Genomic DNA, 122,780 nt, shown 5'->3' with positions numbered 1-122,780 from the left:
TAAGTTTGCCTCCTGCGTATAGAAGCTTAACAAACTAAATATTGCACCCGCACCTGAACGTTCATTGGCGAAGTAACGTTATATCAACGCTGTAAAAAGGGCAAAGGCATGACTATGAAAGCTAGTACAGTAGGCTAAAGTGCATGGCGAGGCGAGGAGACATCAAAAAACAGCAACAAGCTTTTTGGCATTATGATGCTGTGCGTGTACCGTTACGAGATACCATTCTGACGAGTTAGTCTAGTCGCTCTAGCGAATGTACGCATTGACGTCACTGGGAAAGCACAACTAACCTACCATAACACATCTGATTGGCTAAGCAGCTGGTGACGTTTTGCAAAACGGGTGAGGATTGGTTAAAACGAAGGCGTTTTTTGACATTTTTGAATCTGGGAAAGCAAGTTTGATAGTTGCTTACCTGGAGCCTCAGTGATTGTTTCTGACAGAAGCGTTTGCGTTAATTGGCATTTATAGGCAAGACATGCGGTTTGGTGAGGACTTAGACTACTCACAAGCGTTACGAGTAATTCTAGTCACGAATACAGTAATTTTCAAGTTAAAATAGACGTGATAAAAATAATAAGTTAAACCTAGAATTCAGTCATTATATTTTGCATAGTTTTTGCTAAGGTAAGCACTGCTTTCCTTGCTTTCCCTCACCGATCGTCACTGCGGTTTACCGTATGGGGATCTGAGAGTGTTCCAACACATGGTAGCTTACAATAAAAAAAAACCGTCAAAACTTCCATTGTGTAGGCTACTGTGCAGGCCCGGATTTAGGGGGGGGGGGCAGTTGCCCCGGGCCCCCGGACGTGGAAAAATGTGATTTTGTGTTGTTATTATTTTCTCTCAGCCTTTGAAGTTTCTGCAAAATGCCTTCTTTTTCTTCCAAGGTTAATTTTTAGTCACAATGTGGCGACTGAGCTTGGCGTAAAAAAAGGCATTAGTAACCTTGCAAAGTTTTTCGCGCTCTCGGCGCAAAATTATTTTTCACGGGGGCCCCCGATCAGTTAAACTCGCCTCTGGTACTGTGTAGGTTATAACTAACTTATCATGCCATTTTTACATAGTCTATGCATTTAACGTGGCCAGGCGTTGAATCAATGCTAAAAAGGTCTGATTAGCTGGCTAAGGCCCTTAGACGGAAGCACAAATAACGTGGGCAAGAAATTTCCTCTAGCGTCATTCAGGGAATAATTTTTGTAACAGATATAAATTCACGCAGAGTTGAAGCTGGCAACACAGGTGACTAGAACAGCAGTGGGAGTAAGATTATAAAAGTTTAGAAGTCAAGTCAATTTTTTTGTTTCACTAGCGCCACATACAAACAAACAAGAAGACTAAACAAAAAATTAAAACAATATATTGTAAGTTAAAGCTGTTGGTTAAATTATGGCGCTATCCAGACGATAGCGAAAGATGTCAGCTAGTCAGCCACCACCCAATTAAAAACTTATAGGAATTAAATTCTCCTGTGGAGTTGGTCACCGTGAAGGCATTGCTTCGTACAACTTTTCAAATGATTTGATTTTTTGTCGTATCAAAGCTTTGGCTTGCGGCCGGTAGTTCAAAATTAGGTGCCCCGATATCTTAGTTGGTTAAGTAGGCTACCCGAAAAACTTCAACATTAAGCGCCGGGAGTTCGGCTGTCTGGGTGTTCGCGTGAGCAACGCATTTTAAGGACAGCTCTCTATTCAGCGGCAGTGTGGCACTAAGTGGATGGAATAATTCACAAACAACAATCTGAAACTTTCCTCTGCCAATCTCGCTAACCAAGCATGGACAAGAAAGCCAATCTTGTGTCCACCTTCAGACATGCCTTTGAATGTCCTTCCAATGACACAGCTGCATGCCTTTGAACGGTGTCAAACCCGCACCCTTCCGAGAGTCAAAGGTTCTCCATCATCTGCATGTGCAGGCAACGATGGTTTGGTCATTCACAATGTAAACCGCCTTCGTTGCATCATAAAGATGGAGAAAAGTATTTTTTTTATCATGGTCATTGGTCATAGCTTAAACAAGAGTTTTCTCTGCTGCTGCTAGTCAATGACATTCATAAACAATAAACTTGTTCATCTTATATCAGTCATAAAAATGCAATGTATTAGCATGATATGTTGACAACATAAGGAACAGTCTATTAATCAACATCACCACAACATTAACATGACAAAACCCACCGAATTTCTACTAAAAACCTGTTACAGCTCAAAGCGATCAGAACTTGATAAAACTGAGAAAAAATGATGGTGATTACTGATTGTTATCATTATTTTTCAGTTCGTTATTTTGAGTGCGGCTTGTTAGAAGAATTGTAGCATTGGGAGATATGACGACTTTTCCTACGTTATAAAACTTACGGAACGATCTTACATTTTTCAAGTTAGAACGCTCGAGAGAATTTTCTTCAACAGGTTCGGAACAATTACGGTTAGTGAAATACACAGTGAAAAAGTGTAATTGTACAAAAGTATCTACGGAGGGTAAAAGCTCACGTGAAAATCACGAAAAAAAAACGATACGTTTTAGACTATGAAGGAGTTGAAAACACCACATGGAGACATAAAAAGTGATCTTGACATAACATATGCTTTTTTTTCACCTGGGCGTTGAAACAATAATATGTGCTGCAATACTACGTAAACAGTAACATTCTTTTTGCAGCAGGCTTGATTCAGAAGCCACAAGCAACTTACATGTTTTTATTAAAAAAAAAAAAAAAAAAATTGAACCATAAGCATGGCTTTCTTTGACGGTCATGATTTCAAACATTAAAAGAACTTTTTAAACCTTGCAAGTTCAGGCATATGACGTTGGAAAAGCACCGAAATATTTTGACAGTCGGCAGTGCACGACGCGGTCGTTGCATTGTTTGATAACCGGTGTCTTAATAATTGTAATTTAACTTTTTTAAAGTCATTTGCAAGACACATGGCTCGAGAACTAGCCTAAAGCCCCACACAGTGATCTTCTGTTAACTTTGAATGCTAAAGTTCTTCCTGTTGCTATAAAAATCACTGTGTAGGTTAGTTCTAAAGTCACATGTTTTGCAATGACTTTTTGAATATTTAAAATAAAGATTTTCTTACTTTTGGTTTTCAAGCACTTTCAAACGCTGAAAAGTGTGTGGAGCAAAAAACAATAATTTGGAAAAACTGAACTTGTCATCCCCAGGCAACTAAGAATTGTTTGACTCGCTTTCGCAAAAAGAAAGCAACTTGAGCAAAAAATTCCAGTAAGCAAACCAGTCTTCACGTCGACTCAGAGTCAGCACACGCTGAATTGATGTAAAAAGAACTGATTTGCTGACTAGGATAAAAGATGTGACGCAGACAATCAAGCATCTACAATACATTAAAAACGCAATAACAATGTTGATAGACGTTAGTGAATCGAGCACAAAAGTATATGAAACGACGTTAAAAACAACCCAAACAACAAATGGACGGGTTTTTCTGGCTGGGAAGATAAAAACTGGCCGAGCTGGCAGTTGTCGAACAAGACACCCGTTGGTCTTGAGGTTGATTTGATTAACAAATTTGAAAAATCTACTACGTTGATACAAAAATCAGTAATTTGTTTTTAAAACAGTTCATCAATTACTTATTTTAAGTTGTACTCTTTATCTAGCACAGAGTTTCTCAACCTGGGGGTCGCGAAGGACATTTCATGGGGGTCGCAAAGATTTTCGAAATCGCAAAAATTTCCGGATAAATGAAAAATCTTTGCAGCAATCACTTTAGTATACAATGATGTCGTAGCAAGTGACTGACTGGTTGCACTGTTACGAAAGAGAACGCGTAGCTCGGTACTGGCCAATTTATCATCGTTTGTTCAGTGCGCACAATATTTCTCTGAGCTCAAAGAAAGAGATGTCGCATTTGTACTAAATCCGTTCTCGACTGCTTTGGATGTTGCTGAATGCTGATATTCCAGATGGATTACAAGACCAATTTTATGATTTTCAAAATGATTCTTCCGCACGTGACGTTTTTCATGAAATGCCACTCTCTCAGTTCTGGTGTGCTATGCGTAAATCATACCAACAACTATCTGAACTAGCTTTTCGAATATTATTTCCATTTGCCACAACATAGCCTACCTCTGCGAAAGTGGTTTTTCAGCTCTTGTCCATATCAAAACGAAGGCAAGAAACCGAGGAAAAGTTGAAGATGATATGAGATTGGCGTTATCAAGCACTCAACCACTAATTTCGAAGTTGGCCAAGCAGTTGCAGAGTCAACCGTCGCATTAAAAATTGTGACATTCACCAGTTCTTTGAAATTAAATGTTATTGAAATGTATTTTTGTGCTAATTTGTATATCTATAGAAAACGTAGCAGGAAGGCGGTCGCAGGCTGGATTAAACACCTAAAAGGGTCCATGAACCACAAAAGGTTGAGAAACACTGATCTAGTGGGTTAAGATTGACACAACTTATTAAACTTTTCTCAAGGCTTTCAAAGCAGGACGATGGACACAAAAGAAACATTGTTGTTGCTTCTTAACAATAAAACAATTAGTCGGTGGGACATTCGCAGACCATCAATCACATATGAAAATAATACTGACACAACTCACAAAACCAGTCTTACTTACGTTAATTCAACGAAGGAAGACAGTGAATTAATGTAAATGAGACGAGTTTGGTTAGCATGGATTGTTAGCTAACCAGGGAAGGTAGCCAAACATACCAGACAGGGTCAGGCGTTTAGTCAAAAGCATGGTGATTGGGATGGGTGGATCTGGCTTCTGAACGCTATACTCAGAACTGCTGAAAGAATCAAGACCCAGTTTCCGCATGTTGAAGAACACTGTGCGTTGCAATAATGTAAGAAATTGCAATTTTACTATCGATACAATGCTAAGAAATCCGCATGTGTGAACTAAACGGAAAAGCGGTGATTTAACGGCGAAAATAAAACAAACAAAAATACAGACACACAATTATTGCACAAATGCAACTTATTTAACTAAAAAAGTCCTACTTACTTTGTTTCAACGTTTGACGATGTTGAAACAATGAAAACTGATAGTCTTTGCTCACTGAGACTTTTAGAACAGTAACTACAATCCAGCCAGAAAAAGTTGCATTTTTACAGTCTTGCAACATTGAAGCAATGCAAAAAGCGACTTTTGTTGGATGGGCAATTGCACTTGAATGTTGCGGCATGACAAACTTGGTAAGGACGTCCCAGACGGCAAATTAACCGTTTTTTTTTCAAAAGATGAACAATTCTGATGTTTGGTTGCGTTACGATTACTTGAAGGTGGACTCAACCACCAATAAAATGCGTACAAGACTGACAAAACAAACTTCAACTGTCCGCAAATTGCAAAATTTTCACACATTCCAATACGAAATAGTAACTAACACATAATCGTAGAAATAAACTGTCTACAGGTACCCAGTTAGCAAAGTCATTCTTTTCTTCATTAATGCGACGTCTGCAAGAATCAATGCAAGATGAAGGAATTTCCTGGTTATGACCCTACTTGTAGTTTTGACTTATGCCAAGATTATGATTACAAATTTTGAAACAAAAAAATAAAACTCGTTGTATTTGGCAATTTCATCCGTTACATAACCTAACTTTTGCAGTAAAAAGATAATTCTATTAACATATTGCAACACACAAGCCGAAAAGATTTGAATGAACTTTTGCCTGTTTACTCTTTTATTTCACTCAACGCTTTCGAAACCGGACTGCTTTCGCTTTCACGCATTATTAGATGACTATCCCGCTGAACACTTTCACAGAAATTGCTTTGTCAGGATCCCCTGCAAATCCTCTGGCACGTTGGCGACTATTGTCTTGATTTGTGAGTTCAAGCGCTCCACAGTGTTAGCGGGAACGTCAAGTTTATGTTTGTTGACAAGACCAATGTTCTTACGCAACTTAAGCAGCATGTCCACTATCTCAACCTCTTGCTTGCCGCGACACCACTTGGACAAGTCCTGATGGTAAAGAGAAAGTGGTAAAAAGAGTGTTGATGTGATTGTTTGGATGGTTTTGTGAAGGGTAAAAGTACAGTAAAGAAGCTTACACAATAATAGACATGAAATGTATTTGTGGAACAGCGGCTGTTCGCTTCTGGCACCCACAACAAAGCACGAGAGAATGACGTTAAAAATTGTCACTGTTTACCACATACTTTTGTGTCACTGGCAACTACCACATGATGATTATAACATTCCAGGTACAAGCGAAATTGTTACTTGAAATAGCTGCTGTAAAGTTAACTTCACAATCTTCGTTTCTTAAACACCACGACTTCAAATCAATGCACAGAACACCGATTCTCTTTGCTGAGCAACAAGTGTCAATCCATTTTAAAAAGGTTCAGTTGCAAAGGCGCTGTTAATAAACATATGCTTGGTGAACTAAAACGCTGGTAATTTAAGGATGGAATCTCTCACACAATTAGTAAAATATTTACCATGTCGCAAGTGGTGAGCAAATGGAGAGACATGACTTTCGCCTTCATTTCTTTCCTCCTTCTTCGGAGCCAATGCTCGAAGTTTGCACTGAATAGGAAACGTTGATAGAGACCGGTCCAGTCTCCCTTCGTGCCAGAAGTCAACTGCGGTCCGTTGTTTTCCACCGTTTCCATGAAATCGTGAGGACGGAACGGCTTCAAGGGAGGAGGTGCCTGAATAATAGGTGCACCAGGTTTAACAGGGTACGACTCGCTAAAAACTAGAAATAATTCTTTTGTGAAAATTAATTATTTTTGCATTAATTTAACGTGTGCAAACGTCTACACACAACTTTTCCAGCTGGGAGATAAGAAACAGGTGTACCGTAGTTCAAATCATCATAGGAAAAATTAAACAAAAACTATTCAAGGCTATTAAGTTTCATGTTTTCCGCTAAAAAATGCAATTTAAAAACATTGAATACGAGCTGAAATATTGTCCCAGACCGCAAAATCAGTCATTTTTAAATTGATTCAACGTCTGCAGAAGTTGAATTAATGTGAAAATGATGGATTTTGTTGTCTGGCGTATTATGTCCATTAAGTCGAGAAACGGATCGCTTTTCAGCGACACCAAGCTTTTCATGGACAGTAAGTGGACACACAGAATCATTGAATCTAGTTTCGATTCCAGGCATTCATGGCACGGATTCTTCTGATCTCAGACAGCAAATCAGTCTTTGTTTTTCATTGATTCCACGTCGACGTTAAATCAATGTAAAAAAAACACAGTACTTTTTTTGGTTTGGTTCTTTTAACGTCTGTTTAGTGTTTAGCGTCAAACATCTAACCAATGCAAAAAGCATTGATTTGCGCTCAGAACGAGTGAAAGCACCATAATCAACAAACCAGTATCCAGCCGTTTTTGCATCGTTTCAACGCCAAATGACAAAACAAAATGGAGAAAACTATGTGTAAACAAGGCAACTTTTGCTTGCCGAAAATGAAGCCATCCCAAAAGGTAAAATTAATGTTGATACAACGTTATTGTAATAATGTAATATTGCAACAACAGTTACTTAGGCGCAGAGACGGCATGACACTCGGCGGCGATAATTGCGACAAGTTAGTATAATTTCTAAAATCACATGTTTGATACGACTAAACTTTTATATTTGTAACGATATTTGTAAACTCGTTTTGCAGTTGGAAACTCACTGATTTTTTTTATCAGCGTTCCTGCTTACCTACAAGAGAGCTTGCATCTTTTAATAATCTTACCCGAATCCAACGTTTGAGAACGTTAAAACATAATTTTCTAACCGAAACATCATTCATAAACAATGCAGGAAACGACAGACAACTTTTCAACCTTTCGCGGTGATTACGTCACCAGACAAGCATTGAGACAAACCGAAGCAGAAAAGATGCTAATTGTACGTAAATTCCAACGTTTGGCTACTTTGAAACAATGTAAAGAAAATAGTTGCGGTTTCAGTCACACTATCGCACGCACACAGTTACTTTCTCTCAACAAGCAAAAGTTGCCATTTTTGCAAGTAAAAATGGCTATTTTTGCTGGTTGAGTTGTCCACTTGTTTAAGCGACTGTTTTTTTGTTTTGTTTACACTGTTTCCACATAAAAATACGATCCCTGAATACGATACAAACACAAAGTGCTCTTAATCGCCACTTTACGATAAACAGTTAAAAGTTATTGATTTTCACATCGATTGAGCTCGCAAACGATACTTCACTGCTCAACAAGATCAATTATCTTTGCCTTGCTGAAAAAGATTACAATTTGTCAGCCTCGACTTACTTTTAAAGGTGATATCGACTTTTGTAGAGGCATTAAACTGGCAAGGTATCTTTCCAAAGGAATTACAAAGCTTTGCGTAAGCTCAAGGAAATGGCGTTTGATAAGAGCTGTCTGTTCCTTCCCCCCGCTTTTTCCTATCAAACCCTATTAAGAAAAACAAACAATTCAGTAAAGTTAAAATACATTTATAAGACTTCTAAAAAATGACCAGTTTAGTTTTCTTTTCAATTTAAAGAGTCACAGCTCTACTGACCTTGGTAAAAGTCTTCAAGAATTTTCCATCCTTTTTTAAAAATGGCTTGTGTTTGGTATAAACGCCGGACTTTTGGTCCAACGTTTTTAGCTTCGAAGTCTTTTTCACTTTAGAATCGTTCGAAAAGAGAGAAGGATTTGAACCAAAGTTTGCTTGACTCATAGACCCAACCCTTACAACATGGGGCCAATGCTGAAAGGTTTTGGCAAAAAAGGGGTTTGTCACACCCAGCATGACATTGGGCCTAAAAATATATTTATTTACTTTAGTTTTATGCTAAGGCAACGTTCATTAGTGTAAAGATGTAATAGCATCAGGAAATCTAGAAGTGGTTAGTTGTTTCTCAGCCTTTCACATACCACCGTTACATCACGACTTTAGAAAATAAACGACAAACCATTACAAATGAAAAGAAGCAGACTGTGAAAAGGGTGAATGTGTCATGTGCGGCTGTTTCAGTACAGCAGATCTCATTAGCGTTATTCTATAATTCTATTAGCATGGCTGCAGGCGCAGGGCTACTCAGTCCGAGTCGTGTGCTAATAGTTAGAAGACAGGATTGCCAAATATCCAATTATCCATGTACAATTGTACATGTACTCTAACACTCGTACAAGAAGTAGTAACTCACGGCTCTTTTGCTTTGGAAGTATATTCTTTGAACTCACTGTCATGAATAGTAAAATATGGTCGAAAATCGCAATGATATCTGAAAAAGCATGTTTATTTATAATGTGAATACTGTCTGAACCCAATAAGAAAACCGTGCGTGTTGTCTTGATGACAAATATATTGACCAACACTGTATAATCATCGTCCATAATTTGTAGTATATAACTTGTTTAATAGAGTGCTTGCAACATTCATGCGTGATGAGTAACGTTGTTATTAATTTAATGATGTGTATTGCAGAACAGGTACTTAACCCACGCAAGACTTGTGATGGATATGCCACGCAAGCAACTGTTCATTGTATAAAGAGCAGCAACGTTACAAGAGAATGCAAATGATAAATATCATTGCCGAAAAGTGAGTCATCGAAAAAGAGCGTTTTCTTGCAAATTGTTTCAACAATTCAAGACCTAAGTTAAAAACTACATGCAGTCAATCTACAACTTCTTATTTTGAGTTAATGCAAAAATCGTTTATTTTAATTGTGGTAGTTGAGTAAAAGTTTATTCTTAAACTGATTGATCTAGTCCGGAATGGCCCGTTTCGGTGAGTCCGATCCCTTAACGGGGGATTTTTTCAATTTTTTTTCTTTTAAATTATCGGGTACCATAGCCTAATTATCATTGCCGTTTTAGGGTTAGGGGTTAGAGGTTAGGAACTCACCGAATCAGACTCACCGAATCGGACTCGCCGAATAGTAGCAGACCCGATCTAGTCATGCACCAAGCCGAACAATATCGTTGAATACAAAGTTAGTTTATTGCGAAACTTAAACCTTCCCTTTTTCAAAAAGTCTAGTTACAATTTAAGTAGTTCTACTGAAATCTTCACATCGTTTAAAAAAAAACTCGTTTGTGACTTAAAACGTTGGCCTTTAGTCGATACCAGGGGGTAGTATAGAATGGAGCCTATCTTTCATATTTTGTTGAAGATAGCCTTTTTTGTCTTTTTGTTACAATATGAAGTCAAAATGTGAAATTTCTTGAATGTGTTCGAAGTTCGAACACTGGTTAAGCGTAAGTTTGCGCAGCTTGCATTTTTTGCGCTTTAAGACTAAATGTATTGAAGATAAATAAAGATTTAAAAAAGTTTAGTTCCATTCACCAGAATGCCATGACCGTAACATAGATATAATTAACGTACCTTAATGGAGTGATACAAGACACTAGAGCAAGGACAGTGGACGCACAGATAGTAGGTGAAGTAGCCATGACAACAAGAGGTTCGCCAAGAAGCACGAGCTCCCAGAGCAGCTGGATGTGAGGAATGACGTCACGAAAACTTTCATACAAGTCCACTTCATTAATTGAAGATAGCGTATACGGAAGAAGAGATTTTATCTGCAACAAACAGTCGATGTTCAAGCTCATCATTGAAGGTCAGCAACCAATTTAATTTGGTCCGTTTAAAATTGAAATAGGACCATGTCTGACGTGTAACGGTTTTCAACGGTGAAGCAGACTATACATTACCAACGATAAATTATTACATAATATAAAAACAGTTTGACCAACTGTACGTATTTTGTACAGTTTATGCACATATATTTTTGTCAAGATTATTATTGAAACTGCTTTCAACTAATTAAAGGTAACTATTGTTTTTCATAGACACTTTTGTAGTCCAGTGACGAGGCAATGTATGAAACGTAAATCCAATAGTTGCTTTTGTGTTTGCGTGTTGTTAGGAAGTCAGTGCACTCTTTTACATTGATCAGAGGTTTACACGTTCAGCTACATGTTCGTTCTCCAATTACAAAATATAGAAAGTGTAACATTCCTTTAAGGACATTCCCTGAAGTGTAACATTCCCAAAAGATGCCCCTCCAGCGAATAATTATTTGTTGAGCCTGGGGTTGTGCTGCTAAATTATACTGTGTGTAAGAAATAATCGACAGCAAAGTGCGTGACCACATGACCAAGATACAAAAAAAAAACTAAGTACAAATGTGCCATAAATTGAATACTGGAGAAGCAATCTGATTGTCTTAATCATCAAATTGCACAAATACAGTAGTTGTTACAGTATATACCTCATCATTGCTGCCGTCCATGAGAGTGGTGCCAGGTTTATCCTGCTTTGTTGGAATACGTATGTGGAGAAGCATTCCCATTAGAGGAAGATTTAAAGTCTTTCCCGGCACAGGACTTGGCCATTCATCAATATTGTGAGAAGCTGTGAAGAAAGATTTGTCTGAGTCACTCCTGCTACATGCAAAATGTTACAGTCATCCAAACTCATTCTTTTGAAAGTGAGGTATACTTTCATTACTTTGACAATATAACAGCTAAATTTTATGTTACAAAGCATTAACAGAGCAATTTTGCCTAACTTACAAAGCTCTCATATTAAAGATCTCTCATGAATATGTTGTTTCTAGCAAATTTAAAAATAAAGTACGTACAGTCGTACACTCATAGAAAAACACAATAAATAATATAAAAAAGCAATGAGAATAATCATGATTTTTCAAACACTGTAAATAGTGTAAAATGAAATAAGATTTCATGAAATCTCTAGATTCTAGGCTTCGTTTTTATCTTAAAGAATTCTTTTCTGTAGCCTAGTCACATCATCACAATATAACTTTTCACATGTATCTACATTTACTTATGCCACAAATATAAAATACCTGCTTCTAAACATGATTCTCCATGATCAAAGTATTCAGGTGCAATAATTTCAACAAGATCTTTAAAAAAGTTGAAGTACGGTAAACTACTCAGCAAAACAACCGACTTTTGAAAATATCCTCTTTTCAGAGTCTTATCACGAACTTGACGAAAATATACATATCCATAATAATATGCTTTATCTCTCTGCAATATATATAAACGAAAATTAAATACAACTTACTGTGGCCAAAAATAGAGCTAACAAACAAACTTAACATGCATCATCAGTTCATCACTGTTACATATTTTTAAGTATGTTATATGCAGGCCTCGAAATTCGTTTTTGTTGACGGCGCACAAACGTGTCTGGTCTGAGCAGCTATCTCGGCATCTCATAAACCCTGATATGAAGACACTGCTCTGGTTGCAACAATTGGGAGATGTTACCTGAATTGCTGCCTCATAAGCAAGAAGAAGAAGCTATCTCGGCGAACAAATTAAGGTTCATGGCAGACAGGGTCTGCTACTATTCGGTGAGTCCGATTCGGTGAGTCCGATTCGGTGAGTCTGATTCGGTGAGTTCCTAACCTCTAACCCCTAACCCTAACTCCTAACCCCTAACCCTAAAACGGCAATAATAATTAGGCTACGGTACACGATAATTTTAAAAAAAAATTGAAAAAATCCCTCGTTAAGGGATCGGACTCACCGAATCGGACTCACCGAATCGGACTCACCGAAACGGGCCATTCCGTGGCAGACACACCAGTTTTAGCATCGATCGTCATGCTTAATCATTTTATCTTGATAATTCTTCGCCATTCGAGAACTATAGTTACGGTTTAGAAGGCTTTTTAAAATTTCAGCGAAGTCACTCTGAAAGGCTTTTCATCAGACTAACGACGTGCGCTTGAAGAGTCAAAGCGCCGTGTAGCTGCTAACGCTGCATAACTGATTAACTTCCACGGAACGAGGTCATGTGGCTTCTTGCGTCACAATGCTCACTGCTCAGGGCACGAGTCGCAACACTTCTACACTTACACTACCATACTATTTTCTGCTGTGCAAAGTTTCACTAGGCTTTTTTCTTTAGGTTTATTTTTGCATGTCTTGTGAGCAAAAGCGAATTTTCCCTGGGCCTTTTCGTTCTTACTGTAATACCAAAACTTAACAAATGATGCTGCATCTTGGATCTTGCTGTAATAACTCGTATAATATAATCTAATTTTGTAACCAACCTTGCCTTATCAATATTACTTGGAGATCAAAGCCAGACATTGTGACGTAAAACTTGAACTAAGTTGCGAGTGATTAGTGTAGAAGTACCGATACTCTCATTGATTCTTAGCAAAAAATTCACCTTTGTTACCCTGATTTAATGTCATCAATCGTTAAAGCAACGTAAAAATCGAAAGTTTATCTGCTTGAATGGAAGCTAAGGGATACGGTATTCACATTTTCTAGATGCACGCTAATGCGCGGGAAATTATATTCTGGCAACAATTGTTCGTGCTATGCAATGATTTGTATCGCTAGTTCTTGTGTTATTTCTCGGCGGACAAATATGACCGATCTAGAATAGATGGTACTTCTCGCGGACATCACATGCTGTGACGGCGGACATGTCCGCCGTGAATTTCGAGGCCTGGTATATGTACAATATTCAAATTATAGTCTAATATCAATTCATTTGTATTGTAAACAAAGCTTGTGATTATAGCTTTAGAAATAAAATCTGTTTGTTTATTCAATACAGTTGAAAAATTACATCTTAACTTTGAAGTGCCAGTAAAAATTTAAATTTACAAATACAGCATCATGCTTATCTTTAGTCATTCATGTATTGCAGATTACCGTATATTATATAATACTAAACAGACAAAATATTAAAAGAACATAACTTGCTTTATTGAAAATATAAAACAAATAAGTTTGTAGTTTCGATACATACAAGTAATGTTACAGGACAATCTTTAGTGCACAAATGATCAGCTTCACTTTTGTGATGATTTGACAAGATAGTTTTTCGTATTCTAAAGCAATATTGTGTATCTCCCATGCAACCAGAGTTTGAATCAGGAAAAGCAAGGTAGCAAATGTTAGCCCGTTCTGTCTGGCTCAACTCAATGTGGTTGGGATAACAAAACTGCAAAACAACAACATTGTTTCTACGCAATACCTACATTTCAAAATAAGCAAAATACACTCTCTTTCCAAAGACGCACAACTTCTATGGGTAGGCCTAGTGAAAAGCGCTTTAATCAAGTTGACATTTATTAAGCAATTACTGTTTTTAACATGTATTTGGAAATATACAAATGTCAAATGACAGAATCAGTTTATTTGTCATGTAACACAAACATAAGAATAACAAGAGGTACGGTATGCCATAAACTGTCTTGTACCATATGACGAAAAGACAGAGAAGTTTGGAAGACTATGATTGCCAACGTCTACGGTATCAGATCAAGAACATAATAATCATCATTTAGCAATAATTTAGTTTGTGAAAACAAGAAACTTTTTCAAATAATATTTAATATACCGGTAATCATTTAATCAGGTTATATTGCAAACAGTAAATGACAGTGACTGTCATGTATTGTATAGTAGCCTACTTGCTTTGTAAAACCACTTAATATTATTGTGACATGGCCATCACTTTGTCGTTGACATATATACTTAAGCTTATTGCTCAGGTTGGTTAGCTTTACCAAAATTACTCAGGACTTCAATCTTAGCCTGATAGATGTTTTCATGAAGTTAAGATATTGAAACATATACAGCATATCACTAAATGTGTCAGTGGGAAGAGGGCTCAAATTAAGCTGGTAGTGGTGACTTTCATACTCTGCTAGCCGCCAGTGCTAGGTCATATCAAAGATCTTACATAAATGGTACAGTACGCCAATTACTATTCTTGCTTAACAATCAGCATCTAGCAATTTGAACGTAGAATAACTAATAGTGTATATATTATACTTGGCTGCATCTCTATACATTTGCATCCCTTTTGAAGAACTGAAATGCAACGCATATCTGAAATGGATGCAAAGCAATGTAAAAACACACATTATTGTTTTTCTGCAGCCTGCATCCTTTAGGCTATATAATATAATCAACAAAAAGTAGTTGCTCTCTTCTGGTACACGCCATGCTATAGCCTACATCATTATTGTTATTAGTATAATACTGTATTATATATATATATATATACAGTATTAAGCATAAGCCTAATAGGCATGAGCATTTAAAAGATTTCTCACTTCCATTGCTTGGCCCAATTCAAGGTCAAACGTAACAACAGCAATGCAATGGAGCCATTCTGAAAATTGATCCCATGGTAACTTTGCATGGATTGATGAGTTAAAGTCTTCACTCTCGGATGTTTGATTCGATGACTTTGATGGATCCATGACAGTTCCCTAAACCTACAGTGCCATGAGAGTTTTCTTACAGGTGCAAAAGCTGAAATAAAATTTAAAGCATTGTCAATTCCTACAACATACCTGGGTTCATAGAGTAAAATAGATGAAGTATCATAACTCTCGGCAACAACATTTCAACAATCAAAAACTTCACTCTGCCAATCTCAGTACCGGTAATCAGCTCAAAGTATGCAAAACCGCCAGGAATAACCTTTCAAGGTTTTGTCAGTTCAAGGATAAAAATTCAAAACCAACCTACATAGGCTGAAAGCTTATTTTGTTTGTTTTATCTTTATCCTGCATTGCGGGAAAGCGGACTTGAGCGCTATGCATCGGTGTACGCCTTCCGACGTACACCTGACTCACGCTGCAGCTGACGGCAATGACTGTTTCCGGTTGTCTACTCTACTTATGACTTAAATTTGGTACTACCCATTACTCGAAATCGATCACTGGGTAGAGGCAATTATCGTAAAGTTTCTTGCCCAGAGAAACAACAGCAAGTGCGGGTGGCTGGAGTCGAACATGCAGGCTCTCGACTGCGAGCCCAACGCGCTAACCACTCGGCCATTGCTGCCCATGCTTCTTGCTCATAAGCTATTTTTAACTCATATATGTCTACTATAGGTACCTGTTTAGCCTTAAAGTTTTGGTGCTGCAATGTATCAATGCACTCGCAGTAAACAAAACCACAAAAGACTAATACAGATTTTAAACACACTTGTATTAGGGAAAACCACCCTTACGAAAATATAAATCATTCTCAAACCTGCACATCACCACCGTCATTCTGGCAGAATAATTTTTCCGCTTTCCGCCTAAAAAAGTTATCCGTGAATAAGTGCGAGGCACAAAATGCGACATGACATACCTTCGAAAGATCTTCGAATAAAACTATAATCCGCAACACGTGCCACTTAAATTTTACATGCATCGGATTCAGTATTAAATTACCTTTCCAGGGATGTGGACCAATAGGTCGGCATTTAGAAGGAACTCCCAGCAGAACGCTTCAAAGATGGAGCATATATTTACGATAAACATTAAAAAATTACGATTTTTGCATAATAGACACCACTCCAAACATCTTCGAATAAAACCATAATCTGCAACACGTGCCACTTAAACTTTACATGCATCGGATTCAGTATTAAATTATCTTTCCAGGGATGTGCCCCAATAGGTCGGCATTTGGAAGGAACTCCCAGCAGAACGCTTCAAAGATGCAGGAGGATACATTTACGATATTCAAGAAAATAATACGATTTTTGCATCTTGTAAATGCTGAATTCATCGCAAATCGTTTGTGGGTTATGTTGTGTGTGTTCATGGACCTGTTAACAGATGTCAGTGGCTTAGCACCCGACTCAAGATCAAGCGGCGCCGGTTTGGTTTTTGGGGTGTGCATTTGAGCGACGCATTTCAGGACTGCTTACCATTCAGCAGCACCTAGTGGATGGAACATTTCTCCGCCAACAACTATCGGAAACATTACTCTGTCAATCTCGGTAACCAGTCCTGTTTCAAAAGCCTCTACAAGTATGCGAAACGGACATATTGAGGCTTTGTCAGTCTGAGAATAAAGATTCAAAAACCAACCAAACATGTCTTCATATTGCCTTACGTCTTTCACAGATACTTGTACAAAGCAAAAGAAAAGAACTGGCGGTCGTAAACGCAAATTAAGCGACTGTACGACATCCATTGCTAGCTTTTGCATAAAAGAGTTAAAAGACATACAGAAGGAAGCAGGTAACCAAACTATCTGCTGTTTTGAAACTACAATAGCCTATCTTTGTTTGCCATAATAAACTTCAAAATGTTCTGTACCGTAGTTAATTTCTATTCGGTAGGCCTACCCCGGCTGTGAATGTGGAGTTTATTTTTCCGCTTTGTAGGTCAGAAATACAAATACGTATTATACTGAACTGGCATTGCAACCTCGAGAACTTCACACAAGTTTGAAAGCACATGAAATAATTTAACACAATTTGTTGTTAACACCTATTGTTAACAATTTATTAACACCTATCCTCACAAGCAAGCAATTTCCTTCTGCAACCAGAGGACAAGTTTACTCCAGTTGTGTGAGGAGTGTCATGCTCTATGGCTCTGAAACGTGGGCTACTTTAGCAGGAAGGCACTTTAACATGCAGATCTCCAATCCATGGACTTCTGTCCAACCCAACCACGAACCAATCAGATGCTACGTTATCTGTCTAATTGTGACCATTCTAGCATTCAGCCAGAGAATTGGTCACAGCGGTAAACCATAATCTCTTCGTGGGAAAATTGTAACATAAGATTCCTGAATCCGTTCGTCTGCATGTAATGACCGAAAAATAAACACTCTTTTGAAACGTCTATTTAAAAGTGTATTTCTGTAAAATTAGCCCGCGGCTATCGAAAATGAGACGCAACACCGTACGCCTCTAAAACTGTCACTACAGAACAGATTACTTGGATAAAAGACGGAAATTTTGTCCAGCTAGCAAGCACCAAGCAAACAGTTAAACTTGCGACTGACTTCCAACAAACAATTTTACGAATGACTAGAATAATTTGCGATATCTCAAATGCACGTAGACAGTAACTGTGACGCAATAATGAAAGACAATTATGAAGTCATTCAAACAGGTGTTCAAGCGGCTAATGCAATATTTCATCAGGTCTTACGACCGATGGTGCAATATTTGGACATTTTCTAGCAATTTCCATGACGTAAGATGCCAGCTAGGTTAAGTAGACCATAACGGTTTTATATGACGTTTGATTTGGTGAAAATTGTCGGGAACAAGAATTAATTATTACTTTGAACTTTGTTTGGTAATTACAGAAGAAAAAAGAGCTATAGCAGAGGTGGGAATCAAACCCAAGTCAATGTAATGACTACCACCGCCCTAACCTAATGCGCCAAGTCACCGATGGCACAGCGATGATTTAATTTAGCTAGAATTTGCGTTTTTCCTGTATTTTTCCCAAACGCAACCTTGAAGACGTCATGAACAGCGTAGCTTCTGATTGGTTCGTGGTTTATTAGAAATCTGCTTGTTTAAAGTTCCTACCACTTTAGCAAGCACCGTCAAGCGCCTACAACGTAATGACAGAGCGATGGTAAGATGGACCTTTAATACGGAATGCGATGCATGTAAAATTTAAGTGGCACGTGTTGCGGATTATAGTTTTATTCGAAGATGTTTGGAGTGGTGTCTATTATGCAAAAATCGTATTATTTTAATGTTTATCGTAAATATATGCTTCATTTTTGAAGCGTTCTGCTGGAAGTTCCTTCCAAATGCCGACCTATTGGTCCACATCCCTGGAAAGGTAATTTAATACTGAATCCGATGCATGTAAAATTTAAGTGGCACGTGTTGCGGATTATAGTTTTATTCAAAGATCTTTCGAAGGTAAGTCATGTCGCATTTTGTGCCTCGCACTTATTCACGGATAACTTTTTTAGGCGGAAAGCGGAAAAATTATTCTGCCAGAGTGAAGGTTCAGTTCAGTTCAGTTCAGTTCAGTTTTTTTTTATTTCTGACCATCATATCAAAACAATACACGTCAACATAGCAAAGGTCGAGAAAAAGGTAGAAGCGACAAAACGTGAACGTTAAAACGTGCTTGTGATCGAAGTAAGTTATTGAGTTGAAAAAAATTTGGCACGGTCGCAACACCTTAGGTGGTATCACATCGGCTGGTGCTGTAAGCTTCAAGCAAAAACAAAACGGATCTTGGTCTTAGTTTTTGAGGAAAAGGTTAGGACATGATCATAGACTTAACAAAGAAGAAAAGAGGCATAAAAGCATGAATCACTGAAAAAGCTGTGAGGGAAAAAGGGTGTAGATTACGAAAACGTCGTCGTCGTGTGAGCCTTTAGGGCCGAGGGTCTAGCCTTTTACCACCCTAGATTACAACGTTCCCAGACTAAGCTGGTAGGCTACTAGAGAGAAAAGAGTGTTTGGTTTTAAAACAAGAAAATACAATGAAAGAACAACATGTTATAAAAAGAAGAATTACCAGCAAGGAAAAGAAAAACGTTTTTTTTCCGCTTATGTTTTTGCATTTTTGTTTTTTACTGCATTGTCGGCATTTTTACGGCACTTTTTTGACAGTTTATGCTTCTTTTTTTCTTTGTTAAATCTATGATAGAATCTATGATTACGGTACGTCCTAATCTTTACAAAAACTAAAATCCGTATCCGTTAATATAATATCCGAACGTGCAGATCCTGTTTTTGTACGCATTTCAGTTCAGTTCAGTTTGTTCAGTTCAGTTCAGTTGTTTTTTTATTTCTGACCATCATATCAAAACAATACACATCAACATAGCAAAGGTCAAGAAAAAGGTAGAAGCGACTTCAGTTTGGTTTTATTCAGTTTGGTTTTATTTCTGACCCTTAGGCTACAACGAAAAAACAATATATGACAAACATAGCAAAGGTCTAAAAACAGGTAGAAGCGACATTTATTACGTTCAAGAATGTTTATCATTTTTTATTTCAAATAGGATTTTCTTTTGTTTCTGAACAGTTTCGTGGCTTAAAATTGCAACTATTAGGTTATTTAACCAACATTTTTTTCACTGTCCATGATGCTTGTTGAACTGAAATCTGATACGGTAATCAGGAATGTGTGAAAAATGGAATGATGATGCACTGATACCGTTTCCATTCTTATTTTTTTCATAATCTGATAACAAGTTGCATAGAATTAATTCTTGGATAGCTTTTAGCCTAAACCCGCAAGTTTTAGGCTACCAATACTTTAAAATTGCACTTCCAAAAGAAGTCTTGAAAAACAATTGGGCAACGCTTAAATTTACTGCACGTTCTCTTTTATCAGGTACCAGGTAGGAGAACGCACGCTTTCACGTTTGCATTTTGTCGCTTTTACCATTTTCAAGACCCCTGCTGCTGCTATGCTAGGCAAGCGATATTATTTTTTTGATATTCCTAAATACAAAAACGGAACCATGATGATGATGACGATTGACGACATCTTATAGGTTATTTCTAGAAATCTTTGCTAACACACAAAACAATAAATAGGCTACGACTCAGGCTACTCAGAATACAGGTGTTTGTATAGCCGTTGGAGAGTAAAAAATATAGAGGGAGCGAACAAATTTTGTCTTTGCAAATATATTTTCAAAAACGCTACATTTCTCACAATTTCTGAAGTGATGCATAGTCTAATACAGGGGTGGGGGACCTTTTTAGGTAAGTAGCCTACATAGGCTACATTTTATATTTACTGGAAATTATCAATGTATCTCATACGGTAACAATTATGTAAAGTTTGTAAACTGGTGAGATGTGAAAACATCACGGTAAGATAGATTTTCCCAAATAACTGGAAATTTTTGCCTAAATTCACGACGTTTTTTTATGAAAAAAATGCAAAAAAAACTCGTAAGGTTACCAATAGGCTACCCAGCAGCAGGCTTTTGAATCCTACTCGTAAGGAAATGTAGCCTACATACTAGCGAATAACTTTACCTCTATGCGCCAACTGTGCTCTTTTACACTTACTTTTTGCAAATGTTGAATCGAAACTTATCATTCTGCCCAAATTACAATAGTTTCCAAAATCGATGATAATACATTTTATATTAACTGGAAATTATCAATGTAGGCCTATCTCATAACAATTATGTAAAGTTTGTAAACTGGTGAGATGTGGAAACATCACGGTAAGACAAGTTTTCCCAAATAGCCTAACTGGAAATTTTTGCCCAAATTCGCGACGTTTTTTCTTCAGTCGGAAAGCCTCCCTGCTTTTCCCCCATCTTCTACGGCTATTGGTGTTTGTGTCACAATGCCAAATTGTGTCTGACTTTTTATTATTTCATATAGATGACTCTACAACGTGCTGGTTTCAACATTACTTTTGTTTTACCTATTCTATCCGTCAACACTTGAAAAGTTTGCAAAAACACAACCGTTCAGAATTAATACGATTTTATTACAAAGAGACTACAAAGCTCAGTAGGGCCATAGCGATGGGGATCATCCCAGACAGCAAAATCTGTCATTTTTACACTGATTTAAAGTCGGCAGACGTTCAATCAATGTAAAAATGACGGATTTTGCTGTCTGCTTAGCGTTTCTACACCAACGGAAGATGCCTGCAACGGCTGCAACAAACATAAATCTCGTGTTTTATAACGTTGATTCAACATAAAAAAAAAGTTAACAATACAAAAATCAAATGCTCAATCAGTCAAATATGAAAAAAGCACAATAAATCTAAAAAACAAAATAAGGCAAGAAAAGCATAATTATTGATACATGTCACTGAAATTTACTTCTTAGTAGCGTCTTATCAAACTTGGACATTGAACTGTGAGGTTAACGTTATATTGCCTACTGTAGGCTACACAATGCAACTGGTTAACCTGTCCTTCACAAATAAAACGTAGAAATAAGATATATTATATTTTTCTAGATTCTATTTGAATAAGTTGCTTCTAATGATACTGATTAGGTGAACCAGGCTGCTAAGGTTTTTAGTGAACTAGTATCTAATTTTGATGTTATCTTTCTAGTAAATATTTCACGCAAAAGTATCACCTTAGTAAAAACCTCAGGAAAAATTCACCTATTAAATTTAGCCCCGGATAAAATTCCTCTGGTAAAAAAATTAAACTACTTAGTGAGGGGGTATTTTTCTTGGGAATATTTGCTAGGGTGAATTTTTGTGGAGATATTTACCAGGGTGAATATTTTCCAGGGGGATTTTTAGAGAGGACTTTTTACAAATTAGGTACCGCATTTATAAGGTTACCATAATCTTGATAGGCTAGGCAAACAGGTTAGACCTACAATTTATAACAAGAAAGGTAACGTAACCAGTAGCCTCTAAAATATTCTTCACGGCTAAATTTAATGACTGCGTAAAACAACAGATGTCTTTTCTATATCTTTAATGAATTTTGTTCTTTCGTGCGTATTTTCCTTGGTACGTCCCATTGGTAGATGTTTGTCAACGCACTGTCTGTCTGCAAAGAATAAACAAAGCAGGATATTACGTGATTAATAGAGATTACTTAGCCTAATTAGTAGAGATCACCTGTAGGCTATGTTAGCCTACATTCAAAAGTGATCTGTCAATGTATGGATGTGTACTTGTGTAGCCTACTGCAGTAACAATAGACAAAGCTACATATTTCGGTTTAGGCAAATCAAGAAGCCACACATAGGCCTACTTCATTTTTTTGCCATTCAAAGAACAGAATCGCTTGCTTTAAAACAGCTACCGGTATAGGAATAGCCTACCAAATTTCAAACCACCCGTAGCCTAATGCAGTTTTAGACGCATTAGCTATGTTGGAAAAAGATACCTTACCTTGAAAATATGACCCTGAAGGATGTTTCAGAACAGCTTTCGAAATGGCTAGCCAAACTACAGTATCTGCTCCTTGTTCGCTGCAGCGAAACTTATGCCCCATTTTTTCATAAAATTCCCCCAAACCTCTTCTCGCAGCGGGAGTGTCAACCCAGCCAGGATGCATGCATGAGAAGTTAATTTCAGGATGTTCCTTTCCCCAATGCTCGGTCAAAACTGCCTAAACATAAAAAAGTAATCTTTCGATGTCCTCTTCAGACATTTCAATATCTAAGTGAGATTAGACAAACTTTTTAGAGGGAGTATCGCGTTTGGTAAGTGGTCACAGCGGTAAACCATAATCTCTTCGTGGGAAAATTGTAACATAAGATTCCTGAATCCGTTCGTCTGCATGTAATGACCGAAAAAGGAACACTCCTTTGAAACGTCTATTCAAAATTGTATTTCTGTAAAATTAGCCACCTGGCTGTCGAAAATAGGATGCAACGCCGTACACCACTAAAACTTGTCACTACAGAACAGATTACTTGGATAAAAGACGGAAATTTTGTCCAGCTAGCAGCACTAAGCAAAACAGTTAAATTTGCGACTAACTTCAAGCAACAATTTTACGAATGATCAGAATAGATATCAATATCTCAAACTCACGTACGCAGTACTGTGACGTAATAGTGAAAGACATTGTCACGCAATTCAAACAGGTGTTCAAAGGTGATGATGCAATATTTCATGTTTAAACAGGTTTGACACTAGTCTTACGAACGATGGTGCAATTTTGGCTCATTTTTAAGAAAAATTCCATGACGTAAGATTCAGTAGACCTGAACGGTTTTATATGACGTTTGATTTGTATAGAGATTGGCCGTAACAGTAAGTCATATCTTTAAAAGACAACATACTCCATTTTGTTTGTTTAAATAATCTTCTTTACTTTGCTTTTTATTTTGATTAATTTTCTTTTTTGGATAAACATAATGCTCAGTTATGCGCTGAGAAATATAACCAAAATAATGTTGATTTTACTTTTTAAAAACAAAGCAACCGGTTTTATAAATTTATACTTATAATAACTTCACTTAAAAATGTATGAAGATAAAATTGAAAACATGTCACGGTTTGTAGAAGCTTTGAGTCAACAATCATCATTTATTTATCCCTAGGCCAGGGCTTCTTAACCGGGGGTAGGCTAAATTTCACCTACCGAAGGGGTAAATTTACTGAATCATAAATTAGCCTAAAGTAACCTTCATTTTTTCAGTTATTAAAAAACTGGTAGTGTTGCACTCGATTTTGATTCAAATTTATGCTTAATGTAAGATTTCGCCTTCTTCTTTTATCTCCCGTCTATGCTTAATGCAACAGTAAGTCTGGCTTTACAACTCTGGTGAAACAAATGCGCACCGAACATCATTTCTACTCACTGTGCCCTTCATCGACATGCACTGGCAAGAAAAGCCCTTCCACAATATTTGAAAGCAGTATTGAAGCATGTGGTTGAATGTGTGAATTTTATCAGGGTACGTGTTCTTAATCATTGTCTTTTCAAAGTGGTTTGTGATCAGATGAGATCAGAACACTCTATTCTCCTTTATCACACCGAAATTCGGTGGCTCTCTAGGGGTCTTGTTTTGTCTCGAGTTTTCAAACTTCATGGTGAAATCGAGATTTTTCTTCGAGAACGCAAATCCCCGTTGAGTAAGCACTTTGGCGACAACAAATTTATTGGTGCATTGGCTTACTTCACAAACATTTTTTAAAGTTTGTACCAGCTCAATACGCAAATGTAAGGAAAAAGTGTTAGGCCTACCATTATAGATGTAGCCTACATGATAAAATTCAGGGCTTTCAGACAAAATTAGATCTGTGGAGTAGAATAGTTCAAAAAGGAATTTACGCAAATTTTGTAACATTTGATGATTGGAAAGTCAGCAGAAGTCGCAACAAGATTTCTGATCTCGAAGTCGAAATATGCCAGCAGCTTGCCGCCTTAAAAAAGAACTTTGACAGTTGCTTTGAAGGTAAAAGTTTTAACAGTAGCCTACTGCTCTTTGGATAACTCATCCCTTCGAAGCCAAGTTAGAAAGTATTGCTGACGATGATCTTTGCAAAGATGAATTGATTGATCTTCAATGTTCAACAACACTTTGTTTCAAATTCCTTTCGTGCAATGGTGAATTCCAAGTTTTGGTGTGGATGAATCGAAGAGTTTCCTACGCTGACTAAGCTGCATTTGAAGTTATTATACCTTTTCCTACTACTTATCTGTGTGAAGCAGGGTTCTCTTCATAGTTGACTATTACAACAAAACATCGATCTCGCTTAGTTCCCAAAGACGACATGCGAGTAGCTCTTTCAACGACTGTTCCAAGAATCTCCAAAACTGTTCGTGGAAAGCAAGCACAAAAATCTCACTGATTGACTATTAAATTGCGTGTCAGTTATTAATAAAACAAAAAACTTAAACAATCTTGTGTGCTTTTATCATTGTTATTTAGTACATTTGAGTACGGTAGACATTATTTTTCACAAGACCCCGTCAAGAACAATCGTGTTTTCGGCAAATAAACATCTTGTTTTTGATATTTGTCAAGGTAAATCCAGACAAAAAAAGGATGTTTTGCACTTCTTTGCATGGTTGACTGGACACGGTGACATCACAAGGGTGGGGGTAAATTAAACTTTTTTCATTCGGCAAGGGGTAAACGAGACAAAAAAGGTTAAGAACCCCTGCCCTAGGCTAAGGGACTGATGCTTAGCCTACCTTTGTAAAAGACTAACAAGCCTAAGCATTGGAGATAAAAATAAAATTGAGCAAGCTGTTAGACCGTATAAATATATTCAGAAATTTTAAATATCTGACAATTAATCTTACGACATTTTTTTGTCATCTTACCAATTGCCGTTTGCATTGCGCATAAACCATGATAGGGTCGTATTTTTTCGGCAATTGGTCGATGTATCTCGGATTAAGACGTTGCAGCTGCATGCCTGCTGATCCTACGGTTACCTAGAAAAAAGATAAACTCATTTTTACTCTGCGTGGTAGAGCACTTTGAATTTATGAAAGATAAGAAAGTACAGGAAATGGTCTACTAGTAAACCTTTTTCTAGTCATCATAATGTATCAAAAGTAAAATAGCCTACACCATGACCTGGCCATGCGGCCTGATTTGTCACATTTTGCAGATTTTGATTACAGCTACTGCTAGTGCTTGACTGACATTTTTTGAGATGTTTTTACTTTTTGCGGTTTCCTGACGACATAAAACTTTTTTGTTGCCTTGAGGAAGCAGTAGCAAATGAGAAAAAGTAAGTTAAAAAACGCTAAATCAGACTGTTATTGAAAAATTAACAGTCTGACTAAAATCTTCGAAATCAAATTTTTTTTGTTTTTCAGCATGTGAGGATGTTAAAACTTATTGTGTCATCTGGGGAAAAGAATAAAGAAAGCGTAAAAATCTAATTTTTGGAAAAATTTATTTAACTTTTGCCTAAAGTTAGAAAAACCTGGAAATTTCTGCAAAATGTGACAAATCAGGCCGTATCTTTAGGTGGCCATGCCTACACCATAAATAGCTTAATAGATAGATCAGGGTGGTCCAACCCTGGCACGCGGGCCGCATGCGGCCCGCGTGAAGCTTTTGTGCGGCCCGCGAACACTTTGTGCATGCCGGAATTATCAGTGCTAAATCCAAGGTTTAAAAATACACCTACGTTTTATAAATACATTGCATTCGCCACAACCCTAAATAAGTCGCGCATAATCGAGTCAATAGGTAACTATGAGGGAACAATGTCGGTTTGTGACGTCGCAAACGTGCGTTCATATTTTGCTTTTGTTGCTAGCACTTTCTCCGTTATGAAGCGATTAAAAAAGCGACACACGGAACAGAATGGCTGATGAAACCCTGGATGCCTGCTTACGTCTGTCGACCACTGAATTTAAACCAGAGATTGACACTATATGCAAAAGCAAAAAACAATAAATTGTTTTGGTTTGCTAATTTGTTGTGTATCGTATCTTTTTTACTAGCTGAAAATCACTTTTTGAGTCGCAAGCAGAGATTACAAAGTGAGTTAGGCGTGCAGCAAAACATTAGGTCGATCAGAACAGCAAACTCAGTCCTTTCACTGCAACTGTATTTTGTCAGCGACAAGATTTGTTAATGTTCACAGCCTGCGAACAGTAAGAATGTAGCTAAAACAGATCGAAATCTATAGAAAAGAAGTTCAAAATCGCAACCTAGTTAAGTTTTTATTTAACAACGTTTCTACTTTCAGCAACGCGTTATCATTTCTCACTGTGCGGCCCGTAAAGTTTTTCTCAGACCCTAATGTGGCCCTTCATGTTCGCAGTCTTGGACCACCCTGAGATAGATTATGCATTTTTTTGATAAAGTAAAAAAACATTCTTGGCGTTAAAATTACAGGCCCTCAGTGCGATGGTGGATTTAAGGTGACACTTGGCCACATGCTTCCAAAAATATTCAGAAAAAACATAATTTGAAACAGGTGAAACTCGAGCATGGCGTCTTCCACTTTGCCTCAATTGGAGCCTTGATTAGCGCTTTTACAAATCCCTACATTTCCATAATTCACATAATATTTTGCATGTAGCAAAAATAATAAGTCTAGTAAATTACTTAAAGATATGAACGTAATTGATTTTCATGCATAAGCAAAGCGCATAGAATGAAAGCCGTTTGCACAAAAAATAACAAAAAAACAGAGCAGAAGCCAGATCAATATTTCAAAACAGCAATTAAGTCTCGGACAGGAAATAACAAAAGTAAAAAAATATAAACATAGGCTACATGAAAAACATTCTTGGCTATATGGCCCTGATCAATCCAACTACGTTACTTACCACTCGTGGTTTGCGTGTACTTGTTTTCAACAGAGGAATAAGGCCAGTGGTTAAGGTGTAAGGTCCAACTACGTTTGTTGCAAACGTGGTTTCAAGGCCTTCGTTTTTGCTTCGTTTAAATTCCGGAATGGTTTCTCCCGCGTTATTTATTATGACGTCAAGTTGCTTCTGTGACGCTAAGAAGTCCTCAACAAATTTGTGAACATCCATAATGCAGCTGAGGTCTAAAATGTGATAGTAAACTTTCTGTAAAAAATAAACAAAAAAGACGTTAGATTAATGTTTTTAATATGTTATGAGAACCAAAACAAATACCGTAAATTATAAGACTGAAGTAAACTGTTTTATACGTTTTAAAAATCTAAAATCTTTGATAGTTAGACCAGTGTGCCTTTCTATGCTGCATTGTTCTTGCCGCATGGCAAAGCGATATGTAGACTTACGCCCTGCTAGAATAAAAACGCAAGGTCGCGACAGATGGACAGTGGTTGACTTGTCACTAGTGTATATGCTATAGAAGCAAATATAAGCTTTTAAGTAGCAAATATTTTAATCTTTAAAGTGAAATTTGCAAGTAGCTTAAAGTTGACCTACCAGCTTCTCTTTCATGACATCAAACACCGCTTACATTGTTGTCAGTTTCTTGTGCAAGCTTATCCCTGGCTGCTTCAGCTTTAGCCGCATTTCTGCTGACCAAGTGCACTTCTCCGTTTCTTCTGGCAATTTCTTTTGCGGTTTCAAAACCGATTCCACTATTTGCTCCGGTGATGAGAAATACCTTTCCATCCAAATCAACGTTTAAATCGCTTTCTTCGAAGAGTTTTGAAGCTTTAAGATATCCGTTTCTAAAATTAAAGAAAATTATACCTCAATTTGTTTGAGTGAGCAGAACGTAAGATAGCCTAGTATTGCCAAGGATGACAATATCCCATGTCCTTTCTTGGGTGCTGACATTTTGTTCAAAATACATTGAAATGGGAGGCTGTGTAGAGAGTTTGCGCTATTGTAAGATAGAGCTTTTAGAAGTAATTATTTCAGTAATACTTATACCTTTATGAACTTTCAAAAATGTAATTCCGTGCATGAAAGTAGCCCATAGGCTGTCACACCTCCGCAGTTTCCTTTCTGTTGTTCACATTCATCTTGTGTAGGTTTCGCTTTAATATTGAATTACGCACCAGAGAATGACAAGAATTTTACATCAAATTGTAAGTTTGGCCCACTCATTCTTACAATCACAAGATTTTAAAACCGATAATAAGCTGCATTCGCCACAAAGAAGAGTAAAATAAAATTCCACATATTTGTTTCACTCCACATATTGCGTTTGGTGAGCGGAGGAAGAGGAAGGGGGCGCCCGAAAACAAGATGGCTTGACACGATTGTAAATGACAGTGGCATGGGAGTGCATGAATTGAAGGAGGCTGCGTCGGATCGAGAGATGTGGAGAAAGATGACGTATAGAGTGACCGAGAGTCGTAAACGACTGAACGGATGATGATGATGATGTTTCACCCACCTTTATCTACACCTGCAAGTTTGTTTCTTATCTTAGAAAGCTAACACAAAAAGCGGTAGGCGTTTACAAATCTATTTCCTACAGCTATTGTTTATCGTTTGAAATAATTGTTTTAATATGAACTTTTCACATATATCGGAGTCACACCTGTCGGAGTCACACACAATTGATTAATTGATTTAATTCAATTTTCGTTGTTTCATTAAAGTAAATTTTTTGTATACTTTTTCCTGCAATTTTTGATTGAACCTTTTGAAATTGAATCATCATAGATTTTAAAATGTTCCTATAAAAAACTGTGTCCAGAACAAAGAGTTAAAAATTTTTAGAGTGAAATCTTTTGAGAAAAAAATCCAAATACTTTATGCAAAGAAAGTCCAAATACTTAAGCTTATTTCTATAATATATCACCTAAAAAAAAGTAAATAAATGCTTTGCATGTACCATAATTTGTGCATGACCCACCACATTAAACTTTTATTTTGAATGTAGGTTCTGAGAAATTGTAAATTGCCTTGAAAATTGCAACACGTTGAGCAGAAGAAAGACAGAATTTTTCAATAGTAATGATAAAATAATTGAAAACAATTTATAATCTAATCGAGTTTTTTATTATTGCTTGCTGAAACGTGACTGCTTTTGAGCCGGAGCATTGTTATCATGTTGATTTATTGTTATTCTTGTCAAACATTACTCATTGCACAAATTGCCTTTTAAAGTCTTCACTAAACAAAGCACTCAGGCTACCACAAATAAAATGTGTCAAGAATAAATTAATAACATGACTAAGTTACTGGAAGCCACTTAATAGCTGGATCCAAATACAATAGCATATTGTACCCCAGACTACTGAGTCATCCACACTTCAAAAACGATGCTGTTAATAATAATCTTCTTTTAATCAATAAGTTGATAGTTAATGAAAAATAGCGTCCAGCAAAGAATTTTCACACACATCTAACTGCAGAGAGTACACAAATTTAACAAACTTCTTAATCCGTAAGCAACAAAAACAAGAAAAAAATAAGCTTATTATTTTATTATATCAACATCAAAATTTGCAGACCTGCACAAAAATATTCTAATTTGACAAAAAAATATAATAAATTACGTTAGTATATTTTTTGGATTAATTATGAGCTTTGTTTACGTATTGCTTGGGTTTTCCCAGTTATCGGATTGACTGATTTGTTTTAACTTCATTGAGGATTTTAACTAGTGAAGAGAAATTTTGCAACCCAAAAGAAAAGGCTTAAGACTTAACTGTTAGCAAGAACTAATAGCCTACCATTGAGCCGTTTTTCGAGACAGCAAGTTCGTCATTTTTACATTCATTCAACGTCTACAGACGTATACAGACGTTGAATCAATGTCAAAATGAAGCATTTTTCTGTCTGGGAATTTCCTTCAAGTAGAGGTTGTAGTCCAATAAAAATACGACGTTGCATTTGGCAATGTCCATACGTCATCACCAATAAACAAATATTCAAATTTGAGATTAAACGTAATTAATGCAGAAACAATATACCACGGATCAAGCAGGAAGAAGCTGACTCGATGTCGTCTTTCACTGCCCCCAGTCTGTTGTAAAATCTAATTTGCTATGATGTTATAGTGTTTCGTATTGATTGTAATCTGCACCACTCACACAACAAACAAACTAATAAGTTTATTTCTTCCCCCTCAAAAAATAAAAACAAAAATCCAAATGAGTCTGTAACTTACTTGGAGTCATAAAGCAAGCCCTTGATGAACAAAAGTCCTTTGCGGTAGGCATCCATCTTTGTTGGGTTGTATCTAAATTTCACTTAATTTTTGTAATCTGTAGCCTTTACTATTCTGTTGAGATAAGAGTAAAAAATAATTGTTTACCCGAAAAAGACAAAATGAAACACTTCAACAACATAATTACACATTTATTTATTCTCATTTTATAATCTTACTTTGCTTCTTGAACAACGAAATTATCGGAAAGCCTAGGAATTTTGCATGGGTGTAATCTGTCTAAGAAAATAGTTTCGAAGCATGAAAAAAAGCGAATATTAATTTATTTTCACAAAAGTTTAAACTGTCAAATTTTGTTTGTGTTATTACAACTAGTGCTGCCATAAAAGTGACTAAAAAGCAATTGTTTTGCTCAATTTATTGCAACGATAAAAAAAGTCAAGATTTAAAGGTGAAAATCGGCTTTCGTTCGATACCATCTACCAGAAAAACTTCATTCAAAATATTTTCTGTTTCCTGCATTAGGTTTCTAGTTTTGTCCAGTGAGCAAAAACAGTTACTGTTCAGAGTTCTCACGCAAATAAACAAATATGTTGGTTGTGCTATTTTCAAATAGTGAGAACATTTGAAAACAAGTAGGTTATAATTGAAGCAAAAAGCTGTAAGTTGTTTACAGCATATTTGTTAACTTCCGGTCGCTAGCTTCAACCTATTATCCAAGTGACGGCCTACAACAATATTCAATTCCAATTTATAGATTTGTATTTCTGCTCGTGCCTTTTTTGTTGAAACCTTTTTCTGCAATTTCGCGTGACCACACTTTCTTTTGTCTGCATTTCTACAGACAAGCCAACTTGCTGACACTTGATAGCAAGCTGTTTACTTTGAAATTAGACTACGTAAAAAATGTAGCCTCGGACGTCAAGCAGCATCTAGACTAGAAAATCGGGAAGTTATTTGGTGCTGCCGGTCTTTTTTTTACTGCACATTATTTATGTAGCTATAGTGCTATACCGTTCGTTGTCGACTGGTATTTGAGAGGTAAATAAAAAAAACTCTTTAATTTTTCTCTCTTTCTTGGGATATTGCGTGCTATATTTTAAATCGTTGCACGTTTTTAGCTCAGAAAGTTCCCTCGGGAACAAGCCGGCTTTCGCCACGGTAGATCAACTGTAGACCAGGTCACCCTGATGACCCAAGACATCGAGGACAGCTTCTCGGCAAAAAAGAAGGCTGGCGCCGTGTTTGTCGATCTCACGGCTGCCTACGACACTGTATGGCACAGCGGCCTTACCTGCAAACTACTTCGTCTCCTTCCTGACAGGCACATGGTCCATATGATTATGGAACTTGTGCAAAACCGCAGCTTTACTCTTTCCACCGGTAGCGGCCGACGAAGTAGACTACGTCGACTCAGGAACGGCGTCCCACAGGGCTCTGTCCTGGCTCCCCTCCTCTTTAACACTTACATCTATGACCTGCCTGACACCATCTCCAGGAAGTATGCTTACGCAGACGATCTGGCTCTCCTGCATCCAGCCGGAGACTGGCAGTCAATGGAGAGGAACCTAAGCCAGGACATGTCAACTATATCAACATATCTCCAGAAATGGAAGCTACAGCTCAGCAAGGCAAAGACAGTGTCGGCGGCCTTCCATCTAAACAACAAGGAAGCAAAACGTGAGATCAACATTACCACCGATGACGAACACCTCCCCTACTGCGCCGAACCCACCTACCTCGGCGTAACCCTGGACAGGTCACTCACGTACCGACGACACCTGGAGTCACTGCGCAAAAAACTATCGGCGCGCGTTGCACTTTTGAGGCGGCTGGCGGGTTCCGGCTGGGGAGCTGATGCGAAAACCCTTCGCACAGCTACCTTGGCCCTCGTCCATTCTACCGCTGAGTACTGCGCACCAGTGTGGTGCCGCAGCTCTCACACCCGCCACATTGACACCGCCATCAATGACGCACTACGCACTGTGACTGGATGCCTGCGTCCCACTCCAACGGACTGCCTTCCCATCCTTGCAGGCATCCAACCTGCTGAGCTTCGCCGTAAAGGAGCCATGATTTCCCTTGCTCGTCGCGCACTGGACCCCGACCACCTCCTCCACAGTGCACTCCAGCGCCTACCTGGAGGACAGCAGCGACTGAAATCAAGACGCCCATTTGTGCCCGCCGCACAACAGCTTCTGAACAACGTTGAAGATCTTGGAATAAGTGCGGCACACTGGACGAACTACACATGGAACATGGAGTGGCAAAACAACACCTCCCGACTCCATGATTTCCTACCCGACGTCGATCCCCACCCTCCGGGAATGTCCCTCGCAAGACTTGCGTGGGTCCGGCTTAACCGCCTACGAACCGGCGTCGGTCGCTTTCGTTCAGACATGTGCAGATGGGGCCTGGCTCCCTCACCGGGATGCGAGTGTGGCGCCACAGACCAGACAGTAGATCATGTCGTCCATGACTGCCCAATCCATCAACCACCACATGGAACGCTTGGACTGAAGACCCTGGATGACGAGACTGTAGAGTGGCTGATGACATCATGCCCAAACATATAGTCCCGAAGAACAGCTCATACGACGAAGAAGAAGCTCAGAAAAGGAAGCATGTCCTACATTTCCTGTAAGTACCAAAAATAATTGCGATAAACTTACATTTCGAAACTCCATTTTCTCGAACAATCTAAATCCTACGCAAATGCTTTGCAAAATAATCTTTTATCTATCTCTAGCATCCGTTGAACAAAATGATAACATCAAACATGGCGAGTTATAATTTATTGGCACAGTCAGCTTTTATTTCTCTCAACTGTGTATTATTGTATTGCAAATATAAGCAAAACATAACGGAATTAGGAGCTGAGAGGAATAGAACATTGAATCTAATGTTATTACTTCGTTATTTCGACGAAGAATATAACGACCAACCTATATTTTGCAGAGCGGGCAAGTTTTTTCTCAGAAGCCAAAAATAAGTTTAGATGTGCACGATTAGCGTCAGCAAAAAAATTCCGAAAAATTGTTTTTACTTGCGATAGAAGGCGACAACAGACATTATATATAGGCCACCTTACTTACATTTACTAATTCTAACGCCTATGGCAAAATAACAACGATTAAAATGGGATTGTGTCATGCATCGTTACTATTAATAAAAATTCAAACCAGGAAAAGTTTGCTAGGGTCAAGCCACATAGGCTACCGAAGAAATCAAGCGAATTCTCGTGCAAATAAAGCTGTCTGGTGACGGTTGGCTAACATATGTACATTACTTTGATTTTTATACAATTGCATTATTGTTATGCATTTACTGCAATCTATTTCTAACAAAAACGGAAGACGCGATACTTTCACTTTTGTTTGGGACCATCAGTGGTGCATATCCATGTTGTTTTAAGCGGGAGTAAAACTATCAACATAATTGGTGAATTTTAGACGTTCTCGACTTGAGCGGGAAGCGAGTCTCAATCGAGATTGTACTATTCAGTTCCATTCCCCCTCAAGAAACGTGGATATACACTAATGATGGTGGGTGAAAATGGGTGAAAATGATGGGTGAAAACCAAACAAGGGTGAAATTGGAACATGGTGTTTTCCATTTTTGTTTGATTGGGGCCTTAATGACTTTACAAAATCCCCACATCCCCTTAAAATGTATTTCTGATTGTTTTTATCGGAAAACAGCATGTGGTCTAAAATGTTTTGAACACACTTAAGTTGTAATCAACAAAGCACTGCTTTGGGAGAAATGTGGTTTTTCTACATGCCGTAATCACAAGATCAACAACGAAGTAGTTGGACTGATGACAAAACCAACAGCATTACAAATCGAAGGACCAGCTCAGTGGCCGAGTGGTTTCGCCTTCGGCTCTGGTGCTGGTAGATCTGAGATCGATTCCAGGTCGGGTCAAACCGAAGACTTTAAAAACGGTACCGATTGTGTTCTATCCTGCATAGCGCAGTGAGAATGAGTCGGGTAATAATGTGATAACATCGTAAACCTGATACAAATTAAAAAGGAGCCCTGTCGCTAAAAGACCTTAGCTGTTGTAGAGCGACAATAAATAAAACCATAACATTATTATTATTACAAATCGAAGCAATTTAAGTGCGGTAGGCTACTGTGTGCGGCATCGTAAGAAAAAATAACAATAAAAGAAGCAAGATATTATTAAACAACTATAAGATATATTACTTTTTAATCAAATGCTATAAGCTTAGTAGGCTATACAACTAAGTTACATTAGAAACTTGCAAAGGCTGCTAGGTATATTCTGTTAAAAGAAGGTTGGTGCAAGAGAAAGATAGTTAGGTAGTAATGGTGAATATAAAAGGAAAGATAACTATCAAGGGAATTCATGCAAATGACGTTGCAAAGCATGAAACGAACGTAATCCTTAATCCAAGTTAGGCCGAATAGATTCTGATAATGCGTATTTATTTTTTTGCAATGCCTTGTGGAATTTGCCTTCAAACATCAAACGGCAATTATGCATGATTTGAAATGGATATTTCGTGAAATTGAAGTTGCACAAGTGGGCTACTACAATTATGCAGTAGGCTATTGACACGACAATCATTGCACCATGCATGACAATGATCTGCTCTAAAGTAAAATTATTCTTTTTCACATAATAAAGTAGTTTGTAGGCTACACATATCAATATGTGCCATATTTAGCCTATAGCCTATCACACGAACAAGAAAATTTGAATATAACGTTACAACATCAGGACGAAAAATCAGAAACATAAAATTTTACAAAGAAATGAACAAATATATGTTAAAGTAAAGGGTTTGTAAAGCTGGAAAATGTCGACAATGACTTTGCATTTGAGGGTTAGAGAGGAAAACTAGTCATTAAAGTGAATGACGTCAGCACTAGACTGCCAGTTCAGTTTATTTGTTTCGTTGGCAAAAAAAACAAAATTATACAAAAAATAACAAACACAAATAAACAACAAAGATGATAGCGAAAGAACAAAAGGTCATCAAAGTCAGCTGCCACCTAAACATTTAAACAAACAATACCACAAATTACATACAATAAATAGGCTAATTATATACAGATAGGCTTTGTTTTTTTCTTCTTTTGATTTCTGAGCAGGTGATGGAAAGCCAAGTGAGCAGGGTTGCATTCCTGGGGGAACTCGGGGGGCCCAGCCCCCCGAAAAACGAAAGGGCTTGATGTAGGGGGGCTCAGGGGGGGCTCGTTCAAGCTTCCATTTTTCAGCTTTTCTGGCTGAACAACAACTTCTCGACTGAACAAGTAACACTTTAACAGCTTTCTCACAACAGAACTGCAAAAAACACGAACATAAGTTGATAGCAATCGCCAATTATCACTTTTGTCAGAAACTCTCCAGACTGGGAATATCAACTTCGTAGTAGCTAATCGTCATGTCAAATGGACTGTTAATTTTCTACTTCAAATAAAAAAAGCTATTCAAGAAGGAAAGTATTCGTTTGATGAAGTTGTTAACTTGAGTCCCGGAAGTACAAAAAACTACTCCTTTGAAGGCACAACATTGGACCAGTTCAAAGCTCGACGTAGAGACTAGCCTACCCTTCTTTTGATCGTAATCAGTTTATTCAAGCTTTGGTTGAGAACATTGGAAGCAGGATGGTGGACACCAACAATGAAAATTCTGTGAAGAGCTTGGAAATTATTGTACCAGAGTTATGGCCTGCTGCAGTCGAAGTTCCATGGCAAGAAGGGGAGCAGAGATTACGAAAAATAGAGGAGAGATTTCATGTCATCACTCCTATTTCCGATTTTCGATTGTATGTTGACAATCCTTGTCATATACCAGATACGATAAAGTTGCTCAAGAACGTATAGTACTAAACATGATTGCTATAAGTTCTGCTGAAGCCGAACGTGGATTTTCACAAATGAACTTGGTCATTACACAGCTACGATCACGGCTGACCATATCACTTGTTTCAGCATTGTTGTTCATCAGCATCAATGGACCACCTCCTCATTTATGGAATGGCACTGCGGCAACTCAGAAGTGGTTGCAGACTCATCGGTCGGCTGTGGAGGTTCAAGTTAAGCATTCTAAGCTGCCCACATTGAATGAACTCAGATCTCCGCAAAAACTGTTTGCTGGCTAAAATCAAGGACTGTCGTGGTGCTTTAAACTTAGCCCATAAAACCAAAGACCTGGCAGACAGGCTGTTTGTTTTGTGTAATCTCGTTTGCACCAACTTGGAATATGCTTTTGCTGTAATTGGAGTTTTTTAAACTGTTCGTTAATAACTAAATGAGATTTTAGTGTAACTGTCACATTGGCAGCTTATTGGTTCTTATATAGCAAATCTGCAACCACAATCGCTCATTTCAAGAATTGCATTTCCTTACTTTCCTATTGCAGTCAATGTTTTTGCAAGTGTGCTTAGGATTGGCTCATACAAATAAGTTTACAATTGAGTTAAGAGATTGAAATTAGCTCATGCAAATCGAGTTTCAAGTGTAGGCCTACTCAGTAAAAAAAAGCAAAGGAGATTGCAGTGTAGCAACCAAGCCAAATTTCAAACTTATAATTTTATATCGGATTCAACCACGCTTTCACATTTTGTTGCTTCTACCTTTTTCTGTACTTCAAGCTATGTTTTAGCATGGGTTGTTTTTCGACATGATGTTCAGAAGTAAAAACATACTGAACAGTGTTTCCTTTTAAAAAAGGTAAACATTGTTGGCTAATCTACACCGATTACTTATACATACTTTGTCTATAACAACACAGCCAAGTGTTAGAGCCCTCCCAAAAAAAATTTTAGGAATGCACCCCTGCAAGTGAGTGTAGTTTCGTCTAGTTCTGCTATGCGTTTGGCATTCTGCTATGAAATGCAATCCATTTAGTGTCCGGTAAATGGGCATTCAAGAACGACATGGTCAGCAGTTTGTTTCTCCGCGCCACACTCGCAAGCCGATTAGGGAGCCAAACCCCACTTGTACATATTGCAATGAAAGTGGCCGACTCCTGTTCCAAGTATATTGTACTTGACCCAAGTCGGCCGGGGCAAGTCCATACCAGGGGGCGCGCCACCTAGTGAGGTATAAAACCATGGAGTTTGGTATCGGTGACACACCATGCTGTGTTCCAAGTCCAAGTGCCATTCATATAATGTGCTGCACTGGTGGTATGGTCACGGAATAGTTGTAATAATTTGAACAATACTGTAGCGCTGATACATTGCAATTACAATTTTATAAAATTAAGCTCAGACACTGCCGTTTCAACGAATCTAGATTGTCTGGCGAAAGTGACCTTTCTGAGGTGAAGACCAACAGCTTGTTGGGTGCAAATTGGCATTTAAAAAAAGTAAGGATTGTATTTAAACTAATACCATCAAGTTGGAGCTTGGTTTTAAAATAGAACTTACTAAATCTATGAAAAGTGAATTTAATAGTTGAAACAATACAAAAATCATTTTATAAATATAAAAAGAATGAATGTTCCGTAGGTCTGTGGCGTAGGTATATTGTCGGCGACTTCCCAAAAACTTTGTTCAGAAATAGTCGCTGTTGGTAATTGTAAGTAGGCTACCAGCAATATAGCAATTCAAAGATCGTCGTCTATCTATTACACTATGAAAACTAATGAAAGAACATAAACTAATTGTTTTCACATTCCTGGTTGGACTGTATCGAGTAACATTTTGTTACCAGGTTGGCTGGACGAAAGGTGGGCTATTGAATTGAAAACATTCCGACACAAAAAATTAGGACAAGTCAGTTGCAGCACAGCCAAGCGTTTCAGTTCCCGATATCAGGTAAAGAAAAAATGTTTTGGGCTTATCCTGAGCAATGTCATTGTTTGATGGACAAAGAACACGTGATGAAATAGAGTCCTACTTCACACAGAAAGGTTATCCTTTTTTAATCGATTTGTTGTCTGCAACGTTGAATCAATGGAAACACAATAGGTTTTCCAATGTTGTGAAACCGAATTGAAATTCAATGCTTGAGTAGTTTTGCGAAGATCAGGAACAGCCCAGCTCACATGACGTTGCACAATTTTAATGTCACTACCGTACTTTAAAGTTGATGTGGTGTTTTAGCTAATACAATTTTATCGGAAAGGAAAAAAAGTCAAGTTATGTGACATTTATTAAAAAATGGTCGTGACTGCAACAGCACAAGCATGTCAGTCAAATGTGCAGAATTTGACCAGAAGTGAAGAAGGTAACCAGGATTCGCAAGCAGAAATGTTTAATCAAGGACCAGTCTGTCAGGAAGATGATTCTTCCAATGGATGTCAAAACATTTCAAGATACTTCAAGCTTTCTTGCAAAACCAGTAAAAAAGATAAACTTCAAAGCGTCGTCAACTTTTGCGTTTTCTTGATTTTGTGCTTAGGACTTGTGAAAATTATTCTTGGAGTAGTTGGCGTAGTTAATGGGGATACAGCAGCAATACTGGCTAAAAAGGATGGGCTGTATTGGGCTGGAATAATACAGGTAAGAATAAACCCTCACTTTAGTTGCAGTCTCAAACTAGAACTGTATTTGACACACCTTGGCAACTTGAGTAGACCAGTAGCCTACACCATTAATCTTAATGGTTAATTCTTTTAAAAAAATATCTCGAAGTAATCGCTTGAACACGTTTGTAATCCATTGCTTTAGTTTTCCTCTCAATACGGACTTCCAGAAAAGCCAGTGCTTCAAACATGCGTAGGCTAAACGTGAAGGTTCTGAATCAAGAGGTTGTTGCTACGATTAATTTAGCCTACCTTAGTTGAACATATCTGCTCTTTCACGTGATCTTGATTAGGCTACGGCTTGTAGATTTAACTAGTAGGCAATATGTAAGTAGGCCTACAGTGAAATATTGTTTCCCAACTGTTCAGGCTGTTGATCAGTCGGATCTGCACACCAAGCAAGTGAGAAAATCGTTCCAAATTGAAATGAGCAAGCTAAGAACTTGTTAAAGTAAACAAATTCCATTTAACCTAAAAAATAAATCGGCTACCTCCACTTATAACCAGATATTTTTTTTACAATACGATACGCAAAGTCTATTTTTTGGATAATTTTGAATCTTTAGCGCGATTGGGCTCGCAGTCGAGAGCCTGCATGTTCGACTCCAGCCACCCGCACTTGCTGTTGTTTCTCTGGGCAAGAAACTTTATGATAATTGCCTCTACTCAGTGATCGATTTCGAGTAATGGGTAGTACCAAATTTCAGTCATAAGTAGAGTAGACAACCGGAAACAGACATTGCAGTCGGCTGCAGCGTGGGTCAGGTGTACGTCGGAAGGCGTACACCGATGCATAGCGCTCAAGTCCGCTTTCCCGCAATGCAGGATAAAGATAATAAAACAAACAACAAACTTTATCCTCGGACTGACAAAGCCTTTGAAAGGTTATTTCTCATAGTTTCGCATACTTGTAGAGGCTTTTGGGCAGGGCCAGTTACCAAGATTGGCAGAGTGAAGTTTCCGATGGTTGTTGCCGGAAAATTATTTCATTCACTATAGGTGCCACTGAATGGAGAGCAGTCCTGATATATAGCCTACACACCCCGAGAGCCGCTTGATTTTAAATCGGGCGCTTTGCCATTGAGCTTACGAAACGCATGATTTACAGCTGATACATTGTAAGTTTAGCATTTTTTATGACGCATAGTAGGCTATTGAAAAAAAAATTGAAAACGATTGGGCTCACTTAGCGACAAAATTTCTCTTTGGTCTATTCATGTTGAATTAAATTTTTCCAATTTTCAGATGTTCATTGGAGTTTCCTCAGTAACTTGTGGAGTTCTGACGTTTCGTGTCATCATTTGGCAAGGAAGAAATAGGCTGACTTCAAAGCAATTATTTATTTTTGGTTTTGTGTAAGTTTTTGTGTTTTGCTTTTTGTATAAAACTAAACCCCTTAGGCGGCCATCTGTAATGCAGGCTTTCTTTTTCATAACATTACAGCCATGGCTGACGTAGCTATCGTTCTGAATGACGTCTGAAATAATATTGCTGTTTGCTTATTTTGAATGACCATGCTTTTAAGTCGTAGTAGCATAAGCCGAAATATGTAGCAGTAGTCTGAGATTCAGAAAATAAGATTTTTGTAAAAATAAAGATATTTATTATTTGTTACTCCGACTTGAATTCACATTTTGAAAGATTTAAATGCTACAAAAAAAAATATATATATATATGTAGACGTAATACCAATATCTATAGGTTTGCCTTCCAATGCATCCACAACACTGTATAATTCACAATAGGCCTACTGTGTCCTCAATACAATAAAACTGATTTGAAATCCACCGGAGGCCTGACAAGAATTGAGATTCCTACCCAAAAAAGTGAAAACAAAAAACAATTGTTTACTTGCTAAACTTTATGTTTGTAAAGATTGTGTTTTTGAAAAGAAGTTTTCAAAACAATCATTTTCATAACTCAGGGTTGAAAGGGTTTTGAAGAGCTGAACTGTTTTTCAATGTTCGTGTCGAAGTTCAGCTTAGTTGTTCATTTTTCAGCAGTGATGAAAAAATAATATTTTGTTAACTTTTTTTTTCATAGGTTGGCCGACATCCTGTTCTTCGACGTGGTTACAATCGTCTTGCTTTCAAATTTGAACACTGGCAACTTCACTACGGAGGTAACAACTAATATGGAAGAAACATTGAAAGAAAAGTATGGAGTAGGTTCAAGTCGCTTTCAAGACAAATGGGATTCTCTTCAGAGGGACTCACAATGTTGTGGTGCATTCAATTACACAGACTGGCTGGACAGCGTTTGGTCAGACGAGCTGAAAACGTTTGAAAATCTTGAAGCAAAACCTTTACCTTTATCATGTCGTTTTCTTTTGTTGGCGTCAAAGGAATGTGACGCTGTATCGGGCATTCCATTGGAGAATATCTTTGAAAAGGGGTATTTACTTTTAGCCAATTTCTCAGCAGTGACAGCATGTGATTCGCTTGCTGTTTTAGCAGGCGAGGTTGACTACGTTTACAACCAGTCATGCGCGGAAGAATATGCAATTTTTTTGATCGATATGTTGAGCGCACTGTTATTCTGTTGCGTTGGTTTTGGTGTCATTGATGTTCTCAGTTTCCTTGCAATATCATTCGTTTTGACGAAACTGCCAAACGACAGGCGGGTCGATGTTTATCAAATTGGGTAGACACTAAGAATGTCTTTTGTAATGTTTGCAAGTAGTCTCTTCCCCTAGTATAAACGACTAGTGGTTTCAATTCTTCGTTTAAAGTAATAAAAGCGAGATTCACACTGAACATACAAAACTGTATTCAGCATACAAAAACGTTGCACAAAATATGGCGCATGTTTGTTTCCTTTTCCCATTCACACCAGGAATACAATTTGTGGTGTGAATGGTTACCGATCAATAAATCAACCTGTTTCTCGTTGCTTTTACTTTCACCAGATGAACGTTGCAACTAGTGCTAGAAACGATAATTGTCCTGATGAATACCCAAACTTTTCAGTATTTCAAACATGTGGCAGCATCACTAATACTACCGGAACTGTATTTTTTCAAACGCTCAAAACAGTCACAAAGACCATAAAACTTTATCAGGAGACGCCTGTACAGAAAATTACAGAACAGCTATACCAGAGGCCTGCAAATTTATTTGAAAACATAATTTGGAGACCCCGGAATAGACAGGGTTAAACATCAGCGGGCATAGAACCAACAAGTAGCTTCGACATTTCAAAATAATAAAGGAAATTTGCTTTCTACCCATACCAGCATGATTTCATTTACGCCATTTCTTATTCAATAAACATCTCAATTCTCATTTAACCAACTAGCCGACGTTTGTACGATAATAATATTAATCAATTTGCAATTAAGTGACATCCTCGTCTCATCATAAATGCAAAATTCAGTAAGTTACAGTCAAAAATCAACAATGTCGACGCTGGTAAGGTCATGCAACTACAAGCTCTTTCCAATTGAAAATACCCAGACACAGATAACAGGTTTCATAACTTTAAACTGTCTTAGCCAGTGGCGTAGCTAGGGAATGTGCCGCCCGGTGCGGATTCAGATTTTGCCGCCCCTTCAAGAAAAAGCATGTGAAAATGAAATTTTTCTAATTGACTTAAAGTGGAATTATTGTATGTTTTGAACCAGTAGCGTAGCCAGTAATTTTGAAAGGGGGGGTTTTAAGGGCCGGCGGGCGAAGCCCGACGGCGTCCTCGCCAAAGACGACACCCAGCGGCGGGGGGTCTGGGGGACCTCTCCCAGAAAATTTTGAAAAATTAGTTTGAATTTGGTGCATTCTGAGAGCATTTTCAACAAAAATGTGGGTATAAATATTCCTGTAAAATGGTGCTGTTCGGTGGCATAGCAAAAGGATAAGATCATGTTTTTTTCGGCATTTTTCGGAAATAAAGCTAAGTTTCTATGTTTTCTTGTTGCTAATTCCTGGCTGAGATATTTGAATGTTTGGTATTGGCAAAACTCGCTTTTTTAATGGAGTTTCGTTTAAAATTAGGCAAACTTTGTTTTGGAGACATAGAGACTGAAAGCATCATTCTCAATATCGTGACGTCACATGCGTGCCAAAGGGGGGTTGTAACCCCCAAACCCCTCCTCCCTCTTGGCTACGCCACTGTTTTGAACGTTGCCATTCTGTTTGCTTTTATTTTCCGTGTAATTTTGCATTATCAAAAAAAAAAAAAAACTTCCTGTCTGAAAGTGCCGCCCCCCAGACGTGCCGCCCGGGGCGGTCCGCCCCCCCCCCTAGCTACGCCACTGGTCTTAGCTTACTGTAGTTACTTGATTTTGAGAAAAAAATTAAATCTATAGTAGATTATATCATGTACAATTGTACATTGTACAATGTACAAGGCTAATTTGTTGGCAATGCTGGAAAAATTTACGATCAAGATGCCAATGCATCTTAATATTTACACTTTACAATTCTGCAGAAAACAAAAACCATATTATTCTTTAGCTTGACGTTGTGTTCCTTAAGTCGAAAAATGTAACATGTTCGATGAATATTCAAACTTGGTTGAATATGATAAGTTGGAATTGCTGGAATACTATGGACATCCCAGTTGGCAAAAAGTTGTCGTTTTCGCATCGGTGTTAACGTCGCCCGACGTTAAAGTGACGCGAAAACGATAATTTCTGCCGACTGAAAAGCGTGAAACCTCAAAGTTCGCTTCGTCGCAAAAAACCTAATTGATAATTCATTTGGCAACACATGGCCGCGTTGAACAGTAATCAGGTGGTAGGGGGGACATTGGATGCACCCTTCAATTGCTGGTGGGCTTGTTGAGCTAACAACGTGTTCGGGTTAGACGATGCAAATCCAAGTCCAGCACCACGCTGCAACAAACACATCAATAAAGAATTCTATTAATTTAAACACGTTTTCTACGTCTAAATTACGTTAAATATAATTAACACTAGAGTTTACTGACAAAAAGGCCGACTTGATACAAAACAATTTTTTTCAATATATTGCGCTCAAAACTTTATTAGAAAATAGAAGTGGATGTTTATGTCAGTTTTTGTGAAAGTCGCCGTTTCAATTTCGTTCGCAATTTAAGTGAAATTAAATGTAAAAGCAATCTGGCAACAATGAACAGGGAATCGGCCAGTTATAAATAGAGAAGTCGGAGTCGTATATTTTTAGCCCGACGCCACAGCCCTGGTCATGACAAGAAACTTCCTCACCTGTGTGTGAGTGACTACACGAGCTTGCTCATACTGCATGTCGAGGTTGGTGAACAATTCCTGACGTTTCTTCACCGCTTCCTCAGACATGTCAGATTGCGTCTGAATGAAGACATTGTTGGTTATGGGGCGAATGTTTAAACATGCATGATGTATTATACTTTTTTACAATTTACCCTACCATCAGCTAAATCCCGGTTGTCGACTCAAGCTATAGTTAACCGCTAAAAAGCAGCTAGTCTCCGATACGATTTTTAGTCTTTACACTAAAGGATTCGCTAAAATTTGACAGAAAATCTACAACAAACAAATGGCAAAAGTAGGATTGTCATGTTGACAAGGTTACGGCTTGTTGCCTAAAATGAAGGTCCAAATCTCAACGTCGTATCTATTGCTGCTCAACTAATTAACTAATAACTATTCCTAGATTCGCCTTCGCTTTTAATTAATGGCATTGACAACGGGCCAGTCTTTATGGTTAAAATAAGATTGACGTAAATTCGTTGTTTAAAGATTAATGGTAAAGTCAAACAATAAATCAGAGACACTCATTTAAAAAACAACATCTATCTCATAACCAACAGATGGAAATAAGTAATTCCAACTCACAGCATCAGTTTGTTTTATCCCCATTAACTTCGCAAATTTTTCATCCGACTTCTGATCTCCTAACGAGGTTTGCTTCCACATGGAGCCGGCTGCGTTCGTGGCTCCAATTTCAGTCCCTGAGGTATCCTCCGGTTCGCCCTGAAGAAAGAGTCCATAAAGACTTAAACAAGCACTCAACTTTTCCTAAATGACAAAACGAGCAATTTCTTGCAAAAGGTTGATGTTCTTTTTAGGAAAGATTAAACAAAAATAAATTGAAAAGAGAAAATTTAAAAGCAATAGTAATAGGCCTGGTTAGCTGTGTCTGTGTGCACTCAAACAACACATTTACAGCTTTTCAATAAACGTAGCAAAACCTGTGATAAACAGCAACTAAAACATTACGGAAGGATAACCAATGAAATATGAAAACTTTCTTTTACAAATTGTCAACCTTGGTAGATGAGCTCGCGTCAGTTGCTCACAATCTCTTCAAATGCATGAAACAATGCGGTTTCTCAGCCCGAAGTACACTGAGTATATGAAGAAAATCTTACGTCTTTCTTAGACCAAAGCTTTTTCCTTTTGGCTTGTTGTTGCGCATACATCAACGGATTGACAACCAACGGGTTGTAGTAAGTGGGGACGGAAATCCCGGTCTGTGCTTCCGCTTGCTTTCTCAGTTCCATCATTTGAGCTGACGCCTTTTGAATGAAACACACAATTAGCAAAAGTCGGGCTGAAGACCAGGCTTATTTGAAGCAAAATAGAGAGGATGAGAGAGACTCAGATGGCAAAAGTTACCAGTTTTACGTGTCGAAACAAAGCAAGAATTTCTATTGCAATGAAACCAAATTTCACACATCTGATTACAATGAAACGATGTAGACATTGAAACATTTGCCAGATTGATGTTTGACGACGTAGAAACGACATGAAAATGGAACGAGCTGTGAAATCTCATACTAATTTTATTGACGTTAATTCTCTACCAGAATTATGTCACAAAAGTAAAACTGGTAACAATTACACGTCATATTCAAACAAAGAAGTCGTAAAATCCAAAAGACTACAAAAATTGCTAAAAAAAAAAAATCAAATTATGAGTTAATTCAGAAATAAGGGAATAAAAATGAGATATCATTTTGTTACCTGAGCACTGAGAACCTCTTGAGGTGTCGTGCTGACCGGTGGTGGGTTGCCCACAATCAAGTTTGCAGCCTTCTCTATTGCCTCTGAAAGTATGCATGGCTGTCAGTGGTGGAAGGACACAAAAACTAACAAGTGCGAAATTTCATTTCTAAACAAGCTTCATAGACGCTGTACAAGTGTATATGTGAAAATAAAGAACACAAAAAAGAAGAAAGGTGAGTCCCATATTTGAACCAAGCATCGGGGGATGAGAAAAGGGTTCTCATTATACTAAGCCGTCGGCTCTAACGAGAGTAGGGTGGCCAGTTCCTTTCAAATAATGTTCCGAAAAACACAACATAAGACAAATAATATGTTTCTGACATTTTTCATTGATTGCTTGAACAGTTTATCACCGGACATTTTTAGACACTGTCAACTGTTCACTGTTCAATTGTTCATACATTGGTCAACGAAATTCATAATGTGTTTTTGCACTTCGGCTCTCAGAACTACAACTGCACGACTAAATCCAAACACAGAAGATTCTCAACCTGGATCAAGAGAGACAAACCTTTAAGTTTGTCATCTTTTAAGCCAAGGAACCCGTTTTCAAGAGCCTTCTTTTGTTCTTCCTCCTTCTTCAACTTGGTCAGCTCCTTCGCACGCTCCAGGCGCCTGGCAAGCCGCTCCTGTGCGTCCATTGCTTTGTTGAAGCCAAATTTGTATGGTGACGTAGACGCTGATCTGCTGTGACGCCTGAAAAGATGATATATATACATTATATAGATGTGACGCCTGAAAAGATGTATATATATATAATATTGTCCGTGAGATGTCGCGCGCCTAGTTCAAGCGAAGCTATGGGTTCAAACCAAGAGAGGAGAAGAAGAAGAGAATAGAATGTATAAAATAGACGATAGTAAAGACAAAAAATCCGCACCGCCAGACCCCATAGTGGAAATAAAGCGAGAAAAATTTGCGTAAAATTGCATGACAGAGTCATAAAAGCATTAGAAATTTGATGCAAATTAAAATTCTGGAAAACTGACCTGTTCATGAGAAATTGTTAGCTTGGAATAGTGAAGTACAGTGAAGAAATTCTATTATATTACACGATCGTTATAACACATTAAGTTATCACCATCTTAAAACAAAATTACAGGAAATTATAATTATAAAACCAGTTCAAACAAGCTGTGACTGGTTAATCACCTTCTAGATCGTGATCTTGACTTTCTTCTTCGCCTGTCCCGAGAACGAGATCTGTGCCGATACGTTGAGATTAGAAAATTCAAACGTCAGTTGTTGAAATACAAAAGTATGCTGGACAATCTCAGTGCGATAAAGTTGTCTTTTTCACATTGTTTTGATGTCTTCAGATAAGGATGTGGAAAAAAACGACAACTTTTATGGCTGGGATATGGTTTAGTTGAAGTAGGGATGTAAACACATAGAGTTTATACTTACGATATAATTAATATATAATTTAAGACAATACGTAAAGTTCAAGGTAAAACGGCATTTTTGATATGGGTCGAATTTGCAAGATGCAAAAGTAAACGCTGAGCGGACAAAATTTGACAATTTTACATCAGTAACATCGGACAGAATTTCAAGTGATGCAAAAAGGGTGAATTTTTGTGGTTTGGGTAATGGGTATAGCCTATGCCCAATATAATGTCTGCAGACGTTGAATCAATGCAAAAATGACGAATTTTGCTGTCTGAAATCTTACCTCCTGGACCGTGATTTTCTTCCGTGAGACCGGGATCTGGATCTTCGCCTTCGACTCCTTGAGGAGGACCGTTTTTTGCTTCGAGATCGTTTGCGGCTCCGTGAACGACGTCGACGAGAGCCAGAATTTCGACGAATTCTCGAGGAAGAACGATGCCTGCTTCGTGAACGCGATCGCTTTGAAGACGATTTCTCGCCTTGAGACCTGGAGGACAAAAAATATTTGAAATATAAGACTCACTCTAGTTTAGTTGCATGGTGTAAATGTGAGAGATATCGATAAGGGCTTACTTTATAAGTGGTGCTTTACCGTTGGCCCAAAAAAATAGAGGTGATATGTTAAAATATCATAAATCGAGAATGGGTTTTATCAACGTAAAAGAAGCCAGAAATAGCCAAAACAGAGCGAGTGAAAAATTTGTTTTTTGCTATTTATAGAAACAAGCCAAAAACTACAGAAACTTTCTATACATTTTTCAGCACAAGTTTCAAAGCGATTTACTTTTTCGTTTCTTTGTCATCGGGTTTTATCTTTTTGTCCTGGTCAGCTTCTTTGGAACGACTTCTGAAAACAGAGACCAAAAACTTTAACATTTGCAACTTCACTGCACGCGTTAGGGAAAGAGCCCAAAAGGGTCCAGGAAAAGAGCCCAAATTGTTCACCAAACATCATCAACAGTACGATCCAGAGAGTGTGTAAAGTCGATGCTTGGAACCAGTCATGACTGCTAACAGTAAAGAAAAGGTGGTCCCATACTTGATTCAAGAGTTGGGTATGAGAAGATATGGCTCTCATTGTACTAAGCCTTCGGCATTAAGGAGAGTAGGGTGACCAGTTCCTTTCTCTCGGCCGCCTTTCCTGCAGCAATTATGCCCACCCAATTTATTACACCCACGGTAGAGGTGAACTGTATTTTCAACAACCAGCTGAACCGGGAGTTGAACCAGGTTTGCATAATTGGAAAGCCAACGTCTTATCCGTTGCACCATCCCACCACCTAACAAGTATTAACAGTAGTAAATGGTAAATACCTGACGCCTCAAAAAAACAGCTTACACGAGGAAGACAACACAAAAGTTTTCTCCGAGTTAAGAAGATCTTCCACTAACCTGGACACTGTCCTCTTTCTGGCATGGGAGGACGAATCACGGCGGCTCCTCTTGGGGGAGCGATGTCGGCTTCTATATTAATAGTAAGGACCACAGTTACAAATATGATCCACACAAAATATGTGCTCTAAAACTACATCGAATTGCTGCTATAACTTCAAAACACATAAAAGTTGCTTCATGCATTTCAAGGTGCTAGGTTGAAAGAAAAATGTCCTTCCAAAAACGAATCTGGGTCAACATCATCTATCTTACGCCATAAGTCATACGCTGTGAAAAAAGTTGAACATTTTAGAAACCCAAAAAGCTTAGGCAGGGAAAGGTGTACTGTCCAAAGCAAGCATTGTCAATACGCTTGCATAGAGACCGATAAACAGTACTGGTACATCAAACAATAGGTGGGAAAATATGTTGAGATATGACAAGCAGACATATTGAACAATTAGGCTCAAGATTGGCAAAAAATTGAGCGTTTGCTTAAAATTTACTATTGACTATGCCTTGGACGCAGAGAGCACCAAGCTTGGACTAATAAGCTGAGGCAACAAAGAAAAGAACCCGTTGAAAAAAAGCTTTGTGGTTACTGTAGTGTAAAGGCATAACACATGTTATGCTCTGAGACGCCACGCAATGGTAATTACGCAGCACTGTGCGCGTACCTGCCGTTGGGCGACGCAAGGACTGCTACGTGAGCGATGACTGAGGTTTTTGTGGTCATTCTAGACTAACCCAACATGGTGTCAGAAGTGAGATAAAATGTCGCATCAGATAATGTTACCAGATGCGTTTAACTGGCAACATAACGAGTGGGGCCAGTGGATTAAAAGATTCGAACGATATAGGCAAGCATCCCAATTAGCGTCGAAAGCTGAAAAAGTGCAAGTCAACTCTCTAGTCTATTTGCTAGGAAGCAAAGGCGAGGATGTGTTTTCTTCATTTAAGTTATTAGAGGCCGATTCGATCAACTACGACGTAGTCAAGGAACGCTTCAACAACCATTTCAAACTGCGCAATAACGTAATTTTCGAAAGAGCAGTGTTCAACCGCCGAGATCAACTGCCAAGCGAGCGCTTTAATGACTATGTTACTTCTCTGTATGGCATGATAGAAAAGTGTCAGTATGGCGCCATGTCTGATCAGCTACTGCGAGACAGACTCGTCGTAGGAATTACAAATAAGTCGCTGTCCGAACGCTTGCAAATGGACCCAGAGTTAACTTTACAAAAAGCTATCGACGCCGCACGACACGCAGAAAGCATTGCAGAGCAACAAGGTGAACTTCAAGGTAGAGCGGAGAAAAATTTCGACTACGTGGACGGGGTTGAAAGAAAACGTCGCAATAAGTTCTTCCCGAGGCGAGAATGCTGCCAACGATGTGGTAGAAATAAACATTACGAAAACGAAAAATGTCCAGCTGAATTCATTACTTGTTTTAAATGTTCAAAGATAGGCCACTTTGCAAGACAATGCCGCAGCAATAAATACCAGGAAGTCTCGTCGATATCAGCTGATAAAGTCGTAACTAGTTACGAAGAGGAAAAGACGTCTTACTTAGGTGAAATAAATGAATCTTCAACGAGTAATTGGACCGTGCCTATTAGAATTTACAAGGACGTCATTGATTTTAAAGTAGATACAGGAGCGGATGTTACAGTTATACCAAAAACCTTAATTAAAGATTTCCAAAAACTTCAATTGGTAAAACCTGACCAAAGGTTAGAAGGACCCGATGGACAAACATTGAACATTGTCGGATACTTCGACTACTACGTATCCTACGAAAAACGTGCGGCATGGCAAAAAATTTATGTTACATATTCAGGTAGCAGAGCCTTGCTCGGAAAACCTGCCATAGAGGAATTAAATGTAGTTAAATTTGTGGATAATCTCGACCTAGAGTCAAATAAATACAAAAAGGCATTTCCATACTTGTTCGGAAAATTGGGATATCTCGAGGGGGAGTACAACATAAAACTTTGTGACAATGCCGAACCTTACCAAGTGTCCGTAGCGAGAAGAGTCGCTATCCCTCTACTTCCAAAAGTTAAAGGTGAAATTGATCAAATGGTAAAAGATGGTGTCATATCGGAAGTTAATGAACCAACGGATTGGTGTTCAGGGATGGTCGTCGTCCCAAAGAAAAACGGCAAACTACGCATATGTGTCGATTACACTCAACTCAACAAATGTGTGAAACGTGAAAAACACCCGTTGCCCTATGTAGATCAAGTTTTAGGCCAACTGGCAGGTGCAAAATATTTTTTTAAGTTAGATGCAAAATCGGGTTTCTGGCAAATCAAACTATCAACGCAGTCAAAACTGTTGACAACGTTTATTACACCGTTCGGACGATTCTGCTTTAATCGTTTGCCATTCGGGATATCAAGTGCCCCAGAGTATTTCCCGTCCCAAATCGTTGGAGGTATTGAGGGAGTGGTTTGTGAAATGGACGAAATTTTAGTTTTTGGAACCACCAAGAACGAACATGACGACAGGCTGTGCAAAACAATGAGTAGAATACAAAAGTGTGGATTAACATTAAACGAAAAATGCGAGTTTTGTAAAACGTCGATAAAGTTTCTAGGTCACGTCATCGACAGCGAAGGAATCCGTGCCGATCCAGACAAGGTGAAAGCCATACGCGATATGGGTGCTCCAAAGAACGTAAGCGAAGTTCGAAGATTCCTCGGTATGGTCAATCAATTAGGGAAGTTTTCCTCAGAAATTTCAGAAGCAGCTAAACCGCTGAGAGAATTACTCACCAAGAATTCTGTGTGGGCTTGGACAGAGGAGCAAGAGAAGTCCTTTGTTAAAGTGAAGCAGTTGTGCTGTTCCACAAAAGTATTGTGTTTTTACGATCCAACAAGAGAAACAATTGTTTCAGCAGATGCTAGTTCATTTGGATTAGGGGCAGTTTTGCTTCAGAAACAACAGAATGGTGATTGGCGCCCTGTATGCTTTGCTTCGCGTTCTTTGAGTACCACAGAACAGAACTATGCTCAAATCGAAAAGGAGGCCCTAGGTGTCACTTGGGCATGTGAGAGGTTTTCTGATTACGTCATAGGACTGAAGTTTGTTGTCCAAACTGATCACAAGCCATTAGTTGCAATCTTAGGAGCAAAGTCGTTAGCAGAATTGACGCCACGACTGCAACGGTTTCGGATTCGCCTAATGCGTTTTTTTTATTCTGTTTTGCACATTCCAGGAAAAGACCTAATCCTTGCAGACGCACTCTCCAGAGCTCCGGTAGAGCCACCTTCCAAAACAGACGAAGATGACTGTCAGCAGGTCCACGCTTTCGTCTGTTCTCTTGTTGAATCGCTGCCAGCTACGGAGAGTCGTCTACAACACATCAAAGAACGTCTGGCTGATGACTCAGTGTGCTGTGAGATTATGCATTATTGCACAAATGAATGGCCGACCTTAAGTAAGTTAGGCCCAAAACTAAAAGTATTTTTTCCCTTTAGAAGCGAATTGTCCGTACACGATGGATTGCTACTTCGAGGAACAAGACTAGTGATTCCCGTTTCATTACGATTGGATATCCTGGAGAAAATCCACGAAGGCCACATGGGAATCGTCAAGTGTCGCCAACGAGCTCGCGATTCAATTTGGTGGCCAGGAATGAGTAAACAAGTCGAGGAAATGGTGAGGAGTTGTGTTTGTTGCGCGGAACATTCCCGCAATCGGTGTGAACCAATGCTGCCCATGGAGAGACCGAGCAGAGAGCAGACCATGGCAAAAAATAGCGAGTGATCTATTTGAGTTCAAAGGTAAGAAGTATCTTTTGCTGATAGACTATTTTTCGAGATGGATCGAATTATCCTTGTTATCGAGTACAACATCTCCTTCCATCATTAATCACATGAAGTCTATGTTTTCTCGTTATGGCATTCCCGAGATACTAGTTTCTGACAACGGCCCGCAGTATAAGAGCCGAGACTTTTCAAACTTTGTAGAATATTTTAGCATAACTCATGTTACGTCTAGTCCTAGATATCCACAATCTAATGGCGAAGCCGAAAGAGCCGTCAGAACCATGAAGACATTTCTTGACAAATGTAAAGATCCGTACTTGGCAATGTTGGCTTATCGTTCGACGCCATTGAGGAATGGATTTTCTCCATCAGAGTTGATGATGGGCCGCAAGCTCCGGACAAAACTTCCATGTTTTCCCGACAACTTGCTGCCAAATTGGCCAGATTTTGCACTTGTCCGTAAACTTGACCTTGAGGATCAAATCAAACAAAAAAAAGACTTTGACCGTCACTATGGAGCGAGACCGCTACCCACCCTCCATCCAGGTGATGAGGTGTTTGTTAGAGACAGCAGTGACACGCAGAAGGGGGTCGTGAGAAACGAGTATGACGCCAAACGGTCATACATCATAGACACCAATCAAGGAACATCAGTTCGTAGAAACCGCAGAGCATTGGTAAAAATACCACAGGCTGGTGAATTTGATATAAGTAGTAGGCCTAGCGTGAAATGTGATATCTCTCATTCTATTGACAATCACTTAGTTAACAACGAAGCAAATACGGAGACCAGCGACGTCCAATCTACAAGAACAAGATCCGACAGGATCTCAAAACCACCTGAACGCTTGGCATATTAACTGCTTACGTCTTGTGTTTTTTTGGGGGGGGGAGATAATGTAGGACTATAGTTGTGTCTTATTAGTGCATATTGTTTTGATTTACCATATTTCCTTGAAAGTGTCTTACGATAGGAAAGTTGACAACGTTCCGCGAAGTTTCATGATTGTTTAACTTGCATACATGAGACTTGCTCACAAAAGCTTAACTGATCTTATTTAATACCGTAGGCTACCCTATTATCTTCCCATGAACCGTGTGAAAACTTATTCTGTTTATTGTACTGTATTTGCAATGTGTGGTTATACATCTGTTTCTGTATGATGTCTTCACAGTACCTCGATGCTTGGGCGGAGATGTAGTGTAAAGGCATAACACATGTTATGCCCTGAGACGCCACGCAATGGTAATTACGCAGCACTGTGCGCGTACCTGCCGTTGGGCGACGCAAGGACTGCTACGTGAGCGATGACTGAGGTTTTTGTGGTCATTCGAGACTAACCCAACAGTTACCTTCTTGGTGATCTACTCTTGGAACTTCGTCGCCGCCTCTCCTTGCTTCTGCTTCTTCGTCGTCTTCGATGTCGGCTCCCACTTCTGCTTCGACGGCTCCGGTCGCGACGATGTCGGCTCCTACTCCTAAGGCTTCTGCTGTGGGGAGATCTACACAAGATGCTCGATGAGAAGCGAATAGCGCTCATCTGCGTGCTTGGCCGCAGAAACTTCACAATTTAAATTGTTTGTATTTCTTTAGAGAAAGAGATTTTTACTTCACCTTAATATAAAAAATTACATTGGACACAACGCATTGACGATCTACATTACGCTTGTATAAAGGTCAGTTCTAAAGCATCTAAAACTGCTTAGGTTTCCAGTCAGAATGCTTCCTGCTAAAGGCAAATAAGATACGACCACCACAAAAGCAAATTTACATAGAAGGGAAACCGTATCCAGTTTGATTTGTTAAAATAAAACAGATAACAATAGGGTGGCCAAAATTTCAACAGTCAACACTTTGAACAAATTTATGGGATAGTGGGATAGACCTGGTGATTAAGGTTACCTACGGTAGCAAAGCACAACCGAGTAAATATTATTTTTGTAAGTTTAAGTTACGGCAGTTTAAACGCAGACAGTTTTGAACAACTGAAAACATCAGCTACCTTGAATTGCGCTTTTTTCTTTCTCTTTCAGATTTTCGATTTTTTCTCTCGTCACCACTTGAGTCGTCGTCTGAACTTCTTCTGCAAAATTATTTCCACACATTAAAAAAAAACATATGCAACAATCAACATTGATACAATATGAAGACATACACATTGAAAACATCAAAAACAATACATAAAATTTCATATTTGTAAACAATTGAACATTCCACTAACTATGTCAAGTTGTTAATAGATTATAAGCAAAACCAAACATGACAAAATATGTTGAAAATTGTAAGAGGCTGTTCACCAGGCATTTAGTTAAATAACATGATGCGTTCTACTGGTGCAAATTAAGCTAAACTATCGCAAGATGTATAAAGTGAAAATCTGCTTTTCTTTCGACATTTTGCCATGCTAGATACGTAGTCAATACCTGGTCTAACTCCCTCAGTCGGGTTTGGTTGGTGAAACGTCGGAATAAAAGCAGATTGTCACTTTACACATCTTGTGATAGTTTAGCTTAGTTTGAACCAGTAGAACGCATCATGTTATTTAACATGACAACATATGATAAAAATTTCATTGGGTTTTGCAAAAAAAGACACTGTTGAATGTTGATCTATGACTTACTTTCGCAGATGTTGGTCCCGCTTTACTTTCTTGAACTTTGGTTTCGAACTTTCACTTGAAGAGCTGCTGCTGTCCTGTAAAAATTATTTTAATCATCATATAGCATAAATCCAATTACGATGATGAACTTGAGAAATCAGCAGGAGTGGTTTTATAAGAGTTTTGGGTTAGTTGATTTTTGCAGACAGGTCCAATTTGATAGATGCTACTTTGTAATTGAACAAGCCACTGGAGAACTAATGGTGGCATATTTTTCAATTTTCTGCACATGTATCTATATTACATCAATCATGAATAGCACTGTGAATTGTTTTGATGAAATTTACAATGATTTATCAGGACATTTACAGGCATAGTCTTTGTGTCATTTACAGGCATAGTCATTTACAGTCTTTGTGAGAAAGACTAACCACACTTTTCGAAATTAGCGTCGGCAATTGCTGAGGTGATTGTAAGGACAACAAGATTACAAGAAAAAACTAATTTTCTTAGACTACACCAGACTAGAATTTTGATTCAATCTTACTATTGCTGGATGTTTTATTTGGGTTACTTCCTACTTCGCCGGCGCTTAGACACGTGCCCAGCTGGGAGAATCTTTTATAAAAATATCACCCTATTTCAGGCCTCGAAACTGAAGGCGGCCATCGCCGCGATTAACCTACAAAAACCGACATTTTGTCCGCCGGGTCTCGCCCTTCCGTCGGCCGCATTTGTCCGCCATGAAATTCCGAGAAAATTTTACACAAGCGGCCTTGTAAATAAAGTAGTAGTACTTTGCCACTTATAATCACAAAGGACTAGAAAAGAGTTAAAGCATTCGATAAATCACAATACACCCTGTATATGCTTGAACTGTTAACATTATTGAGTGATCAAGCAGCTGATGTCTGACGATAACCTGGATGCAAGTGACACCACAATACACTTTATTAATGCGATAAATTCAGTCTTCGAAATTAGCGTCGGCAAATGGCGCATTAGCGTCGGCAATAAAAATGCCGAGGCCACACGAGCGCTTGTAACGTTAGGGTTAAACATTCCTCCCAGTCGTTATGGCACAGCATAGATTTATTCCCTAGTCCACACCCTGATGGATTTTTATGAAAAAGAAAGAGGCCTGTGGAGTGGTATCAAAGCCCGAAAGCCGCAAAACTTGGACGCTTCATTGCGAACAGCAAAGACGGTATAGATTTACAGCCAAGCGATGAGCCTCTTGATGTGTCTGATTCCAGTGATGACGCGACAACCTCGTGCTCCGATACAGCATTTGATGATTCCGATTCTGACAGCTAGTTCTTTATCAAACAGACTTCGTGTTGTTCGCAGTATCCCAATTGCGCCGAAATTATGTTAGTGTATAGTATACGTAAATCGAGGCAATCTTCTCGCAGGGAGCTATTAATTTGTTACCTGTACCTGGTTGAGCAATGACGTTATTTTATGATAATTCAACGTTGCTAGATGTCGAATTAATGTAAAACAAACGTAAATTTCTTATCGGGCATTGTTGTTACGCAATATAACCGAGCGGAAAAATTAAATCGATTTGTGCTGACTCGAACGTTGAATCAACCCAAAATTAACTTACTTTTCCCCCGTGAGTGGTTTAACGTGAATTACCGTAACAGCGTGCCACGTGCGTATCTTGTAACTTGCTTTATCGCTACTTTTGGCATTATTACATCACAACAAATCAAACAGTGCGGTCGTGATAGACTACTCTAGTATATTTTTCGCTTCTGCCGAAGTAAAAATGTGCTAATTTCGAAGACTGTATGTTGATGCGTGTCGAAGTTCCGATGGCCGCCATGTGCTTGTGATTGGCCGCCGAACAGCTTGCTTCAGTCGGACACGTTTGGCCGCCGGAAAAAAAAAGTTGTTTCAAGGCCTGCTATTTGCATTGATTTAACTCCAGTAGACGTCAAATTATTGTAAGCATCTACTCCTTGTTGCGCCTCGCTTTCCGTTATCTCGTCCAGCTGATACAGAATCTGATGATACCGATTCTGACTAGTTTATCAAACAGACTTTGTGTTGCTCGCAGTGTCCCAATTGTGCCGAAATTATGTTGGCTTATAAGCTTACCTAAATCGAGGCGATCTTCTCGCAGGGAGCTATTAATATGTTACCTGTACCTGGTTGAGTAATTAACGTTATTTTATGATAATTCAACATCGCTAGATGTCGAATTAATGTAAAACAAACGTAAATTTCTTATCGGGCATTGTTGTTACGCAATATAACCCGTTTTCGTCTTCGCAATATAACCCAATATAAGCTCATTTCGAAGACTGAACCATTGCGAATTTGCAAACATACACATTCAATGAAATCTGTTTGAAAACTCTCGCCCACCCAGAATTCCTCTCTTCTAAGAAAAAATCGACGCCTATGTTTACAGGGTGATCAAACCTTGAGTAAATTTTTTCCTGTTTGGATGTACTGTTATATCAATCAATATTTGTCTACACTTGGTGTGATCACCGTGTAACTTTATTTGCAATAGTATGTATATATATTGCTAACTGCGACGAGTTAAAGGAAAGTGGATTGGAAAGTTAGTACTGTATCTCGCAATTTTGTCATTCTGTAATAACTGTAATACGGTACGTACTGTAAAACTGTAATACGTATTTTTTTTCAACGTAAAAACATGTCACATACGCTATCATTGGCATTGTTGCCTCGGTTTACTGATGTAGGTTGTTCCAATTTCTAGTCAAAGTACATCAACACATTTTTTTGCATATTGAGGAAACCATACCATCGAAGAGAACATGAAAATAAAATATGCCCTTTAAGCACAGAACAATGATACCAAACAATACCGTAGGCAAGCTATTGTATTTTAAATATAAAGCCATAAGTTACAAATTAAACCTTTCAGAATCAACGTTATCTTTACATTAAAAGAAATTTAGCAGAACATTTCTATTCAGAACTTGACACAGAGCATTGTAGATGTATATACGAGTTGGCTTTGGCGTTTTACATGCTCATGTTGCACATTTGAGCCGAGTTGTGTTTGTGAACATGCGTTTGTAAACAAATAAATCTCATGAAAGAAGTAAATTGATGCCAAATTTGAATTGTTTCAGATAAAACAGTGTTTGGTTCTCGATGTTTCCAAATGCATTCCGACATCTCATAGTGTAATTTTTCACGAAAATACACATCTCAAAACTATTTAACTACCTACCTGCGGAATTTTCATGCATTTGTATATATGAAAAAAAAAAATTTGTTGGGTGTGTGTATACAAGAACAATTTATGAAAGAAAGCACACAACAAAATTTTACACAACCAAAAAAATTAGAAAATCAAAAAATGCATGAAAATTCTTAGAAAACAAAGATGAAATGTGCAGCTGCACTGGCCTCGGATCGTGACATGGAGTTCAGTGGCTACCTTAACTTGGCACGATGATAAGTCGATCAGGATCTTGTCACAAGTGGTCGAGTTGCAAGGGCATCATAAGCTGAGTTTTTTAATTTTTGTACACAAGACATGTTACTATGTGTTTTAACTAAACATGCATTATTACACTTGTAGTTACAGTATATCTAAAGCTTTGGTAGAGAGTTTGCTTATATATATCTACTTTGTATACATTTGCTGAAACTTGAAAAATACAGCGATTTTTAAGTAATAACTTCTCTATGCCAAACACAATTAAAAAGATATTCACTCTTATAACACATTTGCAGTATATTATCACTTAACCTTGAATAGCATATATTATCATTGCACTGAGAAGACCGAAAGGTCGAAACGGTGTGCACTGTCTGCAGTTATCATGTTTATAAATATACAAAATATAAACTGATATTGATTTAAAATAATCACGAATTGATACATACAGCTTTGTGTTAAACTGTAAACCAGTAAAACCCAAACCATACCACCAAGAAACTCACCTTGTCTGATGGCATTTTAGAGTCATTAGTAGAGTCTTCACCTGGAAATAAATTTCTAATGAACACAATAACTTGCAAGTGATATTGATTTTATCATTAACATTTAATTGCATGGCCAATGCAGTCCCATCGTAGGCTCTAACTATAAGCACAGAAAAATTCACTTGACACTGACAGTTTCTATCAGGGTTTCTATTATTATTGCTTGCAAATTTTCATATTTTGAGATTAATCATAAAATAGTTTTAAATGTATAGAAATAAAAATATTGTAGATTCTGATTGAAACAAAAACATTTAGTTATTTAGTATCAGGATTAATCTGACTTATGTTAAAGACGTGATGGGTATACTTTTAACAGAAGCTGTTACTAAACAACTAAAAACGTGCAGGCCAATTTTTTCAAATATGTTTCTAATACTACCATCATGTTTAAAGTTTATTCAAATTGTAAGAAATTGTTTTTCTAGTTTAACAACTCAAAAATCAGTTTGGTCAGATACACATATTGCTTCAAAATAGAAAGTCTGTGGCCTGCATATATTGTATACATACAACTATTATAGAAAATGTTGAAAAGCAACTAGGCCACATTAAGTTATTCAGCTGTTCCTTTGTTCATTGGCATTCATATTGCACACTATCACTCCTGCACAACCAGTAAAAACCTGTGCATGTGCCATTGCTTACAGAAATGAATACACAGAATAATGAGAAAGACTTGATTCTTGAGAACATCAAGCTGTGAATAAATGATTAATTGAGTTAATAGTGCTATGCAAAAAAGCACTAAATGTAGAAATTATTTTTAAATACAATTACTATTTGTCACTCCAAGTCTATTTGATACTAACTTAAAGTTAAATGAAATGCCTATCATCATGTAATAAATAACTAAATCAATGAATAAAAACTAAAGCAATAATGCAACATACACATACACAGTCAGTGTACACAATCCAACATTTGTTCCACCCTATACACAAATTATGATGAACTCAAGCCTCTACACAACAGTTCCACAAAAATGGATTGTGTACGATTGTATGCGGAATGGCTCGTTTCGGTGAGTCCGATCCCTATTTGGTGATTTTTTCAATTTTTTTAAAAAAATTATCGAGTACCGTAGCCTAATTATCATTGCCGTTTTAGGGTTTAGAGGTTAGGAACTCACCGAATCAGACTCATCGAATAGTAGCAGACCCATTGTATGTATATTGTATATGTAAATTATATATAATATAAGCCAACAATAATTAGCTTAAATTTCAGCCCAACAAATTGTCTAGCCTATTTAACATAAAATTTAAACAAATTGTTGCGACTATGTTACCAATCTCAAGTACACATACGTATACTATAATATAGTATATTATACTATTTATTATATAAGCTATATATTAATATATTAGGCTATACTAGTAGTACCGTATATTATACTACTAAAAATTTCTATAACGTACCACTTTCACTTTCTTCGGAAGGAAAATGAGTATCACTTGGAGATTTATCATCCATAGGTATTGTTTTCCACATAAGCCAATAACTTGAAACAGATATAATTATGATAAAAACTACACAACCTTTAAAAATTTTGATGTTTAATAAAACTTTGAGTAATAAAACAAAATTATGAATTAGTTAGTAACCTAGTCCCCGTTTATTAAGCCCAACTTGGTCCATTCTGGAATTACTGAAAGTATATATAGGAGTCGCAGAGAATCGTCCCTCACTTAATAAGCCAAAATTGTCCTGCCGGGATGTGGGCTTAATACGAGGAGAAGACCATATTGAAATTGATATTAAACTGCAAAGTATTTTAAGCAAAATTATATGCTTCCGAAACGTTTGGGTCGCGAAACTTTAGAACGATTTTTTTTTGGGTCGCGCCAACAAGTATTTGCAGACCTCTGCTCTACAACACCTAACGTCTATTAGCGACAGGGCTCATTTTATTTATTTATTTTGGATTTTGTTTCAGACACAAGTAGAATTGGTCCATAGGATACACACAAAGAAAACGAAATACAACACCACACAGAGAACGAGTAGCAGCTAACGGTAGCCTACTACACAAATATTAACCACAAGTTTCAGGCTGGAGAGCACGATCACGATGCTGAAAGAAAGCAGATTGATAATAACACTCGGAATTCATCAAATGCTGAATCCACGCATTCGATGTGCTAAAGCAGCGATCAGTAAATTGAAAGAAGAGCATGAAACGTAGTAATTTTGATAGTTACCATTGCAGAGCTTATACTTAGGGTGCAACCTAAGTCGTACCATAAACGATTCGTACCGTCAGTTCGTACCTTGAAAAGATTGAGAGAAAACAGGGATATCTATAACTACGGGATTGGAAACTCTATTCAGTGCTATACATCAGTAGGGTCATCACATTAATACGACTACAAAAAGATTAACAAAATAAAATGCCGACTAAAAGGTATACAAAATTCGATTTTACAATATTAATACAAAATATACACTCATATTAAAACTTAATTGAATATAAAAGTACATTTGCGCTGCTAGAAAAAAACAATGAATCCAAAAAATGAATAAATGCAACAAGTCCAAAACCGCTTACTGTTGTTCTTTAGCATTTTGCGTACTGCAAATCGGATCAAAAGTAAATGAGGAGTGTTCAGCAATCAGTGAAATATGCTGTTGTATCAACAACTTGTTCACAGACCAATCCAGTACGAAACCAATCCGTTTACGATGTTATCAGAACTATAACCAATAGTCAGTCTGGAAATTTTTTAAGCAGCAAACAAAACACAACATGACCACTAATGGAATACAAACAAGTAAACAAACCAGGCAAGAGTAGACCTTACAATTTACAGCAGGTGAATTCATTGTTACACTTTTGGTTGTTCGTTTAGCCTACTACTTGCTGACCTTTGAGATCAATTTATGTGATTATTTATGGCAGTGGCTATTCGACCGGCGCCGGTCTTTGAATCTGAAACACTATTTGACCGTCATTACGTCATTATACAGTCACTTTTTTTCTTTTTCTTTTTCAAAGCAAAAGACGAGAAGCGTGTATGTATATAAGTTCTAAATCCGACTATTGTGTTCAACTCGTTACGTGGCGCGTGCGATACGTCGCCGACTCCTATTCTAGAGGGACTGAGTTCGATGCTACCCGGAAGCGTTCTTTTTTTCAATTAATTTTGACCCGAAGTGCGTTTTTGTAAATTTTTAATTTGAGTTGCATTACATTTACATACCATTACCATTTTTTTAAAAGAAGCATTGTATATAACTAACTTGTTGAGAGCAAAAATGTAATGCTTCGTTCGGCAAACACGGGGTCACATCAATCAATCATTTTATTTTTCGTCATTAACGCGTCCGGGAAGGAAAAGATACTAACTATAAAAGTCGATATAAACCTACCAGCACATTAATGAACAGGAAAAGGTGGCAAAACCTTGAAAGGTTTAAAACGTGCCTGAATGAAAAATTATGTAGTAGGCTATAGTATATATCAGTAGTTAGCACGGCCACAAACGGAAAATTACCCAGAGAAATTCTCAAATTCCAGCAAATTAAAAAAACTCTAACTTTATTTATTACTGACATTTGAAAAGACATAAAAAATTGGGCTGTAGGCAACTCAAATTAAAAATTGACTACAAAAATGCACTTAGTGTCAAAATTTAGTTAAAAAAAAATAAATAAAAAAGGAACGCTTAAGGGTAGTATCGAACTCAGTCCTTCTAGAGTAGGAGCCGGCGACGTATCGCACGCGCCACGTACCGAGTTGAATAAAATGGTTGGATTTAGAAGTTATATGCGCGCTTATCGTCTTTTGCTTTGAAAGAGAAAAAGAGTGACTGTATAGTGACGTCATGACCGGTCAAATAGTGTTTCAAATTCAAAGACCGGCGCCGGTCAAATAGCCACTGCCATTATTTATCACAGCAGCGCACAAAGAAAAGTGACCCTACTGGCATAGGCGCCTAACCCGTGGGGGCGTGGGGGCCAGGCCCCCACACATATTTATGCATGGGAGCAACTTTTTATGCTGCATTGATACATAAAACAATAGATGAACTAGCGATCGGCAGCAGGAAAACATTTTTAAATGCAAACCGCAACAGCTTTGCGCTAAATAATCACTAGAACGAGTAGCGAGGCTACAAGCCCACCCCAGACAAAAAAATGTCATCTTTACATTGATTTAACGTCTGCAGACGTTGAATCAATGTAAAAATGACTGATTTTGCTGCCTCAGACATAGCAACAATCTACCATTTTGCGTCGATTCAATGTCATCAGATGTTGAATGCACCCAAAAACAACATAATTTGCTACGTTGACGCAGCGTGCGTTTAGCTTAATGCGCTTGCAAACAGACTCGATGTCGCTTTTGAAAGTCGAAACCTCTGCAGAGAATTGTCGCGGCAGTGAATCGCTTGCTGTGAAAATGAACTTGAAGTCTCGGCCCGAGGTAACCACTAACCAACGTAACAAGGGCTGGTACAAACCGCATTGCGCACACGCGGCATAATCAACGCAACAATGGACTCGCGCAAACTGCATGGCGCACACACGACCGTTGCCATAGAAACCCGATCAAAGGCGGGCAATATGCGCATTTTTTGTTTCATCTGCAACACGAAAACGGGCGTATTACAGCAAATTGAAACTTGAAAGCTGGTCAGCCATAAGTTGCGATATTGTAGTGAAAAGGGAGCAATGTCAAGTCGTAAACTTAATCAAACGTCTCTCTGTAACTATTTTTCAAGGGCTGTTTACGGATGTCAGCAACTTTTAAATTTATTCAAGGTGACGTGCTGTTGCATTGATGTGTTTTGGTCGAGTTTTGTTTACAATAATTAACGGTAGGTCGTACGTAGCGATAACTCCGAGTGTGGCAACAAAAGCAATCCTAGTGTGACGACATAATTACGTCATCCATCTGCGTGACATTTCGCTGAATTTACGTTGCTGCTGATGAAACACGCTTTCGCCCCCATGGCCAAAAAAATAGTTAGGCGCCTATGCCTACTGATGTATAAAATGGTTTTCAGTTCCATAGAGTTTCCAATCCCGTAGTTATAGATATCCCTGAGAGAAAAAATTAAAAAAAAGCCGAAGTTGCTAATCGCAGTTTCCGCAAACATTTTAAAAGGGTTAGGGTATCGGTATAGGCAAACAAACAAACTGAAAAGATCGCGAGAAAAAATAGAATATCGCTGATTGCAGTTTCTGTTTTTCCGCAGTTTCCACAAACATTTTAAAATTTCCGGTAATGATCCTAAGAGTTTGCCGCAGTCGCTGATTGCACTTTCCACAAACATTTCAAAAAGGGTTAGGGTTGATCAGAGTTTCCGCAAACACTTCAAAAGGATTAGGGTGTTTCCGCAAACAAATAAACTGAAAAGATCGAGAGAAAAAAATAGAACATCGCTGATCGCAGTTTCCGTTTATCCGCAGTTTCCGCAAATAATTTAAAATTTCTGGAAATGATCCTAAGAGTTTGCCGAAGTCGCAGACTGCAGTTTCCGCAAACATATTAAAAGGGTTTAGGGTTGATCGGAGTTTCCGCAAACATTTTAAAAGGGTTAGGGTTGGTCGGAGTTTCCGCAAACATTTTAAAATTTCTGGTAGTGATCCTAAGTAAGAGTTTTTGTTTGTTTGCGAAAAATTTAAAAATATTTGCGGAAACTGCGATCAGCGACTTCTGTTATTTTTTCTCTCGATCTTTTCAAGGTACGAACTGACGGTACGAATTGTTCATGGTACGAATTACCTAGGTTGCATCCTTATACTTATACGTCTCGGAAGATGAAATATAATTCTATAGCTGTTATTATATACTACACGGAGACGATTGATACTGTAAGAAAAATATTTACACCACAGCTGAGAACCATACATTGGCATACAGTAGGATCGAAATAGTACGTCTTTAACAGTGGTACCGTACCGGTACCGTAGAACCAGTGGCGTAGCTAGGGAATGTGCCGCCCGGGGTGGATTCAAATTTTGCCGCCCCTTTAAGAAAAAGCATGTGAAAATGAAATTTTTTTAATTGCCTTAAAGTGAAATCTATTGTATGTCTTGAACCAGTAGCGTAGCCAGTAATTTTGAAAGGGGGGTTCGTAAGGGCTGGGGTTTAAAGACGACACCCAGCGGCGAGGGGTCTGGGGGGCCTCCCCCAGAAAATTTTGAAAAATTACTATGGATTTGGTGCATTCTGAGAGCATTTTCAACAAAAATGTGGGTATAAATCCCCTAGTATAAATATTCCTGTAAAATGGTGCTATACGTGGCATAGCAAAAGGATAAGATCATGTTTTCTTGGGAATTTTTCGGTAACTAAATAAAGCTAAGTCTCTATGTTTTCTTGTTGCTAATTCCTGGCTGAGATATTTGAATGTTTGGTATTGGCAAAACTCGCTCTTTTAATGGAGTTTTGTTTAAAATTAGGCAAACTTTGTTTTAGAAACATAGCATCATTCTCAATATCGTGACGTCACATGCGTGCCAAAGGGGGGTTGTAACCCCCAAACCCCTTCTCCCCCTTGGCTACGCCACTGTTTTGAACGTTGCCATTTTGTTTGATTTATTTTCCGTGTACTTTTGCATTATCAACAAAAAAAAAACGTTCTGTATGAAAGTGCCGCCCGGGGTGGTCCGCCCCCCCTAGCTACGCCACTGCGTAGAACACCTGGAGAATCTTGCTACAATTGGTATCGTTTTTTAAGTCTGTATGACCTGAAATTGACTTTAAATCTACCAGAACAAAGCGATGACCACTCGCTATTGAGCTGTTCAGTCGGAGAAAAAAATATTCCAACAATCATTTATTAATTAAATTAAAACTCAATCCTGTTAATCCTGCCCACAGAAAGTTACCAACTTGAAATTGAACATTGCATGATGAATGACAGCGACGTTGCCAGATGCCGAGACAATAAGTTTCTGTGTAACGGCTTCAAGTTTCTTAAAATACTTGCAAACTTTTCCATGCTTTCAAAAAGATTTTCATCATCTACACATGGTGTTTTAGTATTTAAAAACATGTTTATCTCACAAAAATAAAAATTATGAAAGTTTTCCTATTTTAAGAGGCTGATAGTAGCGGAAGTAGAATCACATGGTGTGAACATCTCATGTGCCGTTTTTTGGTGTTTCATACTTTCAAGGCAGTGGCTATTTGACCGGCGCCGGTCTTTGAATCTGAAACACTATTTGACCGTCATTACGTCATTGTCCAGTCACTTTTTTTCTTTTTCTCTTTCAAAGCAAAAGATGAGAAGCGCGCATATAAGTTCTGAATCCAACCATTTTATTCAACTCGTTATGTGGCGCGTGTGGTACGTCGCCGCTTCCTATTCTAGAGGGACTGAGTTCGATACTACCCAGAAGCGTTCTTTTTTTTTAACTAAATTTTGACCCAAAGTGCATTTTGTTGAGAGCAAAAATGTATTGCTTCGTTCGGCAAACACGGTCACATCAATCAATCATTTTATTTTTCGTCATTAACGCGTCCGGGACGAAAAAGATATTAACTACAAAAATCGATATAGACCTCCCAGCACGTTAATGAACGGGAAGACGTGGCAAAACCTTGAAAAGTTTAAAACGTGCCTGAATTGAAAAATTATGTAGGCTATATACCGTATCAGTAGTTAGCACGGCCACAATCGGAAAATTACCCAGAGAAATTCTCAAATTCCAGCAAATTAAAAAAACTCTAACTTTATTACTCACATTTGAAAAGACATAAAAAATAATTAAAAACTGACTACAAAAATGCACTTCATGTCAAAATTTAGTTAAAAAAAAATAAATAAAAAGAACGCTTCTGGGTAGTATCGAACTCAGTCCCTCTAGAGTCGGAGGCGGCGACGTATCGCATGCGCCACGTTACGAGTTGAGTGAGATGGTTGGATTTAGAACTTATATGCGCTTCTCGTCTTTTGCTTTAAAAGAGAAAAAGAAAAAAGTTACTTGTATAGTGACGTCATGATCGGTCAAATAGTGTTTCAGGTTCAAAGACCAGCGCCGGTCAAATAGCCACTGCCTACTTTCAACTATTGTTTGAAAAAAAGACAAACTTTGCACCTGTGACGTTGTAGAAACTTGTGTGAGTATCTGTGTTTCAAAAAAAAAGAAGACAGTCTACCCCAGACAAAAATCAAGTTTAAAACCGATGCCTGGGCAGGACAACGCCCTCCCAAAATCCCAGGCACACATTTCTCCTCAAAGAGGGTACTTTTGCTAAAAAAGACTCATCGGTTCTGCCAGGAATATCTAAAGAAGGAAATAGGAAAGCTTTTATAACGTCTGACAATAGAAGGGCTTCTGTTTATTTTAAATAATCTCTGTTTATCGTAAAATCCGTGTTTATCGTAAAATGCCAATTGGCATCGACAATAGCAGGGATACCTAGACAGTTTAATAAATCTTGTTATGATAACGTGCACTGAGCTATTAGCATCAGGCCTGGATATTCACTGCATGCTTATAATTAGCCTATATACTTGTTAATTTAGCTACGGTACCAAAGGCTTTGTTAAGAAAAGCAGCTTACTGGTAACTTTTCAGCTGTCTTTTTGTTCCCGAGGCTTATTTGCCTAATTGTATCTGCCCACGAATCACCTAATTCGTTAGCTCTTTACTTTCGGGAAGGCGCCTTCTCAAAGGTAGAACCAGTATTGTTTCACTGTTTACTTTCAATCACTTCATTTTTTGTTAATGCCGTCCGGATGGCTGAGATCCTTTAAGTAGCCTATTATTTAAATATGCTCCAAATAACATTTCCGAACTACCATCTGTAGCTTGCTGTACCAGCTCACTACAAAACTTTCGACAATTTAAAAAAATCGCTTGTTTAACGTCCTATAAACTACGACCCTGTTAGTGTCGTGCGAATAAGGCAATCGCTGTGAGAGAGAGAGAGAAACCTTTTATTTTGTCTGCTGCAAAAAATAGTAAATGGTACAAATATAATAATAATAATAATATATGAGATGTTGTAAAGCAGAGTGCTTATTCATCTTTCAATCACGTACAGTAAACAACTAATAAGGATAATAACAATATTAAGATTAACAGAGGTATCAACAGTGATACACACGCAAAAGTAAACAGCTATATAAGGTAAAAAGACACACAAAAACAATACCAAAATTTTTGTTATTGTACTAAAGCAATATTGGTATGCATCAATTAGGCAGTGACTACTGGAATGCCTAATGCTAACAGTGTAATTGAACACTAGTGTTGGTACAGTAATAACAGTAAGCTACACAATCACAACAATAAATAGTACACTACAGTATTAGATATTGGCAACAACAGTATAAATAGAAGGTAACGTTAAAAATTTTGGAAACAAAACTTACTGTGGTAAGCTTACACAAAACACAACATAAAAATTAGAAACATTGTGGGGTGTACACAATATCCCGGTTTTGGAAAAATTTATCTAATGAAGCTTTGAACGAATTTACACTTGGCGAAGTAACCACATGTTCAGGGAGACTGTTCCACCCATTGATCACACGGCAAGTAAAAAAGTTACTAATAAACCGGTACAAATATATTCAACAACAGACAGGAAGCAACAAAGCCTACCTATTCCATTTTTTTTTAGATATCTCCGGGTTCTGCAGCCTATGATTCGCTGTATCTTCTCCATAAATTAAAACTTTTTAAATAACAATTTTATTTCACCAACGGACCATGAAAAATTAAAAATACAGTATTAATTATCTGGCAACGCTAGTTAAAGTTTTTTATTGACAAAATCACGTGATTCAATCTTGTCGCTTGCAGTGCTAGCACTGTATTGACAACAAAAAAGGAGCAGAAAGCAGAAGTGAAGTTTATCTTGAAACAAAAACAACACACATCACAATAAAAGCTTAAGTGCATAATTGAATGTACTAAGCCAAAGATTAGAAGTACCAAAACTAATGTAAATGCAAAAAAAATATTAGTTAATCGTTTAGGCCTACTTGTTGAATTGATATCGTTTCTAAGGTTTGTCCGGTAAGACGCAAGATTTTTGGCGCTGGTATTGCTTCGGCCTCGTTGGTCAGTGACGTCATGAAAATGTATGACGTCATGCCAAAAAACACAACTACATTTGGGAAGGGTGCAAAAACACGGAAAATAAGTGAAAGCGGAATGGATATCGATTTTTCAACATAAATGTGCTGCAGCTTTCTCATTTCTGCTCGGATTTTAACAATTTTACTATCGTTGGAAAGCATGATGCCTCACATCTACCCGAATAAATTAATTGCCAGTCCAAAGTAGGCATTGTATTTATGGAACGCTAACTTAAACTTTACTATTTCGTACCAATTCTCAGCAATTCAATTTAAAAAAAAAATACTAAAGCAGTGGCCGAGTGGTTAGCGCGTTGGGCTCGCAGTCGAGAGCCTGCATGTTCGACTCCAGCCACCCGCACTTGCTGTTGTTTCTCTGGGCAAGAAACTTTACGATAATTGCCTCTACCCAGTGATCGATTTCGAGTAATGGGTAGTACCAAATTTCAGTCATAAGTAGAGTAGACAACCGGAAACAGACATTGCAGTCGGCTGCAGCGTGGGTCAGGTGTACGTCGGAAGGCGTACACCGATGCATACCGCTCAAGTCCGCTTTCCCGCAATGCAGGATAAAGATAATAAAACAAAAAACAAAACAAACAACACAAACTAAAAGAGTATGTCTTGGTTTATTCACCTAAAAACTTTCATGTTTATATGTTATCAACAAAACGAGCAATCGTTGCTCAAACGTAACCGCTCGACGAAGCTTTTTTCCAAATAGCCTGTTGATCGAATCACCTACTGTAGTAGGTGATTCGATCATTGTTCATTATAAGCCGCCCCCGGTTTACTGTGATCAGTGAATAGTGTCTCCACCAAATGTGCTGTAGCTTTCTCATTTCTGTTCAGATTTTGACAATTTTATTATCGTTGGAAAGCACGATGCTTCATCTACCCGAATAAATTGATTGCTAGTCCAACATTTGCATTGTATTTATGTAGCACTAACTTAAATTTTACTATTTTTTACCAATTCTCAGCAATTCAATTTTTACAATAAAAATATCAAACCAACATGAATTAAAAGAGCATATATGAATTGGTTTAAAACAATGAAAACTATTAATACTACCGTACAAAAAGTGCTCAATGCCAAGCAAAAAGGCAAAGCAGAGCGAATTAAATCAAATATAGTTATTACTATCTGAAGCCTTTACAAATTGTTTCACCTAACGGATCATCAGATGGTCTGAAAAAACATGCAAACAGTAAGGGATCGATAATTCTGGAAAGATATTAAATATTACAACTGTAATTTAATCTGCCAAAAAAAAACTCTAACCCTGTACTTCCTGAGAAGATATTAAATATTGCAACTGTAATTGAATCTGCAAAAAACCCTCTAAACCTGAATTCCTGAAAAGATATTAAATATTATAACCGTAATCTAATCTGCAGAAAAAAACCCTCAGAATTACTAAGGACTACCTTCATCCGTTACGACAAAGTTTCAATCAATTTGTCCCAATGGAAACCAAGCAACATGATGGCAACATCTATGACATCACAAAGAAGCAAAATGCGTTTGTGATGATCAGCGTAACCTGTAGTAACCTGAACAAAATGAATAAAAATTGTTTTTAAACCTGTAAAAATTAAATGAGATTTATAACCTGTAAAAATCAAATGAAATTTAATTTTTTCAAAGTTATAACCTGTGAAAATCCCAAGGAATTGTGATGATGTAACCTGTAGTGACCTGAACAAATGAAATAAAATCTGTTTATAAACCTGTACAAATTAAATGAGATTTATAGCCTGTGAAAATCAAATGAAATTTTTTTTAAAAAAACCCTGTGAAAATCAAAAGAAATTTATTTTATTTTGAAGTAGGCTACTTGAGTTTAAATTTGTTTCTATGTCGACATTGCTTGTTCAAAAGGTGGCCGCTATCAGCCTTCAGAATGGCCAGCTTTTCAGCCAAACATAGGCCACAATTGTTACGACCACCTCCACTATAAGGCCGACAGCTGTGGATAGACCAAGTTATTTTAGGATCAACACCCTTGTCCTTAAGGTCCCAAACTGCCTTAGATAGTTCGGTGCTGTTTCGTTTAGACCTATCCATGAAGGTCCATTTATGGTTGGAAAAACGTTTTTTAAAAGTAGTTTCACAACAACCAATGTAATTAAGAACCTTCGGGCTGTTATCAATGGTGGCTTTGTAAACAACGGGTCAACGGCCTTCTGCAAGCATTGCCCATTCAAAGGACAATCTGGCCTCACCCTACAATTGCAACCAGGCTGCGATGGTACATTATCAGTCTGCAATATTGCTTTATTGTGGGAGGATATGACGCTTGCAACATTTGGAGTAGGCTACAACTGTAGCTCAGCTTAATAGTAGCCTATTACGGTTGAATATTTTGTGCAATCTATGATGGGGTGGAAAGTGTATGGAAACAAGTTTGAAAAATTCCTTACCAATATTGCTATCAACCTGCAAGCTGAAGGTGCACGGTCGTTTGGTCGACAGACATTTGGTCGACAGGACGTTTGGTCGACAGGACGTTTGGTCGACAGGACGTTAGGTCGACAGAACGATTTATTTTAGGGTTAGGGTTAGAGTCAGGGTTAGATTAGGGTTATGGTTAGTTAACTAACCCTAACCCTAAAATAAATCGTTCTGTCGACCTAACGTCCTGTCGACCAAACGTCCTGTCGACCAAATGTCTGTCGACCAAACGTCCTGTCGACCAAATGACCGGGTACCAAGCTGAAAGGAGGGTTAAACCATAAAATTTTCCAGCTCCTTTTCCTAGATGTTCGTAAGTTATTAGCAGGGTTGTAGCAAACTCTCTCTGCAAAACCACTTTTCAAAAGGGCATCATTATAAACAGATGCGGTCTTATCAAATTCATTTTGGCCAAATGATGTGGCGGACAATCGCTTTGAAATCATAGTCGGGATTTGTCTCTTAATGTTGGGTGGGTGATTGGACTGGGCATGGATGTAAATTGGATCATTATTGGGTTTTCTATAAGGCCAGAATTTACCAGATAGCAAATTCAAAGTGACGTCAAGAAAATCAGTTTCAATTAGTCCAGTATCCACAGTAATTATTTAAGCCATGTTGTTTAAATAATTGAATGACATTTTTTCTCAAACGATCAATTTTAGTGCCGGATAAATTACGCAAATAGCCAGACCATCATCACGATATAAGCCAAGCATGTCTCTGTCAACAATAGCAGAAAGTTCGTTCAAAAGAAACAAGCCGACCAACTCACAAATTTAGCACCATCAAATGAGCCCATTGTAACATCAAACAAACCATCTTTCTTAGCCCAAGTTTCACCACCATCAAAAAGCAACGATTTCCTAGCATGGAAAATTGTTTGTATGATACAATCATCCAAATCCATAAATGGTTAGGCAAACTCAATTGCTTTACACAAAAGTTCCTCCGTAATGGATGGATAAAAATCAACAATGTAAAATTTCATAAAGGTGCATTGACGTTTAGATGAAATAGCCTTAAACCAGGATAACACAGAGTCTATGTTTTTCCATTGATTCAGTCGTGATGCATCACGGATGGTTACGAAAGTCCAAGAAAATTGAAAAAATTAAATTTCATTTGATTTTTACAGGTTATAAATCTCATTTAATTTTTACAGGTTTAAAAACAATTTTTATTCATTTTGTTCAGGTTACTACAGGTTGCGCTGATCATCACAAACGCATTTTGCTTCTTTGTGATGTCATAGATGTTGCCATCAATGTTGCTTGGTTTCCATTGGGACAAATTGATTGAAACTTTGTCGTAACGGATGAAGGTAGTCCTTAGTAATTCTGAGGGTTTTTTTCTGCAGATTGGATTACGGTTATAATATTTAATATCTTTTCAGGAATTCAGGTTTAGAGGTTTTTTTTTGCAGATTAAATTACAGTTGTAATATTTAATATCTTCTCAGGAAGTACAGGTTTAGAGATTTTTTTTTGGCAGATTAAATTACAGTTGTAACATTTAATATCTTTTCAGAATTATCGATCCCTTACTGTTTGCATGTTTTTTCAGACCTTCTGATGATCCGTTAGGTGAAACAATTTGTAAAGGCTTCAGATAGTAATAAATATATTTGATTTATGTTTTGGTTTATTCATCTGTCAACTTTCACATTTATATCTAATCAACAAAACGAGCAATCGTTATTCAAACGTAACCACTTGACGAAGCTTTTTTCCAAAGCAATCTTGAAGGCGATTGGATCATTGTAAGCCGCCCCCGGTTTACTGTGATCGGTGAATAGGGCCTCCACCAAATGTGCTGTAGCTTTCTCATTTCTTCTCGGATTTTAACAATTTTACTATCGTTAAAAAGCATGATGCCTCATCTACACGAATGGATTAATTGACAGTCTAAAGTAGGCATTATATTTATGTAGCACTAACTTAAACTTTACTATTTTGTACCAATTCTTAGCAATTCAATTTTTACAATAAAAATACCAAACTAACACAAATTAAAAGAGTATTTCTTGCTTTATTTACCGAAAAACTTTCACGTTTATATGTTATCAATAAAACGAGCAATCGCTGTTCAAACGTAACTGCTCGACGAAGCTTTTTTCCAATGCATTCTTCAAGGCGATTCAATCATTGTTCATTATAAGCCGACCCCCCCCCGTTTGCTGTGATCGGTGAATAGTGTCTCCACTAAATATGCTGTAGCTTTCTCATTTCTGCTCGGATTCTAACAATATTACTATCGTTGGAAAGCATGATGCTTCATCTACCGGAATGGATTAATTGCCAGTCAAAAGTATGCATTATATTTATGTAGCGCTAACCATGCGCTAACTTAAACTTTACTATTTTGTAATAATTCTCAGCAATTTATTTTTTACAATAAAAATACCAAACCAACACAAATTAAAAGAGTATGTCTTTCTTTATTTACCTAACAACTTTCACGTTTATATGTTATCTACAAAACGAGAAATCGTTGTTCAAACGTAACCGCTCGACGGAGCTTTTTACCAAAACAATGCAAACACAAAGCGATCAATTTCGAGTGTTCATTATAATATGCGCCCACAGTTTGCTGTGATCAGTGAATAGCATCTCCACCAAATGTGCGCCTTGAATCTCCTTGAAGAATGCATTGGGAAAAAGCTTCGTCAAGCGGTTACGTTTGAACAACGATTGCTAGTTTTGTGGATTAGATATAAATGTGAAAGGTAACAGATGAATAAAACAAGACATACTCTTTTAATTCATGTTGGTTTGGTATTTTTATTGCAAAAAATAAATTGCTGAGAATTGGTACAAAATAGTAAAGTTTAAGTTAGCGCTAAATAAATTTAATGCCTACTTTAGACTGGCAATTAATCCATTCGTGTAGATGAGGCATCATGCTTTCCAACGATAGTAAAATTATTAAAATTCGAGCAGAAATGAGAAAGCTACAGCATTTTTGGTGGAGGCACTATTCACCGATCACAGCAAACCGGGGCGGCTTATAAATGAACAATGATCGAATCGCCTTGAAGAATGCATTGGAAAAAAGCTTCGTCGAGCGGTTACGTTTGAACAACGATTGCTTGTTTTGTTGATAACATATAAACGTGAAAGTTTTTAGGTGAATAAACCAAGACATACTCGTTTAATTTGTGTTGATTTGGTATTTTTATTGTAAAAATTGAATTGCTGAGAATTGGTACAAAATAATAAAGTTTAAGTTAGTGCTACATAAATACAATGCATATGTTGGACTGTCAATTAATTCATTCGGGTAGATGAGGCATCGTGCTTTCCAACCATAGTAGAATTGTTAAAATCCGAGAAGAAATAAGAAAGCTACAGCACATTTGGTGGAGGCACTATTCACCGATCAGAGAGAACGGGGGGCGAATTGAATCGCCTGAATGCATTGGAAAAAACTTCGTCGAGCAGTTACGTTTGAGCTACGATTGCTCGTTTTGTGGATTAGATATAAACGTGAAAGTTAACAGATGAATAAAACAAGACATACTATTTTTATTTGTGTTGGTTTGGTATTTTTATTGTAAAAATTGAATTGCTGAGAATTATTACAAAATAGGAAAGTTTAAGTTAGTGCTACATAAATATAATCAGGGCTGGATTTCAGCCGGAGCAGTCCGGAGCGCCGCTCCGGAAGCTCGATCAAAAAATTGACTTCTCCAGAACGGTGTTCCGGAAGCTCAAATATTTTATACTCTTATTATGCTTTGCCCTGTTCAGTAAAAGTATATCCATAATTCTTGATGAGTCGAACACGTTGAATCGGGTATTCACTTTGATAACATATCTTCGTACCAGTCTTGACGGAAGCGAACCTGTGAATGTATTTGTCTTGTTGAGCTCGCTATTCTTACGGCGAATGGCATCTATGATTCCCTGAAGAGCTGCCTAAAATCATATGGCATGTCATGCTGTAAAATCAGTCAGTAATTTGAATCGGTTTCGATCTTTTATGGGCAAACGCTATAGCCTTTACCACGCTTCTCCTAACAATAGCAGGGAATTGGGTGAACGTGCAGCGGCTGTTGAAGTGCAGTTGTTGAAAATCGGAAAGGTACTGGACACACGTTGGGTAGCCTCGAGTTTCCGCACAGTTAATGCCGTCTGGAATGATTTTCCAGCATTTGTCAATTTTTTCAAAAAGGAGGCTATTAGCGACACAAGAGATTCTCGGGAACGTGAGAAAATATCAAGGACTCTTGTTGAAGATAACATCCACAGATTTCTTGTTGGACTTGGCTTTGATGTACGAATACTCGCAAGAATTTTCCGAAATAGCCTAAGCCTTGAACTGTAAAACAGAGCATGTAGGCTACTATTTGAGATGCAGATAACAAAATTAATAATCTTGCAAAATTATTTGAAACACGAAGGAACGAACCCGGACAACATTATGGCATTGCTAAGGATGCTGAAGAAAACTTAGAGTTCAAAGGTGTAGAATTACATGTAAACAATTGCAGAAATAGCCCGCTAATCAATCCCCGCATCTTCTACACTTTAAATCAAAAAGTGTAGTTTTAACCACTTCTAGGGGTGGTCTAAAATTCCACTTCTACTTTTGCATTCCCACCCCATAGCCTATTGGGAAAGATGGTCATTTCCACCCTACCAAAGGGTGGTATTTTCCACCCAACAGAGAAGGGTGTATAATCACTTAGGAAATTCCATCCAAGATCGCTTGTTGAATTCAACAGACTTGTCACTTATTAACAGCTGAAAAAGACTTGATTCAACTATTTGGCCAAAGGACACAGTAATGACACACAGAGAAAACAAAATCATTGAAGTGGCAAAGAGATTGCGCTTAGATGAACGCGAAGCTGCTGTGAGAGGACTTCGTGAATATATAACTACGAAAAGAAGATCCTAGAGTCTTCAAAATTTGAAAACGTCACTATAATCCCTTCCAATTTCATCAAGCGAGTGTGAGCGCGGATTTTCACAAATGAATCTCATACTGACATCTGACCGTGCTTCTCTACACACTGTAGGCTAACTGTTTCAAGTTTACTCTTTATGCGAATGATCGATCCTCCACTGAGAAACTTTTAACCAGCGAAGTATGTTGGATCCTGATTACGCCATGGACGTAACCCGGCAATTGAGACCCGAAGTCGCCAGAGGTTTTATGATTTTGAATACGATAAGTGTCTTAAAAATTGTAGGCTACAACTTGAAAAATCAAAAATCAAAAGTGGAAAAAACTAAAAACAATTTTTTTTTCTTTTTTTTTCTAAGCTATAACTTGTATTTTTTTGTATTATTGTTCCACTAAAATACGAATATTTGCATTGAACAACGCTATACCATCTATAGACCATGATACTTACTTTAGCAACGTTTTAGGTAGCCTACATCAAGTGTGTTGTTTCAAAGTCTTATAAAGACATATTTCTGAATTTCTTCTACGGCACTTAGCGCATTTGGAAAGTAAAAAACTAGCGCTCCGGAAGCTAATCTTCTGGAAATCCACCACTAAAAATAATGCATATGTTGGACTGGCAATTAATTTATTCGGGTAGATGAAGCATCGTGCTTTCCAACTATAGTAAAATTATTAAAATCCGAGCAGAATTGAGAAGGCTATAGCACATTTGGTGGAGGTGCTATTCACCGATCACAGCAAACTGGCGGACGGCTTATACTGAACAATGATCAAATCTCTTAGCCTACTGTAGGCTATTTGGAAAAAAGCTTCGTCGAGCAGTTACGTTTGAACAACAATTGCTCGTTTTGTTGATAACATATAAACGTGAAAGTTTTTAGGTGAATAAACCAAGACATACTCTTTTAATTTGTGTTGATTTGGTATTTTTATTGTAAAAATTGAATTGCTGGGAATTGGTACAAAATAATAAAATTTAAGTTAGTGCTACATAAATACAATGCATAATGCATATGTTGGACTGGCAATTAATTCATTCAGATAGATGGAGCATCGTGCTTTCCAACCATAGTAGAATTGTTAAAATCCGAGCAGAATTGAGAAAGCTACAGCACATTTGGTGGAAGTGCTATTCACTGATCACAGCAAACTGGCGGACGGCTTATACTGAACAATGATCGAATCACCTACTGTAGACTATTTGGAAAAAAGCTTCGTCGAGCGGTTACGTTTTAGCAACGATTGCTCGTTTTGTTGATAACATATAAACGTAAAAGTTAACAGCTGAATAAAACAAGACATACTCTTTGCTGAGAATTGGTACAAAATAATAAAGTTTAAGTTAGCCGGTGTTGTACGCGTCATTGAAATAAATTGACGGCGTCAGCGTCAGCGCGAATTGCCTAAAAACTTTACGGCGTAAAGTACTGCGTAAGCTCTTAAAGAAATTGACGGCGTCAGCGTCAGCGCTAATTTCTAGCGCTATTTTTTGCCAGCGTCTCATAAAACGGAAATATTTCAACCAAGTTTAGGCTAACAATAGCTAAAAATAAAGAGCAGATATTATGTTTTGAGACTGTATTGTAATTAGCTGCTTAACCTATTTGTTATTTCCTTACAGACAAAGCAAGCATTTCAAAACGTTTGTCTGACAATTTGCTGCGTTTGGGACGAATAGCCTAAGCTATTGTCCTTTCCAAGTGAAAACATGCGTTCCACAGCAGCGCTGGTTGGTAGCCTATTGGTGTGTTGTATTTCAAAAATAAATTGAAAACGTTTACTCGGAAAGGTATCACTGTTCCTAACGTGCTGTGATAGTTTAGCATGTATAAATCTTTTAACCAGGTTCACTGCACCAACATCGCTCTTTTCAGAGGCACAAAGCTCTTGAAATAAAGTATCTTCAACGTTCCGCGAAGCCGATCATGGATTTTTCGCTTTCTGTCTCTGATCTCTCGTTCTCAATACATGGGTGATCACTAGGGCCCGCAAAAGTCAATAAAGTCAAAAATTTTTAAGGACCTCGTCTATCCACAAATCCAAGAATAAAGTTATTTTTAGCACCTAGGGAACTGTTTCTAAGAAGTTTATAGGTCAAAATAAAGTCAAAATTGACAATAAAGTCAAAATTTTCAATAAAGTCAAAATTTGTCAAATTATGGCTTTTGACAAACTTTTTGTGTTTCTTGAAAGTAATTTTTGTCAAAATCCTCGTGGAAGCATTGTAAATCAGGAACTGCGACACAATTAAACCATATTAACCTATAAAAGCAGGAAATATGTCACAATGCTGACGGATCAGCAGTACCTTTTATCGCAAATTGCCCATTGTTTATTCATTGTTACGTATTTAAATATTTTTTATAAAAAGCTCCATCTTCACAAACGTAGTCTTTTCGAAAATCAACAGTTTGGATTTTAGGAATAGCCAAGCTAAATCGTCTTCAGCAAAAGTTAGACAGATTTGTGGAGATTTTCCTATCGGCGAAAAACACGACGCACTTTTTATAATCCATAAAAACCTTGACTTTTCGACAAAATATTACGTTTGGGTCTGAAATCGACAAAATATTATGTTTGGATAACTAGTATCAATTCAAGGAAGAAATGTGACCTTTACAAATAAGCAATTTCGTTAGGTCAAAATAAAGTAAAAATTTGATAAAAATAAAGTCAAAAAATTTTTTTTTAGCTCAAAATAAAAATGGCCCTAGACTGATCATCATTTGGCGAACTTCTTCCGCGTGTATTCCAGGGAGCCATTCCAACCAACGCAAAAGCCGGTAATTCGGATGAGTCGCGCTGGCCAGAATACATTGTGAAACCATACGTGAAAGTCTAATTGTGAAACGAGATTTTTCATTTTTTTTCCATGAAAATAAAAAATGACGCATAGCGCTTGACGCTTAAATAATAATTTATTTGCATCAGACAAAGCTGTCCATATCCAAAACAAAACAACAAAATAATACACAAACTGCAAATGCACAAATAACGAACAACAACAACGAAATAACATCAAAAAATAACAAAATAATACACAAACTGCAAATGCACAAAATCTCAATAAATAGGCTAGGCCTATCTACTGTTACAAGTTTACAGACAATGGTACGGTAGCGTTACAAGTTAGAAGAACTGAAAGTATTGAGAACGATAAAAACAATCAGATGACATGGCAGCCATCAAAACTAGATAATAGCATACATAGAATTATTATAATGAAGACGGTAATTTGATATACGATGGCAATCAGACCTCATCAGGGAGGCAACAATAGAGTTAGACGATACTTCGCATCTTCCAACAAAAGAAAAAACATATTTACGAAGTAATGCATCAAATGTTATGATGTTACACAAGACTTGATGTTCACGTACGCTATAGTGTTTAGGCAAATTGTGTATAATTCTAAACGCATTATTGAAGGCAACACGCAGACGATTAATGTCACGTTGATGATAATTTTCCCACAGATGACATGCATACATTGGAGTACAATAAGAACGGAATAGAACATTTTTAATATCACTGGAGCACTTGTAAAATTTTGATTTTAATTTGTTGGCAGAACAGTAGATTGATCGCACTTGTCGATTTATATCCTTGTCGTCACACATTGCCGTGATCTACACGGCAATGATCGACACTTGATCGACAATGATCTACACGGCACGATCGACACACATTGCCGTGATAATCTAGCATAGGAATTAAAATCAGCAAAATAGTTGACGGCGCTATCACTTCCGTCAACTGAAAAATAAATTGACGGCGCTAGCCTCAGCGTCAACGTACAACACTGAAGTTAGCGCTCCATAAATATAATGCCTACTTTGGACTGGCAATTAATTCATTCCAAATATAATACCTACTTTGGACTGGAAATTAATTCATTCAGGTAAATGTGAGGCATCGTGCTTTCCAACGATAGAAAAATTGTTAAAATCCGAGCAGAAATGAGAAAGCCACAGCACATTTATGTTGAAAAATCGATATCCATTCCGCTTTCACTTTTTTTCCTATTTTTGCACCCTTCTCAAAAGTAGTTGCGTTTTTTGGCATGATGTCACACATTTTAATGACGTCACTGACCAAGGCGGCCGATGCTAATCATGCTAGACCAGCACCAGATTTTTTTTCTCTCCAGGTCCTAGTTTTGCAACTGGATTTGTGCAAATTTAAGACCTGAAGATAAACTAAACTCAAGAAAATATAAAAGAAAAATTATAATTTCGTCATCTTTTCTTTTTGTGAAATTTGTGTTTATTTTATCGTTCTGTACATGTTTGCGCCACTCAGGGCCAGCAATAAAAAATAAATTGGAATTGGAAAAGGTTCCATTCTACCTTAGAAATGGGAGCTTGTAAGATGGACTAAAAATTAAAGTTTTTTGGCATGTACAAATGTATGATTAATCTAGCATAGGAATTGTTGTATTCTTACTAGACTTGTATTTAACAAAAGACAGAATAAGGCAAAGACAGGCAAAATAGGTCGAAGTAAAATATACTGTAATACCGTAGTCTGTGTGAAGAAGGGGTGTTCTTCCTGGCTATCAGCATTAATTCTTGCTATTGCTTTCAGTTCTTGCTATCTTTCGCCATTAATTTGTGCTAGAATCGGCTGCCAAAAAACATTGTACAGTAGTTTATTGCAGTACAGTAGTAGACTCACCTGAAGTGATGATAAATGCCACGCCATTTATCTATTATATTGAGAAAAGGACGCAAGAATGTAGTGAGGTAAAGAATACAAAGGCGTTGATATGATGGGAACGCCATGCAAGTAATCAATCAGACATTTGTACTCTGTAGACAGGGGTCGATCTTAACTTTTTTTTTCACTAGCCCACCGGACTAGTTGCTCTCCGTTTTCACTAGCCCGCACGATTTTTCACTAGTCCGACCAGTTTACTGACTTTTCACTTGTCTGATGACGTATTAAGATAAGTGTTTTGGCTTAGACTGAAACTAACTAAAGTAAAGGCTTTCAGATTTCAGTACGCACAAGAGAGCAACAATACGCACAAAAACACCTTCTCGTACTACAGACGCAAACAATGCAATTTTAAAACAAAAAAATAAATGTGGCATGCGGTGTGTGCTTAATATTTATTTATGTTGTAATATTACATAGTGTGCATCTGTAGTATGAGATGACACGCCACTCGCCAGGGTGGTACCGTAGCCTGCAATACATAATATTCGTTCACTGTCAAAAGATGTGGACTATTGGATGGATTGCGTTTGGTTAGGCCTCTATTGTCAGACCTGTCTGGCTTGTTGGGTCAGCATAACTCTTTACTTTAGGTCACGGAGGCGCACGAGCTCTTCAACTACGACAAGGTAGCAATCCAAAGAAGAGGGAAAAAACGAAAAAAGTAGTCACGTGCTCAGTTGACCGACTTTGCAGCCTTCTTCGTGCAATTTCGCCTCTGGCAAGCAAATTTTTGCAGTATTTCAGAGTGACGTCGCCAATCGCCATTTTGTAAACCAAAACTTTTTACCGGCAAATATTTTCACTTGCCAATCGGACTAGTACTGTAACATTTCTACTAGTCCTCGCAAATTTTTACTAGCCATTGGCTAGCGGACTAGCGTTAAGATCGAACTCTGGTAGACAAAAATGTTATGTTCAATAAACGAATGACCAGAACAGGTTTAAACAACTTCATGAACACTTTTACCAATTTTCTTACAACTTCAAGACTGAATACTGAAAAGTAATGATATTAATATCACGATGTATATCTTACGAATTGCGAAAGTAAGAACACAAACATGAGTTGCTTTAATTCCTTCACTTAGAGCAATGACACAACTTGTGTTTTTATGTTTTCCTTGTGTAATGTGTATTCGAAATACTTTTTCTGTCTTATTAAAAACGGCAAACATGTTGTAATACAGCTTTACGTTGTTTTGAATGACTATAGGTGCAGCACCAGTGATACAGTCACTTCCGTTTCTAAAGTTTGATATCATCTTTATTTAAGTGTTAAATTTTTAACCATTAATTTGACTTGAATATTATTATAGGTTATTTTTTTAATATCTTTTTCTTGAAATATGTACCTTCAAAAAATAAACAAGCCATTATGAAGTTTGGTTCATTTGCAAAATTTCGAAATTTTGTATCATCAAATCCACCTTTGATTGTGTTCATTTTTTGTATTGGAATGACAGCAGTTGCATTTGTTTCATTTGCATACTATATTAGATCCAATAAAATCATTGATCCAAATATTACAAGGGTAAGTTATATATTTTTATGGTACGGTAACTTAATTGTTTTGTGACTTCTATAGCTTGTATTTTAGAACTAGATGCCATTTTGACAGTCTGTCCAATGCAAATGTATTGAACTTTGTATGGTTTAAGTAATTTATCATTGAAGAAGGTTCCTGATAGTAAAAGTTGTTATTTTAACATCATTTTGTTGACTGGTGGCATTACCAGCTTTTAAAATGATGTAATAATAGTTTTGCGGTCTGGTGTGGTACAGGGCCATAAACTTGTTACTTCACCCAGGAATTTGTATTTGCCTGATTTATAATAAAACAAATAAAACAATGAAAACTATTAATACTACAAAAAGTGCTCAATGCCAAGCAAAAAGGCAAAGCAGAGCGAATTAAATCAAATGTAGTTATTACTATCTGAAGCCTTTACAAATTGTTTCACCTAACGGATCATCAGAAGGTCTTATTCAAATAGAATCAAATATTCAAATAGATTCTATTTGAATAAGACCTTCTGATGATCCGTTAGGTGAAACAATTTGTAAAGGCTTCAGATAGTAATAACTACATTTGATTTAATAACACAAATATATATACTTAACTTAGATTCAACAAGAAAAAGTGATTTTAACTGCAATTTGAAACAGAAAACTTTCTTTAAAACAACCTTGGATGTAGTTTTGACACATTTTTAAGGGGATTTTATGAAAGTTAACTTAAAGTTACATTAATCAGTCATACCTGGCGGCACATAAGGTATTTTGGTTTAATATTGAATTGTTAGACTGTATGTTGTTTTTTTACAATTGTGAAATTTATATACCGGTACGTATTAAAATCAATATTTCCGCATCATAGTTAAGGGTTTAATTTCAGGATTGGAACACCTTACTGCACAATGCTACCAAGATAAACTTTTGCTCTTCCAGTGGAAATCACTCAAACTATATAGGCAACACAACTATTTTAGCAAACAGAAGTGATTACACTAATGTGTCTGTGAATTTAAACATTTTCTTTTCACTTCCATATTCAAAATTGAGCCAATCATTGACATCATCAATATCTGCTTTCAATGGATCTCTATTGGGTTATTCAGGTATCAAAGTGCAGTAGTTATGTTATATCGGCGGTTCTCAACTGGGGATCTCAAAAGCGTTTTCAGGAGTCTGTAAAAGTTTCCAAATTTGCAACACAATTGATAAAATATGATATATATATATACAGTAGAATTCGCTTATAACGGCTTCGTTTATAACATCAATTCGCCTATTACGCCACATTTCGCTCAGTCCCGGCAGAATTCCTATCTTTTACGTACATTGTAGTTCGGCTACAACAGCATCGCCTATAACGTCAATTCGCATGTAACAGCATCCTTTATTGGTCCCCAGACGTCTTTTGTTCGTTTATAACGTCACTTTAAGCCATCACCTTCACCACGAACGGTCAGTCTTTAAATCCAGTTAGCGCTGCTGCTTGCAAAATGTCTTCCCTTTATTTTGCTACGTCGTTCGCAGCAGCGACTTTAATTAACTGAATTAACTTTTTTCCCGCGTGAAAAGCTATCACGTGTAAAAAGCAGCTCTACAGCTGACCTTTAAACAACTCATAGCCACAGTTGTACGTGCAGTAGGCTACTGTATAAACTAGAAGCCGCAGTGTTACACAGTACAGTTGTCGAAAGAGATCTCTGAAGCAAAATGCCAAATAAACGTATTTTCTGCGTGACTTTTGTCAGTTTGGTGGTACACAGTAAACCTGACTGGATTATACACCTCTTTCTTTAATCAAAAGACAGTTTTGAAATAGTTTGTGGTAGTTCGTCTATAACGTCAATTCGGCTATAACGTCAGTTTTTGCAATCCCCTAGAGGTGCCGTTATAGGCGAGTTTTACTGTATTTAAAAATTGGTTGCGCTTTATTTGTGTATTAGCCTACAGTGATTCTCAAAGTGTGTGACTTGATGCCTGGTGCGTCGTCTGAAACTTCAAGGTGTGTCGCACAAAGTTTCGTTTCCCTAACTAAAAAAATTTCATATAAAATAATAAGAGCTAAATGTTTTTATATGACTGCATATGTGAGTGAACTCAGTGATGTTGACTGTAAATTATATACTATATTCACTATCCATGAGGTGCTGCTAAATGGACATACACCAACAGAGAGTTGAACTGGTGTTGCTTGATCTTGCCATTTCATTGTTTGCAAATTTGGTTACTGGTCCAACTGAACTAATGTTTTTAATTCATTCTGCTTGTTAAACACTTGTTTTGTTGCAGGAGTATTTGGAAGCAAGTTAGTTCACTTGTCTTTTACCTTCCAACAACCTTTGAATCTCACCTGCAACAATGAGCATGGTTGTTCACATGTAGTGGATTCTTGTTTGTCCATAAGTGCCCCACCTAATATGCTGCCTGCTACCATGTATGTTTTTCTACTTGCATCTGTTAAATTGGATTGGATATTTTTTTGTAAACTGTAATATTTGTCACGTTCTTTTTATTTCTTACACATAAAGAGACTTTGGAAAGACTGATGACAAAGTTTATTGGGATATCAGACATTAAACAATCAATTAAATCGGAATGGTCCGTTTCGGCTAGTCTGATTCGGCTAGTCCAATTCGGCTAGTCCGATTTTTCCACAATATTGTTTCTTTTCATTCCGACAAAGAAAAATAAATTGAAATGAAATTTAGCGCAAAATGTTTGAACTATTAAATTGAAATGTTTGCTCACATAAAATCGACATGTATATATCCCCTACGTCACCGTCTGTATGCAAACTTACAATATACTAGAATCCTCAACTATTACAAAATTCTAAATCCAACGACGCCTTCTGTTTATTTAGAGAATTTTGTATTTTATTCCACAATATCGTTTCTTTTATAGTTGAAATTATCGAAGCTTTAGATGAGTGGGGTTTAGACCTAACCACTGAGATCTTAAATCATATTTATGACACCGGAATCATCCCTAGTAATATGGTACGTTCCATATTCATAACTTTACCAAAGAAAACCGGAGCAACAGAATGCTCACTCCACAGAACAACTAGCCTTGTGAATCAAGTTACGAATATGTAACGTACCATATCACTAGGGATGTTTCCGGTATCATAAATATGATTTAAGATCTCAGTGGTTAGGTCTAAACCCCACTCATCTAAAGCTTCAATAATTTCAACTATAAAAGAAACAATATTGTGAATTAAAATACAAAATTCTCTAAATAAACAGAAGGCGTTGTTGGATTTGGAGTTTTGTAATAGTTGAGGATTCTAATATATTCTAAGTTTGCATACAGACGGTGACATAGGATACATGTCGATTTTATGTGAGCAAACATTTCAATTTAATAGTTCAAACATTTTGCGCTAAATTTTATGTCAATTTATTTTTCTTTGTCGGAATGAAAAGAAGCAATATTGTGGAATAAAATACAAAATACAATTCAAAACTGTAGCCGAATAGGGAACTAGCCGAATCGGACTAGCCGAATTGGACTAGCCGAATTGGACTAGCCGAATTGGACTAGCCGAATTGGACTAGCCGAATTGGACTAGCCGAATTGGACTAGCCAAATTGGACTAGCCGAATTGGACTAGCCGAATCGGACTAGCCGAATAATAGCAGACCCCAATTAAATGGTCAAATGGTTCTACTTGTGAGATTGTTGAAAGTAATTCTTAAAGGGCTTTAGTGAATGGTTCAGCATTTCCAACAATAATCAAAATAAACTCCCAGTAATTTTGACAGCAGCTCCTCAATATAACTTTTTCAATCGTCTCCAACTTCTTATAATAACACAATTAAAATAGCGCACTTGTTCAGAAACATATAATCTAGCTTGCCGTCTAGGCTATACCTATTAATTGTGACAATATAATTGTTCTCTTTGCACTACATCCTCATTTTTTATAAATGATTATCATTCCAAGTCTGCCCACCCAAAATTTTTGACCACTGTGAATGTGATGGTTATGAATATGTTGTGCAAACAGATATGATTCAAATACTACCGTCTAAAAAAGATAAATAACAATTTCTTTGTTCCAGGCGACCTGAGCAATGTTCATTCATAAACAATGATACTTCATCTGCTCTAAAAATATTTGGTAGTTTGTCTGATGAAGGTTCACCCATACAGTGTTCCAACATGTCAATGATACTTAATCATCCCAAAGACAAACGTTTGTTGATGTATCTCACTGAGGTAATGCCACGCTTTATTATTAATAATAATAATGGTGTTGCAAGCACAGTGGTGCTTTTTCACCTTCATGATAATTTACATAGCAATATTGAATAAATGAATAAATACAAATATTATTGAATGTAATATCTGTAGAAGTACTGGTACGTTTTGTCTTTTGCATTGTCGCTTGACAAGAATGCTATTTTGAAGGTGGAAACAAGTGCCAAAGACAAGTATTTTCGAGTTACAATATCTTGTGATAATATGAGGAGTGTCATGCCCTATGGCTCTGAAACGTGGGCTACTTTAGCAAGCGCCTACATCGTAATGACAGAGCGATGGTTAGATGGACCTGCCTAGTCAAGCCTGAAGACAACATCCAGTTTGAGACTCTTCTATCAAAGCTCAAAATAAAAGACATCAGTGAAGTCCTCCAATTAGGCAGACTGAGATTAGTGTTGGGCGATATATCGAATTTTCGATACGATACGATATCTTTTCAATATCGATATTTATTTCAATATCGTTCGATATTTTAACAATTACAACCCTAACTCGTAACTGCAAACCCCTACAAAAACGTTGCCAAGGCCAAACGGCAATTGCTGTGAACATTTATTACAAAAAAATTCTACCAAAACATGTAAAACGAGAAGCGAAAAATATACTCGAGTAGTCTATCCCGACCGCACTGTTTGATTTGTTGTGATGCAATAATACCAAAAGTAGCGACAAAGCGAACAACGCGATTACGCACGCTGTTATGGCAATTCACGTTGAATAACTCACGGGGAGGAAAAGTAGGTTAATTTTGGGTTGATTCAACCTTCGAGTCAGCACAAATCGATTTAATTTTCCCGGACGGTTATATTGCGTAACACAATGCCCAATAAGAAATTTACGTTTGTTTTACATTAATTCGACATCTAGCGACGTTGAATTATCATAAAATAACGTGTCTATAATTTTTCCGGACGGTTATATTGCGTAACACAATGTCTAAGAAGAAATTTGCCTTTGTTTTACTTTAATTCGACATCTAGCGACGTTGAATTATCATAAAATAACGTTAATTGTTCAACCAGGTACAGGTAACAAATTAATAGCTCCCTGCGAGAAGATTGCCTCGATTAAGGTATGCACTAACATAATTTCGGACAGTCGGGATACTGTGAGCAGCACAAAGTCTGTTTGATAACAGTCTTCGAAATTACTGTCGGCAACCAGCAATTGCCGAGTTGATTGCCGACGCAGATGCATGAATGACGATGCCGAGGCCACACGAGCGCTTGTAAGGTTAGGGTTAAACACCCCTCCCAGTCGTTATGCCAGTATGCCACAGCCATAGATTTGATCCTTAGTCAACACCCTAATGGAGCTCTGCGAAAGAGACGTGTGGATAGGTGTCAAAGCACGAAAGCGGCAAAACGTGGACGCTTCATTGCGAACGGCGAAGTCAGTGTAGATTTACAGCTAATCGATCAGCCTCTTGATGTTTCTGATTCTAGTGATGACGCGACAACCTCATTCTCCGATACAGCATCTGATGATTCCGATTCTGACAGCTAGTACTTTGTCAAACAGACTTTGTGCTGCTCGCAGTATCCCGATTGTGCCGAAATTATGTTAGTGTACTGCATACATAAATCGAGGCAATCTTCTTGCAGGGAGCTATTAATTTGTTACCGGTACCTGGTTGAGCAATTAACATTAATATATAATAATTCAACATCGCTAGATGTCGAATTAATGTAAAATAAACGTAAATTTCTTATTGGGCATTGTGTTACGCAATATAACCGTCCGGGAAAATTAAATCGATTTGTGCTGACTCGAACGTTGAATCAACCCAAAATTAACTTATTCCACCCCCCGTGAGTTATTTAACGTGAATTACTGTAACAGCGTGCGTAATCGCGTTGTTCGCTTTATCGCTACTTTTGGTATTAATTACATCACAACAAATCAAACAGTGCGGTCGGGATAGACTACTTGAGCATATTTTTCGCTTCTCGTTTTACATGTTGGTACAATTTTTTTTTGTAATAAACGTTCACAGCAATTGCCGAGGCAATTTCAACTTTTGCCGTTTGTCCTCGGCAACGTTTTTGCGAAGTAAAAATATGCTAATTTCGAAGACTGGATGAAGAACTAGATGTCAGAATCGGAATCATCAGATGCTATATCGGAGGATGAGGTTGTCGCGTCATCACTGGAATCAGACACATCAAGCGGCTCATCGCTTGGCTATAAATCCACACTGTCTTCGCTGTTCGCAATGAAGCGTCCACGTTTTGCCGCTTTCGTGCTTTGATACCCATCCACACGCCTCTTTCACAGAGCTCCATTAGGGTGTTGACTAAGGAGCAAATCTATGGCTGTGGCATAACGACTGGGAGGAATGTCTAACTCTAACCTTACAAGCGCTTGTGTGGCATAGGCATTTTTATTGCTGACGCTAATGCGCCATTCATGCATCTACGTCGGCAATTGCCGACACTAATTTCGAAGACTGAGAAACTCTTTTCTTAATTAGAACAAAAATATCGAAAAGTATCGAAATATCGAGTATTTTTTCAAATATCGTATCGTTTTGTTTTTTTCAATATCGCCCAACACTAACTGAGATGGCTTGGTCACGTTGAGTGCAGCTCAAGCTGGATCTCACAGGTCAGATATGTCAACATCGCAGCACAGCTGGTCAAGGTAGACCAAAACTTTCTTGGGAAGAACTGGTAAAACGTGACCTTGCAGCCTTGAACATGAACTCTCCCAACCCAATAAATCGCGAGGTGTGGAGCCAGACTTCGTTCTCGACAGACAGGCGACACCCTCGACATGAGGATTAATTCATGGCCTGTATATGTGTATAATCAAAATTGGTTGATGATGATGATGAAGTTATATAACTTACCAAGCGAGTTGCATACCCACTTCTTAGATTTCTCTACTGGGATCAATCAGCAGCAGTCCTGATAGATGGTGACCTGAGCAGGTGGACACAAATTCAAAGAGATGTTAGACAGGGGTGCGTAGTCTCACCTGATCTTTTCTTTATGGCAAAATGATCTTGCGACATCTATATGGCAACGAAGGCACCTCTGTAGGCGGACAACATTTAAACAACAAAAGATGGCACTGGCAGACGGTGTTGTGACGGCACTGTACTACTACTAATCACCACATAAAACTCCAATTTACAAAATTTACTCGACATAATCATTTTAATTTAAGCAAAGCGAGAAACTTGAACGCAACGAAAACCTTTTGTATGACAATTTCAGCAAAGGAAATAATTCCTGTATGCACAATCAAATTACAGAATACACCAGTCTCGCAAGTACTGTAAATAATTTCGACTATCTGGGCTCCATAGTTACTTCGAATGGTCGATACTGGGGCGATGTCAAATCAAGAATTGCACAATCCAAACAAGCTTTCATCCAACTGGCCAAAGCACTGAAGTCAAGCACAATCTCTCTGAACACTAGAATAAGAATTTTACAGGTGTACGTTTGGCCAGTTCTACTGTATGACTGTGAATCCTTGACTATATGCTCGCAGATAGAAAAGAAGATTAACAGAGCTGAAATTTGGTTCATATGAAGAATGATGGGAATTAACTGGATTGATAAGATCACCAACGAAGAAGTGTGGAGACGCTCTGGGTGTACCCCTGGCGCCGTCATTAGAACTGTTATAAAAAGGCAAATGTCATTCATCGGGCACGTCTATCGTAAGCGCGGAATTGAGCACTCGGTAATGATGGGGCGGCTTTCTGGTCAGAGGCACCAGGAGCATCCACGTTTAGAAATTTTTAAGAATCTTTTAACATGGACAAGCCAGGATTTTGTAACTCTAATAAGAACAATGGACGATCTATCGTTGTGGAAAATCACGGTAGCCGACACCTTATTCAGGCATGGCCGATGATGATGATCCTGGGATGATGATTCATCCCCATTTTTTTATGAATTAGCTAAGATTAAAAGGTCATTGCAATATTTGTAAAAAAATAGCCACTAACAATGTAGGTGCTTCAACAGTGTTTACATTGGTATTATTTACGCATATTCTTGACCTCTAAGACTTATTTATTACTTGCTGCTTCGGTGGTTTTTTTTATTGGAAATGCTTTTAATATATTAAATATTTTTATTTCAGACGACAAAATCTCTTGTTCACGTCCATCTTATCCACAGCAGCTACTTTCTATTCTTAATTGTGCTAGTTGTGTTGACCTTCGGATTCTTTCGTGGCGGTGATCATCATGACGTCAAGGATTATGACGATATTCGTTTTGCATTGTTATCGTCATCTTCTTTGTGATCCGTAGTTTTATTTAAATTATGCTTTTGTTTTTCATAATTTTATTGCTGATATCTGCTCATTGGTGTAATGTTATGTTGCAGATGTGGGTTCGCCGCCATTTTGTCTTGTAAAATGTCACTGACTTTTTATTCCTGTTTCATTTCAAATTCATATTGTTTGCGATGGGCATAGCAGGAGGCTATAGCAAGCACGCATCAGAGATCTACTAAAGCTATTCAATATCAGTTAATCGTTATAAATCTGGCACTTTATCACGGTTGAGTTCTGACCTAATACTACTGCATTGTAATTGTGGAACTATAACGCATAAATTGTCATTTGAATAGCTTTAGTGCATTGTGAATCTGCTTCTACTCGCTTACTGTCCTGTGGTCAATTCCCTTCCCTTTTACTGAGACTAACAACTACATTATTCTGTGAGTGCACTTGCGTTGATCTGATTGCCTAAGTGTGGAACAATGAATAGATTATTCGGTGGGTACTTCTATATACAGTAGTTGCAATAAAAGTTATTTCCTAGTAGCCTACAGTATCTTGTGTGTCAGACAGACAATCAACTTAGCGGATAGCTCCGCACACACTACTAGAGTACCACGATATTAATCCAATGGGCCTGTTCAAATATTATAAGACGCTTTTGTTGGCAATGGGTACTTTTGGACCTTGGAGAAGGCAGCATAATCTTTGGAATCCGATTATGATAGGCTACACTCAGAGATGGGCAACGTATCCGCTACTTTAAAAGTAGCGCGCTACCGCTACTTTTGTCAACTTAAACTGATACAGGAAGCACTTTGTGACGTCAAAATGACTTTTCCACAATTGAATTTTCTTTCCATAGCGACGTTTTATGCGATGACCCAAACACAACAAAAAATTAATCCTTGCTGGTGTCTTGACTGCTGTTGGAGGTGACCAGTAGCGCACCCAGAAAAAAAGTTAGGGGGGGCTAATTCAGAAATGTCGGCCGAGTGATTTGCGACAATAGGCCAATGCCTATCTTTTTGATTAATATTTAAATGCACTCACAGCCAGTGGCGTAGCCAGGAATTTTGAAAGGGGGAGTTTTGACGGCGTGTTCGCCCAGGGATATCTAAAGAAGGGGATACGAAGGCTTTTATTACGTCTGACAATAGAAGGGCTTTTGTTTATCGTAAATAATTTGTGTTTATCGTAAAATGACAATTGGCACCGATAGTAGTTTAATAAATCTTGTTATGATAACTTGCATTGCGCTATTAGCATCAGGCCTGGATATTCACAGCATGCTCATGGTTGCTTGTTAATTCAACTACCCATATACTTCTTTTACATCTAGCCTACTGCAAAGGCTTTGTTGAAAAAAACAGCTTACTGGTAACTTTTCAACTGTCTTTGTAAACAAGTTTCTTTAAATATGCTCTACGTAACATTTGCTAGCTGTCTTCTGTAGCTCACTGTACCAGCTGCACGACAAAACTTTCTACGATTTTAAAAAGAACCACATGTTTAAAGCACTGCAAACTACCGCCCTGGTAGTGTCATGAGAATAAGGCAATCGCTGCGAGCCTTCATATCCCCTTCTCTAGATATCCCTGTGTTCGCCTAAGACGACACCCTGCGGCGGGGGCCTCCCGCAGAAAATTTTGAAAAATTACTTTGAATTTGGTGCATTCTGAAAGCATTTTCAACAAAAATGTGGGTATCAATATTCCTGTAAAATGGTGCTGTCTGGTGGCATAGCAAAAGGATAAGATCATGTTTTTTTCGGCATTTTTCCAAAATAAAGCTGAGTTTCTATGTTTTCTTGTTGCTAATTCCTGGCTGAGATGTTTGGTATGGGCAAACTCGCTCTTTTAATGCAGTTTCGCTTAAAATTAAGCAAACTTTTTTTAAAAAACATAAAGAAACTGAAAGCATCATTCTCAATATCGTGACGTAACACGCATGCCAAAGAGGGGTGTTGAAACCCCCCTCCTTGGCTTCGACACTGCTCACAGCCCACAATTCACCCGTTGCCGATACATTAGGATTCGTTCTCTCAATCAGATTAGAAGTTGGCCTAGTGAACCCCATGCTAAGTTACTAGGCTATAGCACCATCAGCATCCTCATTCCTACGTCTACTCTCGCAATCTTCTATAGATTTCGACTTTTTTCTCGTGTGTGACAAAATAGAATTAGCTTTCCGTTTGCTAACACAAATAAGTGCGAAAACAACAACTAGCACGAAAACAGTTTGAAACAAAACACTAATTTTGTAAACAATAAATTTCATGTGGACGTTTTTTCTACTTACAAAACATTCAAATTTAGTTCGTATTTTCAACTAAAGTCCCGGACGCCTTCGTCTCTCTGCTCAAACGTCGTATATAGTTTTACATGTCCGTGTGATTCGGCATTGACGTAGGCCTACGGTATATCGGTACGTATGTCCACCAGACATTTGACCACGAGAGTACAGGAGCATCTGAACTTTAGGGAGCTAAGAAAAGTGCCATTAAAGACCATATCATGGAGTGTTATTTTTGCTCTGTTTGAAAATTCTCTGCTGACTCATTTAAAATTCTACGCAAAGACAAATTCCAATTTGACACCAAAATTTAGGAAGCACTGTTAATCAAACGCTGTAACTCAAATTTAAACAAACAATTATTTGCTAGAGGCGAGTCTATTCTCTTCAACATTTAATTGATGTATCACATCAATGAAATGAAAACGGATAGTGGATGGTTGTGACTTTCCTGCTGTTGAAAATCATGCTGAAAATATAATTCTTACACAGTGGAACTCCCTGCCAAATTCGTTTGAAACTATGAAAAGATTTGCGGTAGCTCTGTTAACGTTGTTTGGTTCTTCATATTCGTGCGAATCTTCATTTTCGCACATAAATTTTATACAATCAAGCACACGGAATCGTCTCAGCTCATATATGAGTGCTGCATGTGTGAAGCTAAAAGCTACGGATTACCAACCAAGGATAATAAGACTTGCAGAGAAGATGCAGCAGCAAGTTTCGCATTAACATGTAATTAAATGTATGACCCACTTTTGCTTTTTCAAGGATTAAGGTCTCTTTTGTGACCCATGCACTAAAAAAAGTTCGCCATCCCTGGCCTATAGCGTCAATTCGCATGTAACAGCACCCTTTATTGGTCCCCAGGCGTCTTTTGTTCGTTTATAACGTCACTTTAAGCCATCACCACGAACGGTCAGTCTTCCAGTGAGCGCTGCTGCTTGCAAATCAATGTCTTCCTTTTATTTTGCTACATCGTTCGCAGCAGGGACTTTAATTAACTTTTTTCCCGCGTGAAAAACTATCACGTGTAAAAAGCAGCTCTACACTACAGCTGACCTTTAAACAACTCAAAGCAATAGTTGTACGTGCAGTAGGCTACTGTATAAACTAATTAACTGAATTAATTTTTTTCCCCGCGTGAAAAACTATCACGTGTATCACGACGATAGCGAGCAAATCATACATCACTGTATTTAGCAAAAGCTGAACGCTGTGTCGTAGAGAAATCCGTGTCAAAACCGAAACAGCTGAAGATCAATGCCTTTTTTGCTAATAAACAACGAACTTCTCTACTAAAAAAAAAAATCTTTAGGCTACTACTGTATGTAACGAGCTGTATTGCGCAATGCGCAAATTTCCTGTACCTACCTTTCGCTGTAGGTTATTTTTTTTAAACAATTTCTTTGTTTACTGTATTTTCGGCGTGACTTTTGTCAGTTTGGTGGTACACAGTAAACCTGACTGGATTATACACCTCTTTCTTCAAAAGACAGTTTTGGAATAGTTGCGGTAGTTCGTCTATAACGTCAATTCGGCTATAACGTCAGTTTTTGCAATCCCCTAAAGGTGACGTTATAGGCGAATACTACTGTATTTCAATGGCTTCCTGCTGAGCGAGGTACAAATTAAATGCAGCACCACACAAAACATTTTGTATTCATGTGTTTAATAGGACGCACCGTGCAGTTTTTTGCTATTACTCTAGGCATGTGTTTAATTGTACGCATAATACAGCACACGCATTAAGAATAATCATTGGGTACACAAGCTCCAATTATAATTCAAAAATCTATAAAAATGTATATGTTATATTAAGTAAACAGAAAACCAAACAATGACACGACATTTCATATAATATAGCCTACGGTACACCAAAAATTACAAACGTTTTCGACTACCACATAAAAAATGCTGGCACTTAATATTAATCAACTGAATTACCGAACATAGTGGAATTAAGGAATCAAGGCACATCACCATGCCCATCAAGCACTGTGTAAATGCAAAGACCATGCTCCTATCTTCACAACGTATTAAATTACTATGTGATGTGCTTTCATTTCTTCAGAGGCTTGATAAATGCCAACACGTTGTACTGTATAGCACAAAACTTTTGCAATTTTTTGTTTATTATGTGAAATGTCGTCATAAACAATTAAGGTTATTAATCCTACACAAAGTACTCAATGCCAGGTGAAAAGCCAAGCAGAGCGAATTACACCAAAATTAGTTACCAGTTCACCAAAAATCTTAATAGCCTGTTTCACCTCAATAGGATTATCAGAAAAAACTTATTCAAATACAATCATTTAAATTGGATTTCTTATTCTATTTACATAAGTTCCTTCTGATGATCCTACTGAGGAGAAACAGGCTGCTGAGGCTTTTAGTGAACTAGCAACTAGTTTTTGATGATAAAAATATATATATTGTTGTAATTACTGTAAATATTGATAACAATCAATTTTGTTTATCTAACATAAAATTTATGTAATGCAAATACCGCCATACCGGTACTAGCCTACTGTGAAATAGAATGCCCACAATTAACTACTGTGTTTCCAAATACAATATTGGAAGCTGCATGTAAATTTGTAATCAGCTAATCCAGAATGTACCCAGTTTAATCTCATGTAAAATACCACAACTCTTAAGCAATATAATAAATAATGAAACTTTAACATCATGCAAACTAATTGGCTTTAAAATGACAAAACTTCATATAGTAAAAAATGAAAACATGCAATTAAGTAAAACAGAAAGTTTACGTTTGTGGGCCTGTTGATGAATATTTGTTATACAGTTTTAAAATCTGCAGCAACACATTACCAACTGCACTCTCATATGCCCAGTTGTTTCTTCGCCATGGGTTTTCAACCATGTCCTCCAGAGCCTCCAAAACTTTTTTATCATGCAAACCAATGTGAATGGTAGGATTTGAAATTAAAGCTTTGTAAAGTTCACTATCTGGACTTAAAGGTTCATCACTGTCATCTTCCATATCTTGACTATCCTTGTGATCACTCAACAGCCACTCGCAAGCGGTGTTCACATTATTCCCACTGATACGTAGTGCTTGCATACATTCCTCCCTTGTAAAGCCCATATCAATGAGAGCAGAAAGATGAGTTGGGTTTGGAACAAAAGTTCGAGATCTTGTTTTCATGCCACTTGTTGTAGCAGTCGACGTGGAATTAGTTTCCATTGGTTCATCTGCCTGACTTGATGATTGTTCCTCATCAGGCTCACTATTATTCAGCAACCATTCCATTGCCAAATTTTTATTCATGGTATTTGCAATTAATGCTTTTCTGGCCCTATTTTCAGAAAATCCCATGTCTACCAAAGACTTTAATGAAACAGGATCCACTTCAGGTGTTACGGTGTTTGCATCACGTTCATCTTGATCGAAGTGCATAAACTTGTAGGAAAGATCAAGCAAAGATAACAACACTTTTCGAAAGGTCTGTTCAACTTGTGTTGAAGAAGACATATCTGTATGTTGATTTCTTAGTTTCTCAAATGGCCCATTGAACAAAGGAAGCCCTTCTGTTGCACGTGCAATAGCAGATTGTGTTGGTGCCTCATAACTAATAATGCCGTCTTTTACCAAAGAACTAACTTGTTTATTTCGATTTTTGACTAACAAAGCACAATCTCCATCTTCAAGTAGTTCTTGCTTGACGGTTTTATCATCACATAGCTGCCTTGGAATGTCATTGATCAATACAAGACGAAATTGGCCATAATTTGTACTGCTCTCACTGTCTGGTAATTGTTTGATTGCAATTTCTTTTAACTTTTCAACTGGCATTTCTGGAGATAATACATTTATCAAAGTGTCATTTCCATACAAGTCACTCACAGATACTGTATAATTTACAGATGACCTTGAGCTACTTAGCTTGGACTCCATCTTCAATACATACAATGGTGGATAAAAATGTTTGATGAAAACCTTCAATAGACTGTACAATTTAATATATGAAATATCTTTAATCACATAAAATTGTTGCATTTACCAAATCTAACCTGAAACAAGAATTGCCATTTAGATTGAAGAAATAGTTTGTAGCAACCAACATGACGATTTAATACAGTAAATAATTATCTTTTAGATTATGGTACTTCAATCATCATTAGAGCTTTTTCAAATAGGTTGGTGATGTATCATACCCTCAACTGACTTGAAACTGGAATGGAATGTTTCAAGTTTCAACAACAATACCTATGTTTTAATGTAAATCATGACCTTGCAGCCCTGAACATGAACTCGGCCAACCCAATGGACATTGAGGTTTGTAAAGAAAGACTTCACAGACAGATAGGCCACACCCTTGACACAAGGATTAATTCATGGCCTGTATAATCAAAATTGGTTGATGATGAAGCAAAGCCTAATTATTCTATTATGTTATTGCAAAATCTGTTGACACTGCATTAGCATGTCTTTACTGCTTTTATTTCTATTGCTAACACTAATTCACTTTTTTTTTATTGAATTTATTCTTCTATTCTTTACTCATTGAAGGTGACAGCTGACTTGATGACCTACCGTACTGTAGTCTTTACACCGTTTCTTTTACATAATTGTTGGTTAAACGCAAATACAAATAAAATACTGTATATACTATTCTAATTTACAAATAATGCAGTAGCCATAGGCCCATAGCTCTCCTAGGTATACCCTTAATTGATCAACCTCAAAAATTTTCCTGGGCCTGGTCAGTGGTCATAAATGCTCTGCCGTAAATTACGTCATATACTGGAATGGACCAAGACACATGGGATGAAGTATGTGAACAGTGAAGTAGTTTTACCCTATATAGCTATATGTTTGAGCCGTTGCAATCTATGACAGCCACTGACAAGTTCAATTGGTTAGCGCGTCCTTTCTGGAACGAAGAAGCTTCAAGATCAAGCTGCACTGGTTCGACTCTCAGGGCATGCGCTTGAGCAACGCACGTTAAGGACTGCTCTCCATTTAGCGGCATCTAATAGATGGAATAATTTCCCGGCAACAAAACTTCAACAATCGGAAACTTCACTTTGTCAATATCGGTGACCGGGCCTGCGTCAGTAATTTAAAGCCTTTAGTCTACAACTATGCGAAACTGCCAGGATTTAGTTCTGCAAGAAGCTTTCCCAGTCCGAGGATAAAGATTTAATCAATCAATGATGTGGTCTGCGGTCTGTTCCTCAGCACCACATTCACAGGAGAAGGAAGAGGCCATTTTCTATTGGTGCGTGGTTGAGCGGAAAAGCCCGAAGCCCGCACGGAGACGGTTGAGGCGCACCCATGCCTGTCTTGGTGGTGTCAGGTCGATGGAGCGTGTGTCGGCGTCGGGGAGGAACGAATAAAGTCTGGTGATGAACAAATGCTGCAATGAAAACAATATTTCTACTGCAGCACTTGACGGAATGGGAGTGTTATGTTTTTAAAACAGTTTTTTTATCGGTCCAATTGTGAATGTGGATCCGCTTAACTTGTCCTCAGGGTCCGCTTCCAAATACTCCTACAGCAGATTCAACGCGCATTGCTTTCTTTTCTTGGTTTTTACGTAAAGTGGTGCAAAAAGTCCTCCGTGGCTCTACCTACCACGGTACCACCATCCACTTCAGTGTCGCTGCTATACTCCCCTCTTCAGCAGAGCAGTTTGCTTCTTTAATTGCTTGAAGCATGTTCTGTTTTATTTTGGTCTTCATTTCAGCAGTGTCGCGTAATTGTCAGGCATTAAACACAGATAAGTCTAAATTATGGGTGGAATGCAGTAGCAAGCTGAAAGTCGCTGTCTTCGAACCAATGACCAAATCTGGTTTGTATTGCTTCCACAAGAACGTCCACCATCGGCAAGCAAACAGCAATGCTGTTGCTGGTTTTAATGTCAGACAATCTTTTTAGAGGCATTGCAAGCGTTACACTAATTGCAATAAATTTCAACTTCTTGAAGGTATCTAACTAACTGACTATATAAGCATCAAGAAATTGCTTTTAATCGCTGCGTGTTTCTTGATGCTTAGCCTATAGTCAGTTAGTTAGTTACCTTCAAGAAGTTGAAATTTACTGCATTTTTATAAATATTTTCAGGTTCCTGATGAGGGCTTAAGTTAAACCGAAAACGTTTGACTATTAAACTCATTTGTAAATATGTAAAATATATTATTATAATGCTCAACCCTGTTGTATTGTTGTGTCTTGCCTGTCTTTGGTACATATTGATTAATCGCCAAAACAATTAATTTAGCCAAATCAGTTATCAAAAATCGCCAAAAAAGAGCCAAATCATAAATATGAAGCTAAACGTCTTAAAAAATTGCCAGATTTCTGGACTTTGGCGATAAATTTGCCAATATGGCAACCCTTCTCCACCAGACCACAAAACAAAAGTAGAACCGCGCATGCGCAGTGCTGCGCCGATACATATGCGAGAAAAATGCATTATTGCGTAAAACGCAGCAAACACGCACGAAGCAAGACACAAACACGTGCAGAGAAATAAACGGCAATTAAAAACTGAAATTTCAATACAAAAGTAACTTGTAACTGTAACTGTTGAAAAAGTGCTAAAATAGGAACTAGTTACCGCGTTTCGTTACTTTTGGAAAATAGTAACGAAGTTACCGTTACAGTTACTCAAAAAGTAACTAGTTACTGCCCACCTCTGGGTATATACCTTCATGGCCATTCCAGTGTATAAATAAACGGTGTGGTTCCAGCGTCCACACGCGACGGGTCGCCCGACCCGTCGCAGGCCATCTTTCTGGGCTATGCAGAAAGAGCCTGTCTCCCTGGCCGCTCCGCCATTCTAAATTTGCGGACGGGTCATGTAACGTTTTTGATCCACACTCTCCCTCCACAGGTACTTCGACTCCCCAGCCTGGCCCCCGCAACCTAAGCTGGTGGACTTACCCCTCTGGGTGCATCGTCACCCCTAAATCACGCCGCTCCCCGCCGCCGCGGGGTGTGGCAGGCCGGTTTTATAAAGTCTTCGACCTGGCTATGTTTGTTTGTGCTCTCTCGCCGTGTCAATCCTTTGTACCCGTGCGCTGTTGATGCGAATAAAACAGTTGAACACTTGACGCGGGCACCTTGCTACTGGGGGCACCTTGCTATGCATTGCGCAAAGTTCACTGCTTGCAGTTTGAGCACTTTGGTATCTGTCTGCAGTTATATATATTGATGTAAACACTGCACTGACGAGACCGGAAGGTCGAAACGGTGTGCACTGTCTGCAGTTATTGACGCTATTGGTTTACGCCGATTGAGCACTTTACTGGGGGCACCTTGCTATGCATTGCGCAAAGCTCACTGCTTGCTGTTTGAGCACTTTGGCAAGATTGGCAGTAGTAATATTTTTGGTGCTTACGTACCACAAATAGGAAAATGTCACATGGGCTACGGTTCAACCCACGCAAGTGTGGCATCTTATCTTATAGGAAAGCGTTGGCGTCCCGTCTGCGGGTCGACCCGAAACCTTTTCTCCCTAGCCGGGGAGGAAATCCGAGTCATCCCCAAAGGCGAAACGTACAAATATCTTGGCGCTCGAACCGGTTACGCCTCGGATGCGTCCCTTACCCAACCTTTCATCTCCACCCTGGAGAAACACATTTCCTCTTTAATGAAATCTTTCCTCACTCCAAGCCAGAAACTTCTGGCACTTACTTCTATCATTCTTCCGTCCGCGTCATACCATCTGCGAGTGCGGCGCTTCAGACAGTATGAGCTTCTGAAGCTCGATCGACTGGTATTGCAGTGTTTGAAGGTGGCGTGGCGTCTTCTCAGGTGGGCGTGCAGTGCTTTCTTTTACTGTAAGCCTGCATTGGGGGGCTTTGGTGTGTTGAATCTGTGTCGCGAAAGCGACACGCTTTCGATAGCCTAAGCCTTCAAGATGCTGACGTCTCCTGACGACCGTGTCTCTGCCATCGCTTTCGGGCAGCTTAGGCGTTGTACCAGTCTGAGGTTCGGCACTCTAGATCCTACCCCGTGCCAGCTAGCCAGTTACTTGAATAAGGACCCCCCCTTGAAGGTGCCCGTTCTCGACCGTGCCCAACAGGCGAAAGCTTGTGAGGCCGCGTCCCGGCGGCTATCCGTCGTCTAAATGTACGTTGATCCGCCCGCCCGGATGGCGGTCTCGAGTTGACCGTGGGGAGCTCCAAAATCACCCCTCCCCTAAGAAAAAAAGTGGTGCCGATCCTCCACCAACACAATGATTTGTGGTGGAGGAGACAGTGGGAATCCAAACCTGACCAAGGCAAGACGGTCAGTGCCCACTGTCTGTCCGGATTTTCGAATTCTTGGACCCGGTGACCGGAGCTCCTAGATCACGCGAACCGTGCATTTGCTTATAAAGCCCGCCTAAACCTACTTCCCTTGAAATCAAAACCAAGCCATGGCCGCCCTTATAAACCTGCCATATGATCTGCGTGTGGGAAAGCGAAGAGACTCTTCCTCATATATTGAACCACTGCCCTACCGTGATGCCTGTTGTTACGGAACGACACAATTCAGTATTGTGGGAGATCGTGAAGCATGTCCCTGCCGAATGGCAACCCTTGCTTACCATAGATAGTACGGTTCCACAACACGTGGAAGCGGGCGGTGCTGATCTGCGCCCTGACATTGTCCTGCAACGCCCTGACGGTGTCACGGTTGTATGTGACGTCACTTGCCCGTTCGACTACGGCGCGGATTCTCTTCGAAAAGCCGCCGACAGGAAACACGACAAGTACGGCGAGTTATGTGTAAACATATTGGAAGACAGGAAGCGCCCTTGCAGGGACGTCCTGTCACTTCCGTTCGTCGTAGGCTCCCTCGGGAGCTATGCTCCGTTGAGCTCTCGGGCTTTGGCGGCCTTGGGTGTTCCTGCTCGTGGGGTAGCAGAGGTGGCTAGAAAAGTGGCCTCCCTCTCAATCGAAGGTTCCCTCCGTGTCTGGAAAGCTTGGAACGCCGGGCTCACTTGTGGAGGGGCTACGTCATAGAAAAGACGATTCCAGCGATCAGAAGCTCAATTCCCCAACAACAGAAGCTCTGCAGTAAGCATCCGAGCGGGCAAGACAGCAAACCTCAAAACCCGCCAGTAATTGTGTGACGGCATAGTATGTTAAATCCATTGTTTCATTATCAATTTATCTGTAAACAATTGTCGTTTCATCAGCATGCTGCAGCTCAATGAAGAATACAATCATCATCAATAAAATAAAATAGCAATATATGAATTAAGTGTATATTGCATATCGTGAATGGACTCATATCATCTATCAATGATGTAATATCATTAACAACACTGGATCTGTATTTTCATATTTTCAATATTTTAGAATATCACACACTACCTTCTCCCGATATGCTGCTCTTTCCCGCTCGGATCAACCTCGCGTTGCTTTTAACACATCGATAAACATGATTTCCCGATCAACTCGATGCAACCTCCAAAGTTTCATCCCACTATTCTATATTTTTCCTGGTAATGTAGCCTAGTCATATCTACGCTTCGATTGCTAGTCCCCCCGACCCATCTGGGCGAACCTGCCTCAACGTCTGGCCAGTGCACATCAGTGCTCGTTGGTTCAACGTCAACACTTTTCCAGTAAGTAAAGCATACAATATATTCCCACATACCTTCTTTTTTTTACACCAATTAATTGAGCCTTTGCTCCAGATTTTATATAATTTTCGTCTCCCACGAGTACTCAAATCGTCCTTGTAGCTAAGCTTCTCTTCCTCGTGGGGGACCCCAAAGTGTATCCGCTCTGCCTACGGGCAGACCGGGTATAGGAGTCAAACGTACCTGTGTTACGGTCACGTGATGGAGACGTGGGCGCTGCCTGGCTTTATAAAATTTCTGTCACTAGGCCCGTCGTGAGCTGACCTTTTTGCGTTTGCAGAAAGCTAAGCCGTCTCCCTGGCCCGTTCCGCCATTCTAACTTTTGCGGACGAGTCGCACAAAATTCTCGATCCACACTTTCCTTCCACAGGTACCTAGACTCCCCAGCCTGGCCCACGCGACCTAAGCTGGTGGACTTCCTTCCGGGTGCATCGCCATCCCATAATCACGCCGTTCCCCGCCTCCACGGGGCGTGGCAGGCCGGTTCTTTAAAGTCTCTGACCTGGCTATGTTTATTGTGTTCTTCTCGCCGTGTCAATTATTTTGGACTCGTGCGTCGTTGATCAAAATAAAAAAGTTCATCATCTGGTGTTAAATTGTTTTATTCGCATCAACAGCGCACGGGTACAAATAATTGACACGGCGAGAGAGCACAAACAAACATAGCCAGGTCGAAGACTTTCAGAAACCGGCCTGCCACACCTGGCGGCGGCGGGGAGCGGCGTGATTTAGGGGTGACGATGCACCCGGAGGGGTAAGTCCACCAGCTTAGGTCGCGGGGGCCAGGCTGGGGAGTCGAGGTACTTGTGGAAGGAGAGTGTGGATCGAAAACGTTACATAACCTGTCCGCAAATTTAGAATGGCGGAGCGGGCCAGGGAGACAGGCTCTTTCTGCATAGCCCAGAAAGATGGCCTGCGACGGGTTCAACCCACGCAAGTGTGGCACCCTTTCCTATGGGAAAGTGTCCGCGTCCCGTCTGCGGGTCGACCCGAAACCTTTCTCCCTTGCCCGGGAGGAAATTCGAGTCATCCCCAAAGGCGAGACGTATAAATACCTCGGCTCCTGAACCGGTTACGCCTCGGACGCATCCCTAACCCAACCCTTCATCTCCACTCTGGAGAAACACATTTCTTTATTGATGAAATCCTTTCTTACCCCAAGCCAGAAACTTCTGGCACTCACTTCCATCATTCTCCCGTCCGGGTCATGCCATCTGCGAGTGCGGCGCTTTAGACAGTATAAGCTTCTGAAGCTTGACTGACTGGTTTTGCGGTGTTTGAAGGTGGCGTGGCGTCTTCCCAAGTGAGCCTGCAGCGCGTTCTTTCACTGTAAGCCTGCATTGGGAGGTTTGGGCATCACGAACTTGTGTCGCGAAAGTGACACGCTTTCGCTAGCTCATGCTTTCAAGATGCTGACGTCACCTGACAGCATTGTCTCTGCCGTCGCTCTCGGGCAGCTTAGGCGTCATGCCTGTCTGAGGTTCGGCACTCCAGATCCCACGACTGACCACCTGGCCAGTTATCTGAATAGTGACTCCCCTCCTGACGGCGCCCGTTCTAGACCGTGCCCTACAAGCGAGAGCCTGTGGGGCCGTGTCCCGGCGGCCACCCGTCGCCTGAATGTACGTTGGTCCGCCCGCCCGGATGGCGGCCTTGAGTTGGTCGCAGAGAGCTCCACAATCACCCCTCCTATAAGGAAAAAAGTGGTGCCGACCCTCCATCAACACAATGACTTGTGGTGGAGGAGACAGTGGGAATCCAAACCTGACCAAGGCAAGACGGTCAGTGCCCACTGCCTGTCTGGATTTTCAAATTCCTGGACCCGGCGCCCGGAGCTCCTGGATCACGCGGACTGAATATTTGCGTACAAAGCTAGATTGAATCTAATGCCATTTGAATCAAAACCAAGCCATGGACGCCGTTACCTACCTGCCATGTGTCGTGCGTGTGGGAAAGCGAAGAGACTCTCCCCCACATATTGAATCACTGCCCTACCGTGATGACTGCCGTCACGAAACGACACAATTCAGTATTGAGGGAGATCGTGGCGCACGTGCCTGCCGAATGGCAACCCGGGCTTTCCATAGATAGTACGGTTCCACAGCACGTGGAAGCGGGCGGTGCCGATCTGCGTCCTGACATCGTCTTGCAACGCCCTGACGGTGTCACGGTCGTATGTGACGTCACATGTCCGTTCGACAACGGCGCGGATTCTCTTCGAAAAGCCGCCGACAGGAAACACGACAAGTACGGCGAGTTATGTGTAAACATATTGGAAGACAGGAAGCGCCCTTGGAGGGACGTCCTGTCACTTCCGTTCGTAGGCTCCCTCGGGAGCTATGCCCCGACGAGCTCTCAAGCTCTGACGGCCTTGGGCGTTTCTACTCATGGGGTAGCAGAGGTGGCTAGAAAAGTGGCTTCCCTCTCGGGCTCACTTAACGCCGGGCTCACTTGTGGAGGGGCTACGTCATAGAAAAGACGACTTCAGCGATCAGAAACTTATTCCCCAATAACAGAAACGTTGCAGTAAGTATCCGAGCGCGCAAGACAGCAAACCGTTTAGACGTCATAACCTTATATCAATTGTTTTAAAATTCATCACCTTATATCATCAACTTATGTCTATAAACCAGTGCCATCTTTTTTATAATGCTCCAGTCTCATCAAACCCAAGCATTCAAAAATGAACAAAGGAAAGGAATAAAATGTCTAATGTACATTGTGAATCGAGACTGGTTTAACAGCAATTAAGTAACTTCAATCATCACTATATCTCTATGTATTAATCAATCAATTGTTTCGAATTATCTTACGCTGCCTTCGCCTTGTAACGCTGTTCTTGCCCGCTCGGATCAACCTCGCTCTGCCTTCAACGCATTGATCAACACGATCCCCTGATCAACTCGATGCAGCCTCAAAATTTCCACCCCAATTGTCTACTTTTTTCTGGTAATGTAGCCTATCAGTGCCTCTGGTTTCGATCGCTAGCCTCCCCGACTTAGCTGGGCGAACCTGCCTCAACGTCTGGCCAGTGCACATCCGTGCTCGCCGAATCAAAGCTTACTCTTCTCCAGTGAATATGTCCTATTACATTCTCACCTATATTTTTTGTTTCCATTGATTAATCGAGCCTCTGCTCCACATTTTTATTTGAATTTCGTCTGCCACAAGAGCCAAATTATCCTTAAATAGTTGACTCTCTTCCTCGTGGTAGACCCCAATTTTATCCGCTTTGCCTACTGGCAGACCGGGTATAAGAGTCAAGTACCTGCGCCGAGGTCGCGTGAAGGAGACGTGGGCGCCGCCCGGCGGTCAATTACTGCCGGTTCCAGCGTCCACACGCGACGGGTCGCCCGACCCGTCGTAGGCCATCTTTCTGGGCAATGCAGAAAGAGCCTGTCTCCCTGGCCCGCTCCGCCATTCTAAATTTGCGGACGGGTCATGTAACGTTTTCGATCCACACTCTCCCTCCACAGGTACCTCGACTCCCCAGCCTGGCCCCCGCGACCTAGGCTGGTGGACTTACCCATCCGGGTGCATTGTCACCCCTAAATCACGCCGCTCCCCGCCGCCGCAGGGTGTGGCAGGCCGGTTTTCGAAAAGTCTTCGACCTGGCTATGTTTGTTTGTACTCTCTCGCCGTGTCAATCCTTTGTACCCGTGCGCTGTTGATGCGAATAAAACAGTTTAACACCGGTGTGCACTGTCTGCAGTTACCTGATATACACATGGGCAGCCTGTATTAGATTTATGGGTTACATATGGGCAGCCCATATTAGATTTGTGGGTTGAGTGTGAGCAACCCATAAATGAATATGGGCAGCCTATATGGGGGCAATGTGATGCCCGCGGATACAATGTGTATGGGCCCCATATGGGCAGCTCACATGGGGCCCGTACATCAGCCCATATGGGTCCCCATGTGGGGCCCATATGGGCTTGCTGGCTGGGAATTGTAAGAGTGATGTGATGGCAGTGGAAACACACAGATGCTTTAAAAAAATGTTATGGTAATTTTATAGGCTTATTGTATTCTGGTTGTAGTTATAGGCTGCTGGCCTACCAGTGTAGTCCGCCCCGATAGCTCAGTTGGTCAGCGCATGACTTCGTGAACGAAGCTTCAAGTTCATGTGGCGCTGGTTCGACTCTCTGGGTGTGCGCTTGAGCAACGCATTCTGAGGACTACTCTCCATTCAGCAGCACCTAATGGATGGAATAATTCCCTGGCAAGAACATTTCAACACAATCAGAAGCTTCACTCTGTCAATTTCGGTGACCGGCCGGCGAATTTTTTCCCCATGAACTTTCTGTCTCATTTACATATTTCGGTAAGTGTAGCGTATCATTAGTTATTGGTAGCCATTATTGGTTGTAAGTTTATCGTGCGGTAAATTTATCAGTCGATTGCTTCGCATAGAGTTTGTATTAATACCGTGTAAATACAAACATTTTTTCTTTGGCACGTTTAGTTCAGTGGTTTCATCTAGTGCCTAATGTTCGTGAAAACAACGATTCGACGCCCATCGTAGTCAATCTTTTTTTCTTTAAATTAATTTTTGCGGTGCAAAGAATCAGAGTGACCAGAATCAATTTCTTTTCTTAACTTTTTAAAACTTGACTTGACTAGGTGTGTCTCCAGGCTTCGTTTTTTTCAAATTCAATGTTTAGATTTGGACCTGGAAGGCGAAAATTGGCTGCTGACTTTGAAAACCGCGCGAAAAAAATGAATCGGTAAAATAGTTATTTACCGCGCGCAGTAACCAGTAATGGCTACACTTGTAGAAATATGCAAATGAGACAGAAAGTTCGTAAAAAAATTTGCCACCGGACCTGCGTCAAAAGCCTCTACAACAATGCGAAACTAGGCCTACCGGGAATAACCTATCAAGGCTTTGTCAGTCCGAGGATAAAGATTCAAAAACCAAACCATCAATCGTCAAGTAGCAAAATAAAAGCTTTGATATAAAACCAATATGGGCAAAAGTTTTCTCCATTTAGCAATGCTAGCATAACTGCACGAAATGAGAAACTGATCAACCTATTTTTGAACATTGTTTTACTGGCATATGTTTAAAAGCGTCTAATTGCTCTTGTGAATTTCCCCGAGGCGTTGTTAAAAAGGCTGACAATGATTTCACAAATTATCTTGCTACAGAAATAGTTTTTAAAGGTTTTTATGATAGAATATGGAAGTAAGTTATGTAGACAAATTGACTATGACAGTACGGTAGGCCTAGCCTATAGGTATAAAACTTTCGACCAATGTTATTTAAAAAGTAATATGGGCTAACTAACCTGGAAATAATAGGTTAGTAGCCTAAATCAATGTTTCTTATAGCTAGGAGTCATTTTATACAGTTTTCGTGTGAGTCACATAACTGAGTGCAAAATATGTAAAAATGATGTTTGTTGATTGATCATAACTTAAAGCTCGTTGTTTATCGACTGAAAAAGGCGGTTTGAAAGTTTAAGTTTCGCGAATTTGCAAAGGATACTTCTAGAGTAGATGTTTTGAATTAGGCTACGAGTGCAGGCTCGGTTACCAAGGTTGAAAGAGTGAAGTTTTTTGCTTCTTTAAGTGTTGTCAACTACGAATTATTTCATTCACTAGGTGACGCAAAGTAGGCTAGATAAAGTCATTGGATAAAACAGTAAATGTTTTGCTTCCAGCATTTTGGTTCGTCACATGAACTTTAATTAATTGTTTCTAACTGTACACAAGAGTGGGATAAGCGCTATATATAACGTAATACTTGGGGAGGTAAAAAGATAGATCTTCGGTCCCAAACGCTAGCAATAACGATATCAAGAGAAAGAGTAGACTGTGCCACGTAAGGAGAGCGGTTTACGGTTCTTCCCAAGCCGCATTATTTTGGGTGCAAAATCGTTGAGTTCCCAGTTTAAATGAGGTGTTTTGCAAGGCTAAATGTTGCAAAGAAACAACTTTCCGACCTTATGACCACTACAAGTTAGCAAATTAAAATTTACATTTACAAATTTTCAACCATTTTAAAGCTTTAAATATCCTATAAAACTGCACAGCCTGTGGTACGTTAAATACACGCTTCTGAAATGATATCGACCCATGTTTCATGTGGATGAAGTTCAGAAAAGAAAAAGTGTTTGTCTCATACATCAAGGTTCAGTCAAAGACTGCAATCAGTTTAATAAGCAGAATCATCTTGATCTTTAAACCTTGAGTAACATTTTAATCACAACCGCATTTTTTCTTGGTTTTTGTGTTGGATAATGCTGATTTAATCATGATTTTTGCCTCAACACCAAAAACGCTTGAAGCAATAGAAATCACTCGTGTGGTTTATCTCAACTGATTTCGTTTTTTGGCAGCTGTAAACTGTATGGCAAATAATTAATTGTGCCAAGTTTACATCGCTATAGACAAGGCACTTGTAACAAGTTAGAAGAGAGATTGTTTTGAATATGGAATATTGTGACTGCAGTATATTTGTTTTATATATTTGCAAAAAGATGGATAAAAAGCATTCTATAACATCGCACAACAGCGAAAAACAACGGCTGTGAGTAATGAAATCACTTGTCAATTGTAGCCTATAGGCGTTTTTTCTGTGACAGACAACAGGAAAATTTCATTATGACTATTGTGAATAGCGAAAGGAATAGACTGGTATGTGTGGTGATAATGTACTTACATTGGTATGGAGAATGAAAGTTTTCAGAGTAGACTATTAGAATGTTTATTGTAACTGAAGCAATTTACAATAAAGTATAGATGCGATAGCTATTTTTATTACACAGTCGTTTAGGCTACACCGAAATTCTCTGCTCCATCATAGGGTAAATGCTGTGTTCCTAACAGATTGGAGACAAAATTCAGGCAGTTGAAGTGGGTTCAATAACTGGTTGCGTCCGCTGTTCAGTTGATGCCCAAAATATATAGATTAGTCTAACATTGACGCTATAACAGGGGTGGGAAAACTACCACCCGAATCAGATCTGGTCTAGGCTATGTCACTGATTGATCTGGTCCATTACATAATTCCACAAGTATTGTTAGTACCAACATACAGAAATTTGGGCAGCTACGGGTAAAAGATTAGCTGAAGATGTAGGTTTGAACGCTACTTAGGCCCTTGTTTCATTCTAAAATATTTTTGATCTGCAATCTGCCAAGTTTATTTAACCCTAGGTTAGACCATAGACCTACAGGAGACCTTTTTTCCATTGGTAAGCGCAAGATATTGCAAAACTGATCGTTTTGTATTGGGTAGTTTGAAACAAAAAGTTTTTAAGCCAAAAGAGGTTTTAGACCTACCAGTGGCGTAGCCAAGGGGGGGATTTTGGGGGTTGCAACCCCCCCCCTTTGGCACGCGTGTGACGTCACGATATTGAGAATGATGCTTTCAGTCTAAAAAAAATTGCTTAATTTTAAACAAAATTGCATTAAAAGAGCAAGTTTTGCCAATACCAAACATCTCAGCCAGGAATTAGCAACAAGAAAACATAGAGACTTAGCTTGATTTCCGAAAAATGCCGAAGAAAACATGATCTTATCCTTTTGCTATGCCACCAGACACCACCATTTTACTGGAATATTCGTAACTACATTTTTGTTGAAAATGCTCTCAGAATGCACCAAATTCAAAGTAATATTTCAAAATTTTCTGGGGGAGGCCCCCCAGACCCCCGCCGTTGGGTCGTCAAAACCCCCCCCCCTTTCAAAATTCCTGGCTACGCTACTGAGACCTACTCTACGAAGTTGTTTTACTTTATGAAATTGTTAGATATGTTTTGTATATTTTTTTTGTGCTTTCAATATGGACATTCTTGTCTGATGCAAATAAATAATAAATGAATTAGATAAAGGAACTTCCAAATGAAACAAAAATTTTCAAAATGAAAAAAGTTACATAACTTTATGGTGCATTTTGTTTTGGACTCGCTTCGAATAACTACAGTATAACAAAAGAAAATTAGGCTACTTTTATTTTAAAACAAAATTTAATTTTGATAGAGAGGTTAACGTCTACCTAGGGCCGAGTGGTTAGCGCGTTGGGCTCGCAGTCGAGAGCCTGCATGTTCGACTCCAGCCACCAGCACTTGCTGTTGTTTCTCTGGGCAAGAAACTTTACGACAATTGCCTCTATCCAGTGATCGATTTCGAGTAATGGGTAGTACAAAATTTAAGTCATAAGTAGAGTAGACAACCGGAAACAGACATTGCCGTCGGTTGCAGCGTGGGTCAGGTGTACGTCGGAAGGCGTAGCCTACACCGATCAAGTCTGCTTTCCAGCAATGCAGGATAAATATATGAAAAACAAAAGATACCTACTTTGTTGAAATGTGAAACAAAACAATATAGCCTACCGCCCTCTTAAGTATACATAGGCTGACAGTTTTTGCTTTTACGTTTTAGACCTTTGAAAGTAGTAAATAACAACAATGCATGGTTGTGCAAACCAAATTTGAAGATGAAATTTTTTACAAACGGACCCCTCTTGCATATTTGTATGTTTCTGCTTGTTGTTGAAGCAAAACCAGCATGCAACATTGAAGGTAAGAGAATGTTTTTTTGTGGAGATGTGAGGATTTGTATACAAGTCATTATGATATTAAGGACCACGGTCGAACAAAAATGGAAGATGCCACTCGAGTTTCACCCTTGTTTTAGATCATCAGTGGTGCATATCCATGTTGTTTTGAGCAGGAATCCAACTTCCATCTTGATGGAAATTGTGGAAGTTTTTAACTTGAGTGGGAATCGAACCTCCTGAAGTTAACAATAGCTTCATCTTATTGAAATGTGGCCTATAGTGGTTAAAAGCAATATTCCAGACACCGTATACTGCAAACTCGACAAAGATTAGATTCCCAATCAAGTCAAGGACGTCAACAACTTCCAGCAAGATGGAAGTTTGATTCCTGCTCAAAACAACATGGATATGCACCACTGATGATCAGTAGCGTTGGCAGGGAGTTCAGGAGGTACTTTTGGACCCGGGCGGGGTATTTCAGGGGCCTGGAGACATGACCAAACCACGGTGTATTCTTTGGATACAGTGCGTTTTTCTTGCTAATGTATTGATTTGGGGCCCAAGAATCTCACTGGTAGACTACCGGCCCAAAATATCTTCTCAACGGCCCTGCTGATAATCCAAAACAAAGGTGAAATTCGAGTAGGCATCTTTCATTTTCGTTCTGTTGTGGTCCTTAAGCAATACTTTTTATTGACATAATTGTGTGATCCTATCTGTTGTGCTTCGAAACTCAGTCTGGAGTTAGCGGAAAGGAGGTAAGTTGGTTGACTGTAGAATACTGAATTCCAAGAGCCTAGTCGAATTGAATTGTGTTTTATTAGAAAATGATAACACAGCGTAAAAAATACGACAAACGTTAATAAGGCGTAAATAAATGAAGTAGAAACCGGCTTAAAAGGAAGATATTGGATAAAGATAGGCCTATATTTTTCTGATGAATGCTTATATGAGGTGAAGAGAAAACAACCGTCGTCAGAAATTCATATCTTTTTCGCATGATTTAACGTTTACAGATGATGTAAAGGATGGCGAAGTGACTGGGACAGCGATAAAGCTAGGTCAAATAATTTTTTTTGTCAAATTTAAGCGTACTCGGTTTTTAAGACTTTTAGATCTAGCGGTAGACGCAGTTTACGATATAGGCTACAAACCGACGTTGGTAAACTAATGTCTTGGGTGAAATTCAAAAGATTTTTGGTGTTATGCTTGAATCATAAGTTTGAGGAAAGTACCGTTGTGGTGGTTTTGACTGAGATTGTTAAAGCACGAAAGAGAACTGAAGGTGTAGGTTGTTGTTAAGCCTGGACTCACAAATTCTTTCACAGCTTAACTAATTAGCGTAAGCACATTTCTTGTAGGAAAGTTTGTTGTGTTAAAAGAGATCAGTGCATCAAAATCAACAGCATTTCTGATGGCAACATCGTCTCTGTTGTGCATCGGTAGGCTATTTGCCCACACATTGTTTGACTTTAACAACTGGAAAGGGGATTGAGCCCTACTTTGTTTCGCTATACAAATCACTCTGAGTGAACTGTCAGTTGTTTCATTCAAACGATGATAAATGATGGGGAAATAACATTGTTGAACCTGAAACGCAACATATTGGCGTGTAGTAAAATCGAGATTGGTAAAGAAAAATATTTGTGTTGGTGCACAATAAGTTTGTTTACAAAGAAAGCGCTTGCTTGACTTTTTCACTTGATGAAGGCCTCGAAATCGATCACTGGGTAGACGCAATTATCGTAAAGTTTTTTGCCCAGAGAAACAACAGCATGTGCGGGTGGCTGGAGTAGAACATGCAGGCTCTCGACTGCGAGCCCAACCCGCTAACCACTCGGACACTGCTGCCGACTGTTTAGGTAGTCAGGCAGTGCTGACGCCAGAAAAATTGCTCTTTTTTAACAACCTTAAACAAATTCGGAAAACGCATAGCAGCCTACGATATGTAGGCCAACACAAATATTACAAATTGTACGTCACTTTATTAACACTAAAAATTCTCTGCTGAAATTAGATTAACTTAAGAATTTCAACGAAATCATCTTGCTTGAAAATCTATTTAAATTTGAAAACATTACAGTCGCATGCAACAACCGTAATTCGAAATACAGCCTCACCTAGGCTAATCATTAAATAATCACAGTAACCACAAGTATTTGCTTTGTTACTGTTTTTTGTGTCATGGTCAAGCCATATGTCAAGGTTATATCAATTTTAAAGTACAAACCAACCAAGTTTGTTCAGACCATATCGGGGGGACCAAACCAAACTGGTCCGATTAAGGGGTAGTCAATTTCGTTCTATTTTTAGCAATCGACTAATTTGATAGCCAACCAAGCTGAGCTAACTTCTTTTTCGAAGTTTATTAGGCTGGTTTTCACTTTATTAAAAGTTTCCTTTTTTTTCAAGTGTTCGATCTACAGAATTTTTGTAATCGTTTCTTGTCAGGTGCTAAAAGTATTCATTAATTCTGCTACATAGGCTACTGAAGCATTCGATACTGCGTCACAGTTAGGCTACTGTAATTTTGTTAGATGACGGTTAACTTTATAGTGTGATAGGATATTTTGTGTTGCGTTTGCTTTCAAATAGTTTTGCGAGAATGTAGCACAATGCTAACATCGACTAACTGAAGGATTTTGCTGCAAAACACAGGAATAAAAGACAAAGCCGTTAACCACATGACTTTTGAGGGATTTTGGTCTGTTTAAGCGGGTAGTGTTCCGGTAAAGCGAAAAATGCTGTTGTTTCTCTGGGCAAGAAACTTTACGACAATTGCCTCTACCCAGTGATCGATTTCGAGTAATGGGTAGTACCAAATTTAAGTCATAAGTAGAGTAGACAACCGGAAACAGACATTGCCGTCGGCTGCAGCGTGGGTCAGGTGTACATCGGAAGGCGTACACCGATGCATAGCGCTCAGGTCCGCTTTCCCGCAATGCAGGATAAAGATATGACAAACAAACAGACAAACAAAAGGTACAAGGAAATAGATTCAGATTCAGGACTATCAAAAAATGGTCCGAATTAGCGGGGTCAACTCTATTTTTTGAACTGTAAGTAAATCAAATAGTTTTAGAACGTGCACCTTCCACGACAACTCTTGACACTACAATTACAGTAACTATCGATCGTTTTTTACTTATTCGTGCATGTAATGTTGTGCTGTATCTTCTGTGCTTCGGAAATGATTGTTGGGAAAATTTTGCGCACGGATTTGATATTGCACTTTGCTCCACCTTTAGCTGCTACACCTTCTTTGAAGCAGGCTTGAACTGGTTTAAATCTAAACATCAGAAGTAAGTCGGGTAGGCTGTGGTAATAAAATGCCGATTCAATATGTTCCCAAACCACGTGACCACATCTTCACAGAAGATTTGAAAGCTATCTTGCTGATGAACACAATGCAATGTTGATTTCTTTAAAAATTCAGTTTCTCCAGTTTTAAACTTCAGTTTAACATTTATTGCATTTCTTACAAATATTTTCAGATCCCTGATGAGGGCTTAGGTTAACCCGGACACGTTCGACTTTTAAAACTACAGTATTTGTAAATATGCAACATATATATTGTTATAATGTTGAGCACTACTGTATTGTTGTGTCTCGCCTGTCTATGGTAGCCTACGAAAAAGCGAACTATTTCTCAAAACTATATTTCTATTAAATTTTTGTTTGACTTACCAGGCATGACATCCACATGTTGAACTAGACTCTAGTTTGGAGTGTTTCACAATTCTTCTGCGTCGGTACGAGAGTTGAGCCAATTGATTATTTTACTTTATCGGCAAAGCAAACACATATTCAATAATATCAACTAATTCTCCTTTTTACATTTGATGATAAATGGCTATGTTTCACCAAAAATTATTTTCTAGAATTTGAAAATGCCAATAAATATTTCCAAAAATAGTAAAATCAGTTGAATTTCTGTGGGTCTTCCTTACGCCTATAGCCTGTGTAAGCTACTGAAAATAGCCTGACGCTTTACTAAAGTAACTTTGTATACAAACACTATACAACTTGTGAATAACTTACGCCTCTGTCTTGTCGGTCACGCCTCTGGCTACACTGTTATTTATGTTATTCTTAAAAATTAGGATTGCAATAACTTCACTTTACGATCAATATATTCATTCAATGGGTGGCAGCAATAGTAAACACGACATATCGTGTTTAGCATACTTATTGTTCTGTATATCTTCGATGATATTTTTCATTCCGTTTGCGTTGGAATAAAACTTGACTGGAATTTGTAAGCCATCTTCAATTACAAAGAGCAAACATAGTCATATTATTTTCATAGATTGTCTTTCGTTTAATAGACTATATTTTCTGTGTATAATCGTAAAAAATAGACCGACTTATTATTGGCTAATGAAGTTTTTTCTACGAATCTTTAATTTTTAATCATGGTTATTATAAAGGCTTTACCTTTGAATCGCTGACGCAGCCAAATTAAGAAGTTTTGGCAGTTTGAACAATTTTTTTCTAGCGCAGCAGATGCAGCGCTATTTGAAGAAACTGTTCCATGTGTTTGACGCTAATACAGGTCGAAAAGTGCGGTTTAGAGCCGTAGGTCTGAGCCTTGAAAGTAGACCATTGTCGCAAAAACTTGGCATTTCTACTTTCATATATCAGGTTGTTTATGTGTTGAGCTATCGAGTCGATAAAGCACATCATTTGACGCTCTAGATAAGTACTGTAATTAAAATAAGTCGTCGCTATGTGCAATCAAACTTTTCAACCAAGGTATGTACGTCTTGACAAGCATTATAATTTTGCCATCACAAACCTCAATGCTATTGTGCTAGCTTTGCTGATTTTTAATTCAGACTTAATCCAAGCTTTCTTTTAGCATTCAGTGCCCGATGGCGATGTACGAAGCAGATTAAAGCTTAAAATGTAATTACAACACAACCTCCCTTTTCTGCCTTTGCTCTTTGAGCACAAAGAGACAAGTGAAAGCTTGAAGCATCCTTTTTGCCAGTATTCAAGCAAAATAACACTGAATTTTAAGTAGGCCGACAATTGGAAATGTTTAAAGTTTTCTGCTGTGACGTTTGGTCCTTCGCATTCCGACCCTATGGTGAATGATTTTCCAATATCTCACAACTATTTCTTTGTTTTTATTTCATAAAAAGTATCAATGGTTTGCAACTTTGGTGCTAAAAAAGAGAAGTTGCAAAATCATACAAAGAACACATTACCAACGAAAAAGTTAAGATGAGAATTAGAGTGTTAGACAGATCAAGAAATGATTGGGCACAACAAAAAATGACATTTAATAATTTATTATGGGACATATTCTGATTTTTGAGAGGATCGACGGCCAACAACGCCAATTGTTCGTTGAAGATATGGTGGGAGGAAAAATATGCAATGAAGAGGAAAGAACTTGGAGAGATGATGTACAACAATAGGCTGACTCGTCCAGTATTAGAGAAACAAAGTTAAGAGAAAAAGATCGCGATTTGTAAAAACAATTGACAGTCAATCTTCGACTAGGAGATAGCACTCGATAATGATTTTTTTTTTGTTTAACTGAATTTTCTTTTCCTGACAGTGTGGTCAGGGTCGTTGAGAGGATAGTTTGAACCCGGTATCTTTTAGATTGGGACGGCGCTGCGGATAAGGCCGCTTTTAATCATTGGCCTTCTAATCATGCCCGGTACTAATCATACTCCTGTCAACGGTACTGAGCGTGGTCCTTGCATGGGTTACCGCGTAACCGTACAAAAGTTCATATTGGAAACGCTGAAAATCTCTGCCAACCTAGCAAATTTCTACACAACAGTTAATCGTGTAATCCATTGCGGTAACTCAATCAGTGAATACCACACGATGCACTTGATAGACCTACCAGGTTTGGAGAAACAAACGGCAAAAATCAAGCGACTATAGTTCTACACGAGGTTTGCGCATTTGCGCGGCAGACTAAAATAACGTATCGGTGACTTTTAATCAGCGACAATCAATTAGGCTACTTACCGCATTTATGCAATTTTTTATAGGGCTACGCATAAAAACTTTTATTCATAGGTAATAGAGTTCTGTCGTTCCGGTTGAGTACATTGCATTATTTTGACGTAATATTGATGAAGCAATTGTCTGCCGTGGTTCGTTGATAGTACAGTATAATTCGCCTATAACGGCTTCGTTTATAACGTCAATTCGCCTATTACGTCACATTTCGCTCGGTCCCGGTAGAATGCCTATCTTTTACGTACATTGTAGTTCGGCTACAACAGCATCGCCTATAACGTCAATTTGCACATAACAGCACCCTTTATTGGTCCCCAGACGTCTTTTGTTCGTTTATAACGTCACTTTAAGCCATCACCTTCACCACGAACGGTCAGTCTTTCAATCCAGTTAGCGCTGCTGCTTGCAAAATGTCTTCCTTTATTTTGCTACGTCGTTCGCAGCAAGGACTTTAATTAACTGAATTAACCTTTTTCCCGCGTGAAAAACTATCACGTGTAAAAAGCAGCTCTACAGCAGCTGACCTTTAAACTCAAAGCAACAGTTGTACGTGCAGTACTGTATAAACTATGTAACCAGCCATATTGGGCAAATTTCCTGTAGGCTACCTTTCGCTGTAGGTTATTTTTTTTAAACAATTTATTTGTTTAGGCTACTGTATTTTCTGCGTGACTTTTGTCAGTTTGGTGGTAGGCTATACAGTAAACCTGACTGGATTATACACCTCTTTCTTTAATCAAAAGACAGTTTTGGAATAGTTTGCAGTAGTTCGTCTATAACGCCAATTCGGCTATAACGTCAGTTTTTGCAATCCCCTAGCGGTGCCGTTATAGGCGAATTCTATACTGTAATTTGCTTCATTTTTCAAAATTTTTGTCATCAGTTAATTCTGTGATTTTTTTTAAGCATGTGTGAACAGCAGCCGACATTTCATCTTTCATAATTTTGGCGGCTCTGTGATCTTTTTAACCTCGAAATTTATGCTGCGTTGAGTTTGGCCAATATAGCCTAAATTGTGTCACAACCATTGCACGGATTTCATAAACAACATCACATTTATATTCAAAAGGAGTTGGGTCTTTTGATGGTGATAAAATATGATCGTCGGACTAACGCATGCGACAACTCAGCAAGTGCTTTAACTTGGCAATTATATTTCAGCTACTGCCAAGTCAGCAAATGAGATTTACGTACTCACGTCGGACTTGCTTGGTTATCGCTGGCCAAACTTAATTTGCTGAATTGTGACGTGCTAAGTTATGGCTTGCTCAGTTATTACTTGCTCAATGCTCAGTTTCATCAGTTGCCAACTTCAGTCAATTGCTGAAATGTTGCTAGCTCAATTGTCACTTGCTCAGTTATTGCTTGCTTAGTTCACAACTGCTAACTTGTAGGAGACTCGATAAAATATTGCTGGTGGATGGATCGAATCGGTTCCATAGCGACTTACCTCTGGCGCGATTCAATGCTTGCCTTATCGACTCAGAAACTACCTGTATGTATGGAATGGTGATGAAAGTGTTATAAGTTTTAGTGGTGGTTTGTTTGACGTGACAGTTAGTCGAAAAATGAGTGTGATGTTCTGCCATCTTTTTAGCCATTAAGTTTTGAAGTGTTATAAATTTGTTTGCTTTCTTTTCTTGTTATTTGAGAAGGTGATCAAGTTGTTGGCGCGGTTATAGAGTGTTTTGGGGAGGGCCGTGTTAACCGCCTCTTGTACTCCCCGGCCGGGAGAGGCTCATGGCTGGATAGGACCCACTCATTTTAGTCTGTCTAATGTTTTCTGTCTAATTTTTCAATGACTTTCCTTCTTCGTTTGATAGTTTTTTTTTTTTTGGGATCTTGCTATGTTTCAGAATGTGAAAAAATCTCTGAACGAGCATTGGCGACTTTCAGGTTGGCTTATTTTTCCAATCTAATTAGACCACGTTCGGCGCTGCATATGAGATCTACGGTAAGAACTTTTTAAATTTTTGAATTTTTTGAGGAATTACGGCTTAGTTGAACCATTTTACAGAACAATGGTATAGGCTAGTGCTGTGTTAACGCATGTGACGAGAGAATTTTTACCCATCTTTTGTCATTATAATTGTCACTGTGCGTTTTTCTTGGGGCTAACTTAGAGATATTTTCTTCGTGCTTTTGTTTTGTTTTGTTGGCCTGTCGAAAACATTCTTTTTTCTGCATGTTGGTTTAATTTATTCATTGATTTTGCATTTAAAATTGCACTTAATTTATTTTTCAAACTCTCCCATATCTTGTTTTTTTTTCTTTTATTTTGCCATGGTTTTCCTCCAGTCTATGTGGAGTTTCAAAAATTGCCATCCAAACTTGCGAGCTAAACTCAAACCTTTTGGAGATTTGACTGGTGGCGAAAACTTCAAATTATTTGGGACAACTTGCATTGCCTTGCACGTATGATTAAATTTAAGATGACCATATTTTCTTTCATCGTCTTTTACTTGTCAGTCAAGGTTAGTTTGTTAGTTTCATAACTCGCGACTGTTGGAATGTTGAAATTAAATTCCTGAAGTTGTTTATTTCTCATCAAAAGGTTTTGAGACTTCAATATAGGTGTGGCATGACAAACGCTTCTATGCAAATGTGATCCTCACAAAATCTTTAATTTTTTTGTAAGGCAAACATTTTCCATACATATCACAGGCTTATAAAACTTGGCAATTTTGATTTATTACCTAAATTAAGAGTTCGCATAGGTTATTATTTATGTGAATCATAGTTCAATCAGAGATTAGGCCTTAAGGCTTACTTAAACAAGCATTTCTGTGTCTTAATGATTTCAATCGAAGAAGTGCTTTCCCAACAGTTGAAGTTGAAACCAATATGTCGCAATTTAACGACTGTGATTGGAAACGAATTTACGCAAAATGGTCCAAAGATAAAAATAGGAAACAAACGCACAAGTAAAAAAAAGCAGAATAACCCCGCAAAATACTTTTCAAAATATGTATTTAGTAGCCTAAAGCTAAAAAAATTGTCCAGGCTAGAAATATCAGTAAGGAAATCTCGTTAGTGTACGATTAAAACAACCGAACCATGAATACAACTACTTCAAAAAACTTAAAATACTCAACGAATATAGGCATATGCTGACTGACATGCAAGAAAACATAATGCTAATGAAATATAATCAAGACAATCTTTAATTTAAGCGACAAATGTCACAACCGTTTCTTCCTTGAACGACAGTTACTGTTTAGTTCAGGGGTGGGGAACCGTTTTAGTATTGCGGGCCACATAAAATGAGAAATAACACAGGCGGGTCACTAAAAATTTCGAAGTTTTATTTACAGATAAAAAATGTAGCGAAGTAGACGATGATTTATTTCACTTTCACAGCTAGTGGGATGGCTGAAAGTTTTTATTTTTGGTGAGTCGTGTGATGTGTGCTGACACGGAAGATGGTGCAACTCTTAACTGCATCTCCACATTTTTATCAGTCAGTCTGTAGCAAAGCCGACTTTTTGTTAGATTCAATTTGGAAAAAAACTGCTCGCAACGGTAGGTGCTTCCAAACAGAGACACATATTTCAAAGCATGTTTCCGCATGACTGGAAAATCATCAGGGCATTTATGTAGCGTTGATAAAGGTTGAGCAGTGGAATGTTTTGGTACATCGCTTTCAACGTACCCTCACTCTGGAGCTCTACTATTTCATGTTGCAAGTTACTAGGAACATCAGTTGCAACCACATTGAAAGGAGAGGCAAAAATATCTAACTCCATTTCTTTACTCTTTATGTCAAAAAATCTTGCATTAAATGTCTCCATAAGATTGACACATACATGGGCATATTTGGCTGTTGTAGAAGGCTTTTGCTCTTGCAAGGTAGGGAAATGTGCGGTGTTATTGTTTTCCACAGATTTAGTTTAGCTTCAAATGATTTCACTTTTGCAAACAAGGATTTCAAAAGCTGACTCGGTCCCTGCAACTTGACGTTGAGCTCGGAGAGGTGCTTGCTAATGTCAACCATAAACGCTAGGTGACACAACCATTGGCTATCAGTGAGTTCAACGACATGGTTTCCCTGATTATTCATGAACTGATCGACTTCGTTTTGCAACAAGTAAAAGCGTGTAAGCATGTCGTTACGACTCAGCCAACGAACTGCACAGTGATAGACAAGGTCGTGGTAATCAGTATTCAGATAATTTCAGTAATTGCTTAAAACAAGCGGCTGTTCAAACTTCTGCTTTTGATGAAATTGATGCTTTAAATTATTATTCAATTATTTATATTATTAAATTATTTCTTTGTTGATACATTAAAGAAATTTTGACGCCGGCCAAATGGAACAGTCACGCGGGCCGCATTCGGCCCGCGGGCCGCAGGTTCCCCACCCCTGGTTTAGTTGGTAGGCTTCTAGTCAAAAGATGGTTTTGAAATATGCAGGCTGGCTACTGGCTAGGCTATGTGCAATAGTGACACATAACATGTATTGAGTGTTTTTGGTGATCTTTGAAATCAACAAATTCTAGCAAATGTAATTTTTCGTATTGCCTTTTACGCCTGCGGAATGGCATTCGAGTATTCCTAGCCAGCAAATCAACCTTGCAGCCTACACAATTAAAACGACTGATTTGCTAACTGGGATAGAAAAAAGTGAGTCACAAACTGTTGTTTTGGTCTATTGAGCTTCAGCCCCAGCGCCCCACACTCCCTTTTTGTTTCATTTATTTGGACATTAAGTTTTGCATTGCATTGTTCATTTATATTATTAATTTTACTTTATTAAAACTCTAGTCCTTTCCCAACTTTCTTCTAGATCCCTTTCTGCATTGTCGGCATGGCCTATTAACTTCTTTTTTTATCTATAAAATCTTAAAAGTTGTTCACTCTTTGCTAAAATGATCAATGTAATTTTTTTCGCCACATTGAAAGAGTTTGCTTCCCTAAACGGTTTCTGGT

The 122,780-nt window shown here is 38.5% G+C and overlaps 6 protein-coding genes across 9 annotated transcripts; 2 read left to right on the top strand and 4 right to left on the bottom strand.

Moving 5' to 3' along the window:
• Positions 1-5,673: 5,673 nt before the first annotated feature.
• On the bottom strand, positions 5,674-15,198 carry LOC145766768 (protein DENND6A-like). The gene is made up of 10 exons (XM_082578475.1): positions 15,049-15,198; positions 13,734-13,928; positions 11,800-11,986; positions 11,200-11,342; positions 10,311-10,507; positions 9,127-9,204; positions 8,496-8,739; positions 8,243-8,386; positions 6,442-6,654; positions 5,674-5,959 (listed from the first exon to the last, which is right to left on the bottom strand). The coding sequence occupies exons 1-10, from the start codon at positions 15,196-15,198 to the stop codon at positions 5,756-5,758; spliced, it is 1,755 nt and encodes a 584-aa protein (XP_082434601.1). The 3' UTR covers positions 5,674-5,755.
• A 5,962-nt stretch (positions 15,199-21,160) lies between these two features.
• Positions 21,161-30,787, bottom strand: LOC145767119 (dehydrogenase/reductase SDR family member 12-like). Its single transcript, XM_082578879.1, has 6 exons — positions 30,672-30,787; positions 28,056-28,272; positions 27,428-27,673; positions 25,454-25,567; positions 22,561-22,780; positions 21,161-22,213 (listed from the first exon to the last, which is right to left on the bottom strand). Exons 1-6 carry the CDS (start codon positions 30,725-30,727, stop codon positions 22,098-22,100), a joined length of 969 nt encoding a protein of 322 aa, XP_082435005.1. The 5' UTR covers positions 30,728-30,787; the 3' UTR covers positions 21,161-22,097.
• Positions 30,788-38,721: 7,934 nt separating this feature from the next.
• Positions 38,722-41,906, top strand: LOC145766176 (uncharacterized). Its single transcript, XM_082577833.1, has 3 exons — positions 38,722-39,157; positions 40,426-40,535; positions 41,224-41,906. The coding sequence occupies exons 1-3, from the start codon at positions 38,816-38,818 to the stop codon at positions 41,825-41,827; spliced, it is 1,056 nt and encodes a 351-aa protein (XP_082433959.1). The 5' UTR covers positions 38,722-38,815; the 3' UTR covers positions 41,828-41,906.
• Positions 41,907-41,932: 26 nt separating this feature from the next.
• LOC145766175 (uncharacterized) lies at positions 41,933-60,802 on the bottom strand. 4 transcript variants are annotated; one of them, XM_082577829.1, is made up of 17 exons: positions 60,689-60,800; positions 59,916-59,967; positions 59,226-59,266; positions 57,972-58,022; positions 55,305-55,378; positions 54,687-54,767; positions 54,037-54,186; positions 48,926-48,997; positions 48,318-48,380; positions 47,817-48,020; positions 47,294-47,344; positions 46,653-46,837; positions 46,100-46,182; positions 45,505-45,651; positions 44,969-45,106; positions 44,360-44,461; positions 41,933-44,008 (listed from the first exon to the last, which is right to left on the bottom strand). In XM_082577829.1, the coding sequence occupies exons 1-17, from the start codon at positions 60,737-60,739 to the stop codon at positions 43,904-43,906; spliced, it is 1,650 nt and encodes a 549-aa protein (XP_082433955.1). In that variant the 5' UTR covers positions 60,740-60,800; the 3' UTR covers positions 41,933-43,903. The 4 variants fall into 4 exon arrangements, with proteins under 4 accessions (XP_082433955.1, XP_082433956.1, XP_082433957.1 ...); XM_082577830.1 differs by lacking the exon at positions 59,916-59,967 and having other exon boundaries at positions 60,689-60,802; XM_082577831.1 differs by lacking the exon at positions 57,972-58,022.
• Positions 60,803-82,741: 21,939 nt separating this feature from the next.
• LOC145767451 (transmembrane protein 248-like) lies at positions 82,742-91,991 on the top strand. Its single transcript, XM_082579272.1, has 5 exons — positions 82,742-82,947; positions 83,812-84,034; positions 85,218-85,362; positions 86,999-87,155; positions 91,302-91,991. The coding sequence occupies exons 1-5, from the start codon at positions 82,792-82,794 to the stop codon at positions 91,464-91,466; spliced, it is 846 nt and encodes a 281-aa protein (XP_082435398.1). The 5' UTR covers positions 82,742-82,791; the 3' UTR covers positions 91,467-91,991.
• A 3,408-nt stretch (positions 91,992-95,399) lies between these two features.
• Positions 95,400-97,763, bottom strand: LOC145767005 (ubiquitin-associated domain-containing protein 1-like). Its single transcript, XM_082578733.1, has one exon. It carries the CDS (start codon positions 97,660-97,662, stop codon positions 96,511-96,513), a length of 1,152 nt encoding a protein of 383 aa, XP_082434859.1. The 5' UTR covers positions 97,663-97,763; the 3' UTR covers positions 95,400-96,510.
• Positions 97,764-122,780: the final 25,017 nt, after the last annotated feature.

This window comes from Aplidium turbinatum, chromosome 3 (assembly GCF_918807975.1).
Source record: "Aplidium turbinatum chromosome 3, kaAplTurb1.1, whole genome shotgun sequence".
Lineage (NCBI taxonomy): Eukaryota > Metazoa > Chordata > Ascidiacea > Aplousobranchia > Polyclinidae > Aplidium > Aplidium turbinatum.
The sequence above is the reverse complement of the archived record's forward strand: the minus strand, read 5'-3'. Positions and strand labels throughout refer to the sequence as shown.

Coding starts and splice junctions, on each gene's coding strand:
- LOC145766176 (XM_082577833.1), top strand. CDS start 38,816: ATGGTCGTGACTGCAACAGCACAAGCATGTCAGTCAAATGTGCAGAAT. Junction 39,158..40,425: donor ATTGGGCTGGAATAATACAG/GTAAGAATAAAC, acceptor TCCAATTTTCAG/ATGTTCATTGGAGTTTCCTC. Junction 40,536..41,223: donor TTATTTATTTTTGGTTTTGT/GTAAGTTTTTGT, acceptor TTTTTTTCATAG/GTTGGCCGACATCCTGTTCT.
- LOC145766175 (XM_082577829.1), bottom strand. CDS start 60,739: ATGATAAATCTCCAAGTGATACTCATTTTCCTTCCGAAGAAAGTGAAA. Junction 59,968..60,688: donor TTCCGAAGAAAGTGAAAGTG/GTACGTTATAGA, acceptor ATTTATTCACAG/CTTGATGTTCTCAAGAATCA. Junction 48,021..48,317: donor GATGACAAAGAAACGAAAAA/GTAAATCGCTTT, acceptor TTTGTCCTCCAG/GTCTCAAGGCGAGAAATCGT.
- LOC145766768 (XM_082578475.1), bottom strand. CDS start 15,198: ATGGATCCATCAAAGTCATCGAATCAAACATCCGAGAGTGAAGACTTT. Junction 10,508..11,199: donor TGGACGGCAGCAATGATGAG/GTATATACTGTA, acceptor TGTTTGTTGCAG/ATAAAATCTCTTCTTCCGTA. Junction 6,655..8,242: donor AGTCGATATCACCTTTAAAA/GTAAGTCGAGGC, acceptor CCTATTATTCAG/GCACCTCCTCCCTTGAAGCC.
- LOC145767119 (XM_082578879.1), bottom strand. CDS start 30,727: ATGGATGCCTACCGCAAAGGACTTTTGTTCATCAAGGGCTTGCTTTAT. Junction 28,273..30,671: donor GGCTTGCTTTATGACTCCAA/GTAAGTTACAGA, acceptor CTTTAATTTTAG/AAACGGATATCTTAAAGCTT. Junction 27,674..28,055: donor CACAAGAAACTGACAACAAT/GTAAGCGGTGTT, acceptor TATTTTTTACAG/AAAGTTTACTATCACATTTT.
- LOC145767005 (XM_082578733.1), bottom strand. CDS start 97,662: ATGGAGTCCAAGCTAAGTAGCTCAAGGTCATCTGTAAATTATACAGTA.
- LOC145767451 (XM_082579272.1), top strand. CDS start 82,792: ATGAAGTTTGGTTCATTTGCAAAATTTCGAAATTTTGTATCATCAAAT. Junction 84,035..85,217: donor ATCTCTATTGGGTTATTCAG/GTATCAAAGTGC, acceptor GTTTTGTTGCAG/GAGTATTTGGAAGCAAGTTA. Junction 87,156..91,301: donor TGTTGATGTATCTCACTGAG/GTAATGCCACGC, acceptor TTTTTATTTCAG/ACGACAAAATCTCTTGTTCA.